The 118,725-nt window shown below is 42.6% G+C and overlaps 1 protein-coding gene and 1 pseudogene across 2 annotated transcripts; one reads left to right on the forward strand and one right to left on the reverse strand.

Annotated features, from left to right (window-relative positions):
• The first annotated feature begins 14,657 nt into the window (after nucleotides 1-14,657).
• MYH10 (myosin heavy chain 10) lies at nucleotides 14,658-111,998 on the forward strand. 2 transcript variants are annotated; one of them, XM_054977430.1, is made up of 43 exons: nucleotides 14,658-14,734; nucleotides 19,373-19,745; nucleotides 33,853-34,009; nucleotides 39,701-39,728; nucleotides 41,016-41,118; nucleotides 44,459-44,488; nucleotides 46,955-46,972; nucleotides 49,527-49,619; nucleotides 52,478-52,541; nucleotides 55,657-55,755; nucleotides 56,576-56,719; nucleotides 57,371-57,466; nucleotides 69,918-70,036; nucleotides 71,224-71,376; nucleotides 71,759-71,932; nucleotides 73,053-73,226; nucleotides 75,035-75,149; nucleotides 81,206-81,399; nucleotides 81,657-81,778; nucleotides 81,981-82,050; nucleotides 82,137-82,297; nucleotides 82,647-82,755; nucleotides 82,843-82,974; nucleotides 83,829-84,035; nucleotides 84,172-84,309; nucleotides 85,166-85,289; nucleotides 94,708-94,879; nucleotides 96,002-96,214; nucleotides 96,782-96,926; nucleotides 97,895-98,101; nucleotides 99,316-99,420; nucleotides 100,884-101,036; nucleotides 101,439-101,687; nucleotides 102,048-102,260; nucleotides 103,052-103,264; nucleotides 106,284-106,445; nucleotides 106,726-106,854; nucleotides 107,523-107,611; nucleotides 107,768-107,891; nucleotides 107,990-108,198; nucleotides 108,787-108,895; nucleotides 109,598-109,770; nucleotides 110,478-111,998. In XM_054977430.1, exons 2-43 carry the CDS (start codon nucleotides 19,398-19,400, stop codon nucleotides 110,620-110,622), a joined length of 5,982 nt encoding a protein of 1,993 aa, XP_054833405.1. In that variant the 5' UTR covers nucleotides 14,658-14,734; nucleotides 19,373-19,397; the 3' UTR covers nucleotides 110,623-111,998. The 2 variants fall into 2 exon arrangements, with proteins under 2 accessions (XP_054833405.1, XP_054833404.1); XM_054977429.1 differs by lacking the exons at nucleotides 44,459-44,488; nucleotides 46,955-46,972.
• LOC129328394 (V-type proton ATPase subunit e 1-like) lies at nucleotides 26,212-26,447 on the reverse strand (annotated as a pseudogene).
• Nucleotides 111,999-118,725: the final 6,727 nt, after the last annotated feature.

The raw sequence follows: 118,725 nt of genomic DNA on the forward strand, positions 1-118,725 counted from the left end.
AGAACAAGAAACTATTAGCCCTAGAGGGATATAAAAAAATATTTGGATGGCATGCATACCTATGGCATGACAAAGTAAAGGTCAACTCGATGTTCCTGCACCATTTTGTACGGAGAAGTCTATACACAATCTGGAAGAAGTACAGAATTTATCTACAAGAAGGAACTCCTTGGTGGGTGGTTCCATATGAGGTGATAGACCCGAGAGCTGTTGATAACGAAAGACAATGTTTGACTTATAAAGAAATAACTAAAATAGAAGCATCTAAACTTAGAATAAAGACGCAAGAGGAACTATCACCGAATTACGACTGGTTCCAGTATAGACAGATCAGAGATTTGTATAACTCGGACTCTGTAAAGGGAGGTATACGAATAGAGAATTCGGAACTAGAGCAGACCCTTCTTAAAGAGGACAAGAAAAGAATATCCAAGGTATACCAAGTACTGTTGAAATGGTATACTGAGGATGAGACAGTTAAAACACAAATGGTGAAATGGGCTATAAATTTTAACAAAGAGATAACAATGGAGGCATGGGAATACTTGTGGAAGACTACAATGAAGACAACGACATGTACAAATATTAAAGAGAATATCTATAAAATGATTTATCGTTGGTACATGACACCAAAGAAGATTGCGCTAGGGAATTTGAACACTTCTAATAAATGCTGGAAATGTAGGAAGCATGAGGGCTCCCTCTATCATATGTGGTGGTCGTGTGAGGTAGCTAGGCAGTACTGGGGGGAAATAATAAGAGAAATGAGTGAAATTTTACAATTTCAAATAAATAAGAACCCAGAACTCCTGCTACTAAACTTGGGAATGGAGGGAATTCCAGCCCATCATAGGACGTTGATATTTTATATGACAGCAGCAGCTAGACTTTTGTATGCGCAAAAATGGAAAGTACAAGAAGTGCCAACTATTGAAGATTGGACCTACAAATTGCTGTACATGGCAGAAATGGACAAGATGACAAGAAAACTGAGAAATCTGGACTCAGGGCAGTTTAACACAGATTGGGAGAAGCTGAAACAATATCTGGAGAAGAAATGGGAGGTGGGAGGAAAACTGTGGCAGTTTGAGAACTACTGAAGTATAATAAAATGTAGAGGGGGGTGACTTTACCGGGGGGGGAAGAGATAAATGTGAATTTATAAGCAGTTAGATTAACAGATTGATATATATATAGATATATATTGGTTAATAAATAGAATATTGATAGAAAATAATTAAGGATAAGGATTAAATATACGGATTGAGTAATCAACAATATTTTCTTTCTTTGATAAGATTTGTATAATGCACCAAACTGAATGTATAGACGAGTCAAATTGATTGACTATGTGACGAGAGTTATATAGAATTACCATAAAAAGATAGAATGAGTAATACATAGAGAATAAGTCAAATTGTTTGATTTAAATGTGTAAGATTTTTATGGTTTATGATATATAGGTTTATGATATATAGAAATATTCAAAATTGGAAAATGGGATAAATTGTTTATCCAAGATGGAAACAAAGACTTACAGTTTGGGTATACAATAAGAAAAGTAGTTAAGGATGTACTGCTTAGTATAATGGAGAATATGTATTTGTTTTAGATAGAGAAATTTAATAGAAGTAAGGGAAAAGGGACAAAGGGTTGGAAAACTGTTGGAAGTCAACAAAAGGGGGGGAAAGGGAGGGGGTTAGAAATGAAAAATTTGGGGAAAATTGAATGTAAATGTAAAAATAACGGATTCTAACCCAATAAAAAATTTTTCAAAAAAAAAAATAAAACAGGATGCCCAACTGAAATCTGGATTTATCATAGAGTCCTTACCCAAACTGTACTCTGTGTGCTAACTCTATGCAATTATACAGTATGACCAAGAAATGTCCTGGTGTGAGGTCATTTATGCTCAAATCAAGGCAGCTGATATCCAACAATGGTCAACTGCTCTGCTACTGACAAATAACTCCAGTGAAATTCCATGCTCTGGCCTTGCTGCTTCTACCCTGACTCATTCCCTGCCTTACTGTGTGCTATTTTAGCTGATCTGATCTCAGTTTTGTAGAACCATATCCTATTGCTATTGTGCAATCTCTGGACGGAACAAGAAACAATTTTTCCATTCCTCTTTTAGCTGCTGTAAATTCTTTTAGGTGACGAGGACACCTTACTAGAGAGATATCTGTTATATATTTGTATATCATCATCTTTGTAGAACATCCAGAAAGATGCCTCACATCTTAGTACATAAGATAAAGGTTAATGAAGAGACTTAATTTATGAAATACGTTTAGTGTACTTCGTTGTATCTTAAAGAGAGCGATTCCCCTAAGTATTCAGTACAGGTTTGGATAAGCTTAACAATAAATTGGGGGGAGGGTTCTGTTCCTTTACAACCTCTCATTTTAAATCCTGAGGAATATTTTTTCTCCAAATATTTCATTTTCTCCAATACAACATAACCAAGTACTTGATCTCATCAGTCATCACCTCTTTTTAGCTGAACGTTTTTTACTTAAACCAAAAATGGCCTTCCAAACTTTTTATAGGGCATTCCATTCATAAAAGTTGCTAAACAAAAATAGTATAACCATCAAAGACACATTCCAATACTTTGCACATAATCTTGAATTAATACTTATGATGATTCAATACCCCATGAAAAGAGTGCAGAGTACTAAAGTGACTAGCATTGACTCATATGGAGAACCAGTAATAACAGAGCCAGAAATCCTGGCTCCATATGTCCCTTCGTAACCTCTGCAGAATTCTCCACAACACACTGAGGTCAGACCATTCCTCTTTAGTTCGAGAGTGATTCTCACTGGTTATTATAACTTGTACAAGGTTTGAAGAGTGTGACTCTACACTGCAGTATATATGAGGATATGGGAAACTTTCCTGTGACGATCCACAGAGCAAAATGGCAGGACTGGCTTAATAAAGTGGCATTCACCTCACCCAAACTCATAGAAGAACTATCCCACTCCGATTCAACTCATCTTCCCTGAAGCTAGATGGCAGCTGCCAGGAATGTGTTTCCTCAAGTACAGCAGGGCCCAATTCAGATTGGAACTGTGATGCAAGGGGAGAAAGGACTCCATCCTCCCTGTTGAGCTTCTTTCCCAGATATAAACAGCCTCAAGGGTGGTGGTAGTATTTGCCCTGGTGTGGGGCTCACCTGCAGTACTTCACATGCAGCCCCACAACACAGGAAACAACACTCCCTAAGGCTATATTAATTCAGGAAAATGGCATAGGGGGGCAGGCTGGAGACTCTTTACCCCCACCATGTTCTGATTCCAATCTAAGATGGGCCCCAGCATGATTAGGGATAGAAGTTCCCCACAGCTACTGCCTGGCCGCAGGGAAGACGTGTCAGGTCAGAAGAATTCCATCTCAACCTGTGACTCAAACACCTCATCTAGCTCAGGGCTCAGTGTGCAACAATGGTGAAAATGGCAAACCCCATGCTGGGGATTATCAGGAAGAGGATTGAAAATAAGCCAGCCAATGCTGTAATGCTCTTGTATAGAGCCGTGGTGTGGCCCTATTTGGAATGTATGCATAGTTCTGGTTGCCGTATGTCAAGACAAAATTGCAGAGCTGAAAGAAATGCAGAAGAGAGCTACCAAGATGATAAAAGGATTGGAGCACCTTTCCTATGAGAAGAGTCCGGGGCATTTCATTTTAGAAAAAAAGATGACCAAGGGCTAGATGATGAAATGTTCATTTGTCATGTTGTTGCCCACCCATAGAAACTGGTCTTTTTGGAGCTCTTCACAATCCACTTTGACTTTCACTAACCTGAATAATAGGGCATCATCTGTAAACTTGGCTATCATACTATTCACCCCTAATTCCAGATCAATTATGAACAGATTAAATTGCACCTGTCTCAATATCAATCTCTTCCTCTATGGTGAGAAGTGTCCAATTATTCCTGCTTCCTATTGTTTACCAGTTTTTAATCCACAGAAAGATCTGTTCTCTTATCTTATAATTGCTGGATATAAGCGGAACTACAAGTGACAAAAGGCACAGATTGGACACTTGTCAGCTTCCCTCAAGTTTTGATGGGAAATATAGGCATCCTGGTCTTGCAGCTTGGCTCTCCAACTGCTGTCCAATGGACTTTTCAACTGTCACTTGTCCAACATTCTGCAAAGCTGCCTACATTTCCCATCAAAACTGGAGGGAAGCTGACAAGTGTCCAATCTGTGCCTTTTGTCACTTGTAGTTCCGCTCTATATTCAAGAGTCTTCAAAAGGCCAGGTATATAATGTCTACCAGATCTCCCTCATCTATGTCCTTCCTAATCCCTTCAGTGGACTTCAAAAGACAGGACTTCCTTTGCAGAAGCCATACTAATTTTCCCTCCATAGGCTTTGTTCCTCTCTGTGCATAACAACTGTATGTTTAATGACAGTTTCTGCTAATTTAGCTGGAGCAGAACATTAGGCTAACAGTCCTGTAATTTCTGAGATCTCCTATGGACCCTAAAGGCAGTGTAACATTTGCTGCTTTCTAGTCCTTTGGATAGGTTGGATAAGGAACCGGATCTTTTGAAACAGCTAGTCAGAATAAGTCATATATGGAAGATTTGTGGTATGAAAGACAGACACAGACTCACCTCCTCTCCCTCCAATAGATACAATGATCAAGACTTCGCTAGGCATATTGTGAACAAAGCACTGGCTTAGATCCACCAGAGCATTTCTGTGGATGGAACGATTTCTGCCCACAGAGCATGACTTTCTTGTCTCCTTTTTAACTGCAGCCCAAAATGCTCCCCAAATTGCTACTGTTGGGGGTAGGAGATTCCCAGAAATAGCATGGAGGTGTTTTGGGCAGCAGTGAAAGGGAGGAGCAAGAAAGGCACACACTGTAGTCAGAAATCATTCAAGCAGCAGAAAAATATTGGGAGCATCCAAGCCAGTGTGTTACACAAAGCAAGAACAATGGAGGTAGGGTTTTGCAGATGGGTTTATAATTTCTGAGTCTATAGTCTGGGTGCTCCACAAAGGACATTATCACAAAAATCATCATCATCATCATGCAGCCTGGAAACCTCATGCTTTTCTAAGCCCTTTATCTCTAATATAGTCCTTGTCAGCTTCCAACTTAATCATAATTCAAAGGGATTTTGCTACTGGCCTCCAGGGTCTGCATGATAGGCTTAGCTTTGCAGTATGCACGGGAGATGTGTATGCAATGCTGAACTGAAATAATCCCTTAGATAGATTCTACATGATCTTCTTCACCTCAATGTTCTACTCTACCACATGTGACAAAACCTGTTCTTACCAGCAAGTCATACCACAGATCCCCTGCTTTCTCTCCTCTGCATCTGTCTAGCTAGTAAATCGAGAAGATTTCCATTTCAATTGCAAACAAAACTTCTACTAAAAGAGCAGAAATAAATCATTTAAGAGCATGTAAGATGGAAAAAGAAAGCTCTTTGTCTCATTTGTCTTCTTTCTATCTAAGAATGTTTAATTGTTTAAAATCCACTGTTCTTTTTTTCCATTGCTGTTGCTAGTTTTCACTACACTGGCCAAAAGCACTGTTCATGTCATTTGTCATCACTGGAGTATAAAATGGAAAGATATGAATACAAGTGGGTTCCACAAAGAGTTGCAGGGGCATCTTAGAATCATAGAACAGAGTTGAAAGGTACCTCCAGGGTGATCTAGTCCAACTGCCTGCACAATGCAGGAAATTCACAACTACCTCTTCCCCTACACCCCCAGTGATACTGCTCCACGCCCAGAAGATGGCAAAAAAACTCCAGGATCCCTGGCCAAACTAGCCTGGAGAAAATTGCTTCCTGATCCCAACATGGTGATCAGCATTATCCTGGGCGTGTATGAAAGGGCCATGAGAACTAAGCATTGATGTAACCCTTCCTGCCCTCCCTCTCATGATCTGCCTAGGTTCACAGAATCAGCATTGGTGTCAGATGGCCTATGCTTAAAAACCTCCAAAGAAGGAGAGCCCACCAGCTCTCAAGAAAGCCTGTTCCACTGAGGGACCACTCTGTAGGAAATTCTTCCTAACATTTAGCCGAAAACTCTTTTGATTGAATTTCAACCCGTTGGTTCTGGTCTGACCTTCTGGGGCAATGGAAAACAACTCTGCACCATCCTCTATATGACAGCCCTTCAAGTACTTGAAGATGGTTATCATATCACTTCTCAGTCATCTCCTTTCCATACTAAACATACTGAGCGTCTTCAACCTTTCCTTATAGGACTTGGTCTCCAGGCCCCGCACCATCTTTGTTGCCGCTCTGGACATGAGCAAGCTTGTCTATATCCTTCTTAAACTGTGGTGCCCAAAATTGAACACAGTACTCTATCTGAGGTCTAACCAAAGCAGAATAAAGCAATACTATCACTTTGTGTGATCTAGACACTATACTTCTGTTGATACAACCCCAAATCGCATTTGCCTTTTTAGTTAGCACATCACACTGCTGACTCATGTTCAGTGTATGGTCTACTAAGACCCGTAGATCCTTTTTGCACATACTACTGTCAAGACAAGTCTCCCCCATCCTATAATTATGCATTTGATTTTCTCTACCTAAATGCTGAACTCTGCATTTATTTATTTATTTATTTAATCATATTTATATTCTGCCCTCCCCGCAAAGGTTCAGGGCGGATAACAACATTAAAACATTTAAAACATTGCATATAAAGTATTTAAAAACATTATACAAAGATTTTAAAAATAGCAGCACTCTTTTCTTGATGGCGGCAATACCGTTGATTACAAAAAGTGCGACAGTGCAGTTGAGCATAGCAGCAGCTTAAGAACAGTGGTGGGCAGCTCTCATAGGGAGGGGAGTAGATGTTGTATCCTCCAGCCAGTGGAGGCCCAGCCTCAGCCATAAGCCTGGCGGAACAACTCTGTCTTACAGGCCCCGCGGATAGATAGTAGATCCTGCCGGGCCCTGGTCTCGGTAGACAGAGTGTTCCACCAGGTAGGAGCTAGGACTGAGAAAGCTCTTGCTCTAGTCGAGGCCAGGCGGGCCTCCTTGGAGCCAGGGACTGATAACAATTTCTTTTCTCCTGATCGGAGGGTCCTCTGGGGAATATACGGGGAGAGACGGTCCCTCAGGTACGCTGGCCCCAGCTGAAATTCATTTTAATTGTTTTAGCCCAGTTTTCCAGCCTGTCAAGATCATCCTGGATCCTGACTCTGTTTTCTACTGTATTTGCTACTCCTCCCAATTTAGTATCATCTGCAAATTTAATAAGCATTCCCTCTATTCTTTCATCCAAATCATTTCTAAAAATGTTGAACCAAACAGGTCTCAGAACTGATCCCTGATGTACTCCACTTTTTACTCTTGGCCAAGAGGATGAGGAACCATTAACAAGCACTCTTTGGGTGCAATCTGTCAACCAGTTACAGAGCCACCAAACAGTAATAGGATCCAAACCACATTTTACCAACCTAGAAACAAGAATATTACGTAGAACCTTATCAAAAGCCTTACTGAAATCGAGATAAACTATGGGACAAACTACAAGTGATGAATGACACAGGTTGGACACTTGTCAGCTTCCCTCAAGTTTTGATGGGAAATGTAAGCAGCTTGGCGGAATGTTGGACAAGTGACAGTTGAAAAGTCCACTGGTCAGCAGTTGGAGAGCCAAGCTGCAAGGCTAGGATGCCTACATTTCCCATCAAAACTTGAGGGAAGCTGACAAGTGTCCAACCTGTGTCATTCGTCACTTGTAGCTTGGCCCTATGTCTACAGCATCCCCCTGTTCCAGCAAGATACTAACTTTCTCAAATGAAGGGATAAGGTTAGTCTAACATTACTTGTTCTTGAGAAACCCCTGCTGGCTCTTAGTAATCACAGCCACCGTTTCTAGATGCTCAAGGACTGTTTGATGATTTGTTCTAAAACTTTTCCAGGTATAAATGTCAAGCGGATGGGTCGGTCATTACCTGGATCCTCCTATTTCCCCTTGAATATGAGAACAACATTTGCTCACCTCCAATCTTCTAGCACCTCACCTGTTCTCCAAGAATTCTCAAAAATAATGGACAGAGGATCAGAAACTACATCTGGGAGTTCTTTTAGTACCCTTGGATGCAATTCATCTAGTCCTCCTGAGGACTTATAATGCAATCCTAAACACAGTCAGTCCAATCTAAGCCTATTGACTTGAATGGGCTTAGACAGGAGTAACTCATCTTAAGATCGCATGGTTAGTTTCATTTAAAGAAACAAGGTGTTTACGTACTACCACTATGCTGATCCTAGGCTGCAACTCCTTTGCCTCATCATGTGTTCTGTTTTTGTCATGTTGAGCACCATATCCCTCGCAGGAGAAGACTGAGGTAAAGTAGTAATTGAGCAGTTCTGCCCTCTCTTCATCGCCTGTTACAATTTCACTTTCCTGTCCTTGCAATGGGCCTACCATGTCTTTGCTCTTTTTCTTACTTTGAACATAAACAAAGACCCCCTTTTTTGTTGTTTTTAGCATCTCTTGCTAGCCTAAGTTCATACTAAGCTTTAGCTTTTCTAACGCTCTTCCTACAAGCCCTGGTTATTTGTTTATATTCATCCTTGATTATAAGGCCCTTCTTCCATTCCCTAAATGAATCTTTATTTATTTCTTAAATCTTTAGAAAGCTGTTTATAGCACCACTTTGGCTTCTTTAGGCTCCTCCCATTTTTCCTTTTCATAAATTTGAAGCATCAACCAACCTACCTTTTATCTGCCTTCCATCTTCAGCTGTACTTATTTCATTTATAGCTTTCTCTGGAATGGGGACACAAAACAGCTTACATCATTCTCCTGTCTTCCATTTTATCCACACAGCATCCCTATTGCTAGAGTGAGAATGTGTTAGGCGGAGAATCTGTAACCGGCCCAAGGTCACCGAGTGAACATTCACAGCAAAGTATTGATTCGAACTTGGGTCTCCCAATCCTAGTCTGAAACTAGGGTTGCCAGGTCCCCTTACCTTCCTGGCGCGAGTGGGGGTGGGGGAAATCAGGTACTTACCTTTTCAGACACCGTGTGCTTGCTTTGTGCACACTCCTGGCACAATCTCATCACTTCTAGGACTGACATCATCGCACCCGTGGGAAGCACACCTGGTGCACGCTGACCCAGGAGGTTTTTTTTGCCTCCCAAGCCCATTCTCCGGGGCTTTTCCCCGCTGCCAGCCAGGGGGAGCAGAGGCTGGGAGCGGGGGATCCCCCACCAGGGGCCTGGCAGCCCTATCTTAAATTCTAATCACTATACCATGATGGCTTTTTTTGGAGGTGTGGGGATTGCTGTTGAAGCAAGCAAGTTAGGTGAAATATATAAACAGCATGGTAGCAAGGTTTTGGCTGGTTGCTGCTAGGCTTGGACCTGATGAGTCCTCCCTAAGGGGCTCAAACAATTGTGGAAAGGGCCTTGCCCCCCTGCCTTTTACTGACAGAAACCAAGGCTGGAAGTAGGGTTGCCAGGTCCCTTGAGTCCCTCGGTGGGGGACTGGGAACCTGGCACTTACCCTCCGTGCCCTTCGGCGTCTCTTCTCGCACGAGCTCCGGGTGTGCGTGATGATGTCACTTCCAGGAAGTGACATCATCACATGGGTCAAAGGGCGGCCCAGCGTGCACTCCTGCGCTTGCCAAAGGGCTGAATCCTCCCCCTTGGGGCCTGATTCAGCCCGAAATGGGCCTGTTGTGGGGTGTGGGAGCACGCTGCGGCAGGGTGCACGGGCACACCGCACTGCCTGGGGGTGCACCACGCTGCCGGGGGGGGGGGCACCTCCCGCTGGCCAGGTACGTGAGGTCAGGGGGGGGAGGAGGTGGGAACAGGGGATCCCCCGTCCCAGGCGGGGGGTTGGCAGCCCTAGCTGGAAGACTGACAATAATGTGTGGTTGCTCTGCAACAGCCATTGAGAGCATTCGATTCTCAAAGCTACAAATGCTGCTTCTATTATTTTGAGGGTTTTTATGCCCTCCGTCTCCTGGGCATATTTTTTTCTAAATTTCAGAATGTTCTCTAAACCTTGGGCTTTCCCCCGCAAGTTTGTAGAAAGATCTGTCTTGTCTATTCATGGTTCCAATGTCTGGATTTACGTATCCACAGATTTGGCCATGTTGAGAATTAGATATACTGATGACATAATGTGCTTGAAAGATTAGGCCTCAACAAAGAAAAGCAGCACTAGCAGAATTTGTATAAGCTGTAGAGTGTTCAAAGCATTTCATGCATATTATCTCGTAATCCTTTAAACTCTGTAAGGTCAGTCGGTCTTGAAGTCACTGACTCTTTCCCTGCAACAAAAATTCCAACATTAACTGTTCAATTCTTCATTCTTATTACCTAGCAGGATTCTGTATGCAAAAAGTCAAGTGCAGAATTGGCTACTGGGTGTAGAATGGTTATGAAGGTAGACTTGTTATTTATTTACTTTATTTATACACCATCTTTGTCCCCAATGGGGACCCAAGGTGGCTTACATAATTCTTCTCTCCTCCATTTTACCTCCACAACAACCGTGTGAGGTAGGCTAAGCTGAGTGTGTGTGACTGGTCCAAGATAACCCAGCAGCAAACTTCCATGGAAGAGTTCGGATTCATACCTTGCTCTCCCAGATTCTGACACTGTAACCACTACACCATGCTGACTCTCTTCCAAATATGTGGGCAATTTTAAGTAGTTGGCCCTGCCCTTTGCCATATTTAATAGCTGTTTGATATGTGCCCATGATATGAAAATCACATATCCCTGGACTAATGCACATAACCCTGGACTAATGCAACTTGATCTGCAGCATGAGCTGTGGTAAGACAGGGTCTTGCTGAGTCACCCCTCTTAGCACATTCTGATACCCTCCTTCTGTGATAAAATCCCCACCCCAAGATCGAGGAGCAATCAATTAGCACTGATAAGTTTATAATTTGTTCGTGGGAAGATGCCGTCCCTATCTAAATTCATCAACTCAACTCCGGGGAGATTCATTAACAATCTGCCCCTTTGTGAGGCAGCAGAAGAGACTGTGCATTTCCTTTCACACAAGCAATTAAAGTAATCAAACCTTTAGGGTCTTTGTTCCAATGGCTGAGGGGGGCTCCCCAGCCTCAGGACACGTTTTGCCCTATAAGAACCAAGGCTCTGGCCCCATTCAAATTGTGCACGCTTTCTGGATCCAAGTGTTGCTCCCTTAGGGTCGCTCTCTCTAAGACTTTCTCTCCTGGCTGAGAATGTGGGACGCTTAAAGCTCTTCCTCCGTGGAATATCCTACTCTCTGGATAGGTAATTATCACCCTGAAATCCCTCAAATCTATTCCACCTGCACCCCTGCTTTCCCTAGGCATCTTGTGCATTTGTGAACAATCTTTTGTGTGTGTGTTTTCCCCTTTTAATAAAAATACTTTTATTCAAGATCACTGGTCTTGTTTTCCTCCTTGGGGAAGGGACCCTATAAATACTGGTGGAGATATCCTGTTGTTACCCTTCTTGCATAGCCTTCCTCCTTGTCACTAATTCCCTCATTTACTCACAAGGAGACCCATTTCTGGTAACACAATGGCCTATTGAAATTTGACTGTGGAGGAGAGGAGATGCTGACTAGGAGCTGGGCTGCAATGTGTGTGTGTAGGGTTTTTTGCATAATATATAGAAGTCACAAAATACAACTTTATCTTTCTGCAGAATTTCCAGAGTTCTGAAACATTCACATAGTCCAACATGCACATAGTCCTCTTAATGGGTTTCTCTTGATCAGATCCAATTAGCCCCGTGAACTCTCTCTGTGACCTCAATGCACATAAAAACAGGCCATGCATACTACTGTAGTTCTGACTTCTCCTGACATTTACTTTGTTTTCCCTTTCCCTAAAGATCAGTAGCAATGACAGTAGGTCATTCTATTCCAGAAACTATCTTGCAAAATTAGATTTAGGCTGCATCCACACTGAGAGGATTCTGCATTTTGCATTCATTGCCACTGCGAATACACAAGCATGCACACTGACAATGGAGCAACCACATGGCAATGGAGCAACCTCTATGCAATTTCCTCCATCAGATATCATTTCCCCCCTGCTGAACCACTGGAAAACTTTTTGAGGGCCTCAAAAAAAAAAAAACAGTAAACAATATAGCACTATAGCAATTATCTTTTTTTTTAAATAAAAAAGCCCTCACAGCATGAACAATTAGTGCTTCAGGACATTTGAAAAAAAATTAGTAGGCAGGCCTTTTGAACAATGCACACATTTCCATCCAGATGGTATAATAATTTGCCAGGTTTGGAAAGAGGTTGGCAGGTTCCCATACCCTCCCAGTGGCAGCGAAGGGTGGGGACGGGGGGGGGGCACCCAGAATTCACCGGCAGGCATCTGTGCACTTCCAGCCTTGACATGATGTCACTTTCAGAAGTGATGTCATAGTGTTTTGCGTGGGAATGCTCCTGTGCTTTGCACAAGGTCAAACTTGCCCTCCGCAAAGTCCAGGAGCACCTGCCACATGCTTGCCCAGGTTGCCTGCCAGTGGTGAGCGATTGCCAGGTGGTTTGCAACCTCCTGCAGATCACCAGTGATCTGCAAACCTCTAGGTGGGCAATGGGGCAAACCTCTAGGTGGGCAATGGGGCAAACCTCTAGGAGTTTGCCCGCCACCAGCAAACACCTGGAATCATCCTGGGATCAAGGAAAGAACAATTGAAGCACGATGCCATCTAGGTTTTTCCCCTCCCCAAGTGCTCCAGTTTAGAATCTAAAGGGAAGAAAATGTTCTGTGTGGAAGCTGCCATACGGTATAAAGCAGCCAGATAAATTGTTATCGACCACTTCAAAAAAAATGTATTTATGTACATATGTGGTAGCATGTGACCTGCAGAGAATGAAGAGTTGTGGATGTCTGTCTGTCTGAATGTCATTCCACTCTGGGGGCTGTCATTCCAGTCCCAGAGCGCTGATTCCAGTAATAGGGCCATTGTTTCACTCTAGGGGGCTGTCATTCCAGGCCTCAGGGCAGGATTCTCAGAATCCTTCTGCAGTTTCTTTGCAATTTTGTGTGTTGTAATGTATTGCCAGTGTAAGCTAATGTAGCATAATGGTTAGAGTGTTTGGACTAGGATCTGTGAGGCCCAAGCTCGAATCTCCACTCTGCCATGGAAACCTGCTGGGTGACCTCGGGCCAGTCACACCCTCTCAGCCTGATCCACCCCATAGGGTTGTTGAGAGGATAAACATGAGAGAATGTGAGCCATTTTGAGTCTCCAATGGGGAGAAAGGCAGGGTATGAAAAAGGTTAATAAATGAATCTTTTTAAGTCAACTGACATACCTGGATTCCATTATATCTAATGGGCCTTCAGGCACCTCCCACTGTTTTCAATGGACATTCTGGTCATTCAGTTTGGTAGATCCCATTTCACGTGGAAATCTTTATAGGAGACTCCAGAAGTATACATCAGTGGGGGCCTCAACACTGGGGAAAAAGATACCTAATGAATGGGTGGAGAAAAGTTGTTTATATTAACGTGTCTTTACTAGAAGTAACAAGCAAAGGGTAGTTTTCCATGCAATCACTGGAGGATAAAGCGATGGAAATTTAAAAACCCTAGAAAGCCACAATTCCGTTTGCAGGATCTGAGCAAGGCTGTTAATGACAGGTCGTTCTGGAGGTCGATCGATCATTCATAGGGTCGCGCAGTAGCTCGGAAGCGACTTGAGGGCACCTAACACACACACGTAACGAAAGTAACCAGTGCTTTGTGAAGGAGTTCAGGAAGAGAGGGGTTATCGGTAAAGCAGTCAAAAGGGTGCGGGAGAGGGTCTATTAGCGGGGGACACGCAGGTGTGGCCAATGCAGGGTTTGGGCTAGCTGCAGAGCCACGGCCTACGCGGTGGGCGGGGTGTTGCACACGGTGTGCGCCCAGTCTTGGATGCGGGTGCCAGCTACGGCAATGCTACACATAGTTTCCTACTGCGACGCATTACACCGGGGTTCACCGCCTCGCAACAGGAATGCAGAGAGCAGCGAAACCGCAGCTCCAGCGAAACAGAACCGTTTGCAGATGCGCGCAGTGGAGTGGGCGGGGTGCCTGCCGCATGCGACTCTGCGCCGCATGGAAGGAATGGCTACACCTAATTCGTTCTTGGTTCTCTGGCGCGAGCGTCCTGTTTTTCCACCTTCTGCGTTCGGCCTCTCACATTTCCTCACGTGCCACCACCCCGGTCCAGAGTAGCTTTGACCTCGGAGCAACGGGAGGGGGGCGTGGAGGCGGCAGCCGCGCACCCTACCCTCCAAGCTCCACCCCCCTCTTTCCATGCCATCTGCTGACAGACGTGCCCCGCTAGCCATTGGAAGAACAGCTTCTTCTTGATAAGCAGAGTCATTTTCCCAATTGGAGCCTTCCAAGCGGGCGAGGGGGCGGAGACGGGATTTGGACGGCGAAGCTTGAGGAGGTTGCTATGATCCAGGCTGGGGGGAGGCGGAGCGGTTGAGGGGCCAATCGGCGGTGACGGGGGACGTCGATGGGCGGGTGAGGCGGCCATTGGGAAGCTCAATGGTGCGGCGGGGGGCGGGAGAAGGGAGGGGGCTGGGAGCGCTCGGTGTGGCGCTAAAGGCGCCGGGAGCGGGGGCGGGGTGGCAACTGCAGAATCGGTTCGAGCGCGCGCGGTAGGGAGGCGGCTCCGCACCAAGCGGGCGGACTGGAATAGGGCGCAGGGACGTGCGCGCTTGCTGGACGCAGGTGAGGCGATGAGTGAAGAGCTGGAATGGGGCGGCTGAGAGACACCGTCTCAGAGGATCGTGCCCGCCCCCCCCCCGGCGTTTTCACCGGTTCCCGCCTAGCGGGGGGACGGGGTGGGGGAGCAACAGTGTTATGGGCCCTCGGCCGGGCCCGCTGTCTTTCCGGCCGTTGGTCTTCCCCACATCCCCCCCTCCCATTCGCCTCCCCTTTCTTCCCTCTAAGTGTATCTTCGCGAAGCGTGCGAATAGCCCCCTTTTGAGGAAGGGCATTGCTGGTCCTGCCAGTGTGAGGGCTGGTGGAGCCGAGGCCGCGCTGCTGAAGGACCATGTGCCCCTTTGTTTAAGGGGGGATGGGGTGGTTGGATACTGGGGTGGGCGAAGTGAGCGGGTGCGCGCCCTTTTGCTTGGCACGCCAATAGGCTTGCCGCGCCCCCCTCAGATGGGGACCGAGGTGCTTCTCTCCCCCTCCCCTCCCCGTTTCTCTTTGTGAGGCTGCCTGGGAGCTCTGCTTCTGTAGGGCATTCTTATTGACCTCGTTGTCCTATGGAAGACTTGACACATGTCTATCGATGAGGTGTGTTCATTTTTATCTTTTTAAACACGGGTTAGAAGTTACAGCACACCTCCTTTGTCCTTCAGTGTGGGCGCTGGTCAGAACCGGTTCTGGAGTTGGAACTAACACTCAGTTGTTCTCGGTTTATCTCACAAACAAAAATGCTTTACGTGCTTAGACCCATTGATCTAGCATTGCTTCTCCCTCTCATTTGAAGTGCTTTTGGTACATTGATGTCCTTGAAAAGATTGTATAGGGACATCCTGCCTTCTGTTGCTGCCTCTGCCCCATCCTTGTTCTAGTAAGACTTATTTCGTGATGTGAAATGAGATGTGTGGGATTGATCGTATGGTAGCTTGTAGGACTTTGTATGGTGAGATGCATTCAAGGATTATTGGCCTGATAAAACAGTGAGTATGTCAGAGAATATCTACTCTGATTCTTTACATGGCAGAAGGGAGGAGGTCTTTTCCCAGTTTGTTGCCTAGTCCAGTGGACAGCAGTAAGTGGGACTGGGACTACCCTGTAGTGTATGAATAGCCTTTGTTATTTGTTGTGTATTAGGAATTAGATGATAAACTCCTTAGAGAGATGGTAAATGGGTTAGCTTCACTCTGCAGTGTTGGTGCTCTGCAGTGCAATTGTTTGACTTGGAATGTTACCTGCAGTTGTTCTGAGATTGGTTTTTACACAGAAGGAATCAAAATGTCCACACATATACACTGTGGTATGTATTATCTGTCTATCAAACACATGTTGTGTAACTGGAATTATAAGGTCATGTTAGAAAGGAAGGATGCTATTGTAGATTTAATAACTATAATAATTGGTTGTGTTGTGCCATTTCAGACGTGCTATCATTTCGAGAATCTAACTTTCGAGTCAATGGTTTCTTTCTTCATTCCTCTGGAGCCGTGTTGCTAATGCTCCTTTCCTCCTCATGTCCTGCAATGCTCACTATAGCATTGGTTCTTAGTCTAATGGTATGAATTCTGCAGCAAGTGAATCAGGCAGCTTCAAAGCCCTCTGGTGGATTGAATGACTTTATGTTTGCTTTGCAGTTAAACTTTAGTGGTTTATCAGGCTGTCATGCTGTCGTTGTATAAACTAGCTACTAGTAATATACTTTACTGAATGTTCACTTTAAGGTGGATGAATTGAATGAGTTCTATAAGAATTTCTCATATAGAAATTTCTGTATATCATATAGAAAATACCATTTTTGTTCTTGAATAGATGATTAAGTTATGTTCCTACACTGTGTTAACTCTAGGAAAATGTCATTCCTGCATTCAGTTTGACACAGGGTTATCACCCATCATAGATATTATATCTGTGCATGTTTCTGCCTCAAACAATGTAGATATTGCAGTAAGTCTGGAGGACAGCACACTGTATAGTGTAAAGTTTCCTGGTTAGTTATAGTTGGAATGTGTAAAATCCCAAACCTGCTGTTTCAGTATATAATGTTAAGAATTACAAATGTTTGCTTAGTATAATTGAGTTAATTAGTTGTAAAATGGGAGCTCTGTATTCTGCTGTATTCAGAAGCAGTCTTTGTGGAATGTGTCTTTATGATATTTGGCTAACACTCTTGTTTTTTCACAGTGTAGGTTCTTTCCCCAATTTAACTTTGCTACAGCTTTGGGCAAGGAATTTGGTATAATGCTATGCTGCAAGTAGGTGAAAGTTAAATGAAGTTTTGATAGTGTCTTCCTTACTGTTAGATTTGCTACCTTTCTATAATTAGCTCCTTCAAGACACTCAAATTTGACCAATTGCCCTTTGATTTAGAAGGCCTTACTGCATAAGATTCCAGAATCTGCCCATCAGAGAATTAGAAAAAATGATTTTTGGCTCTTTATTTCTCAAAGAAGTTGAGAACAGCTAGCTGTTAAAAGAAATTCAGTTTAAGTTCATCTTGCAGGGTCTTTAAGTATTGTGAGTTCAGTGGATAAGAATACATTTCTAAATAGGTGCATGCCTTGGCAGTAGCAGAAAATGATTAAGTATGTGGTTTGGTTAAAACTGCTGTAATTATGTGCTTTAAGGTTGTCAGTTTATGCTATTTACAGTGATGGTCCCTGACTCAGAAAGCATTCTTATCGTTAGGGAAAATACTGATGAGATATAATAGTTACCAAGTAAGTGCTAAATGAATAGTGCTAAATAAATAGTTACTCATGCTGCTATGGATAAGCATGTCAAAGTTTATATATTCCAGTACTACATGTGGTATTGTAGTCCATTTTGTCTTAATATCTAAATGTAAATTTTGTGTCGTCTTTATTTAGGTGCCATGCATAAATTGGACTGTTTGATGTGTCTATTTTAAGAATTGTGAGAGAAATCAAACTGCAGCCAGCAACTTGAGCAAAGTTTCTGCTATTAAAGTGGTGGTTTTGTGTTGGGGGGGGGAAACTTTTGTATTAAGACAATGGTTGCCAGGTCAGTGGAGAGGCCTTTGTTCTCTCAGGGAAGGACTAGGGCAAGGGGAACTGGGTTCTCTGTGGTCACAATGCCCCTACCTGGGATTTGCTAATGTTTGGTGGGGATTGTTTGATGGGACTCCAGGACTTGTAGGTGATCACCTTTATTCTTACAGGGTCACATGGTTTTAGAAAAAAATATTTAATGTAGCTGGTGATGGGAGAAAGAAACAGAAGAAAGGGCTAGGGATATTTAGATAAATCTCAGACAGTAGAGTAGTATAGGCATAACCCTTCCACAAATGGAAAGGCCAGGAAAACTGATTTCTGTCAGTCTTTGATGCAGACATGCTTGAGAGGTAATCAAATGCAGCTACTGTGTTATGCAAAGAATACCATGAGGAGAATCCTGAAGGGAAGAGTTTGTAAGGTACTTCTGAGGGAAGGCTGCTTAGGAGAGGTCTGTAAGGCATTCACCCTGAAAGCTAAAGTGAAGGAAGAAGAAATGGTGCTTCTGCCACTTTAGCCCAGGTACCTTGAAAGATGGTCAAGAACAAGATTCCTGAAAAAGAACTATAGAGTACTCCGGTGGGAATGGCAGCAAATACTCCTACATTTGTTTGCGTCATTAAGGCCTACTATGGAGTGGGATTTTATAGTGGAATTCTGCTTTTTACTTGAATAGCTGTTGCATAAATTAATGTTAGGGGAAGCCAGAAATTGGTGCGTGTAGATTAAAAGAAATGCATTAACTGTTGGACAAATGCTTACTAATAAGCACACTGAAACTGTTGAAGTGTTCTGATTATGGATTGTCAGAGCTGATTTGAGAATTTAATCAGGTGATACTAATTTCTCTTCTGGCATCAAAAACCAAATTATTCAAAAGTTATAAGCATATTTAAGTTGAAATAATTTTATACAAATATCAGTTGGATCAGAATACATAAAAGATAAGGATATTTAATACATTGAAGACAATGGGTCAAAACTATGAGTATACGAAGTTTCCTCATACAAAGTCAGACCAAAGGTCTACCTAGTTCCATTTTGCCTTATGTGACCAACATTGACTTTTAAAGGTTTCAGCTAGAGGTCCTCCTCCCTGGTTTTGCAACACCTGAGATCTTTTTAGTAGATGATGACTGATACTGAATGGAGGTGTTTTGCCCTTCAGATGCTTAAGTGTGTTACAGATTAGGATCTTAATGAGTAGAATGAGCTTTGCATTGCCTTAGCTTTCCTATGAGGGTGAGAGAGTGAGAACTGGAAGTACACAACAAAATTAATAATAACATTCGATTTATGTACTGCCCTTCAGGATAACTTAACACCCACTCAGAGCAGTTTACAAAGTGTTATTATCCTCATGACAGTCATCCTGTGAGGGTGGGACTGAGAGAGCTCCAAGAAGCTGTGACTGACCCAAGGTCACCCAGCTCGCTTCAAGCAGAGAGGAATGGGGAATCAAACTCAGATCTCGAGATTAGAGTCCTGCTGTTTCTGAAGTCTCACTTAAATCCTTGTTTCAGATGAATTCAGAGATTGCATACTTAGTACAAGATTATCCACTTTAAACAAAAAGATCTCAAATGCCAAGTGGTTTGTAATAATTTTTTATAACTGATGACTATTTTTTTACTTTTCTTTTCACTAGGTTACAGTTGTTAAGTACTTCCTTTATGATGGCACAGAGGACAGGACAAGAAGACCCTGAAAGATACCTCTTTGTGGATAGGGCGGTAATTTACAATCCCGCTACTCAGGCTGATTGGACTGCTAAAAAACTGGTGTGGATTCCTTCGGAGCGTCATGGATTTGAAGCTGCTAGCATCAAAGAAGAGAGAGATGATGAAGTGTTGGTTGAACTGGCTGAAAATGGAAAGAAAGCAGTAGTTAACAAAGATGACATTCAAAAGATGAACCCTCCCAAATTTTCTAAAGTGGAGGATATGGCTGAATTAACCTGCTTAAATGAAGCCTCTGTTCTGCATAATTTGAAGGACCGATACTATTCTGGGCTCATTTATGTAAGTAATAACTATTTAGTTGCCGTTTATAAGCCTATGTATAGCCCTCAGAAATCTGCCTTACTGGTTAAAGTGACAAAAGTGTAACAGTTGGTCTTTTGCTTTTAGCTACAATGTAGTTGTTCTGATTTACCCTATTTATGTTCCCTTTTAGCCCTTAATTCTGTCATTCATGAGGTACTAGTTACATGGTTTAAAGAACTTACGTAGCTTTGAGTAATTTATCTGCTTCCTGGCAGGGAGGTCTCAGGTGAGGGTGATGAACAGTTTGTTGTCTTGGTCCTTTTCCATTCTGCCACAGCCTGGGCCTTTTATGTAACATCTTGCTGTAGTTCTGCCCTGCTCTTCTTTGCACATATTTGCATATGCTCATTCACACTATTTGAATATGCTTATTCACTAGGTAAAACACTTTGAACATATAGTGTGTGGTGCCACTGATGTGATGATGATCCAGCTATCTCTTTCTGCTGTAGTTCTTTAGTGGTCATACCTGTTTGCTGCTTGGGTGGCGTCCACTGTTTCCACATGGTGAAGTGTTTATATGCTTTAAGTATTATGCATATCTGGTTCCTGGACCAAGCTTCAAACCTCAAGTACACGAATGATTGGGATGTTAAGTGAAGATCTCAGTTCTCTCGTTACAGAGAAACAGTTTGTCTTAAGTTCATAAGCTTTAAGAAATAATATATTTGCATCAGTTCAAGTTTCATTTTAAACTAGGTCAGTTTTAAAAGACTGCTGAAGTTTGATTTTTAAAGTCACTTTTTTGTATCTGTTCTTGAGTATGGTAGAGGGTGTGGCAAGAATAACACTGGGAATGATGCACCAGCATTTTTTCAAGACATCTTTGTGACTATGGAATTTTCTTTAGTACGCTTGTTATATTTGGTATAAACTTGTATAAATAATGAAATTGACAGGTTGAATAGCAAGGTGGACTTGCATTCTTTTACTTTACAGAATGCAAATAGTAACAATGCCAATGCACATCACTGTGTTGCAATTATGCATTTTTCTAAAGCACTGGAGTGCCTCTTCAAGTGACAGATTGCACTGACAATACAACCTAAGCAGACTTGCATCCTTCTATGATCATTGCGTTGTGAATTGTCTGCAACTTCAGTATACCTGCATGTTCATAACTTATGGAAAACAGTTGCATCTTGTGGAGGTTTGGGGATCAGCAGTTACATTTGTTTTCTCAGACTAAGTCTCAGTTCATGTTCTCTTTGACAACCTCATTTACAATAAAGTAATTCTAGTAATTATGTAGGAAAATATTTATTCCTTATAAGAACTATGTATGTGTTTGTGACCAGTCCAGTTACTAATTTTTCAGCAGATAACCTAATGCACAAAAATACTACTAGATAAAATCAGATTTATTGATATTGTAGTAAGTATCTAACTTTCTGCAATAAACTCTGACCCTCAGATGACAGTCAAGCAGGTAGATGTCAATTCTACAGCAAGATGCTTCAGTGTAGGTTTTGACAAGATTCTACAGGGAATCCTGGAATTTGAAGAACCTTGCTAAATAACATTGTACATATCTGCTCGCTTACTTTGGTGCAAAGGAGAGAGGTCTGTCAGTGGCTGCTAGCCATGGTGAGTGACGGGTGCCTCCATATACAGAGGCAGCAAACTTCTGAGTACTAGTACTGGGTGGCAACATCAGGGAGGGCCTCTGCCTCTATGCCCTCTTTGGTCTTCCAGGGCAACAAGTTGGCTGTTGTGTGAAAGAGTATTCTAGATGGACCACTGGTCTGATCCAGCAGGGCTGCTCTTATGTTCACAAGCAGATCATGGCCAGTTATAATCGGCTCAAAGGTAACACTTGGCCCCAGGTCTTAAGCTCACAGAGAACATTAGTGACAGCAAAACAATAGATTTTTAGGTCTTGGATCACTCTTCACATAGGGAGGAGGCAGTTTCAGACAGGTAAGCCTCAAAATCTGACCCTTCTAAACACCTTTTCACTCTGAGCCAAGGCACTTGTGACCCTAAAATTGTTAGTCTCTAAGAACCCTGATGAAAGGACAAGCCAAGGGGCAGTAAGGTTCTTGCGGGGGGACTTCATGGCATGATGAAGGCTATTCCTTTCTAGAATGTTTTAAAGATGAAATGGACAAAACAGGCTAATAGGCTAACATGGGAGATGCCAATAAATTCGGTACCTGTATAATACTATTGTGGATATACTGTAGGTTATACTTATGTTACTGTTCTCATATTATGCATTCATGCCAAAAGATGAGGAAGGCCCAGTGGGTCCCAAGTCAGAATTTTATTTTTATTTATAATTTGATTTTCTCACAGAGACTCAAGACAGATTACACAGTGTAAGTCAACGCTGGCAATAGGATGGGACAGCTAATGAGCAATGTGATAGAGTTAGGATGTGGAAATTAATACTAAGTAAAATGTGGAACAAAGCATAAACAAAGTATAAATATTAACATGGCATATTGAACTATATAGATAATAGGATAATGCATACAGTGACAGATATTATATACTGTGCACAGTAGTGTAGTCCACAATCTCTTTATTAAAGCATTCTGCCTGAATCAATTCTGTTATAATAAAGCCTTGTTACCTTCGTAAAAATGTTCTCCAGATTTAGTTTTGCATAGTTTAATTTAATTTAATTTAATTTATTATATTTATATTCCGCCCTCCCCGCTTTCGCAGGCTCAGTTTATGAAATGCCAGGAAAGTGGGAGCCTTCCTGTCCTCATCAGGCAGACCATTTTATAACATGAGTGCTGCAACAGAGAATGCACGTGTATGGGCAGTTGTTGATCTTGCCCATTTGTGGGGTAGCGCCTGCAGAAGGCCCTGTTCAGATGAGCAAAGCTGTCATGGTGGAGCTTAGCGGGAGAGGTGGTCCTGCAAATAAGAGGATGCAAGGCCATTAAGGGTTCTGTATGTGATTTCCAGTACCTTGAACTGAACCCAGTAACTGATGAGCAACCAACGAAGTTAATGGGCATGGTCTACTTTGCAACATTCTGCACCAACCGTAGTCTCTTGAGTTGACTGAGACAAGACCTAGATAGAGTACATTACAGTAGTTTAGTGTTATGGTGGCATAAGTCCAGGTGGCCAGATTAGCCAAGGTGGCCAGATTAGCCAAGTCAAGTAGTAGCCTATCTTCCAGGATAAATTAAGTTGGTAGAAAGCATTTTTTTTGTGTGCAGTCTTATTTTATTTTGAATATAAACATATGTATATACTCATCTAAAGATCTTTTTAAATATCATATGATGAGGAAATGGGAGAAAGCAATATAAAAAATTAAGTCATGTATAATAACTTCAGATCTTCAAATCTATAAGTAAACTAAGGCTTTTATTTTATATATGCAACCTCTAGAAATGGTTAATGAACAGCCACCATCTAACAGTCTTGGAGAGCAGTTTCTTATTTGATTATCTCAGTAAAAATAAAAATCAAATTTAGAAAGCCAGAATATAAAAGTATAGATCAATTTACTATCTAATCTTATGTACCTCTAGTTATAATTACAATTCCTATGTATCAATTCATAAACTAACCTTTCTTAGATACCTCATAACATTTTCTCTCACACGTTAGAGTTAAGATAGTGACAATTCCAGTAATTAATAAAAGGTAACTAGATTTGTGCAAATTTTTAACTAAACCAATATTTGAGATCACATATATTTAAATATTGCAATTTTATTTATAAACATCACATACCAAACCTTAATTAGCCATTTTTGTTGAGTATTTTTTGGGTTGTGCTAACATCATTCCAGCTGCAAAAAGTATTTTACCAAGGCAACATTTTCCTGTATGTCTTTCAAGATCAGATTAAGCAGGTACAGTTGAGGGATCAATTCAAACGTATGTCTTATACATATTTTCTTATGAGCTAAGTTCCAAAATTAAAAACCAGATCGCAGTTCCTCCATAAATGTAACAAGCTCCTTCTTTCATTATTAACAGCTCCCTTTTTCATTATTATATTTCTAACACCTGTCTGATTGTCTAGAAATTTTGGTCAAAGTAGCTGGTGTTAAATACTATTGAAAGGACATCAGGAAATTTCCCCTTATGCCTCTATTCAAAGGTAGAAATAATTTTTTTGCAGCTGCCTTAACTTGTTTCTCTAGCAGTAGTGTTGGGTTCAGTATAACCCCTAAGCTTTTTTACAGACATTGAAGGTAAGCTGAATCCCATTGAGGGTGGGAACCATAGTGCCCTTAAAGGGCTCTGCCTTCCCAACCAGCTCTGTCCAGCAGTGCTTCAGTGCTAACTTTATTTGCCTCTGCTCAAATCAGCTGCAACAGTTTGCATGCAATTTGTATGATCCCAGTGGAGAATGGGATGTGTGTGAGGGAAGAAACCACACAGATGATCCAAGCCTTATCCTTCGTGGTGGATGCCAGGCTGAATGTGTTAAAGTTCTCCTCCTGAGCAATATACTTAGCCATAGTTTCCAGACACGGCCTGTACCTTCAAGTATGATCTGCACAGATATATTCCAAGATGAGCCTGACTTCTTTCTTTTTCCTTGGGGTGAATTTTTTGGTGGAGGGGGAGGGACAATCTAGGTGATAGGTTAGAGCAGGGTCCACTATTTTTTTTTGAACCTGTGGGCACATTTAGAATTCTTGAGTGTGGTGGGCACTGCCACAAAATGGCTGCTGCAGAAGGCAGATCCAGCCACAAAATGCCTGCTATAGCTTACCTTCAGTCACACAGTGAAGATCCTTGTGCTGTGGAAGCAACTTCTGCCAAAGCAGCATTTTTAAAAATCTGCACAGCCAGTTAAATCTCTAGTGGCCAATAAGATGCCATGCTTGGCAAAAGCTTCACCTGGCCCCACCCATTTTCTAAAAATACTTGTGGGGCACAATACTTGGGGGGCACCCATATTGGGGTGCCCTGGCTTAGAGTCTCAAGAAAAAAAAGTAAAGTCCATATCTAGTAAGTGAGATCCCCAGCCATGATCCTCCAGTCTAGCTGAGATGATGACGACAGATCCTTGGAGAGTGACCCCAGACACAATTCCTTAGAGCCTAGTTCTGCATCCAGATCCAGCATGGTTAGGGTTAAGTACTTGGAACATACCTTAGATTTTGGCTGTTGCTGAGATCATGCTTTCTTTAAGTAGATGTAGGATGTAAGAAGTCACATGGAGAATATATACATGGTGATGCAGGAGGAAAAGAATGAACCCTCCCCTGTCATCCATTCAGCAGGTGCTACTATATATGTGTGGGACCAACAGTTGTCCCAGGTCATAGATTAGTTGTAGTAGCACCATTCTACAACCCATATGAAATGTTTTCTGATCGGTATGTCCCTTACCAACCCTCCTGTGATGTGCAGGTCTGCTTTGTGGTCCCGAGGACACTTAACGGCAATCCATTAGAGGAGTACCTCGTGCCATTAACAGTTAATGTTAATTTCTTTTATTGGCATTGATTACCTCTGCTCATAGAGTTTATGGACAAGGTATCTTGTCTCTGTCTTCCACGAAGTCACGGTGGTACTGAGGATGGAGCCTATGTTCATGCTCAAGATCAACATATAATTAATCATTCTTAGCAGATGTCTGCCACCTTTATGCTGAAAGCCCAGTTAACCAAGGGAAAATCCTTAATACTATGTTAGGTGTGCAGGGCAAGAAAGGTTTCCTTTAGGAAACCAGGCTACTTACGTGTTTTGTTTAATATCCAAGTGTTGCAGAAGTATTCACACTTAGTAGATGGTTGAAAGATTGTACAATTCAGTAGACAGTTGAAAGACTGTACAATTCAGTTATCAATCCCAGAGATTACCTGCTCCCAGGAAATTTCCGCACGTTCCTTTTGCAGTACAGCCTTGATGGCAGCCTTCAACGCAAGCATGTCAGTTAATAACATCTACAAGGCAGCTACTTGGGACTTAATGTCTACTTTCATTTGCCATTACAAGATAGCTTCCCTTAGCTTAGCTGATGTAGCCTTTGGTCAAAGGGAGCTATAATAAATGGTGGAAACTGCTTTTTTTAAAAAAAGAAAAAACAAACTTTATTCCAGATTTGAGATATAATCTCTCATCTTCTTAGGCAGCCATGTATATTTTAAGATACACAACAGTCTATGCTTATAAAATTATTCAGCAGACAGTCCCAAGATTGGAAGACAAGCCACATTCCGAGTGAGACAGTGCTCCATTCCAGCTGCCCTCATGGCAGGAGGAAAAGGAGAGATGGGACATTTCATAACAGCGTACAAAAGTATACTGAAGAGGTACACAGTATTTGACAGGCACTTTCAGAGGTATAAAAAAACCAGGAAGTGTTTTAAGCATTTTTTCTTAACAGATCATGTAATAAGGCATTAAAGAAGTCCTGGATGGTTCTGTGTCTGTTAAAGGCACCTTTGGATCAGTGGAGCTTTACAGAGAGTCTTTTCATAGTCCACTGTGGAAGAAGTGGATATCCTCAATGCCAGTAAAGGTTAAGATACCAGATCACCTTACGCAGTAGCTGTGGTCCAAAGGGGGTTGAGCTGAGCCAGGATTGCAATCAGCCAAAAGAGGTAGCAGCAAACAGAGCATGTCAACAGCATTGTGTTGATAACACCTCTATTATGCCCTTTGGGCATGAACCACCCTGCCGACCACTGCCCAGAAAACAGTCATGACGGTGATGGGCACCGCCAGACTGCTGTACGCCATGGCCGTCTCCTCCTCACTAGCCCAGCTCCGACCGTGAAACTGCTTTAATGGGACAGCTGTGCCTGCCCAACAAGAGAAACACTACTTTTGGATGCTCCATAGTAAGATGACATTCCCCTCAGAGTGAGAAAGGGCCATTGGGTTTACTGGATTGGATCCAGACTAAATTTTTTCACTAATGATGGGGGCGGGCTGATTTCCACTAATTCCTTTTTTCCTACTGAAGACCCTTGATTTGCCTCTCATGCTGACTCCCAGAAGCAGTATTTTCAGGAGCTCATCAATATGCAGTAGAAGGGCAGGAACATAATTGTTCTGCTGACAGAAGTACCTGCTGTGAGCTAAAGATTTAGGCTGGATCCAGTCCCTTGTGAAGGTTCGTTCTACTTTTGAGGTAGGGATGGCATCTTATTAAGTGGAGGCTAGATGGCCATCTGACAGCAATGCTGTTTCTGTGAACCTAGGCAGATCATGAGAGGGAGGGCAGGAAGGGTTACATCAGTGCTTAGTTCTCATGGCCTCTTCTTACATGACCAGGGTAAGGCCGATCACCACCTTGGGGTCAGGTAGTAATTTTCCCCAGGCCAGTTTGGCTAGGGATCCCGATGGTGTTTTGCCATCTTCTGGACATGGAGTAAGGGTCACTGGGTGTGTGTGGTGGTGGGGGGAGAAGTATTTGTGAGTTTCCTGCATTGTGCAGGAGGCCGGACTAGATGACCTAGAGATCCCTTCCAACCCTATGATTCTATTGAAACCTGCGGTAAGGGAGGGGACACTAAAGGTAGCTGTCATCAGGTTTACTTTTTTGCATTAGGACAGAGGCAAGCTTATCACAGGTCAAAAGTAGAGCTTATATGACACTTGCAACTTGTTTTATGTGTTGAGCTGTTGGAAATGTTTATATTTAAACAATAAAAATGTTATATATGATTACAGTATACCAAGGGATTATCTAATGCTGTAGATTTTCTTAGACATTTTCATGCTAACATTTGATTGAATAAAATCTTGTTTTAAAAATCATTTCATTATTTGCAAAAGTTTTTTCAGTGCTTTCTAAATCTTTTCTATTTTATGTTTTGTGTTTCATTTTTCTGGACCTTTTCTATTTTGTGTGGTTTTTTCTTTTTTTCTGGACCTTCACATTTCTACTACTCGGGTATAGACTTTACATTCCTGTGTTTTAAGGAATATGGTTTCCTGATGAACATGGAAAAGCACTAGTTGCTGCCAACCTGCTGGATTCAACAGCTTCGGGTTGTCTTAGATTAAACTCTAAAGAAGTTTATTGTTCCTTTAGGCAATCTCTTTCAAGTCAACAGACCTGATGTTTCAGGTCCATGCTTGCTTACACATCAAGTGAAATCATTTGAGTGTCCTCATGTCAGATTTTTATACTGTTTATTTTTACCATTTCAATATGACATGGAAAAAAGGTAAACTCAGATTACAGTTCCTGTATCTATAAAACAGAAGCTCAAATGGTGGTTATGAGAAGCAAACCTAGTCAAAAGTGAACCTTTCATATCAAGGATTCCATCCAAATAATACAGGCTAGTCTGGAAAGTTGGTGAGGAATTTATGCTCAAGTGCTGTGGAGTATAGATGAGAAACACTGAAACATCTGCTGGCTGCAGCTCACAATAGCCCAGGATTTGAGAGCTAGGAGTTTTATCCACTGGACCTGGGCCGTGTGTTTGTCTTAATGAAAAAGCAATTCTTTCCCAAAGTCATTTGGTCTTCCACAAATTGCAGGATTATCTACCTTGGTTCTCCCTTAAAGCATGAGGGAATCATAGTGACAACTTGACACCATTTCCTACTGAACCAGAGGATAGATGGCAATTTACATCTTCATCTTCCTTCATATTTTTCATTTCTTTTCCCAGCTTGCTACCAAGAGCATAGAAGATGGAGATGCTCTGCAGTAATTCTCTTTCAGAGCTTAGTTGTATTACTTTATTTCATGCCTATATTCTTTAATTGTCTGGTCTCTGTTTATTTCTTAAAACAATCTTTCATCTCTTTTATTGCCCGCCCCCCCCCCCTCTATTATGACTGCTTCAGCTGTGATGATCACAGCCTGCAGCACTGCTGGAGAAACCTCAGGGATAACAAGGTCTTCCTGGGACTTGGAAGGTCTTGCCTAATCATGAAGCCAGCCACCTAAAGGTGGCAGAGAACCAAGGAAGCTACAGCCTGCAGCTTTTTCTGTGGTTTGGATTGATCAAAAGGGATCACAGCACAGCAGCTTACCTTTCTCATATCACTTTTCAGAGACTAGCTTTCACAGCTGTGTTAAACAGTTGTTGCATCCAGATACCTATAACCCAGTACTTGCATCCCTGTCAAGCCCCAAAAGTGGAAGACCTTCCCCACTACGTTCTGTCTTGTCCTCTCTGTCAGGATCTCAAGTATAGATTTCTTGCTGCAATCCTGGCCAGCCAATCCGAGTCCAGTATCTTTAAAAATTCCATTTTTCTCCTAGCCAATGCAGACATGCATGCCACTTTCATTGCTTTGTTGTTTTGCATTGGCTGCTATGAATATATGAGGTAAAGTCATACTTGGATCTAATTTGTTGCAGCCTGATTTGCAGCCTGATTTGTGGCTCTGGCCCAGGCTATTTCTTTACTCCTTATTCATTTTTTTTTACTTTTTATTGTTATATGGTTGTTTTATGCATTTTAAAATTAAGATTATAACACCCCTTGACCATCTGCAGTAGCTTTTATTACTGCTACTACAGGCTGCAGCCCTTCAGGTTCAGATTCTGAAAATAGTAGATGTCAAAAACTCAGGACATCCATGAGCTTTGCAAGTGGCCAGTAACTACACCAAGGAACAAGGAGTTGAGGCAGATACAAGGACAAGATAAAGCTGAAGACAATTCCTTTCCCATAGGATCTCTCAGAGGCTGTACATATATCATATTTTTAGGTTTAGCATTTGGTATGTAAATCGCTTGCAATTTGTTGTTAATTTGAGTTCAATGGTTTTTGTGGGGTGAAAAGGGGGGAGGGAGGTATAAACATACAGTTATTAATAATATATAGCCTTTTAGATGGGTGGTGGGTAGGGGGGTAAAATTTTCACTGTTATTTTATAGATAGATTTCTTTTTTAAGGGTTTTTGTAAGAATGTAGAAATTCCTTTTTCATCAGACTACTAATTTAAGAGAGATAGTCAGAAATTTATAAGCTCTACTAAATGTTGCACTGTTGCTAATTGTATTACTCAGTTATTTAATCTGGCTTCTAGTATCTTTTGAAAAACTAAGCAATCGTTATACTGCTAGTATAACTAATCTATCAAGTTTAATAGGAACTGATCACTAATATTGTACTATCACAAAATTAATCTGTTATTTTTACTACATTCACCATTTAATATGTTGTTTGTTTATGAAAAAATAATAAAAATATTTTTTTAAAAAAAGACAATTCCTGAGGCTCTCTAGCCCAGGGATTTTCTGCACTTTTTTGTTGGCTTCTTGTCCCTGTTTTTTTTTAATGGTTTGCATACGAGGGCCAACATTACAATTCTAGACCCTCCAGTTTGTGCTGCACTCTACCCCACCCCTCCTGGATCTAATAAATTAGTGGTGGTAGTGGCGAATCTTTAGTCCTATGGGCTGTATTTGCCTGTTTGGGCTACCTTCTCATCCTGTCAGTTTCAAGAATAATGAGACATGCAAGACATGAAAATGCTTTCTAATAATTCCAGGTAAAGCCATCTCCTACTCACTCAGTCACTGCTACACCTGAGTGCCATCACAGAATCTTCCTCTTGGTGTCTTCCTTCCACAGGACTGTATATAATCTCAGTCTTCCTTTATAATGGCTTGAAGGAGAATTGAGAGAAATCACCTCTGTCCTTGTGCCCATGGAAATTCGAGGTGGAATCCAAGCTACTGGCTTTATATCAGAATCAAAACTTTGAAGAGAAAAAAAATGAAAGAATGAACAAGTATTACTGAAGACTGCTAACCCGGAATAAGATTATAGCAGCTAATGACAGGGGCTTGAACTAAACTGTTAAAAGAGGGCACTTAATTCCTCTATAAAAGAAAGAGAAGGCTTAGAGATGGAACACATTAAAAAGCAAAAGTCATTCTAATTTGTTAAGGTTTGAATACTTTTCAATCTTGCGCTTAACCACTGGCAAGTTGCAACTCTAAATCAAGGGGCTATGCCATTCTAGTATTCTCTGACCCCCCCAAAGGGTAAATGCTTATTCCTAACTCTTGTGTGAAGAAAGATCACTTTGTTTTTTTAAAACTTTCTTTGATTAGAATTGGAAGCATAAACATTTCAATCCCGTTAGAACACTTTCAGGAAGGGGATTATCTCTTAGGACTGTGTTATCTCAAGAGTTGGCTATTTTTCCCTTCCTCATAGCACTTGGAGAAAGAAATCTAATTCCTCATACACAGGCATCCTTAGACATCCTTTACCAGATTTTAGAAATTCCATCCCAGAGAGTGAGACTACTCCTATTAGCCTTGGGTACATAAAACCTGCATAGATTTGCTGCTCCCATCTCCAGGCCTTTGCACAGGCTTCAATAGGGACCTTTACCTGGTTGGGTCATGCCTGGATAAAATGTGCTTTAGACATTAGAATAAAACAGAAGCCCAATGGCACCTTTATAGAGTTAACAAAAATTATTACAGCATAAACTTTTGTAAATCAGTTTATGACATAAGAGGCATAGGGTGTCCATCCAAACTGCCTACATTTACAATGGGAGCTGCGAGAAACAGACATGCTCATGTAAGTACTAGATAACCAGATGGTAAAGGGCCACCTTGAAAATGAAACCATCTTTTGAGTACATTGAAGGGGAAATTAAGGACTACTTCCAAAACAACCCAAAATGTTGCATTCCTATAATTGTGATGCCTAAAATGTGTGCTGAAAGGAGTTGATACAGGTTTGGCAATCTCATGCAATAAACTGAAGAAGGGGAAACCATTTTGAGAAAGATTTGTAGAGCTTGACAAATTGTATAAAATAAGGTTCTTCAGAAAGGAAAGGGGAAAAAACCCTTAAATACTAGGCACTGATTAAAAACTCAAATCACTGTTTTGGTTAAAACATGCAGTATATTTAGCAAGACCGAAAGCAGAAGGCTAACTGAACTTCAGTACCTTCAAGGCAAATTTCGGGCATCATCCTCCACTGCAGAAACAAATTCATATTACCCACAACATTTTTCACTTGATGCCTTTGACCACTGAGAGGATTTCTATCAGCCTCTGAGAAATATGAATTGTGGACTGAGGTTTTTCAGGTGACTGTATATTTTATAGCAGCCCGAAGGCATGTGTGACAGTAACTTTCAATTGGCAGGCTCATTGGTGCAACAGAGGAACTTAACAAAGATGCCTGCTGTCTCCTTTCCTGCATATCATGTTTCTAGAACATCTAGTTGAAACAATTAGAAGCAATCCTAGTATTATTGATGTTAAAACAAACAAGGATATCTAAGATTCCCCTTCTCTCTGATGACATCATACTTTTTAACCAGTTCCCCAGAAACCTCCATTTCTTTTATTCAAGAGGAATTAGAAAAATATTGTAGTCTCCCTGGAGTCAAACTTGAAATGAAAGCCATCAGCATATCTAATCCTAGTTGAGAATATCTACAAAAAAAGCTTCCCTGCAAATGGGTAATACCTATAGAAGTACTTACGGCTTAGGTAAAGGTAAAGGTAGTCCCTTGTGCAAGCACTGAGTCATTACTGACCCATGGGGGGACGTTGCATGGCAGACTTTTTGTTACGGGGTGGTTTGCCATTGCCTTCCCCAGTCGTCTACATTTTACCCCCAGGAAACTGGGTACTCATTTTACCGACCTCGGAAGGCTGAGTCAACCTTGAGTCGGCTACCTTAACCTGGCCTCTGCCAGGATCGAACTCAGGTCGTGAGCAGAGCTTGGGCTTATCATCACTATAAAACAAGCAGGCCACCTTTAAAAAATCACTTGAAACTGATGGTCCTGATCAAAAGAGAGAAAACGTTTGTTGGGCGCACCTTAAATATTTCATGGCCACGCAGACTAATGTCAACTAGGATGATATTCCTTCTGGAATACCTATTTCAAACAATCCCCATCAATATCCAAAATTAGTAAAAGTTGAAAAAATGTATTTTAATATGCTGGAAGCAAATATAGGAAATTTTGAGGTTTGTTTAAGATTGGGCTTGTTTTCCATATAAACTCGGGATGATATCTTTTTTTGTTTTAGTTGTTTTTCATATTTGTTTGTGTCTGTATCATGTCAATAATATTCCATATTTTGCCTTAGGTATTTCTGTATGAATGGGGATTTTTAAATTTGGGTTTGTTTTTTTTTACTTTCGTTACTTGTACCCTAGCAGCCATCAGTAAGGTGGATGTCAGCTCAGCTCTGATAGAGGGAATCTGGGATTTATGCATGGAACAACTTTGAGGTCAAGTGGTATGAACTTTGACTCCAAATCATTTAATCTTGGAGCAGATTCAGCAAATATGATAAGTGCCTTCGTTTCCATAGGCTCTTCAGAAAAGTCCAGATTTATTTATTGAATGTCATTTTAGTCTGTTTCGCGGGAGGTGCCATCTACCTAATTTGAATGGAAGTTGGATATTACCTTTTTTGCCTAGGGATGATGATGACTAGAGCTTGGTGGTTTCCTGCAGTTTCTGATTTAATTGGAAAATGATTCTTCATCTAGTAAAACGGGTTTAGTCTGCTTTTTATAAGCACAGTTATTACTGTTATTGAGAGCTGTTGTGGCATAGTGCTTAAGTGGTTGGGATGTGAACCAGCACTTTGGAGGTTTGAACCCCACTACTGCCATGAGCTCAGTAGGTAGCCTTCGGTAAGCTGCTTCTCTGAGCTCCAACTTCCTAGCTGTGCTGTGAGGATAATAATACTGCTGGCTTTGTTCATGGCTCTGAGTGCGACACTAATCTGTCTAGAAGAGTGTATATAAATGCAGTTCTTGTTATTTTTTTCCATGAAGTCACAGTCAACTTATGGCAACCCTATTGGGTTTACAAGGCAAGAGATGTTCAGAGATGGTTTGCCTCTGCATAGCAACCCTGGATTTCCTTGGTGGTCTCTCATCCAAGTACTAACCAAGGCTAACCCTGTTTAGCTTCCAAGATGAGATTGGGCTAATCTGGGCTAGCTAAGTAGGGTTGATATAATATTACTTTAATCTATTAGAAAATAAATTTATGCCGGCAAGCACCTTAAGCCTAATTGCCTAATTCAGGGTAGTCCCTTTTCTTTCTCCCATTGGCAGAGTTAAAGTATTCCATGCCTTCTTAGTCTCCTGTGGGCCAGTGGTTCATACCTGTGAATGCAGGGTGATAATACTTAACAAGCCCTTTTTTCCCTCCTTCCCTGTAGACATACTCTGGACTCTTCTGTGTAGTCATAAATCCCTACAAGAACCTCCCCATTTACTCTGAGAACATCATTGAGATGTACAGGGGGAAGAAAAGGCATGAGATGCCTCCACACATTTATGCAATATCTGAATCAGCATACAGGTGCATGTTGCAAGGTAAGAAGCTTATTTTATGTTTATCTGCATTCACTGTATGCTATATTTCAGTAGTAGTAAATATATCAAGAAAAAGAGGAAAATTTGTGAGGCAAGCTTCAGATTAACTGTTGTGTGTTAATATAATGTGCTCCCATCTGTAGGGGATTTGGCTCCTGCCTTGCAAGTAAGTGCCAAATAAGGTAGGCACTTGCCAGTTGGGGAATATAGATTAGGTAGCCAATAACAGAATGGATGGACAACCTTAAAGGTAAGTTTATGTGAGTTTCACATTCTCTGGTATGAGAGGTGTCTACCAATTGAGTGAAAAATAGTATGTAAAATAGTAATGCAGCCCAGGGTTTGGGGAGTGATGTGTCTGGTCCTAAAAGGCAGACATGATTAACTTTCAAGGAATAAGAGATAGGGGTAATTTCCCATTATCTAATAGGATGAGCATTAGTTGGCCTAGGGAGAACTGGAGTGCGGAGCATGGTGTGATTAGAAGGTTCCATTTAGTTTGGCTACTGCCAGAGCTGTTGTTATGTTGTCTTCTTCTCTTCAACAGAAAACTTGCCTTTGCAACATTTTCTGTGGTGCACGTGGGGGCTGGAAATTGTAGTGGTCTGTGGGCAGCTGGATGGTGATATGTCTTAAATCGTAATCTTACTGCTATAGCAATAATGGGGAAATGAATATGTTCTGATTTGAGAATTCTTTTCAGGTCTTTCTTTCTGCTACTCAAGAAATAGGGGCCTTTTTATTGAAAGTCCTGCAACCTAGCAACCTAGAGTTTAGCGGATTGTGTTGCATAATTTACACAGGTGTTATAAAATGCTGTCAGATCCACACGCACAAATCCTATTGGAGCTCTGAAAAGGTGATGCCAGATGTTGGAGAACCTGTCTGAAGATACAGTCACACAACCTCAGTGGTTACTCTGAGGAGAGGGAAGTATGTGAAAATAATCCATCTCTTACAACAGGAGCAGATACACTGGTGCCAGAAGCTCTGCTGGTGTAAGAGGCAAAGAGATTCTGATCAGAGTTGATTCTCGCTGTAGCCTTTTTCATGGTATTCTATCTACACAGGTCCCGCATCCTCTAGCATCACCTTTTCGTGATTCTCAGGAGAGTGCTGGAGAAAGGAGAAGTATGGAAAGATCGGCTTTCACTAGTGCCTTCCAGTGTTGGTGCATAAATCCAACCCATTATTTCTTACGTCATTCGGACTTTGAGATGGCGTAGAAAGTAAATGAAGCCACCTTTTCCATATTCCATGTATTTCCACCCCCTTGCCTCTGAAGCTACTACATTTTTAAAAAATCCTTTTTTAATTGGACAGAATTTTTGATCATTAAGAGAAAGGAGAAACTAATGCACCAAAGAAAATGTTTCTAGGTGCAGGATTAAGAATTGATATACAGAGCCTGAAAGCAAGTGTATGGGATACGTTATAGTAATGTCACTATTATCCTAAGGACATTGAGCTCGATGGGGTTGGTTTTAGCATGTAAGTTTTAAGAAACTTGCATAAAGTTTGGTTTACAATAGATTTGTGTATTTATTTTTTGTTCCTTTTGGAATTAATAACAAAAACAAAAGAGTCTGTTTCCTTATTGGGTTGTTTCATATAGTTTTGTTTTGTTATTTTGTTATTATTTTCCATTGGTTTCAGTGGAAGACCCCTCCCCTTTTCTCTGGTCTGTACCGTCATGGTTTTCCATCCAAATTGGACAAAACTTGGTGCTATTGTAGGACAACTGGACTGGCAAATTTCAGACAGCTAGAATAAAGGGGTTGCCCCTTTTTGAAGCAATGAAATTATCCCATGTTTGACATTAAAGTCTATGCAAGAGTTGATAGGAAAGGTTCCAAACAGTAACACAAATGGCACTGTAGCCATTTATATTGAAGAACAGTAGTGCAAGGAAGAGGCAGACTGACCAGGCAAGGGCATTTGGTGGCACAGGGAGGGTAAGGCATCTGGATAGGCAGGCAACAGCAAGAGGACCTCGAGGTAGTTTTGCTTGGGTTGGAAGGATAGGGTTCAGAGAGCAGAATGGGAGTGTAGACTGCATTGGACACAGCAGGGCAGGCATTGAGAGAAGACAAAGTTCTACCTCATATTTGTCAGGACTGGAATACCTTACACCCATGTATAACAATCCTAGTGGCTACAGCTTGCAATGAGTTGAGAAAGCCCAGACCTGTATTTGTATTTTTACTGGATGCTTCATGCTATTTGATTACATTGTTTATACTGTGTAATAAGCCTTGAATCTCTGTTAGAATGATGGGCTATATAAATAAACAAATGTGCTGGACAACCCACTTTCAAAGTATCATAGAAACCTCTTTCCTCTGGTGTTCTCAAAATAATACTGTAAGAATCACATAAGCTGCACTTTAAAAGTTAGTTTAAGTAAAAAGTGTTGTATGTACGTGATCTACAAGGTCAGGTGTTAGAGGGTAGCTGATTCTATACGGCCACAACTCAGAAAGGCTCTGATAAATGTAATTAAGCTGGTAATCAGTGTTGACTATTGATTGCAAGGAACTTTGTCTTGGAGACAGCAAGAAGTGTCCTTATTAGTGGTTAGTTTCTAGCCAGAGGCTGAGAGGATGGAGTGGGAAGGGGCCTAAAGAAACTTTCAAAGCTTCTCAAAGAAATAGGAAGACTAGTGCATCACAAAAACTGAACTTCTACTATTCAGTCTAAAATTGCCATTGGTTCTTCTCTCTCCCTTTGTTGAAATTCTTTGCATTGGGAAATAGAGTGTACACACACACACACACACACACACACACACACACACACACACACACACACACACACACACACACACACACACACACACACACACACACACACACACACACACACACACACACACACACACACACACACACACACACACACACACACACACACACACACACACACACACACACACACACACACACACACACACACACACACACACACACACACACACACACACACACACACACACACACACACACACACACACACACACACACACACACACACACACACACACACACACACACACACACACACACACACACACACACACACACACACACACACACACACACACACACACACACCCCCCCCCCCCCCCCTCTTTACTGGCATGTCAGAGCGAAAAAAGGTACATTAAAATTAGTTGATAGCTTCCCTGATACAGATTGCAAATTGAAGAAAACTAGCCACATTAGAGGTTATAGAAAAGTTGTGACCAAATAGTAATCGCTGGACCTTGACATTATCAGAAAGGCCGCACCATGAATAAAGAAGGGAGTTCAAAAGTTTGTGGGAAATAGAGTAAAAGCCCTTTCATTTTATATGTGTAACTATGATTACTGTAATAGAATTGCACCTCCTTAGTTCCCCTCCACCATCAGTCCCTTTTGACTCCTAAGAGTTGTGGGACCTGTGTAGACAAACAGCCATGCGTATGGTGGGGGGGCTGCAGTGGGAGGGGGGGCAGCTGAAGGAGATATGGTCTCATTCTGTTTCTGCAAATGCCTCTCTGCTAATGGAAGAGGAAGGATGGGTGATTTGACTGCAGCCCAAATCTATTCCACTGTTTGTCTGCACGAGTCCCACGGTTCCAGGAATAATCTTTCTGAGGGCTGAAAAGGACTGCTAGAGGCAGAGGAATACAGGGGGAAATCCACAGGCCTTCCTCCAAGAGTTTACTGTATCCAAGCCATGATTTGTTAAGTTGACCTAGTGGACTAAGGTTTTAAAACTTAATAACAGATGATGTTGGGACAATCAGGCCCATCTTTATCATATTTCTTCTAGAGTAGCTGTCACAACTGTTCAGATTGTTTTTAAAAAATGTATAGCTTACTAATACTTTGTCATTTTTAAGAGTGCTAAAAACTATAACATTAATAACAAATACAAATGGTGGAATGTTCATTTTTAAAAAAATAAGCACCTCTTAAATAGATTCTGGTGAATTTGGCTGAACAAATCTGAAAACAAGCAATTTGGTAAAGAACTTGAAGTTGGAGAGCAGTTACAAAATATATACTACTTTCTGGTCATTAGAACAAGTCCTAGACTCTTTTTCTTGTCCTTATTTTCCTCTCCCCTGCTTGTTTATGAACAAGTTACATAACTACCTTTAGTTGCTTCTTAGTACAAATTGTCACTGTTGTCTGTATTCTCAAGGCATTTAAAGAACTGTGGGAGAAGGAGGGCTGCCTTGTCCATGATCCCGCAGGAGGGTTGCTCTAGTTCAAGGGGGAGATGAAAGCAAGAATACAAAACTTGGAAGTGAGTCCTCACTTCCTTGGATAGCAGCCACCACCAGTCTCTCTAACTAGTCCACCATTGGAGACCTAGAGGCAAGCCTCAAGCCCTCTGGATACTAAGCAGACAGAAGTCAACCTTGTGAGGTAGGCACCCAGCAGGCTGAGTCCAGAAACAAGTTAACTGGGTAGCATGCAGCAAATTGGCCCAAGTGCTGGGTTCAGATTGGAGCAGTAACACAAATGACTCCACCTAAAATATAGCTAATAGCATTTATTAAAGAAGTGCAACAAGCCAGTTATCTAAGTGTTTAGAAAAGTACAGCAGGAAAAGTAGTATAACAAAGGCTAGATAACTAGGCTAGCGCACACACTAGAAATCCCTAAACTTACTCCAGATGTTACCTTCAGGCAGATAGCAAAATTCAGCAAGGCTTCAAGATGACAAGTCTGAAATGCAAGAGACAAACCAAAGTGACACCCCACTATAGGACCTCACCTAGGAAAAAAGGTTGCTTCTTTGAACGAGAGTGGACCCAAGGAAACACAGATAAAGGGACCAGAATATAAGGACACTTTTATAAAGGCAAGCTGCTTGCAGCAAGCCAGAATAAAGTAGCCAATCAAGATGGACCAAAGCTCTGAGGGAAGTTCTGCAGTAACCAAGTTCGCAAGGATCCAGAGGAGTTAGCTGTGTTAGTCTGTAGTAGCAAAATCAAAAAGAGTCCAGTAGCACCTTTAAGACTAACCAATTTTATTGTAGCATAAGCTTTCAAGAATCTGCGAAGAGAACGTGATTCTCGAAAGCTTATGCTACAATAAAATTGGTTAGTCTTAAAGGTGCTACTGGACTCTTTTTCAAGTTCTCAAGGTTCAAGGGAAGAACTCAGCACTCCACTCCCAGGAGGCCATGCAGTAATTAGCTGGAATGCTAAAGTCAGCCTCCCCAAAGCTCTGTCCCTGAAAAATTTAGCACCTTCAGAGACAGGCTTTGTCTTATCAGACTGAGACCGGCAGTGCCAGCCAGCCCCAGTCTTCAAAGAAAAGCTGTCTCTCTCCAAAAGCAAAGTGGGGGGAAGTCTAAGGGGGGAGGAAAAAGAGAGAGGGCAATAAACTTAAGTGCATCCAAGGCAAGCCAAAAGACTAATTCAAAATGAATGATTGAAACAAGAAACAAAGTGAGCTTCTTGAGAGAACATTATATATTTAGACTTTTCACTGTTTACATTTTTATCTTAGTAAAACTTTTGGAAAAGATATTTAAAGAAATTGACTTAAGAAAAGTCCATACTCCTAGCAGATATACCAGAGTTTCAGAGTATTTCATTGTTAAATCTAGACATGGCCATTATATATTTGCTTGTTGCTGAGTGGCAGAAAAATAACTGTCATAACTTGTTCTGCTTCTTTTCTTTTACAGATCGCGAGGACCAATCAATTCTTTGCACGTAAGTATATATGATGCTCCAGTATTCAGCTGCTTGCAAGATGATGATGGAAGTGGCTACTGTCATTTGCTTTAGTTACTCGTTACAATTACAAATATAACCTTTACTGCTCTGTTCCAACTTAGTGACTCAGTGTCACCAATTCTAAAGGGCTGTTACTGTCAGTAGGATGCAGTGGAGTTATCTGTGAATGACTTGCCCTGTTCTTCAAGTTGCACATCAGCCCAATAGAGTCACTGATGTTCATTTCTGTTTCTATTCTAGTAATATCCAGGTATGCCTCCGTTAAAATTTTTATGTGCTGCCAAAGCAAATCAATTACGTTTGGGATCTCTAACTTTCTGAACTGTCCTTCCATTATCCTCCTAAAACATTTTGCAGTCTCAGCAACTTTATTGCCTTGGCTGGTAGGTTCCCTCTGGCATCTCTGGTCCTGCCCAGTGCTCCTTATTCTTTGCAGCTCCAAAGCTGTGACTTTGGAATCTTAAATGCTTGGTAAAAAACATGGAGACATTCAGCAGTAGGGTATCTCATGGGCATCTCACTTATCCTGAAAAATTACTTTATGTGGTGGTCTGGATAGAGTCAGCATTCACGTTGATCTCGTCAGGCCTGCACTTGATGGTAAAATTACTGTTAGCAAGGTGAGGGGCCAATTTTTTCCCCAAAGCTCCTAATTTGTCTGTAATGAGTTACTGGATTATCAGTAAGTATTACAATGGTATAGTTAGTAGAAATGTAACCTCAAACCTTCTATTAGGCTAGACTGTTAACAATAAATTTGTCCCCATAAAACAGGTTATATAGAATTTGGACTTGGAAAATTAGTGTATTTTTTACAAAAAATCTTGCAATCATGAACAAAGATCCTTAGAGTAGACTATCCATATCTGTGGAATGAGAGTATAGTAAGTTGCCTTAAAGGCACTTGTTCAGACAAATAGAATAAAACTGGCAAAATACCGTGTACTTACAATGTAAACAATATTTTATTTGGCAGTTAGTCATACAAACTGTTACTCATCTACTTCCTCTGTTTCACTCTGCATTTACGACCGGAACTGCAATAAGAATAGTCCATGACTGGAGAATTTTGAAAAGCACTCAGGTGAAAAGGGGTTACAATACCAATAGTATCAATTGTATAACAATGATTTAAATAAGCTATAAAATTGTTTTAAAGTACATCAGCAAATGAAAGTACCTTGAGATGTAATCCTAGCAGTCAAGTTTTGGTGAAGGTATTATTTCACTCATAAACTTAACTGTAATTGTGTATTCTTGCAGAGGTGAATCAGGTGCTGGAAAGACAGAGAATACCAAGAAAGTTATTCAATATCTTGCACATGTTGCTTCTTCTCATAAAGGGAGAAAGGACCACAACATTCCTGTAAGTTTTACACAGAATTTAATGATTCCTTTGCATTTGTTGAAAGCTATCAATAAAGTAAAATTATTATTCATGAGTTTCTTTTGTTGAGGTTCTCCTCAGTGAGAAATGTTTATTGAAATAGAGGCCGTTAATAGTTGGAATCCAGGTCTGTAAGCATTTGATGTGTTGCCTGTTCAGGACAGGGCATATTTTGGGGAATATGGCCAGATTTTTGTTGTATTGGTTATTCTCTGTTCAAAGCAGCAAACCTTGAAAGGACTGGATACCAGAGGATGTCAATTTCAGATTTTCATATGTGCATATATCAGTAACTTTACAGCTGTTCAAAATGCCTTTAGTAATCATTCTGTGACATTCCATATGTATGTTGTAGTATGGTGCATTCTTAATTTAAAATACAAAGTATAGTACCATATGATATACAAGTAGCTTCAGGTTTTGGTTTACTACATACTCAGTTATATTAGTTCTCTAATTCAATAGCACTGTTTAACATATGCAAAACTGAATGTTAAAATGCAGATTGCAATTCAGATTTCACAAACTACGTTTTATAAACCACAGCTAAACTCTGGTTTAATGTAATGTCTGAATGCAGGCTGCCCATCAAACTATAGCGTGTTGGTCGTTGCTGAATTGGGATTCTGCTCCATGTTTTGTACCTAGGTTAACTGTGGTTTGTATCAAATGTAATTTGTTGTGACAGCAGACTGCAAAAATTCCAGTGTGTCTAGTAGCACTACCCCCTTGTAGCCTCCCACACACAGAAAGGGAAGCGCAGACTAGCTGAAAACCTTGCCACTTCAGCTTTATTCAACTGTTGACAGTGCTTTCTAAGGATATTTCCTCCTTTCTTCTGCCTTCGCTTTCTGTTACTGATCACTGGTCAAGCAGAAATATGCATCAGACCTCCAGAGGGGAAAATTTTTAAAGCAGCAAAAAGACGAGAAAGGGGGGATGGGAACAAAAAGGCTTAAAATATCTGCTTTGTTTCAGAGTTTAAAAGGTCAGGAATTCAGTAAAGCTGCTAGACAGAATGGAGTAAGGAAACTGACTATCCTTAAACAAGGGCAGAAAGGTCGGGGCTTGCCCTGACCTAGGTTAACTCTTTCCTGCTCTCTCCCCTGCCCCTCCTGTGTTTTGTAGCTGCCCAACAGCAAGTGGGCATGTATAGTAAGGCTTTGCCAGCAGCTTGGCAATGTCAATATAAGATTGCTCAGTATTCTGCTTGAAGGAGAAACAGGAGGCAGGTAGCAAACTAACTGGGATTTACAAATAAACTGATTTTTAAAAATGTATATCTGCTAGACTAATCAGGGCTTGTGTAACTAACTGGTTTAAACAAACCATAGCTTAATTTGTTGCCTGAATGCAGCCACACTTTCTTTGCACGTCCCTTGCTCTGTCTTTGTACTGATTCTTGGATACTAAAAATTGCTTAAAGGTGCTACTGGACTCTTTTTAAAAATTGCTTAAGTTGTTAGTATAGGGGTTCTTGTGATGCGGATTTGTTACAGAGGCACATTTTAAGTGATCCCGTGCCAGGTTCTGCATACTCTTTGCTTGATGTGGTAGTATGCAGTTAGCTGGTGTCTGTTCCTGTTAATTACATATTTGACTGTAATTCATAGGGTTTTGTCATGCTAGTCCGCATCAGAAGTGAGATCCAGGGAAAGAATATGCAGATGTCTGGTGGACTAAGGGGCTATCTCCTGACTTGGTGGCTACACCAGATTGTAATGTGGGCCATAGATGTCACAAAATTTGTCCCTTGCTTCGTTCACTGAGATGTACAAAATCCCTCCATAAAAGTTCTGTCCTCTTGCTGTAAAGCCCACTGCGTGGCTTTGGTTAGCCTCTCTCCTTAGCCTAAGCTACCTCACAGTGTGATTGTGAGGACAAAATAGTGGAAATAACTATGTATGCTGCATTGAGCTTACACATCTTGCTTTGAGAACTTCAAAACAGAACATCTCTATTAGATTTGAGTATGTTTAAAGTTTTGTGTGTGTGTGTGTATAGAATGTAGCTCTAAGGCTTTAAAATGAACATCGGCTAAACAGTGAAAAAGGGTTTAGCTCCTCAGCTCTGCAAAAACTCTTCCTCCTAGCTTCTGAGACATTGTTACATTTAGGGCACAAGTAAACAAAGTTGATCTGTTAAACTTCTTATTGTTTGTGAAGTGCCGTCAAGTCGCAGCCAATTTATGGTGACCCCGTAGAGTTTTCAAGGCAAGAGACAAATTGCTTATTTGCTGCATTATAAGCTCACTGTCACCATGCTAACCGTAATGTAAACTCATATTATGTTGTGTGTAGTGCATTGGTGATAAATATGGTGCAGTAATGCCTTTACAGGGAGATAATGTAACTAAAATTGTCTTATTTAATTCTCAGAAATACAGGATTAAGTTTGTACCATTAGTTTTAACCCTCACACTTGAGGAACATAAATATTTGATATTGCAGCTTTAGTTGGAAAACATTAATTTATCATCTGTTAAATCTATAATCCAATTTTGATTATGCAGATTTTAAATAAAGAAATAAATACTAGGTCCAGTTTTTGTGTCCCAGTAGCCGGTTACACTTTTTGGCATTTTGTGAGCTATGGTAAACTCTGCAGGAGTCTAATTCAAACTCTGCTTATTGGTGTCTGTCATCTTTTCTTCAGTAAATTTGTGATTCCTGTACACGCAAACATTGCTCTCATGGAGTATTCACCCATATAACAAAAGAAAACAGAACAGCTCCTACACATTTGTGTGCATATTTAGAGGCTCTGGATGTGCATCACATTTCTTGAATCCTAGCACAGGCATTTATATATATAACACTGACATTTCTGTGCACAGGCATTTATATATATAACACTGACATTTCTGTGCAATCCAAGGAACAAACGTGCTTTTTATAAAGAGAGTTTTTGACAGAGCCTATTGGAAACACTGCATTTAATTAGAGTTTGAGTGTGGACATTTCACTCTGTATTAGCAGTCCAACAATGCAGTCCTAAGAGAGTTACACCCTTCTAAGCTCATTGAAGTCAGTCAATTTAGAAGGGTATAACTTTGCTTAGGGTTGCACTGAAAATCTTTTATAAACGAAGCCAGTATTAACTTTCTTAATACTAGGGAGCCTAAATTGTGAAAAGAATAGGCATTCAGCTATCCTTGAACAAGAAGATGAAAAATTAACCCTTTCTGGGAAAAAATTGCTATTGTGGTTAAGCAATGTGCCAGACTGATATGGAGGGTTGTATGTGAAATACTTCATTTGAAAGGTGGGAGGAAGGTCAGATTTGCTAACATGTGAATTTGTTTGTTTGCAACAAACAGCCCGAGTCACCTAAGCCAGTGAAGCATCAGGCAAGTGTTTTTCTTTATGCTTCTAACCTTTATATAGGCTTCATCTTGCACTCACATTTTACATTTTTCAGGAGGCTACTTGTCAACATCCAGTTGAAGTAGATAAGCGACTTCTGGTACAGGCATGCAGCTAACAGTAAACTTCATTACTGCATTTGTATAGAAACAACAATTAAATAACTGCCCTTGAGTGAATATAATTCTATGATGTAAAGCAGTGAATGAATTCTCTGTGTTGGAAGGACCTGTTGGAGAAAGTGGGAATGTTACTGATGGCATGCCTAAAGTTTTTTGTTCAGGACGATGCTAACCTTCATAGAGATAAGACCATTAAAGACCCTTATTTGCTTGAGAAAGCTGATGCGATTGGGCCAGCCTGGGCCATCCAGGTCAATGGACTTAAAAGATAGTGGTTATAGTATGTTATAGTATGGCTAGCAGATGAAGCATATCGATGATTTGCCGGGTTTGGTCCATCGAATGAATCTTCAGAGCAAACTTTACTAGAGATGTAAAAATTTCCAGAAATTTTGAAGCTATAGGAAAAAATGTTTCTCTCCTACTCTCCTCCCCCCTCCTCCCAGGAAAAAAAAATTGGCAGAGGGGATTGAAATATATCCAATACTTGTCAACATTAAATGTATTTTACTACTTTAATAGCAAATGCATAATTTAAAACTTATCTTATAAAACTTTTTCTATTTGGCATATTTATGATATGTAATATTATAAATGCATTAGTTGCCTACAAACAAAATTGCAAATCCATGCAATACTAAAAAGAGAGCTGTAAACTGCTGTTGTAGGACATGAATTGCCATCTGAGAAACAGAAAAAATAAAATTAGAGAATAGAAAACACAAAATTTGCAGTAAACAAAAACCATGTTATTTCGACCAAAATGGTCTCATGTCATCACAGTACCATTAGCAGTGTATTGGGATACTGAGTTAAACTTTTTAATATTGAACTATTCAATAGTAATACACATTATCACATATTAATTGTGGAAAAAATTAGTCACATTGAAAAAAATATATGCTTGAAAATAGTGGAGGAAAGTGCTGTCAAATTGCAACCGACTTCTGGCAACCCTGCTGAGTTTTCAGTGCAAGTGACTTATAGAGGTGGTTTTCCATTGCCTACCTCTGTGTAGATAGTTTCAGGTGGGTAGCTGTGTTGGGCTACAGTCAAAGAACAAGATCCAGATCCAACAGCAAACACCAATTAGTTATAAAGACTCCTTCCTTTTTCCACTCCTCATATCTGTTGAAGGGAGCTTGGACTCAAAAGCTCATACCTTGGAAATCTAGTTGGTCTTTAAGGTGCCTCAATGTAGGAACTCTGGTGTTTCTTGGTGGTCTCCCATCCAAGTACTTTCCAGGGCCAACCCTTATTCGCTTCAGAAAGCTGACGAGATTGGGGTAGCCTGGGCCCATCTAGGTCAATGCTTAAAAATATTATGCATGCCTATAGGATAGGGTAAAGGTAAAGGTAGTCCCCTGTGCAAGCACCGAGATATTATTATTGATCCATGGGGGGATGCCGCATCACGACGTTTTCTTGGCAGACTTTTTGTTATGGAGTGGTTTGCCATTGCCTTCTCCAGTCGTCTACATTTTACCCCCAGGAAACTGAGTACTCATTTTACCGACCTCAGAAGGATGGAAGGCTGAGTCAACCTTGAGCTGGCTACCTGAACCCGGCTTCCACTAGGATCGAACTCAGGTCGTGAGCAGAGCTTGGGCTGCAGTACTGCAGCTTACCGCTCTGCACCACGGAGCTCTGTCTATAGGATATATCTGAATTACTCTCTAATGCTATAGACTCTTGCATAAAATTTTCATAAGACATGTTTTGAGTGAGTAAAAGCCTCAGTAGGGAAAAATAGTTTTTTAAAGTTCTTTTCCAAATTTCCAGTTTTGCCATTTGTGGGGAAAAAACTGTGGTAAGGGAAGTTCCCCCCCCCCCCCGAACTTCATGTCTCTAAGCTTGAGTAGCTTTGGCTCTGTTGGCAAGAAAGAACCAACACTATTTGATTCTTAACAAAAGGAGCAACAATCTAGTTTTTTTCATCCATAGCTTTTATGAACCCAGGTGGATCAATGTGGTGGCTAGTTGGCTTTTTATCCATAAGTTAGTGGGATCTAGAGCACGCCACAAGTGGGGATTCCTGGAGGTGAAACCATATTAGGAAAATTTTGCAGCTTTTCTAATTCAAATTGTGCTGTTAAGCTCTTTGAGCTTATTTAAGTGATATTTGGACCAAGAATAGTTTTATTAGGGAATGAAGTAGGTTGAGGAAGCATTGGTGGTTAACCTTCCAGGCTTTTCACAAACTGATTAGCTAGCTGTCACCGTTGGGATCAATAAAGCATTCTGAATCATTTAATCCATGTGTATTTCTGTAGCTTTCATGAATTCATAACCATTGATATTCTGTTTCATTGTCATTTTGAACTACAGAGTGGATCCCTGTTGTATGTGAGTAGTGTGTAGTTCCCCAGCTTTTCACCTAGCTCTCATGATGAGGCAAATCACAGGGAGGCTGAGAGCAATGTTTCTCACTTAGCTATCATTGCACTGTTGATTTGCATGGTGTTGCATGTTGCCACATTTTCACTCTCTTATGCTTTTTCCAAGATGTCCTTGATTTTATTTTGAAGGGAGCTCTTGGTTAGAGCTTCTGTGGAATAATACAGAATGGAATGATGGTCTTCAGATATTTCTGCCTATTTCTACATACTTACTTCATTTGTAGCCCCCCTTTTCTCACTGAGAATCAAGGCAGATCACAAAATAAGAAATAACATGGAACCATGTGGTGCACGGCCCCACCGGTGCAGGCCTAAGCAGAGTTATACCTTTCTAAGTCTGTTGACATTTTGCTTAGAAGGCTGTATTCTGTTTAGGATTGCACTACCAGACTGTCAGTATGCCAGGCATCATAGGGTCCCATATATATGGGAATCCTGTCTTGAGGGCTATGTAGATAAATAATTTTATCATCTTTAAAAGTTTTGTTTTAATGAGGCTAACATAAGATTCACTTTCAAATTCTCATGCAGTTTTAGGGTACACACATTCTTTAATGTATTCAAAGATCTGAATTTTTTTGCTGATGAAATTTTTTTCCTGGCATATTTACTGAAGTTTTTAGTTTAAGATTTAATTTAATTTAAGATTACTGTCCAAGCCAAGAGCAACCCTGTTCCTGGTCAGATACCTTCAGGCTCTCCAAGTCAAACCATAGTCCATTATTATAGTTTATAATAGTATAATAGTTTATAGAGGTTATCTTTTTACATTTTGTCTTCCTATTAATGGACTTTAAACTATCCATTTTGGCCTCTGTTATTTGGCTCCTGTGTTCTTTATTTTTACTACATTTCCCCCCCCCCCCCTTGTAGACATTTTGTTGAAATTAAATAATCTTTTATAAAGACAGAGTTAAAACACAATAGGCAGAAATGTGTACGCTTTCCTGCATGAAAGGTTTCAGATTATGGGCTCTTATCAAGCTAATAAAAGCTTTTTATTGTTGTTTTTGTATTAAAGGTCTCTGATATATAATATTTCTGGTCCTAGCGATATATCATATGCTAGGTGTATTTCTTTTCTCCCATAAAACTGTATATTTAGAGAGAGAGCCAATCAGTTACAAACTTTTAAAACTCTGTGGTGTTCACTGTTAAGCCGTTGCATAAATCTCTCCCATTTGAACTCAATTAGACTTAAAATAACTTAACTCTGATTGGAGTAGGACCATAATTTTGCGAGAAGTCTGCTTACAAATATATGTAGTTTTAAGTGGAGAATGCTCAAAGTAAGGAAGAGGCAACTCTGCTCAGAGAAGCACAGTTCTGAAAACGGATTCTACACAAATATTGGGTTGGATCCAGTCAACTTTTTTGCTCAATCTCTGCCAATTCCCCTTCTTATTGCAGAACCTATCCCACATGGCTTTTGCTCATGGAGGTCCCATGATCCCAAGTGTAGTCTTTTTACCGATCAAATGTGACCTCTTTCTCACTTTTTTAACCTGTGGAAAAACTGGTTGGATCCAACCCATTAAGTGTAGTAGGTAAAAAATCTTTAATACATCTGCAGCTGTAGCCAGATAAAATTGTTCTTAGTGCAAAATACTGTTTGGTATTTAGAAGCAGTTGAAACTATGCTTATGAGTGGAAGATGTCAAGCAGCATTTCTGCTGAAGGCTCATATGAATAAAGATTGACTGGAAAAAGCAAACCTATTAGCCATGCTAATTTTAATTTTGTAGTAATATACCAGATGTAATTCCACTCCTCCCACCCCCTTTTTGCTGTCAGTCAAAACAAGGTAACAATACCACATCTTTCACTGAAGTCTCCCCTCTTGGGCTAATGGATATGCACAGACATTAACATGGACAACAGTAGTATAATTATCCCCTAAAATGCCTTGCTTGTCGACTCAGTCTTACAAAAGACTTGCAAAACTAGCTTTGCGTCCATATTTATGTATTTATGGTGCTTTTTAACAGGTTTGAGAACAATCAAATCTAACACAAGAGGGACAAATTACATTAAGATGTCGCTCTGGCCTGAAAAAATACTGCAAGGCTTTAAATGTAGTTCTTTCATTACATATGAAAGAAAGCATGTAATGAAATATCATATATCAGTGACAAAATCTGTCCAATTTTTGGGTACAAATGCTACCTTATAGATGAAATTTTCTTGGTTTTTCACACATTCCAATTCATATTTTACATCAAGCCATTTTGGTCTAAAAGGTGGCAGATTAAATTTATTGTTAATCCTGTGCTTTTATTCATTAGTACTAAATTTAATTTGATCTTTGTTTAGAGCAAACCATACATTTCAGCTACGTTTATTTTGCAAGACTTGTTAACAAATACAGCAATAAATATGTTAAAGACACTGTGTTGAGAAGACAGATGGGGTCAGAGAGAAAAAAAAGGCAACTGCTCCTGGGAAACTACAGCTCTTGTATTGGGTTTCATAACTTTATTTTTCTGCATATATATTTTCAGGGTGAACTGGAACGTCAACTTCTACAGGCTAATCCCATTCTGGAATCTTTTGGGAATGCAAAGACGGTGAAAAATGACAATTCCTCTCGTTTTGTAAGACTTTAAAATTTTAATTTAATTAAAATGGCTAATGCTATCTAAACTTTTAATCTTTTACTGAGAAATCCTAGGCAGGTCTTTTATTTTGGGGTTTGCATCCAGGCAAGTGTTCTTAGTCTTGTGCTGCTTGAAAGATAGTGCAATTGTGCTTGTGTGAAAATTGACCCTTATATACCACATAGTGCTGTGGAATCAAGTAAACTTATGCTGCAAGGCTGGAAAACTCTTGGCATCCGCAAGACTATTGACTCAAGTATATGAAATCTCTGGCCATGGCAGATATTCCCCCTTTTGTGGAATTAGTGTGTACATATCTTTGTGGTTAGGCAGGAATGTGCTCAAAGATTTTTTGTAATTTGAGAAACGTGCATTACATATGTGAAATGTCATTTATTTCAGCAAATAGTTACTATTTACAACTGTGGAGTTCATAGTAAAAAGAACTTTCTCATATACCTTGTTCCGTATGAAAGAGATGCGTAACCAAGAATGTTTTAGCATCTTAAGTTATGGCTGTCGTTGCAGGCTTTGTTTCAGTGTCGTCTTCATGTGTTGTAAATAATGCGGATACTACACGATAAACCATCATTCTCCCCTCCCTCTATACTTAAGTGCATATACACCAATGCACATATATGCCTTGCTTCTATAATGTAGCATAGTGCCAAAAATCAACAAATATTCCCTGAGTTAAATATAATTTGAGTAAAGAAAGCACCAACTGCACTCCCATTCAATTGCAGATCATAGTGTGTCATTATATGAATGGAACTTGGAAATCTTTGAGCTTGCATGCTGCTTTGTTCCCTCACTTCTGCATTTGTGGCAAAACATAATTTTTCTTACCCATGGGTGACCTTTCTCTGGATAAAATAAACCCATTAAATGAGGCCAGCCAGGGCTATGCTATAAGTTTCTTCAAACCAGGAAAACCCTTAGGTTTACAGATAAATCTTGTTAAAAAATAGAGAGGTGGGCTCCAAAATCAGTAACTGCAGTGTCTGTGCATCTGCAGACCTTGCAAAAAGAAAATTCAGCTTGAGTAGCATATAAGGTTGCCACAGCAAACCAAAACACCATATAAAAATGTGGTGATGGCCACCATGACATTGTGAACCTAAAACCAACTCTAGATTGCCCATATGAATCTGCCTGTCCCTACTCATCTGGCTACTCCCCTCCCATTTAAACACCAGGAAGAATGGAGAAGCCAGGCAGGAAGGTGGGGGCAGGTGGAAGTGTGTGTGTGTGTGTGTGTGTAAGTGTATGTGTAAAGAGCAAAAGAAGACCGTAGTGGGGGGTGGGAGCAAAGCCTCAGCCAGGGAGGGGAACGGGAGGGTGGCAGAAAAATGGGATTTCCCGTCACCCGAGTGTCATCATGGGTGACTCTCTTGTTTTGTCTGAATCACAAACTATCGCATATTCCCTTGCCCCCAAATTAGGATTAAACCATGTTTTAGATTTCTAGTTTGGAGTAAACAAGAATAAACCACAGTTTACAATTTGGAAGAAATGACAAATGATAGTTTGTTGTGAACATTTTGGCCATGTGTATGGAGGGGAGTAGCCATTGTGTGGCCTCTATGGCTCAGTTTGGACATAACAGTGGAACTAAGATTTAAGGACTGGGTGTGGGTGTGCCATTGTACATATTCCTTTGCTCCTACCTCTACCCATGTTGACAATCAGTGTCTGAGTCAAAAGAAAACCAAGTATGCTTCTAACCTCGCTTTGAAAGGTCTGATTATATCCAGGTTCTCTATAGGAGCATTCCTGGTTTTATTTTAATCTGAATTGGCAAATCATACAACAACAACAAAAATCTAAATAGAGAAGGGCGTGTATAAGTTCATATTTAGTTTTATGTGGTTATTACAAAGTAAGGAAACAGAGACCTGCATTAAAAATATTTTAGTTTGCATTTCGCATACATTTATGTTTACTTCAGGTGTAAAAAAAAAATTAACAAGGACCAAACGAAAATAGTCAAGCGTGTTTTTTAAAACTTGTAAAGAACATAAATTGGAAGATGTTGAGCAGGAATTAATGAAGGAGAAATTTGAGCACAGTCATATTCCAAGTCAGATCATTGTCTGCCAGACTTACAGTGCAATCCTAAACAGAGTCACTCCAGTCTTAACCATTGATTTCAATGGGGTAAACCTGGGTTCTTGTGCATGCAAAGTACGTGCTCTAACCTTGAGCTTTAACTCCTCCCACATTTCTCATAATTGAGTTGCATCATTGTAAACCATTTCTATTTTCAAGATATGGTGGGCCTTTGGAGTGTAATTATTTTGGCTATTTTCAATCACACTGTTTCCAGACTAATGGTAATTCCACAGCTGAGAATTCTAGCTAACAACTTAGGTTTCATTGCTCAATAATACGTTTAGTTTTTGTAGAAGCCTCAAAGATGACTTGAATGTAATAAAAGCTCTTTTCTGTGGAAGTTCTCAGCATGTGTTTCCTATTATATTTTTCCTTTAAGTCTGCATTGATGTTGTGAACATAATCACTCCAATAGCGTTGGCACTATTTTTATAATGAGTAGTTTAATGCATACCAGATGGTGGCTTTAAAAGCAATCTCCAGTAGTGAGGATTTTAAAATTCCATTGAGGGACCTTCCCTCTAAGTAGAGTCGTTATGAATTTTCACCTGATTGAAGTAAGCAAACAAACTAAGAAATCATTAAAAATAGATTTTATGGATGTAGCTGCAATTACTGTTGCGCTTAATAAATTTCAGTTAAGTTACATTCGTCACTAAACTTCCCAGTTTAACGAAATGTGGTTGCAGTGTTTCTGTTTGGTTTTTTTAGTAATAACTTCTTATACTTGATTCCTACAGGGCAAATTCATCCGAATAAATTTTGATGTTACTGGTTATATTGTTGGAGCAAACATTGAAACATGTATCCTGCTTCTCAACAGCCTTTTTAATAAACTATGATGTGTCTTGACTATCTGTACTGAAACGCTTTGGTCGGATCTCAGTGGTCAATGTTGGGAAACATAGGGCTCATGTATTCTTGGCTGTGAGCACCTGTGAGGTGACACTGATTTCCCTCCCCCAAGGTTCTTAATGTGCCTGTCTCCCAAAATGTCTTGTTCTGAGAACTCTGAATCATAAACCAAACCAAACAAGAATCTTTCAATATGATACTTCAGTATTTTTAGATGAGTGGTGTATCACAGTTCATTGCTTGAAACAAATGTTTGTCAATGAAATATGTAGTAATGGCAGAGCAGTCTTATGAGTACTTTCAATAACAATCCAAAAGAAAAGAAATAGGATTAGATTAAGCAGGAAATAACCATTTAATAATAAAGGTATTAACAGATTATCGTAAGTCAGGCCTTAACATATTCTCTTGGGCTCTAGGAGGCAGAACAAATGGCTAAACATTTGCAACAAAATATCAGTTTTTCAGCTTTCAAGATTTTGTATTTTAGTGACCAAATTTTTAATTCTAACTATTTCACAGTTTATTGTAATTTTCTGAAAGCTGTGACTAATGTTGTCATACATAAATAAACACAACCTTACTACTTGCAAATTTCTCATAATTTCATTATTGCTTCAAAGAGCTCAGTTTAACTGACTGTTGGAGCCAGTATAGGGTAACCTGGCACCTCGGATTTGTCAAGCCTTGATTTAAGTTTCTGGTGATATTAGTGACCTATTTCAATTCAACCTGACTCGAGGTAGTTTTGTAGTTGTGTTGATAGTAGGTACCTTGGAGAGGTCATCTTATATTTGGTTCAAGAAGTGATTGCTCTGTCATCTCCTGCATAATTATTTTAATGGATTAAGTTACAAATCAAGATTCAGGACTTCGAAGGCATTTTATCTTTTTTTCTTTGCATCTGCCATTTTGTAAGCATAGGTACATTACTGGTTTGAGCCACATTTTGAGTAGTAAGCCAGTAACTAAGCTATTTGTCATAGGTGTGTTGACATCTGAAACTTGTTCTCTCTTGCGTTGGAACAGTATCAATTCTTGTTTTACTTATTTTGGGATTTGTATTGTAACCTACCTTTCTTGGTTTCAGAATGGGTCTCACAAAGTAAACAATACAAAACTCTATAAAATAAGCAGTTCCAATAAAAACCATTCAAGGGCTAAACATTTGCAACAAAATATCAATTTTGTTCTAAAATCACATAATCTGTAGCTTCTAGAGAAATTTAAGAGGCTACCTTCCTTAACTCTACAGAGAAGGTAGCCAGTGCATTTGCTTTACTATTGTTTGAATATGATCCCTGCCCAGCCTGACAGAAGAATACCGAAGCTGTATTCTGTACCATCTGGAGTTTCCAGGTTGTTTTCAAGAACAGCCCGACACAGAATATGTTGTTGTAGTAAAATTTGGAAGTGATTGATGCATGGATCAATAGGCAAAAATCAGGTATGTCAGAGAGCTACTAGGGTGTAGCTGTTAGAATGTTGGTCTCAAATATGGGAGACCCAAGTTCAAATCCCTATTTTGCCATGAAGCAGCCACACAATCTTAGCTTAACCCAACCTCACATGGCTGTTATTGTATGGATAAAATGGAGAAGAGAACAATGTAAGCTGCTTTGGGTCCTCATTGGGGGAAAAGGTATGGTATAAATGAAGTAAATATGTCTAGAAGGAGTAAAATTCTCCATAGGATGGAAAAGGTCACTTTTTAGCCACTTTGACCCAAAATAGGCTTGGGAAGGGTGGTCAGAATGGGGAGAAGAGGGGGGTTCAGAGCACACCCCTCTTCCATCTTTCTCTCTGATGACCAGGTCTCCCACGAAGCACTGCACTGTGATCAAGCTCATCCTCCCCAACCATGCCTTCCCTGCCCATTTATAAGCCTCTCTGGTGGAGGGCCATCCCTAGGGTCCCTCAACTTCCCATCCCTAGGGGTGGGCCCATAAAGATGCCGAGGGGCCTCTGAGGCCTGGTGTCCTGCAGCCCTGTTTCCTGCCCCCTGTACTGGTAGACCCTCAGGGTCTGACAGGCAGCCCTTGGGCTATACCAACTGAGTAGGATTCTGCCCATTCTGACATCCACCCACCTTGTGGCTCCTCCCCTTGACTGTGGCTTGCTCACAGTGTTGAGGCCAACATCAGCCTGCTGTGGGCTTGGCCAGGCTTCTGGCAGTGCAGGTGCCCTCCTTGCTGAGGCTTCTGTATGGCTTGACTTACGAACTCACAAGATACTATATTGGTCTCAGTAGATAATAAAGAAAGTGAGGTGGAATCTCATGCATTCTACTCGGTTTTCTAAAGGATAGTTCAGAGTCCTTGTTCTGTATCATGTTCCTGTGCCATCCCTTCCATGTTGAAATATAGAATACATGCATTTTTCTAAAGCTGGGCATCTTTTTCTGCATTTTACTATGTGTAAGAACTCTATGCCCCAGGAGCAGAAATCGCCTTCTTAAAATTCGTCCAATTAAGAGGTAGATTAGGGCATACTAACAGAAACAAAATTCCTTCTCGGCACACTACGTTTCTGTCTATCTTCATCCCACCAAGGCAGCTTCTACATTTTGCAAATGCTTTTGCACCACAAATGGCATCAAAGAAAGATTTCTTCTTGGTCTCAGATTTCTGCAATCTTCTGTTGCATTAGTTATTGAATGTCCCATGATTGTATTGATTTACATTGTCTATTTGCCTCAAGTCTCAGTGGGAAAGATGGACAATAAATAAATAATTTTGATCAGGCAGACTAGCTTTTTGAACAGTACAGTCATGGGGAAATGCTATTTACTGCCATATTTGGAAAAAATATTAGACCTTGAATAAATTGAAGTGCTTATTTGATGTACTCCACAGTAAGAGTTTCTTGTGGTGTACACACGCACAGAGAGAGAGAGAGAGAGAGAGAGAGAGAGAGAGAGAGAGAGAGAGAGAATGAATGTATAGGAAAAAGAGGGGAAATATTACGACAGGCCTAGCAAGTTACTGCTTTTATTTCAGGGGCAGTTTTTACTTTTCATAATATGCTCAGTTGTCCATTAAAATCCTTAGCTGCTTTGGCTCAGATTTACTGGAAAAGTCACGTGCGGTTCGTCAAGCCAAAGATGAACGCACTTTCCACATCTTCTATCAGCTGGTAGCTGGGGCAGGAGAGCACTTGAAAGGTAAATTTAATACATCTTATTGTGTTGATTCAATTAATTATAGCATTTGAATAGAAGCTAAAAGAATTCTTTGCTTTAGTATCCATTTGATAAGAGGAGAAATGACTATTCTATAAATGCTATTGGCGCAGAGACTATCCAGAGTATCCTGGACAAGTGATTCCTAGATACTGAATTTTGAAAGCAGTTCAGAGTTGAGGTTCTGTATTTGGAATGCCACGCTGATGGCAACTTCAGTGAAATGAATATGACCCAGTTTGACAATTACAGTCTAAAGCTTTATAAAGTTTGAGCCCTTAACTGGGAATTACTCGACAGAAACACTTCTGCTTCAAGCAGGATGGTTCAAGGAGTTTTGTCAGTTTTGCCAAACCCACACTGGAGCTAATGCACTTAAACTGGGAAGTGAGCCATGCTGTTGCTGGCTAGGCCAGAGGACTGTGGTGTTTACAGTTTGGCAAAAGCATCAGTTATTGTGAGAAGATCCCACCTCCTCTCCCAGGTCTTCAACACTGCAGACAGAGATGCTCTTTAACTCATGTTTGTATCTTCTGGAATATCATTTTATGTAGATATGTTCTTTGGACAGTTTAATGAACTGTTTTGGGTTTTAAGATTGTGCTGTCATTGCCTTGACCAAAAATTCAGCTATAAATTCTAAAAAGCTGGTATTTAATCATTATAACTGTTGGAGAAGGAACAGTTTACTCTGCCATAGTTAAACTTGATTTAGATTTTGGTGAATGGATGGAGGGTTGCTTACTGGTGCTCAGATATCTTGACGAAAATCTGTTTTTCTCATCTTTCCATCTCATCACAGCTGACTTACTCCTTGAAGGATTTAACAACTACAGATTCCTATCCAATGGCTACATCCCCATTCCTGGCCAGCAAGACAAGGATAACTTCCAGGAAACAATGGAAGCCATGCATATCATGGGTTTTTCTCACGATGAAATCTTGGGTATGTCTGGAAAATACTTTGATGGGTAGATGGCAGAGTTACGTATATTTAGGTATAAAATATAGCACATTTATTGAATGAAAAGTGGGAAGTCAATTTAATATATCCAGGATTATGTGGAATTTTGCACAAGTGCAGAATTTAGCATCTTGAGCATTTCAGCATTAACAATCTTTTTTCAGCTTTTGTTAATCATCAGCTTTTAACTCCTAAGATAGGCATGAAAGTATATAGAAAATGTCTAGTAAAATCTCAGAAGCATGAGAATAGTATCAGTCTCATACATATCTCTGTGACTAGTTGAATAAACAACAATGCAGAGTAAGCAAATATATGCAAAACTGCTTAATCTGTAGCAATCACATAATTAGTCTTCTTGGTACACAACTGTTTTTCCTTAGTGTAGGCTTCCAATACACATGCTTTTAAGTAATGTGTATGAAGCTTGTAGTGAATGCTCTAATGTTTTGATGCCATATTGTTGCTGAATGCGCATCTGACCTCACCTGAAATAGAAGCAGTCTATCTAGTGCAGGCACCAGGTTTCCTGTTTCTTCTTCGAGCAGCATTCTTTTTATGAACTTGATTGCTGGTTAAATAGGAATTAATGAATTCATTTAAAGGCCAATGTTTTATGTGTTTCTTTCACAGCTATGTTGAAAGTAGTTTCTTCTGTACTACAGTTTGGTAACATTTCCTTCAAGAAGGAACGAAACACTGACCAAGCATCAATGCCAGAAAATACAGGTAAATTAAATTAATTTATTTGTTTGTTTGTTTATGTTATTTATATTCCGCCTTTCTCACTGAGACTCAAGGAGGATTACATAGTGTGGAATTAGTACAATTAGTGGCAAGGACAAGGGCAGGCATTTCCATACCGTGTCAAGAACATTTCCATAAACAATGTCATGGGGTAAAAGAATATAAGTTTACAAAGATATAGTATTAGCAAAGATTGGGGTTGAGGAATTGCTGAAACAGAACATGATCAATTCTAGGACTTACATTGAACAACATAAAGCACAGGTAGGATATAGGAGTACATATTTAAAGCAACAGATAATATGTAAGGCAACATAATGGTGAAATCTATGGTTTCTAACTCATTAGTGGAACATCTGGGATCCCTTTCCTACAATACCACCCTCTTAGCTAAGGAAAAAGGCCTTTTTGAATAATTCAGTTTTGCATTGTTTGCGGAAAGCCAGGAGGGTGGAGGCTTTCCTGACCTCCTCAGGCAGGCCATTCCATAGGGTAGGGGCCACCACAGAGAAAGCTCGTGTACAGGCTGCTGTTGATTTTGCCCATGTACAGGCTGGCACCTGCAAGAGACCCTGTTCAGATGAGCGAAGCGACCGTGGAGGGACATAAGGAGACAGGCAGTCCCATAGGTATGCTGGACCAAGGCCGTGAAGGGCTTTGTATGTAATAACCATTACCTTGAACTGAGCACGGTAACTGATAGGTAGCCAATGGAGTGACTGTAGGATGGGAGTAATGTTCAAGCTCCTGCTTGCTCCTGATAATAGTCGAGCCGCAGCATTTTGCACCACTTGGAGCATCCTAGTTAACTTAGATGGGAGACCAATGTATAATGCATTACAATAGTCAAGTTTTGATGTTACTATAGCATGGATCCAGGTCGGCCGTGTCGAGATGAAGCCATCTTCCAGGCTAGAGTGAGATTGTAGTAAGTGTTTTTTGCAGCTGCCTTAACTTGTTTTTCTAGTAGTAGTGCTGGGTCCAGTATAACCTCTAGGCTCTTAACTGAGTCTGTAAGGGTCAAACAAACTCCGTCGAAGGTGGGGAGTACAATATTTTTCAAGATCTCTGACTTCCCAACAAGCATCACTTCAGTCTTGTCTGTGTTCAATTTTAATTTGTTATTTTTCAGCCATTTTACTATGGCTGTCAGGCAGCTATCTAAGATTTCTACTGCATCCTGTGGGGACCTGGATAGTGAGATATAGAGTCATCTGCATATTGATGACATCCAACTCCATAGCTGCAAATGCGTTCTCCTAAAGGTTTTACGTAGAGGTTGAATAACATGGGAGATAAGGTTGTGCCCTGCAGGACCTCACAAGATAATTCTCATTCTGGAGATAGCCAATCTCTGACAGCAACCCTTTGAGTCCGTTCCATGAGAAACTATTAAAACCAGTCCAAAGCACATCCTTTGATGCCCACTTCCGTTTCTAAATGCCTCAACAGGATGGCATGGTCTACTGTGTCAAAGGCTGCAGACAGATCCAGGAGGATCAATAAGGAGGTGTGGCCTTTGTCTATATTTAGACAGAGATCATCCACTAACGCTACTAGTGCTGTCTCTGTCCCATGCCCTGGTCTGAATCCATACTAGAAAGGGTCTAGAGCGCTAGAGTTTTCCAAGAAGATCTGGAGTTGGTCAGCTACTGTTCTCTCAATAACTGCCCAGAAAGGGCAGATTAGAGACTGGATGATAATTGGCCACATCAGCTTTGTCTAGAGATGGCTTTTTAATTAGCGGATGGATAACTGAATTATGCACGAGCGAGACATGTTGAATTCAACAGCTTTTTTTGTCACCAGTGATTGCTTAGTAAGGTATGTAGACAGGGATGATCCAGTAGATGCTGTATATTTAGCCTTCCAAAAGGTTTTTTGCAAGGTACCTTACCAAAGGCTTCTGAGTAAAATTAACAGTCATAGGGTGAGGCTAAACGAGATGCTGGGTAAGCGTTCATTAATGTGTCAAGTAATGCAATTTTACCTGGGAACTGTAGTTTTCAAAGACTGACCCACTCAGGACTCTGGAGAAGAGGAAGGATTCCCTCACTGCCCTCCATTGCCTCTGCTGTCTGCTCAGCCCTCCCCGCCCCCACCCCATGTGCTGGCTGTTATTACTACTAGGGACAATGATGAATCTTTGCAGTTGTTTCTTTAGCAATCTCAACCGGGAGACAAATGATCAGTCCTTCCCCCACACCCTGTGCCCTGGGTGGAATCTGCTATTGAAATGTCTTAAGAAGTTAAGCAAGCCTGATGCCAGGTCCTTAAAAAAAAAGTTCCATCTCTAGCACAACAAAGAGCCAAATGGAACCCTATTGTCACAATTTACTTTCGTGGTTACTTAGATTGTAAGAAAGTGCAGGGTCCTGTGCTGGTGTGTGTGTGTGCTGTCTAACTTTCCCTTATAGAACAAACACCAGGGCTTGGGGACAGAAATTTAATTTGGGAAAATAGTACAGGAGGAAAGATTTAAAGCTCCTCTAGCATCACTTCTGCAAACAAATTATCAGCCCCACATGGTTGCTTAAATTTTTTTTTAATGAAGGAGATCTCACAGATCTTGTTGCATTATTGTCTAGTTTGAGCCCCAAACAAAGTTTCATCGTTGTGACACTGAGAGATCTCTGTCTTTTGGTGCTACACCTCTGAAGATGCCAGCCACAGCTGCTGGCGAAATGTCAGGAACTACAATGCCAAGACCACGGCAATACAGCCCGGAAAACCCACAACAACCATCGATCGTCTTCGTCCTTCTGTGCAGCCCCACATTGGGGACTGCGCAGGCGCAGGCCAGCCGCGGAAAAGATTTTTCTAGCTTTTAGAGATGTGAAGGGGACGTTCGGATCCACCGCGCATGCGCGCCGGTGTTCCCGCCAATTTTGAATGCATATATATCCGAACGTCCCCGGCATTCCCTCAGTTCCTTTTTCGCCGCCGTCGAAAAGGTTCTTCTTCTCTAGCGTTATTTGTCTCTCAGCGTCTCTTCGGAGTTTTTGGATCGTGATCTTCTAGTCGGTATTTCTTCCCCTTGTCGGTGGGAGATACCGTTCGTTATGTCTCAAACTTCTTTGTTTAAGAAGTGTCTTAAGTGCGGTACTAAAATGACGCACTCGGACGGCCATGAGCTCTGCCTCATCTGCCTGGGCGAGGGGCATGTTGTTGAGCGCTGCTCCATCTGTATGTCCTTCACTCCGAAGGCAAGGAGTGATCGGAAGGCCAGGCTCCGTGCCTTCTTGTGGGATGCCAACCTTCTCCCCCCCAAGCCATCGGGCTCTTCGGGAGATAGGCCCCGCTCCGCCGCTCCGTCGCCGGCGCCGTCTCGTAAGTCGCCTGAGCAGCTCCCCACGGAACCGACGGGGCAACCCGTTCCGGAGGCCCGACCTGACTCCGGTTCCGGGGATCGTCCTTCTGACCGGAAGGCCAAGAAGCGTTCCGCATCCAAGCCGAAGTCCTCCACCAAGCCTTCGGCCGCAGAGGCTGCTTCGGAACCCCAGTCCAAGAAGGCCAAGACGAAGTCGAGGGCCAAGGGCCGTACTTTATCCCCGGCTCCGACTGTGCAGCCTGGTACTCCATCTGGACCGGTCCTGATCCCTGACGATGTGGTGAGTCTCCACACCCCATCTCCTCCTTGCACGCCTCCTCCGTCGGTTCCCGAGGAATTCGTGCCGTTCCCGTCTTTCACGGAACCGTTCCAGTCATTCGAACGTTCCCTGCCTTCCGCCCCGGCGCCTTCGGAGGCCTCCGTCCCATTGCCGTCTACCTCGTCGGTTCCGATGCCTCTTCGCTGGCCTGCCCCGGTGCCTGCTCCTCTGCCCCCTTGTCAGCCTGTCGCGGGGATTGGGAACATGACCTCCTGGCAGGATTTTGTGGCGTGGTTCCAGCAGTCGCTGCCCTTCCTGCAGCATCCTTCGGTTCCGATGGTTTCCGTTCCGGCTCAGCCAGCCGGGCTCCCGGCATCCGCTCCTCCACCTCCTGGCTTGCCTCTGCGACCGTCGGTTCCTGCGGCTTGTCCGTCGGCCCCGAGCGCTCACCGGTCTTCGGTTCCGACGCAAACCTCGCCGGAGTTTTCAGATTCCGAGGATGAGGAAGGTCTGGTGTCCCCGTCAGAGTGCTCTTCGGACGCGGCCTCTGATCCTTCCCCGGATGACACCGTGGGTGGGCCCCGTTCATCGTCCCCGAATGACGACTACAGGCTATTCTCCGAGCAAATGATGCGGATGGCCGCCGCGCTGGAGATAGACGTCTCCTCCACGACCTCCAAGCCCAAGAGTAAGCTGCTGGAGGCACTATATTCCGGGTCCCCCGCGTCGGTGGCGTTTCCCCCTGTGGAGGATTTTGTTGACAGCGCTCTCGCGCTCTGGCAAACACCGGCGTCCGTGTCCGCGACGGCAAAGAAGGTAGAGAGGTACTACCGTTTAAAGCAGGATGATTGCCCGTACCTCTTCAGTCATCCGAAACCCTCGTCCATCGTGGCTGAGGAGGGTCAGGCTCGGTTCCGTTCCGGTTCCTCGTCGGCCCCGGCGGACCGAGAAGGCAGAAAGCTGGATGGCTTGGGCAGGAAAGTCTACTCGTCCGCGTCTTTGGGATTCCGTATTGCCAAATTCCAGGCCATAATGGGGTCCTACAATCTGTTCCTCTGGAAGCGGCTGTCCTCTTACCTTTCCGACCTCCCCGAGGATCGACGCCACCTGGTGAAGGCCCTTCAAGCGGAAGCCATACGGCTGTCAAAACAGCAGATGACAGCGGGCAAGGATGCTGCCGATTCCGCGGCACGCTCGATGGCGACTTCGGTGGTCCTGCGTCGACACGCCTGGCTCCGGTCCACTGCCCTGCCGCCAGAGAAGAAGGCGAAGGTGGAGGATTTCCCATTCGAGGGGCCCCAGCTCTTCTCGGAGAAGACGGATGAGTCCCTCTCCCTGATGAAAAAGAATCAGCAGACGGCCAAGTCCCTCGGGGTCGCCCCCTCAGCTCAGTCGTCGGGTCCGAGGTATCGTTATGGTCGGTTCCGATCCTATCAGACCCCTTACCAGCCTTACCAGCAGCGTCAAGGGCGCTTCTTTTCGGGCCAGTCCTATGGTCACCGATCCTATTCAGCCCAGCAACGTCACTCTTCCAGGCGCTCCGGCCGGTCCAAGGGCAGGCAACAGCCCTCTTCACCCAAGCCTTTGACCTCGGTGCAGAAGCCTTCGGTCTTCTGACTAAGCCTGAACGCTCCCCTGTTGGCCTCTGAGGACACTCCCTCTACTGCCCGGTTCTTGGACAGGCTTCGGCCTTTTTTGCCCTGTTGGCAACTTGTTACATCTGACACTTGGGTCCTGTCTATTGTGGCCCATGGTTACAAATTGTTATTCGTTGATGCACCTCCCCTTTCTCTCCCTCCCCGTTGTTCTCCATGTTGTGATGTTGTGTTACACAATAATGTTATAGAGTTGGTGAACAAAGGTGCTGTCCGAGTGGTCAATGTCGCTACTTCCCCTTGGGGATTTTACTCGAGGTATTTCCTGGTGGATAAGAAGGATGGAGGTTCCCGGCCCATTTTGGACCTTAGGGGCCTCAACAGTTATTTGAGGGTTGAGAAATTTCGGATGTTGACCCTGGCACGGGTTATAGAGCTCCTGGAGGTTGGCGTTTGGCTAGCTATTCTAGACTTGAAAGACGCCTACTTCCACATCTCCATTTTCGAGGGCCACAGGAAGTACCTGCGGTTTGTCTATGGGGATTCTGTGTATGAATATACGGTGTTGCCCTTTGGGCTGGCCTCTGCACCCAGGGTCTTCACGAAGTGCATGGCCACCGTGGTGGCATACCTACGGTCCAGGGGATGCTTTATCTACCCATACCTGGATGACTGGCTCCTGGTGGGACCCTCAGCTGACTCTCTCCAGGCCCATATTGCCCTCACTTTGTCTGTACTGGCTAGGTTGGGCTTGGTGGTTAATGGGGATAAGTCCGTCCTTACTCCAGGCACAGCCATTAGGTTTATTGGGGTTCATCTCGACTCTCCCCGGGGCAGAGCCTTCCTGCCCCCTGATCGCCTGACCAGGCTTTCCTCCTTAGCCCGTCATTTCCTGCATAACCGTTTCCAGACTGCCCTTTTGATCCAAACGTTGTTGGGCCTTATGGCCTCCTCCACAGGGGTAGTTTTTTTCGCACGTCTGCATATGAGGCCTCTGCAAAACTGGTTCGTCCGGAGGTACAACCCCCTCACTATGGGCCAGCATCAGAAATTCTCCATCCCCAGGGTGGTGCAGCGCTCCCTGGCCTGGTGGACTGTCCCTGAGAACCTGTCCGAAGGTTGTCCCTTTGGCCCTTTCCTGGCGGGGGTCACCGTCTTTACTGACGCCTCCAACTTGGGATGGGGAGGGCGCTGTGGGCGGCTCTCGGCCCAAGGTGTCTGGTCCCCAACTGAGGCGTCCATGCACATAAACCTTTTGGAGCTTAGGGCGATCCGTTACTCCCTCGCTTCTTTTGCAGATGCCATTCGGAACAGGAAGGTTCAGGTCCTGTCGGACAATACCACGGCCTGCTATTACCTCAACAAGCAGGGAGGAACGGTCTCGCTCAAGCTCTGCAGGGAAGCAACGACTCTCTGGAAGTGGGCCATGGTCAACAACGTCCTTCCCAGGGCCGTTCACATTGCCGGGGAGCTCAACACCGCAGCAGACACACTGAGCAGGGTGTTTCTACCTCAGCACGAGTGGTCCCTCAACAGGGTTTACCTCCACCAGGTCTTCCGATCATGGGGCACACCACTCATCGACCTCTTCGCCACGGCCCACAACAAGCAGGCCCCGCTGTTCTGCTCCCGGGCCGGAATTGGCCGTCACTCCCTAGGGGATGCTTTTCAGATACCCTGGTCCCCGGGGCTCTTTTATGCCTTCCCGCCCTTTCCACTCCTGCACAAGGTCCTCTCCAGGATAAGGGCCTTCAACACCCACTGTATCCTGATTGCCCCACGGTGGCCCCGCCAGGATTGGTTCCCGCTCTTACTCTCCCTTTCGCGGGGACGGTGCCTAGCACTTCCGCCGGCCCCGGACCTATTGACCAGGGACGGGGTCAGACACCACAATGTGGCAGTTCTGAGCCTGGCTGCCTGGCTCCTGTGCGCTCCGGAGTAGGCCTCTCCTCGGAGGTTCTTAAAGTCATTCTAAATGCCCGGAAGCCATCCACCAGGCTATCTTACCAGAGGAAGTGGTCACGTTTTTCCCAATGGCTGGCCTCAAAAGGGGTCTCTCCCTTTGATTGCCCTTTGCCTGTGATTCTCGACTACCTCCTATATTTGTGCTCACAGGGTCTTGCCTTCTCCAGCATTAAGGTCCACATGGCTGCGATCTCTGCTTTTCATGAGCAGATTGATGGAAAGACCGTTTTCACTCACTGGCTTTCCAAGCAGTTCCTAAAGGGCCTGTTTAAGACCTTCCCTCCTAGGGCCCCGCCGATTCCTCAGTGGAGTCTGTCCCTGGTACTCTCCCAACTGATGCTCCGGCCCTTCGAGCCCCTATCCACCTGTCCCCTGCCTTTGCTCACACAAAAGGTGGCCTTTCTGGTGGCGGTCACGTCCTCTAGGCGTGTTGGGGAGTTGTCTGCTCTGAGGTGTGACCCTCCCTTCCTGCAGTTTTTCCCTGGTACGGTCATGCTCCACACTAGCATGGAGTTTCTGCCCAAAGTGGTCTCCAAATTTCACCTACAGCAAAAGGTGGTCCTCCCTTTTTTCCATCACCCTCATCCCCAGGGGAACGAGCACTACACACGTTGGATGTAAAGCGTGCTTTATTGTTTTATTTACATCGCACCAAATGTTTCAGGAAATCTCCTGCCCTGTTTTTGTGTTACTCTGGCCCTCGCAAGGGCTCACCTGCTTCTGCCCAGTCCATCTCTCGCTGGATTGTGTCTACGATTAAACTTTGCTATCGGCATGCTGGAGTCCAGTGTCCCTTGTTGGTTACCGCTCATTCCACTCGAGCGCAAGCTGCTTCTGCTGCCTTCCTGCGAGGAGTGCCGCTCCGGGACGTCTGCCAAGCTGCGACATGGTCCACTGCAGACACTTTCATCAAACACTATTCTGTGGACGTGAATGCACGGCGTGAATCAGCTGTTGGCACGGCTGTCCTGCATTCCTTGTTCCAGTAGACACTCACACCCGCCCCCATTGGTGAGATGCTAATTATTCTCCCAATGTGGGGCTGCACAGAAGGACGAAGACGATAAACAGGGTTTCTCACCTGTAACTGTTGATCGTCGAGTCTCTTCTGTGCAGACACACATTCCCTCCCACCTACCCCGCTGTGAGTGCTTGGTTTCTGAGTTTCTCCGGCGGCTCAGGTGAACTGAGGGAATGCCGGGGACGTTCGGATATATATGCATTCAAAATTGGCGGGAACACCGGCGCGCATGCGCGGTGGATCCGAACGTCCCCTTCACATCTCTAAAAGCTAGAAAAATCTTTTCCGCGGCTGGCCTGCGCCTGCGCAGTCCCCAATGTGTGTCTGCACAGAAGAGACTCGACGATCAACAGTTACAGGTGAGAAACCCTGTTTTTCTCCGGCCGTGAAAGCCTTCGACAATACAAAGTTTCATCGTTGTCCCTAGCAGTAATAACAACCAGAGCTTGAGGGCGGGGTGGGAGGAAGGAATAGCTGAGTAGGCAGCAGAGGGCAGTGAAAGAAATCTTCTTCTCCCCAGTGATCCCAAGCAGCTCTGTCTTTGAAAACTACAGTTCCTAGGTAAAGTTGCATCACTGGACACAGTAATGAACACTTGCCTAGCATATTGTTTAGCCTGACCCATAGGAAGAGGAAATTGACATGGCTTGCATAACAGAGATGTGGCTACAAGAAAATGACATGGTGTGTCTGTCCCAACTAACTCCCCATGACTATGCAGTACTACACCAACCTCGCTATGGTAGCCAGGGAGGAGGAGTTCCTATTATTCTTCGTGATTCCTTCTACTTTTGCAGACTTCCAGTACAAGTTATAGCTGATAGTGACTGCATACTCCTTTCTTTGGGAACTAAAGTTAGATTGGTTATTCTGCTTGTTTACAGACCACTCAGCTCCCCAATAAACACCCTTTCTGAATTGGCAGAGCTGCTAACTGATATGGTATTGGAGACACTAGACTTATTGTTCTGGGGGACTTCAACATCCATGCGGAGTGTTCCAAGTCAGGTCCAGCCCAGGAATGTATAGCTTTCCTGGCGACCCTGGGCCTTTCTCAAATAGTGACAGGCTGTACGCATAAAAGAGGCAACACCTTGGACTTGATATTTTGCACTCAGCCTGAACTGTGGTCAGAACATCATCTATTGAAAGCAAAAGTGAATATGCCTCCAACAGCCTGCAAATTGTGTGTGTGTGGGGGGGGGGGTCCAATTAAAGTGATTTGCCCGGAAAACTTAATGGATCCTTCTAGATTCCAAAATGCCTTGGAAGATTTTAGAATTCCAGACACATGTTCTATGAAAGTTGCTGTAAGAGTGTGGAACGTGAAGTTCCTTGAAGCTATTGAAACCATTGCTCCTTGTCGACCCCTCTGGCCTTTGGGACAGAAGCCAGCCCCGTGTTTTACCATGGAGCTGGTGACCTAAAGAGGGTTAACCTAGAAAGACACTGGCAGAAAACTTGCACAGAAAGTGATGGAGCATGCTACAGAACCCATTGGAGAACCTATGGAGAAGAAATGAAAGTGGCAAAGAAACATTATTTCTCAGCAACCATTGTGTCAGCTAGTCCACGACCATCCCAATCGTTTAAGGTATCTCAACATCTTTTAAATGCTATATATCTGCTGATGGGTCCAGAATTGGCATGACATCAAAAAGAACACCATGGGGTTGTGGTCAGTAATTAGCTGAAAAAGTTAATGCAGTGTGATACAAAATTTTTAAAAAGGCAAATTCCATGCAATGAATCATCAGGAAAAGAACTCAGGTTGAAACTGCCAGATTAATAATGCCCTATTATAAGAACATGTGGCAGCCACTTTTGGTATATTGTGTGCAGGTCTGGTCACTGGGAAATACACAAAAAAGAGCAACCCGAATTATTGCAAGTTTGGAGTACCTGCCCTGTGAGGCAAGGCTAAAGAATCAGGGCTTTTTATTTTAGAAAAAAAGCAGCTGGTATTACAGTAGAGGTCAGAATTATGCAAGGTGTAGAGAAAGTGAATAGAAAGAAACTTTTCTCCCTCTCTGATAATGGTAGTACTCAAAGACATCCTGTGAAACTTCTGTTTTATATTATTAATTTAATTTATAGTCAGCTCTCCCTACAAGTGGTCTTAGAGTGGATTTACATCCTAAATTTAAAACAATTTAAAACATTGGTAGCAAGTGCAACCATAAAATACAGTACTTGAACATAAACAAGGCAACTCATATTTGCACCCTACATAGCACCTCAGGCCCACAGGGCAGGGCATTCAAACTCAGCCAGTGTGGGTAGAGTTGGCACATATCTCCCCCCCCCCTCCCGGAGGGGCCAGTTGGGTGATTCATCTGCCTCAACCCCAACTAGCAGTAGATTCAAAGTAGACAAGAAGAAGCATTTCTTCACTCAATCCATAGATTACTTGTGAAACTCACTGCTGTGAGGTATGATGATGGCCACTGTCTTGGGTGGGTTTAAAATGGGTTTGGAAAGATTTACAAAGGACAAGTCTATTGATGGTTGTTGTGGGTTTTCCGGGCTGTATTGCCGTGGTCTTGCCCAAGACCATGGCAATACAGCCCGGAAAACCCACAACAACCATCGTTCTCCGGCCGTGAAAGCCTTCGACAATACGACAAGTCTATTGATGGTTGCTAGCCATGGTAGTGGAAATGGCAGGCCTTTTAGGACAAAATACTGTTAACTGTCAACACTGTCTCTGGAGATTCAGCGAAGAAATTTTAGTAATAAAGTACTTAGAAGCAGTCAGTGGGTGTGGGCTGTTTTCTGTGAGTCCCACTTGTGGATCTCTGGCCACCACTTGTGGTGTCTGGCCACTGTTGGAAACAGGATGCTGGATTAGATGGGCCATTGTATCCAGCAGAGATGTTCTTATATTATTCTGACAATTGCATAGATTCTGCAAAATGCTTTCTAAGTTTCCACTATAAACTTAAAGTTATCTGTTAAGAGGCAGGAATGGTTATAAATGTAACATCCAGCATTTAGGTACTGAGAGACTTCTCATAAACTTTTTGTATAGCTACTTTTTTTAAAAAGACTATTTGTAAAATTCCCTGGGCTGTGTTAAGGTATTTTCTGTTTTCACAGACTTTGAGAAGTATTTGAACTGTGACCTCATTAAATGCTTATCAGCAAAGACTTTAAAACTGGTGTGTGTATTTAAATTGATTTATTTTGCTTGGGTTTGTATAACGGTTATGCTGCCAGAGAGAGAGTGATTGCAGAGACAGACACAACTTGTGGCAGAAATGGAGAATGTAAATGCTATATTTAGAAAATCTGATTTTTGAAATCACAGGCTGATGTACATAGGATTGACTTCATCATTTAGCACTATCTATTTGTGACCATGTGTAATAAAGGAAGAAAAAAATGGTGCTAATTAAGTCTTTTCTTGCATTTGTTACTTGGTATTTGATTCCCTTTTGACAAAGGCACTCATTGTAGTTTTAAAAACGTACATGTTTAACTTGCTGTTCTGTTTGTGTCTTGAGATGAGCTTTAAGGGGAGAAGACGAAATAAAAGTAGTTAACAAGATGTTGAAAGTTACTCTGAACATGTGGGCAGGATGTGATTTGATTTGTGGTCAGAGAGGAGGTTTGCTAAACTTTCTTCAAGACCATAATAGCAAGTTTATATTGGTAAAAAAAATATGTGTGCTCTAACTAGATCAAGCATAACAATAAATTGCAGGGATTCAATAACATACTGTCATTACTTAAATATGCCAGCTGTTAGTGGATAAATGCTGTTACTAGTCAGTGTATTTAATTGTTAAGTTTTCCTTGCTTTCTGTACTGCAGAGTTTATTATGAGTTTACACTTGTTGATATGAAGATTTGCTATTTTGTTTTTAGTAATTGTTTTCATGCTACTGTGGAGAAATCCTGGGATTTCTAATGCTATATGAGGGGCTCCTCGATGAGAAAATGAAGAATGGTGGACTTGCTTACCCATCACTGTCAATGTTCTTTTGCAACATAGAGGTTCAGGGCAATGCTATATGTGCTCGTGCAAGATGGTAGTAAGGCTTAGTATGATTATATGAACTAAATGTGCATCCTTGGATATTTTCTAGAATCCTGTGTAGTGTGTAGAGATTCCATAGTAGATAGACAAACTGAAATGGAAAGCTTTTCCTAGAAATAGACAGTTGGGAAAAACACTGTCCTAGAGCACTTTCTTCCGGTGTTAAATTTAGTTATTGAGGAAAGTCTTTGATAATTGACTGCTTTGTTTCCATCTGTAGTCGCACAGAAACTCTGCCATCTCTTGGGAATGAATGTAATGGAATTTACCCGAGCAATACTCACTCCACGCATTAAAGTCGGCAGGGACTATGTCCAGAAAGCACAAACCAAAGAACAAGTAAGTTTCAGGATGCAGAAAGAAGCCATCAACTTCAACTCAACCGTCTTTTACTCTGTTTGCCTTTGCCTTTGCCTTGGGGGTGGTTGATCAGTATTTGCATTGGCCCTCAAATTGTAGCTGGGCTTGGTAGTCCGGGTTTTTTTTCCTAATCACCAAATGATCATGAGACTAATCAAATATTACACTAAATGTGACGATAGATAGTAGGGTTGAGGTGAGGAGCATTACACTGTAGTAGGGAAGGTAAACATCACATAATAAGGCCAACTCCCCCGTCCTATGGTCTTGGTAGTTATGACAAGGTTTCCTCAAGTTGAGAAAAGCCTAGAGGTGGAAGATGAGGTTAGACAAGAAAGGGGGAGTGGAGGAGGAGAAAGTCAGACATCAGAGGAGAATTCTCTTCATTTCAGGAACACTGTCACACTGTTTAGGGGAAGTATTTGCTGAATTCTGATTGGAAGCGAATGTTGGGGTATGAAGAAAGATTGGACGGAACGGGTGGGGGGGGGAGATATCTCTGAGATTGCATGAAAAATGAGGAGAGATTTCTGGTGGCTCTCCAATACCGCTACCCTCAATCTCTTAAGGAGAAGAAATAAGGGACGTTTTCACATATTTTGCCATTGCCTCTTGTAAACCTCTCTTCCATTTACCCCCATTAATCAGCCTTACCCTCTCATATGGAGATTCTCCTGCTGCCTTCCCTCATGTGCCAGCAATAACAGGCAGCATCTGAGCCAAAAGCCAGAGGACCTTGCAAAAGGAACCCTGAGTTCCTTTCTGAGCCAGATCCTGAGAGAGGACCTTATGACATCTTGGTTACCATTTTTGGTTGTTGAGAGAGCTCCCTGCTATACCATACCCTCCACCTCATCTTTGGTTGCAGAGACTCGGCCTCAGGATTTAGTGCCCTCTCCCACAATATTGGGTGCCAGGTGAACCACCCAGTGCTCATGAGGGGATGCTGAAGCTGATTTCCCAAAACACAATGTAAGGTCAGGGCCGTGGTTTGCTGACAAAGCCAGAGGAGGGTGGGGGACGGGCACTGAAGTGGAAAGGAAACTGAAAGGGATTGGAGTGGAAAGGGGTGGAATGTAATTTCCCAGCCCTTATGAGTCCAGCTTTTGCTTTCGTTTTCTCTAGATGCCTCTCTAGTAACTCCACATTTTGGGTTAATTTTTCAGGCAGACTTTGCAGTGGAGGCCTTGGCAAAAGCCACGTATGAACGCCTTTTTCGCTGGCTTGTTCACCGTATCAACAAAGCCCTGGATAGGACTAAGCGACAGGGGGCTTCCTTCATTGGCATCCTGGATATTGCTGGATTTGAAATCTTTGAGGTACTTAAAAATCACATTCACTTGTTTTATCCTTTGTGCTTAGCAATATTTGTAACAGGTTTATCATTGCATAATAATTGGTTAAGGTTTTTGAGAAATATGTTTATAATCTTCTAAGGCTCTGCACACTCAAATACATAAAGTTTGGTGTTCTCGGTTCTAAACCATGGGTGGCTACATTCTGTAGTGGCACTCCTTTTGATTTTTAAAGAAATCTTGATAAACTCTGCAAGAATTTTTGTTTAATGTGAGCAGTTAACTTAGCTGGCTTGCTAAGCATATCTTTATGTATTGACCAAGTACCTATATGATTTGACCAGCAGTTGTGTAACAAATGTAGATGCTTTAAAGCTAACTTGTTATTTCTTGATACTTTCCCTAGTTAAACTCCTTTGAGCAACTTTGTATCAACTACACCAATGAGAAGCTGCAGCAGTTATTCAACCACACCATGTTTATCTTGGAGCAAGAGGAATATCAAAGGGAGGGCATAGAGTGGAACTTTATTGACTTTGGACTGGACCTGCAACCTTGTATTGATTTGATTGAAAGACCAGTAAGTTCTTATCCTTGTGCTTTTAGCAGCTGTTAACTTTCTTAGCAAATGTATTTGTCATAAATAATTCCATAAATGTTGGTGATTTGAATATCAGGTCAAGGAATGTAGCTATCATTGTATTCTATGACAAACTCTTCCTTTGTGACACAGCATACCTTCCCTTTTGATTTGCAGTTTTTTAGAGCATGCAAACTGGTGATTAAAAAAGCAGTGGTGCCTCAGAGCATGCCCATATGTTCCCAGGATAAAACTATTCACATAGTTGGTATTCACATACCAACAAACAAAAAACCAACACAAAAGCAGCAACTCTTAAAATAAATAACAGTACAAATCTTTAAATATGGTTTAGTCACAACCAAACACCATCAAGCAAAAAACAATTTGTGCACCCCACAACAACAGCAACAAGTATTACACAACTACTGACCACAGAAAACAAGTAAAAACACGCCCCCAACAACAAGAGCTCCTCCAACCTCATATCCCATTGGTCACTCACTCATTCCCCTTCCCTCCTGTCTCACTCCCCCTTGCCTTTGCTGCCTGGGGGGAAAAAGCACCAGAAAAACAACAAGGAAGGAGTCAGCCAGCTTTAAAATGGCTGGCACCTCGATTTCTGAATAAACCCAAATAATTGTACTCCAAAATCCAGTGTTTGGTATACTCAGATATATCTGGAATTATCTGAATATACTAAATATAGCCAAGTAATACTGGTAAGATATTGTATGGTATATATTGAGCTCAGGAATACCGAATCCCACACTCCTGGTAACTGTGAGTGTTCCCATATTGCATTTCTTACATTATACCGTAACTAGTTTTATAAACCAATTAAGTCCTGCTGCTTTGATTATATTGCAAATGGTTTTATATTGCCGTAGTTTATCATAGCTAGAGATGCTGCTTGAAAATAACATCAGTGGCTCTGATTATTTCTTATCTGTATTGTTTCCCATTAAGAATATGACTCAAACTTGCTCACTTCCTTAGTAGTATTCCTCAGATGCACTTTTATGATGAAAGGAATATTGGAAATGTTTTAGAATAAAATAGATACTGATAGTAAATTCTATCTTTTTTTGTAATCTTTTTTCCCCCTGATAATTGTTAGGCAAACCCTCCTGGTGTACTGGCTTTGCTGGATGAAGAGTGTTGGTTCCCGAAAGCAACTGACAAGACTTTTGTGGAAAAATTGGTTCAAGAACAAGGTACCCATTCCAAATTCCAAAAGCCTCGGCAACTGAAAGACAAGGCAGACTTCTGTATTATTCATTATGCAGGAAGGGTAAGAGTCCAATTCAGTTCCTTTAACCTTTTTCAGAATATTAAATAGGAGTGACTGTGCACTTCTAATAGAACTGTCGTCTAATGAGTAAGAACATTTTATCCGTAGTTTTGATTACTGGAAGGAGGTTCAGTATCTGAATCAACTTTCAATGCAGTTACACTTCCCCTCCTTGAACCTTAATAATTTGAACTATTATTAGCTAATGGCAGATACAACAGGCTTGAGCTGAGCAACCTATATTTTTTGAATGACATAGATTATTTAGACCCTTTAAATATGGTTTCCAAGGTAGTTTTGAAACAAGCTGTCTTGGCTGATCTCACTGGCTGCTTTTTCTTGGAGAGAGGTGAGGGGTCCCAGCCTGTTGATTCTTCTGTACCTTTCAGCAGCCTTCATCAGCGCTGATCACAGGGTCTTTCTGGATCAGCTGGCCTTAGTAGGTATTGAAGGCACTGTTCCAGTGGTTGCATTTCCATTTGGGCATCCAGTACCAGATGCTTAACTTGGGTATTTATGTGTTGGGGTGCCATCTTGTTTCCATGTTGTAATATCTACGTGGAGCTGCTGGGAGAAATCATTTGGAGGCTTGGAGCAAAATGTCATCCATGTGCCAATGGCATGTAATTCTTCTTTTCAGCTTAGTCTAGTGAGAAACTGGATGTCTGACATTTAGTATATTTGGAATGCATGATGAGCTTGACGTAGGTCAGTAAACTGAAGCTCAGTCCTGCAGGACTGCGGAGTTGTTGGCTCACAATCCTGGCCAGCCGGGGACTGAGAAGTCAGCCTGCACTGGACAGGATTGTCCTGATCCCAAAGGAGCAAGTTAGTGGTTTAGAAATTTTATTAAACCAGCATCTACACATGGTGGTGCTGGACTTCTGTGGTGTATAACAAATTTAATCAACTTGATCTGTGTGCCCGTTGTGGCCCTTTCTCTTGAGGCATCACTTAGCCACAGTTAATCTGTGCTTCGACTGCATTTAGATTCGGTCTGCTTTTGAGGACTGCAGTGGATTGCTTGCCACCATCACTTGCAAGAGTGTGTCTTGCTCGCCCTTTAACATCTATACTAGTTGCCAATTAATTTCTGCAACAATGCCCAGTGCTGGTTACCAATACAGCCCTAAAGGCTCTGGGGCCAGGTTACTTAAAAGGCTATCTTTTCTACTGAGTCTGCCTATCAGCGAAGATTAGCCACCGAACATCTGTTACGTGTGCCCCTGCCTTCTCATGTAAGGGGTGGGCCATCCAAAGTAGCTGTTTTCTCCAGGGGAACTGATATCTGTAGGCTGGAGATCAGCTGTGATTCCAGGAGATCCCTGGCCCCCACCTGGATGTTGGCAAACCTGCTCCTGGATAATTCCGTTTTACATGGTTTGTGGAAAACAGGAGAGTGGGAGCCTTTGCAACCTCATCAGGCAGGCTATTCCCTAAGGTGAGGGGCCACAACTGAGAATGCATGTTCATTGATAACTTGGATTTTTTGTTGAAATGTTTAATAGTCATAATTGAAAGCTTCCTTAAAAACAATATATAAAATGTAGATTATAACTATTTTAAAGAAGTTGACAAAGTGCCTAGCCTGTTCAATTTTTTTGTGTTTTGTGCGCCAAGCGATGGTGTTCAGATCACATGGGTTGGGTAGTTGTTGCCCTATCTTTGAAATGCTGCCAAAGATGCCCAGAACACGTGCGCAAACACATTTCAAGTTGCCTATTGTCTGTAGAAATAATTGCGTTTATTTATTAGTAATGTTTTGTGGATTTGAGCACTAATTTTATCTTCCATTTTCTTTATTCCAGGTAGATTACAAGGCGGATGAGTGGCTTATGAAGAATATGGACCCTCTGAATGACAATGTAGCCACCCTCCTGCACCAGTCTTCTGACAAGTTTGTTGCAGAGCTTTGGAAGGATGGTAAGAATCTGCATGACAAGTTGGAGTTCCCTGTGGATAAGTTATTCAGTCTTTCTAGGACTGTATCTGGAAACTTCGACTCATGAATTACTGTGATTCCTCAGTTAATCCTGCCCAAATTTGCAGTGGGATGCTGCAGTAATATGAATTAACTCACTTTGTGTCATAAATCAGCTGTACTTTGTTTCCATTCACCAAACTTCCTAGCTACAAGTACGTATTGAATAGAACTACTTATTTATAATTATTTACTTGTATGCCTGAAAGCATTCATATGGAAGTAAACCAGTTTCAGCTTTGCATGACATTCAGAAGTGTTGAAGTTGCGGTTTCAGTCATCATTAATGGAAGCAGTGTAATCTGATTTTCTTGGTACTACAGGGAACAATTATCTAGATATTTGTTAGAACTTTAATGTAGCCATCCCTGAATTTAGAAATAAAATAATCCATTAAAGGGTTTTTTTTGCATTGCTGTTATCTGTGCAGTAGCTATAACAGGGTATCAACCAACAATGAGAATCCATTATTCACAGAAACACTTAATGCAATATTTAAGATACCTTGTATTGCTTGGCTTGCTCCCAGTACGATGTTGCAATTTGGGTTCCTTTTAACTCTTATTTTAGTACTTGACTTTAACACTGATTTGTGAACCAAAGTAAAGTTGTGTTGTTACTCAAGTGGACTTAAGGAGCCAAATTCCAGAATATGTAACAGTTGAAGGACGGTTCATACAGTCATCAGTCTGAAAATGTCATGTCATGTTTTAGGGCAAGTTGCTTGTTTCTGTACCTACTTGATGTGTGTAAAGCTTAGATTTTTGGAATTGCCATCCACTTACCTGCTGTCCTGAGGGTGAGTTTGTAATGGTGCTAAGGTGGCAGGCGAGAAGAGGGAAAATAGTTGCAGTATCTCTCCTTTCCTGTCTTTTTCTCCCTGCCCCACCCCCACCCCGAACCCCGTGTCTTGGATGGATGGGATTGGCATAATGTTCTAGGCACTGAGAATGCTATTCATCCCAGCCATGGCAGGGATGGGGCAGAAAAGGAGGACAGAAAAACAACGGAGGGACACTGCAAGAATTTTCCCTCCCCTGAAGTGCTTCATACTGCTTCCAGTCATTCCTTATCAGGAAGGCAGATGAATGGAGGGGAAAATTCTTCTGATTTCAGATTTACCATCCAAACCAGAGATCAATTTGGTAGCTGGGAAATGTCTGTCTTATGATATGGGCATTCCAAGCTGCTGAAACTCATACTCTGAGCCACAGAAGTTTAAAGGTAAGTGAAGTGTGTGGACGTGGGTTTGCCGCTCCATTAGGTAGTATTTCTACACTGAAGATTCTGTGAATCATTCCTCAGTATACAATGTAAGCAGTTTTTATATATGAACATTTTTTAGTAAACAATTTCTTGTTACACTATATGGAATCACTATTTTATGTAATGTTTCCTTGTAATCTTCTAGTCAGCCTCTGTGCCCTGGGATGAATAAACTGCCTGGGATCCACAGTGGCCTATCCACTTCTATAATATAAGGTTAAACTTGCTTGCAATTCTAAATGGTATTCTTTTTACTAATGGGACTGTCTTTGTGTATCTGCTCTTTGTTCTTGCTGCTTCTGTGATGTAGAGATTCACAATATTCAGAGAGCCTCTTTCTATGACAATGTTACTGGTCTTCCTGATGCACCAGGTGAATGAAAAAGCTAGGTCTCCTAAAAGCAGGATTTGAACCTAGAGGAAAATCATTTTTGCTTGTAGACTAGCATGAACATTTCATTACATCCTAACCTTAGCTGCCACAAGTTGAGTATTAGTGCATACCTGTTCAGTTGCTATTGCATACATACAATGTCTCATTTTATGTACCTCACTTTTAGAAGCTTTGCAAATGAGCAGCTGCATTTTGGAAACAAGAGGCTGGCTTATCCAATATATTCTGGCTTTGGATATTTGAAGTTGGGATTCTCGGTGCTCTGATTTGTTATATTTTGCACATGCTAATGTTGTCTGTATACAACTCAAGAAGAGATACAGACAAATGTAATGGCTATAACAGAGTTTTTTGTTTGTTTTTGCATCTTTAGAATTGATGTCGAATAGCATGCTGAATGTTATTATTCCAGAAACTGCTCAGCACTAGTATCATTGCTATTAAATGCCTACATGTTGAAAGATAACTTGTGGGAACAGTGCTTTAGTACTTGGGTCAGCATAAGTGACAGTCATGTCACCCATTTTTGCTTTAGAGTATTTCTAAACTTCTGTTTATTCTTATTCTGTTTATTCTTATTCTGTTTATTCTTAGAACTTATTCTGTTAATGTTCTGAATTCTTCACATCTCGTTCACACACAGAAATCTTACTTAGTTACTTACTGCCTGGTTGGTTTAAATGTTAATCCTTTATTTCATGTTTACACTCTCTAAACCTTTGGCATTGTAAAGGATGTTAAAAATGCTTACAATTTGGTATTTTTCATTGTTGGGTGCTAACATTCTGCAGAAAATTTACATACGAATGTGGATGCATCTTAGTTAAACTTTTTGGCGTGGATCCAAAATAAACCATGTCACTGAAGCTGCTTGTCGGCTCCACTGTATGTGAAGCTGATCACTGTTATATGATACAGGGTTTCCAGGTAGCCTGGAGGCCAAACCGGGGGGACGTGGGTGGTGGTGGGTATTTACCCTGCATGTGCTTTGCGCGCATGTTCTCCTTTGCCCACCCATTCCACCAGAAATGACGCCATTTCCTGCACGTGCTGGTTGGGCACATGCATGCCTCAGGACCGCCTCTGGCTTTTCCTGCTGCCTCTGTCCCCCACCAGCCAAGGGGCAAGGGAGCAGAGGCTGGGACCAAGAATCCCTTCCTATAGTAGGAGACCTGGCAAGCCTGGTATGATTCCTTTTATGAGGGCTAATGAAAACATCACAAATCAGTGAGTAGCCTTCTAAGTTCTGTGGATGTCTTCATGAGGCTAAACAAAGGTGGGGGTGGGGAACATGATTGGATATGCTGGGGAAAGCCCTTTTGTCTGTAGATTGCATCATTTTTCAGATAAGGCACAGGAAGTTAAGCCATACTAGATGTTCAAATCAAAGCCTACTGAAATAAAGAAGCAATCGCTATTTTCCCTTTGAAATAGGAAGAATTAAAATCCAGCAATTACTTTGTGTCTTCAAGTTTGCTAATAGCTCGCTATGGCTACTTTAATTGTTGTCAGTATTGGAAAATACCAAATTAACTCTCAAAGTAAAAGATCCTACAACTGGAGCAACTTTTCCTTCTGCTTAGTAAGAATGGGTATGGAAGTTACATGCCCTTCCATCACAGTGTAGTTCTGTTGACTATATTTATTAACACTATAGTCCAACTTTCTCACTGTGAGACAAGGAGGATTGCACAGTGTAATTCAATATGGTCAACAGCTGGGACATTCAATAAACAATACAATGGGGTATAGATTGAAGACATTTGACATGACCTAATAAATGACAGTAACAGCCAGCGCGTAGTAGTATAGTCTACAATCTCTATCCCATTATTGAAGCACTTCTTCGAACTATTTCCTTATAGCACAGCCTACCTATGTATGAAAGCCCTTCTGGGTTAATTCATTTTTCCACAGTTTATGGAAAACCAGGAGAACTGAGAGTTTTCCTGACCTCTTCAGGCCACTATGAGAATGCATGCATACAGGCAGCTCTGAATTTTGCCTGTTTGCAGGGTGATGTCTGCAGCAGGTCCTGTCCAGATGAGCAAAGCTGCTGTGGTGGAGTGTAGGGAGAGAGGCACTCCCAGAGATGTGAGGGATCAACCAGTGGACTGACTGCAGAATGGGAGTAATATGCATGTTCCGCCTAGCTCCAGATAATACTCAAGCTGCAATGCTCTGCACCAGCTGGAGTCTCCAGTTTGATATTGAGGAGAGACCTACATAAAGTGCATTACAGTAATCTAGCCTCAGTGTTGCCTAGTTGTGGGTCTAGGTGGCCAGGTAGGCGCTGTCAAGGTAGAAGGCCATCTTCCAGGCTAGACTAAGTTTGTAGAAGGCATTTTTTTGTATAAGGCATAGACTATTTAGCATACCACCTAAATCTAACTTCTAGCTTTGCTGATACAGCTACTGCTTTTTAGTATGCTTTCTCGCTTACCACAGGGTCATGTTTTCCATTCAGTCTCAAGGGAGATTGAAATAGCTGCTGGCTTTTGTATTACAAAAGAGAGAATAGCTGTTATTTCTGTGTTCCAGAAGTCTTGTATAATTTGAAATATACCTGCATAAAGCTTGAGCTACATCTGAAGATGGAGGGGCTTTTCTATCATGTTCAGCAATGCATTTTTTCTTCCTTCTTTTTTGCTTCATTTAATACCTAGCCTGAAGAACAATTTTGAAAAACTTGGAGGCTTGCTCACTAATTTGAGGTGTTTTGGTTGGTTTTGATAAGAGGTATTGCACTACTACTAGATTTATTTTTTTCATAAACCCATACAGCAGTTTTTGTGAAACTGCTGGAGAATCCAATCCAATTCTTGGTTGGATTTCTGTATTCTGTGAAAACACTAAAGACAAGATGGTGAAAATATGTTTCACCCATCACTGAATGCCAAGTGTTCACTTAATTTTGTGAGGAGCAGTATGTTTAAAGCTTTGCTTATCTTTTGGTGGTAATGTTTCCAGCCCTTACTTCAGCTTGTAGACTCTAATTTTAAAATTATAGAAGTACAAGGTCTGCAGATCTGAAATGTAAAGTGTTGTGCTGAAGCTCAGACAACATATTTTTCACTGGTAGATTGTTTTTGTGTTTTATGCCATGAATTTAAAATGGAGTATAAATTTTTAGCTTCAGGTGTAAGGTAGGTTCTCAAACAATTAATCTATGAAGGGTCACACTGCTGGGGCAAATAAAAGACCATGTCCAGTGTGTTTACATCTTTTGCTCTTTGTAAGATTATTGTGAATCCTTTGTCTTATTTTTAATAGAGCTTCAGTTTCAAATCATGTACTTTACTGATTAAGACAAAGGCTGTCTCCAGAAAGAAGCTTGCAAAAGGTGAACATCAAATGTGCATAATGTTAAGATTTTCAAATATTGGCACTATCTGTTGTTGGCCAAGATTTTTTGGCCAAGATTGAAGCCTTCGTCCTAGCTGATTTCTTCCTTTGAATACCCAGCATTGTGACTCTGCTCAGGTTTGCTTGATTGCTTGTTTGCATTCCTGTCCCACTTTCCTGCCAAAATGTGGACCACAGGTAGAATCATTGCTCATGGTTAAAGATTCCCAAGATAATTTACCAGGTGGTAAAATTTGCACTCTACCTCCATGTTGGTTCCTGAAAAAAAAGTTGTATTAATAAATATCAAATATATTTCAGAGGTATGACAAATCCACTAACTTGCACATGGTGCCATTCAAGGGCTCCATTCTCTTATTTGTAGTACAGAAAATGCATTTCACTTTGATGTTCCATCAAGTAAAAAGCCTAAATACTTCATTCTTACTACTCTTTTAGTTTTGTTTGAAAGTATTTCACACATTGCTGTTGAAGGACAACTTGTGGATTGGTGATGGGTTGTTTCTAGTGCAATCTTTAATACTTTTACAGTGCAATCCTATGCGTGCTTTCTGAGAAGTAAGTCCGACTATATTCAATAGGCCTTACTTAGTCCCATATAAGTGTTCATGGGATTGCAGTCATAGTCATTTGAATTCTTTGGCTATGTTGTTAAACACTCCCACGCTATACATTTTTTGTTGTTGTTCCCGGTCAACTTTGTGGCTTCTTGGTGAGAATTTTTTTTAATGAAAATGGAATGGCTCTGGTGCACTTAAACAATAAATTGGTGATCTCTGTGCTTCCTAGTACATAATTGTCAAAGCTCTGATGTTTTGCCTGGTATGTTGCTTTAATCCTGCTGCTTCCATACATGCCAACAGCTTTGCCCACAGATGGCTACTTTCACCATTTGTCTCAAAACATTTGTTGCACCTCTCTTGAACTGCCTGTTTTTGTAGAATGTTAATTTAGTGTTTTTTTCACCTATAGTGGACCGTATTGTGGGTCTAGATCAAGTCACTGGGATGACAGAGACTGCCTTTGGCTCAACTTACAAGACCAAGAAGGGCATGTTCCGTACTGTGGGGCAGCTTTACAAAGAGTCCCTTACCAAGCTGATGGCCACACTTAGAAATACTAACCCAAATTTTGTTCGTTGCATCATTCCAAACCATGAGAAGAGGGTAAGTTTGTCATAAGGACTGTGCTGTCTGTTTTGTAATACGGAAGGTGCATTTCATGTTATTTAGTCAAGTAAAGAAAACTGACAGTAATGTATTTGGTGGTTATAACTTTGGTTTCATGATGTACACAAGTATTCATAGTAATTTCATCCTCGTGAATAGTTAATGTGTTTTTAACCAAGTAAGGTTAAAAGCAAAAGGCTGATAAAACTAATTGCCAAAATTATCCTTTAACAGAGCTTTTGGTCTCTCGTTAGGCTGGGAAGCTGGATCCACACTTAGTTCTAGATCAGCTTCGCTGCAATGGTGTCCTGGAAGGAATAAGGATTTGTCGGCAAGGATTTCCAAACAGAATAGTGTTCCAAGAATTTAGACAGAGGTACTGGACCTGTTTGTTTTTTTTCCAAATATGTGTTGAGAAAACTGCCTTTGCATATGATTGATACCCTTTCATCATTTCAGTTTTCTTACACTTATGAGAGAGACCTCAACCTTCATTTGTTCAAAATGTATTCCATGAAAACTGGTGTCTCTTTCTCTTTGTTGGTGGCTTAACTATTGGCCTTCTGATTGACTTGTAGATATGAGATCCTGACTCCTAATGCAATCCCTAAAGGTTTTATGGATGGAAAGCAGGCATGTGAGCGAATGGTAGGCAATTCAGTAACTTTCTAATGTTCCTAAAAACTGCTTTCTTCATATTCAGTATATAACAAAATGGATTTGACACTCCACAGATCAGAGCATTGGAGCTGGACCCAAACTTGTACAGAATTGGACAGAGCAAGATTTTTTTCCGAGCTGGTGTTCTGGCACACCTAGAGGAAGAAAGGGATCTAAAGATCACAGACATCATTATCTTCTTCCAGGCAGTATGCAGGGGTTACCTTGCCAGAAAGTAAGTAAATATGATAGTCTTAACAAAAGTGTACATGTAATCTTTAAAAGCAAGATTAATTGGAAACCTGTAAAAGATTTAGCTTAATTGAAAGTGCTGTATTTACAGTAAGATGCATGATCCTTCAGATTTATTGGTCGCTTAGTTAATATGAAGCTTTTGTGATTTTTGTAATCTTTTCTGAATTTCTTCTTATATTTGGTAAGGTCACTTCCTGAAATTAATTCTTCATTGCCATAACAGAAGCAAAAATGATTATCACTCAGTTAAATATATTTTGATAAATGTTATTAAAATGCAAATGTTTTAGCAATTTGACACAGAAATACTCTTGGCTGTTTGTGTTCAGGGCCTTTGCTAAGAAACAGCAGCAACTGAGTGCGCTGAAAGTCCTGCAGAGAAATTGTGCCGCCTATCTGAAGTTAAGGCACTGGCAGTGGTGGAGGGTGTTTACAAAGGTAGGTAGTTTTTTTCTGATGCAGTGTTCTGAACAGCTAGAAAGCGATTTGCCTTGTTGCCCTCATTTTCTGTGTCCTACTTTGCAGGTGAAGCCTCTGCTTCAGGTTACTCGCCAGGAGGAAGAACTTCAGGCAAAGGATGAGGAGCTGCTAAAGGTGAAGGAGAAACAGATAAAAGTGGAAGCAGAACTTGAAGAGATGGAAAGGAAACATCAGCAGGTTTGTATGCAGGATCTAACTGTGCAGACAGCTTACCAACGCGAGTTTTTATTTTTATAAAACTCATTTTCTGCCTGTCTTCTAGTAGGTTCAAGGTGATAGAAATGTGATTTGTTCATTTTTAGCTCTGGCACAAAAACAAAATGGAACACTTCTGAGTTAGCATTGATGTGGCGTTCTCTTGTATCGAAATAATTTAAGACACTTCTTAACTTACTGAAGAAAGATCTGGGATTAGACTGTGCTTAGAGAGCAGATGTAAGAGCAATGAAAAAAGCCCTGGATTCAGGGAAGCTTATGTTACTGTGCCTTGCTGATCAGCCCTAAGAAGACAGAGAAACTAGACCTTAAATACTACCAGTGATTGAGTGTAAAACTCCAATGGATTGCTGCAAAAATGCATCTTCATTTCTAAAAATATGTGCATTTGTCTTCTTTTATACTTAGGGGTATTATTTCCTCTCCCTTTTGCGTATGACTATTGACTTCAAGAACAGCTGGAGGATAATGTAATGGAAAAGGACTGGAAGAGGGAGCTGGAATAGGTGGTGGCTGTGTTGGTCCCAGCGTGTGTTCCCTCTCCTCCAGGACTACCTCTTCTCTTTCCTGCCACCAGAGACAGAAGAGTAATTGAAACACAAAACTGTAGCAAAACTTCTCCCCCAGCAATCTGGCTGAAAGTCTTCATGGCTTCTAGCTGTGGAAAGTGTTCATTTGTTAGCATCATTTTGAGGTGGAGATGAGCTTTATCAAATTTTCCTGTATCTGGGAAAGAGTAAGTTCTCAAAGATTATCACGTCGGCTTATGAACTCATATTTTACAATGTTGATAGGCTTTTATCTCATATTTTCAGCTTTCGGAAGAAAAGAACATTCTTACAGAGCAATTACAAGCAGAGACAGAACTCTTTGCTGAAGCTGAGGAGATGAGAGCCCGCTTAGCTGCCAAGAAGCAAGAGTTAGAAGAAATTTTGCATGATTTAGAATCCAGGGTGGAGGAGGAAGAAGAAAGGAATCAGGTGCTACAGAATGAGAAGAAGAAAATGCAGGCTCACATACAGGTATTTCTGGATGCCCTGGCAATAGGATAATCGGATAATATGCCTAAATATTAGGCGATAGCCTCTTTATAGTAAGATTTTGGAATGGATTATAACTGTGCAAGTAATAATATAGTTGAGTCTTTTTCTGTCTCAGGACCTAGAAGAGCAGCTTGATGAGGAAGAAGGTGCTCGACAAAAGCTGCAGCTTGAAAAAGTAACAGCTGAAGCCAAGATAAAGAAGATGGAAGAAGAAATTCTACTCTTAGAGGACCAAAATTCTAAATTTCTTAAGGTGAGAGACCAAATTGCACTTTATATGTTGATTAAAGTCTAAATAGACACTCATATGAAGGCATTATTACTATATATATATATATATTAGGTGGGCATGCTTTAGCTCTCCAGCTCTCCCTCTATTTGCCTGTAGCCTAATGACTTATCAGCATCTGCTGACTCTTGGTTTGTGGATTCAGATCCACCCCCCCACACACACACCAAGGCTGAGAACAATCCCATGTCAAGTCCCATGATACTGCCGTGTGGTGATCATAAGTCATGTTGAGAAAGTAGACTTGCTGTTCAATCCTTTACAGAACAGCTATGGTTTTATACAGATGTGGTCTCCTTCAAATAGGGCAAAGGGCTCACTCACCACTGTACAGAATGTCTCAATTGAACATCAAGTGAATGTATGACCTCAGAAATACGGTGTGTTTGAAATGCCTCAAGATACGTAACTGGTCATTCGATTTGGGGATTTCAAGATGTCTGTCTTCACTATGTAATTTAATGTACTGCTGACATCGATTCTGTAGCACCAGAAATAAAGCTTCTCCTGGAAGTTAGACTTCCTTGTAAAATGCTGTATGTTAGATCAGTGCAGCCTGGCCTTCACTTTGCCCTCTGTTTTAAATAATGGTTGTTTCCGGACAGATTTTTAAGTAGCTGAAAGTACTTGCCGCCTGCTAACTGTGCAACAGCTAGCCCTGGCTAGCTGCTCTAAAATGGGGAATAAAACACTGAGAAACTTTGGAAAATGTTGTTTTATCACAATTCATCATTAATAAAGTTCTGTCTGAAATGACATCTGTAGACTCCTCATCTAATGCCCTGGATCACTTTTAAACTAATTTCTCTTACTCAAATAGGAGAAGAAATTAATGGAGGATAGAATTGCAGAGTGTACGTCACAGCTGGCTGAAGAAGAGGAAAAGGCCAAAAACTTAGCGAAACTCAAGAACAAGCAGGAAATGATGATCACAGATCTAGAAGGTTAGCCATTTCAAAAATTTGCCATATGATGGGAGTGGTCATAAAGGTCAAAAGTACACTCATGTTCTGTTAATTCAAAATAAGCATGTGTTTACTACCTATATGTATTATTTTCTGGGGGCAAGAATACTTTAATACTCAACTACTGTAAACATAGCAGGGTAAAATAAATGTCTGGATGTGCATCTGTTCTGTATTTAAACTTTCTTGGTCTTTTCTTAATAGCACATCAGTAACATTCTGGTTGTGTATCCAAATAAGTGGCTGTTCAGAAAAGAAATTGCATATCTAAGTCTAGATTGATATGCTTTTTATTCATACAAAAATTGTCCAGAAACTACCATCTTGATATGGTATAATATTGCTATATTGGCCCCAGCAAATGAGAAGGCGCAATAAGTATTGTTGGTAAACTTGCACCATCAGCTTCTGTAGAAAACTAGATTGGGTTACCAAACCCACTGGCACTTAAGTGGGTTGTTTATGGGACCTGGCACCAGAAATGTGTCACGCCTCCTTCCATGTGCGCTGCTGTTTGTAAGACTTGGCTGCCACTGTCTTATTCCCACACAGGAACTAGAGTGTTATCGACCTGTCTGGTTGGTGCACGGATGCCTGGTCTGCACTTGCAGGAGAGTAAGGTGACAGAATGGGCTGTGCCACTTCCGAGTGCTGCAGAGAGATTGTTTTTTAAATGTTCCTTCATATCAATGTTCACAACAACTAGGAAACTAGCAAAATAAGCAAAGGGCTAGAGTAGAACCTTTCTCTCTGGTATGCTTTTGTTGTGTGTATGTGGGGGGGAGGGATTTTCAAATGGGGAAAAATTAAAAACACGACTTTCCCACCTGCTGTCTGAAGTGGCACAGCCCGTTTTGACAACTCTGAATTCTGTTACTTCATTCTGTAGCATGTGTAGGCCAGGGCTCAGTCTCATTTTTTCTCCTCTTCCAAGTTAGTTCCCTCCCGAAATCTTACTAGCTTCTATGTTTTTCAAAAAATTGCATTCCTGTGCATGATCCTGTTAGACTAAGAATATTCAGATGGGGTACCAAACAAGTGCTAACTCGTTTCTGAACGGCGTTGTCTGATTTATACCCTGTGTTATGCTTCTAACAATATCTTGTCTGCTCTTGGCACACCCACTGATGGATCATGTTTTGAGAATAAATACCATGAAATGTTTGCAGTGTTATACTTGCCATATCAACTGTATATGTAACTCTCTTTTTAGACTTAGACACACAGTTATTTATGGCGGTAAAAGACATGATGTATTGTAGAATTCTGGCTTTGCCATTAGATTCCTAATTTAACACATTTATGAATCTTTGTGTCCTAATTTGGAAATTGTTTCTTGCTTGGAATACTGTGGCCAACTGACATTCTTATGGAAGGATTGGGGTATTTCAGTTCCTGCCAGATGGACTGAAATGGAATAATTACTGTGAACCGGCATGAGCCATATTAAAGTTTGTGGTGAAAGGCCTTCCGTTGAACTTAACGAGCTTTACATTTGGTAGCTAAATCACAGAAAGCATTAATGTTACCACGTGCCTGTCTGTCAGAAGACTACATTAGCAACTTAATATAGGGAAGAACGGGGTCTATTCATGTCACTTTTTTTCCTTCGAAGCAGCAAGAAGGAGGCCATGGGCTGGATCTTTTGAACCATCAGCAGAAGGCACAGATGGTCGCCAATCTTCCTGACTTTTCCCTCCCCACAGCAGCCCTTTTCAACCCTGCAAATGTTTATTCCTGAGATCATGAGATCTGTGTGGACTGATAGCCATGCAGGTTGGGAGGCTGCAGTGGGCAGAAGAGCAAAAAAGGTCCCTCCTGCCTCTTTCATGAACTGAGCTCCATTGATGGAAGAGGAAGAAGGGTGTGTTACTCCATGTGGGTCCTGCGACCTCAGAAATAAATTTTCCCGCAGCAGTCCTTTCACACCAGGACAATCTGCAGTCCTTGTGCAAATCCTTGCTTTGGATCCAGTCCTGTGATCTAGGAGGCAGATATTAACTTCTTGAAAGAGTAACTTCCCCAAGTTTCATTTCCCGCCACAGCTAGGGAAATATTCTTTCCTATGAGCTCCTTTGTTGAATACCAGAAACTTAGCTTAACAGACACACAGCCTTTCCCCGTCTTTACCAGCATTAGTGACTGTGAAAAAAAATGAGCATGCAAGTTAACCCTCTTATTCTTCGGCTTCTTCATGGGCTATTATAGCCCTAGCCAGTAATATTTTCCTATGATCTGCATTTATTTTCTCAACTTCCTCTCTCCCCTCCACTGAACTCTATAGATAAGAAGTATGCTATGGATAACAAGGTGGGTTTTTTTTTAACTCTAAAGTACAAGTGAGTGCTCCATAGTTAAGTAATGTTTCTTACCTGATGAATCTTGGATCGTCTTCGTCCTTCTGTGCAGCCCCACATTGGGACTGCGCAGGCGCAGGCCAGCCGCGGAAAAGATTTTTCTAGCTCTAAGAGATGTGAGGGGGACGTTCGGATCCACCGCGCATGCGCGCCGGTGTTCCCGCCAATTTTGAATGCATATATATCCGAACGTCCCCGGCATTCCCTCAGTTCCTTTTTCGCCGCCGTCGAAAAGGTTCTTATTGTCTAGCGTTCGTTTCAAGCGTCTCTTCGGAGTTTTGGATCGTTTCTTCTGCTGGTCGGTATTTTCCCCTTGTCATCTGTCGGGAGATACCGTTCATTATGTCGCAGACATCTTTGTTTAAAAAGTGTCATAAATGCGGCACTAAGATGACCCATTCGGACGGCCATGAGCTCTGCCTCATCTGCCTGGGCGAGGGGCATGTTGTCGAGCGCTGCTCCATTTGTATGTCCTTCACTCCGAAGGCAAGGAGTGATCGGAAGGCCAGGCTCCGTGCCTTCTTGTGGGATGCCAACCTTCTCCCCCCCAAGCCGTCAGGCTCTTCGGGAGATAGGCCGCGCTCCGCCGCTCCGTCACCGGCGCCGTCTCGTAAGTCGCCAGAGCCGCACCCCTCGGAACCGACGGGGCAACCCGTTCCGGAGGCCCGTCCTGATTCCGGTTCCGGGGATCGTCCTTCGAGCCGGAAGGCCAAGAAGCGTTCCGCGCCCAAGCCGAAGTCCTCCTCCAAGACTTCGGTTCGGGAGGCTGTTTCGGAGCCCCCGTCCAAGAAGGCCAGGGCGAAGTCGAGGGCCAAGGACCGTGCATTGTCCCCAGCTCCGACTGTGCTGCCTGGTTCTCCGGCCGAACCAGTCCTGATACCCGACGATGTGGTGAGTCTCCACACCCCGTCGCCTCCTTGCACGCCTCCTCCGTCGGTTCCCGAGGAATTTGTGCCGTTTCCGCCTTTCCCGGATCCGTTCCAATCTTTTGAGCGCTCCCTGCCGTCCGCCCCGGCGCCTTCAGAGGCCTCCGTTCCACTGCCGTCTACCTCGTCGGTTCCGATGCCTCTTCGCTGGCCTGCCCCGGTGCCTGCTCCTCTGCCCCCTTGCCAGCCGGTCGCGGGGGTTGGGAACATGACCTCCTGGCAGGACTTTGTGGCGTGGTTCCAGCAGTCGCTGCCCTTCCTGCAACATCCGTCGGTTCCGATGGTCTCCGTTCCGGCTCAGCCAGTCGGGCTCCCAGCACCCGCTCCTCCACCTCCGGGCTTACCTCTGCGACCGCCGGTTCCTGCAACTTATCCGTCGGCCCCGACCGCTCACCGGTCTTCGGTTCCGACGCAAACCTCGCCGGAGTTTTCGGATTCCGAGGATGATGAAGGTCTGGCGTCACCGTCGGAGTGCTCTTCAGACGCGGCCTCGGATCCTTCCCCGGATGACACCGTGGGTGGGCCCCGCTCATCGTCCCCGAATGACGATTACAGGCTATTCTCCGAGCAAATGGTGCGGATGGCCGCCGCGCTGGAGATAGACGTCTCCTCCACGACCTCCAAGCCCAAGAGTAAGCTGCTGGAGGCGCTGTATTCCGGGTCCCCCGCGTCGGTGGCGTTTCCCCCTGTGGAGGATTTTGTTGATAACGCTCTCGCGCTCTGGCAGGCGCCGGCGTCCCTGTCCGCGACGGCAAAGAAGGTGGAACGGTACTACCGTTTAAAGCAAGATGATTGCCCGTACCTCTTCAATCACCCGAAACCCTCGTCGATCGTGGCTGAGGAGGGTCAGGCTCGGTTCCGTTCCGGTTCCTCGTCGGCCCCGGCGGACCGGGAAGGCAGGAAGCTGGATGGCGTGGGCAGGAAACTCTACTCATCCGCGTCCCTGGGATTCCGTATTGCCAACTTCCAGGCCATAATGGGATCCTATAATCTATTCCTGTGGAAGAGGCTGTCTTCTTACCTCTCCGACCTCCCGGAGGATCGCCGCCACCTGGTTAAGGCCCTCCAAGCTGAGGCCGTGAAGCTGTCAAAACAGCAAATGACAGCTGGCAAGGACGCCGCCGACTCTGCAGCGCGAGCGATGGCAACTTCGGTGGTCCTGCGTCGGCACGCCTGGCTCCGGTCCACGGCCCTGCCTCCAGAGAAGAAGGCGAAGGTGGAGGACTTCCCGTTCGAGGGGCCCCAGCTCTTCTCGGAGAAGACGGATGAGTCCCTCTCCCTGATGAAGAAGAATCAGCAGACGGCCAAGTCCCTCGGGGTCGCCCCCTCAGCCCAGTCGTCGGGTCCGAGGTATCGCTATGGTCGGTTCCGATCCTACCAGACCCCTTACCAGCCTTACCAGCAGCGTCAAGGGCGCTTCTTCTCGGGCCAGTCCTACGGTCACCGATCCTACTCTGCCCAGCAGCGTCACCCTTCCAGGCGCTCCGGCCGGTCCAAGGGCAGGCAACAGCCCTCTTCACCCAAGCCTTCGACCTCGGCGCAGAAGCCCTCGGTCTTCTGACTACGCCTGAACGCTCCCCCGTTGGCCTCCGAGGGTGCTTCCTCTGCTGCCCAGTTTCTGGACAGGCTTCGACCTTTTTTGCCCTGTTGGCAACGTGTTACTTCTGACACTTGGGTCCTGTCCATTGTGGCCCGTGGTTACAAGTTAATGTTTACGGATGCACCCCCTCTCTCTCTCCCTCCCCGTTGTTCTCCATGTTGTGATGTTGTGTTACACAATAATGTTATGGAGTTGGTTACCAAAGGTGCTGTCCGGGTGGTCAATGTCTCTACTTCCCCATGGGGATTTTACTCCAGATACTTCCTTGTGGATAAAAAGGGTGGAGGTTCCCGGCCCATCTTAGACCTTCGAGGCCTCAATGGTTATTTGAAGGCTGAGAAGTTTCGCATGCTGACCCTGGCGCGAGTCATGGAACTCCTGGAAGTGGGCGTCTGGCTGGCCATTCTAGACCTGAAGGATGCCTACTTCCACATTTCTATATTTGAGGGCCACAGGAAATACCTGCGGTTTGTGTATGGGAATTCTGTGTATGAATATACAGTGTTGCCCTTCGGGCTAGCCTCTGCACCCAGAGTCTTCACAAAGTGCATGGCCACCGTAGTGGCATACCTGCGGTCCCAGGGTTGCTTTATCTACCCGTACTTGGATGACTGGCTCCTGGTGGGACCCTCGCCTGACTCTCTCCAGGCCCATATTGCCCTCACTTTGTCCGTGCTGGCTAGGCTGGGCTTGGTGGTTAATGGGGATAAGTCTATCCTGACCCCAGGCATGGCCATTAGGTTTATTGGGGTCCATTTCAATTCCCTGCTGGGTAGAGCCTACCTGCCCCCTGACCGGTTGGCCAGGCTTTCCGCTTTGGCCCGGCATTTTATGCATTGCCGGTATCAGACTGCCCTTTTGGTTCAGACTCTGTTGGGCCTTATGGCCTCCACCACAGGGGTGGTTTTCTTTGCGCGCCTGCGTATGAGGCCTCTGCAAAACTGGTTTGTCCGGAGGTACAACCCCCTCACCATGGGTCAGCACCAGAGGTTTTCCATCCCCAGGGTGGTGCTGCGCTCTCTGGCCTGGTGGACTGTCCCTGGGAACCTGTCTGAAGGTTGTCCTTTCGGCCCCTTCCTAGCCGAGGTCACGGTTTATACCGATGCCTCCAACTTGGGATGGGGGGGGCGCTGTGGACAGCTTTCGGCTCAGGGCATCTGGTCCCCATCTGAGGCATCCATGCATATCAACCTTCTTGAGCTTAGGGCGATCCGTTACTCCCTCGCTTCTTTTGCAGATGCCATTCGGAACAGGAGGGTTCAGGTCCTGTCGGACAATACCACGGCCTGCTACTACCTCAACAAGCAGGGAGGGACGGTCTCGCTCAAGCTCTGCAAGGAGGCAACAACTCTATGGAATTGGGCCATGGTCAACAACGTCCTTCCCAGAGCCGTGCACATTGCCGGGGATCTCAACACCTCGGCGGATGCGCTGAGCAGGGTGTTTCTGCCTCAGCACGAGTGGTCCCTAAACAGGGTTTACCTCGACCAGGTTTTCCGCACATGGGGCACGCCATTGGTCGACCTCTTCGCCACTGCCCGCAACAAACAGGCCCCGCTGTTCTGCTCCCGGGCCGGCATTGGCCGCCACTCCCTAGGGGATGCCTTCCAAATACCTTGGTCCCCAGGGCTCTTTTATGCCTTCCCGCCCTTTCCGCTTCTGTACAAGGTTCTTTCCAGGATCAGGGCCTACCGAACCCGCTGTATCCTCGTTGCCCCTCGGTGGCCTCGCCAGGATTGGTTCCCCCTTTTGCTCTCCCTGTCCCAGGGGCGATGCCTCCCCCTGCCTCACGCCCCGGACCTCTTAACCAGGGACGGGGTGTGGCATCACGATGTGGCTGTACTGAATCTGGCTGCCTGGCTACTGGGCAACCGGGAATGAACCTCTCTTCTGGGGTGCTTGGGGTGATCTTGAATGCCCGGAAACCGTCCACCAGGTTGTCCTACCAGAGGAAGTGGTCACGTTTTTCCCGGTGGTTGGCCCCAAAGGGGGTTTCTCCCTTTAGTTGCCCGCTCCCTGTCATCCTGGACTACCTCCTGGATCTCTGCTCCCAGGGCCTTGCGTTTTCCAGTATTAAGGTCCACATGGCTGCAATCTCTGCCTTCCATGAGCAGATTGATGGGAAGACAGTTTTTACTCACTGGCTTTCCAAGCAGTTTCTGAAGGGCCTGTTCAAGACCTTCCCTCCTAGGGCCCATCCCATTCCACAGTGGAGTCTCTCCCTGGTTCTCTCCCAGCTGATGCTCCAGCCCTTTGAGCCTCTATCTTCTTGTCCCCTGCCTTTGCTCACTCAGAAGGTGGCTTTCCTGGTGGCAATCACGTCCTCTAGGCGTGTTGGGGAGCTGTCTGCCCTGCGGTGTGACCCTCCCTTCCTGCAGTTTTTCCCTGGTACTGTCATGCTCCACACTAGCATGGAGTTTCTGCCCAAGGTGGTCTCAAGGTTTCACCTACAGCAAAAGGTGTTCCTCCCTTCCTTTTTTCCAACACCTTCATCCCCAGGGGAACGAGCACTACACACATTGGATGTAAAGCGTGCTTTATTGTTTTATTTGCACCGCACCAAATGTTTCAGGAAATCTCCTGCCCTGTTTGTGTGTTACTCTGGCCCTCGCAAGGGCTCACCTGCTTCTGCCCAGTCCATCTCTCGCTGGATTGTGTCTACGATTAAACTTTGCTATCAGCATGCTGGAGTCCAGTGTCCCTTGTTGGTTACCGCTCATTCCACTCGAGCGCAAGCTGCTTCTGCTGCCTTCCTACGTGGAGTACCGCTCCGGGACGTCTGCCAAGCTGCGACATGGTCCACTGCAGACACCTTCATCAAGCACTATTCTGTGGATGTGCATGCACGACGTGACTCGGCTGTGGGCACAGCTGTCCTGCAGTCCTTGTTCAAGTAGACACTCACACCCGCCCCCATTGGTGAGATGCTAGTTACTCTCCCAATGTGGGGCTGCACAGAAGGACGAAGACGATAAACAGGGTTTCTCACCTGTAACTGTTGATCGTCGAGTCTCTTCTGTGCAGACACACATTCCCTCCCGCCTGCCCCGCTGTGAGTGCTTGGTTTCTTCCATTGTTTCTCCGGCGGCTCAGGTGAACTGAGGGAATGCCGGGGACGTTCGGATATATATGCATTCAAAATTGGCGGGAACACCGGCGCGCATGCGCGGTGGATCCGAACGTCCCCCTCACATCTCTTAGAGCTAGAAAAATCTTTTCCGCGGCTGGCCTGCGCCTGCGCAGTCCCAATGTGTGTCTGCACAGAAGAGACTCGACGATCAACAGTTACAGGTGAGAAACCCTGTTTTTCTTGTCAGAAGCAGTAAGTAGTATGGGCAGCTCCTCATTCCTTTTTGTTGTTTTATCAGTATGTACTTAATCTGCAACAGACTACACTAGTGCAGGACTAGGATCTGGGAGGTTTGATTCCCCACTGACATGAAAGCTCACTGGGGGACCTTGGACCAGTCATGCTCTCTCAGCCTAACTTTGGAGGAAAGGAGTATCATGCTATAAGCTGCTTTAAATACCCCTTGGGAAGAAAAGTAGAGTATAAATATCTAATTTTATTCCCAAGAGTCTTGTAGCATCTTAAAGATGAATTAATTTATTGTGGCATGCACTTTCATTAGATAGAGATTAGAGTTGGCAGATATAATCAAAGAAAGAAGCAAAGCACATAAACCCGGGTGAGGCATATTCCCTTTTATTTTTGCAACAACTCCCTTCAACCAGCCTTTCTGTTGGTTGTTGTGGATTTTCCGGGCCTTTCTGTTGCTTGCAGCTTTGTATGTGTCTCTGCCAACTGAATGTAACATCTCTTGCATATGTTGAAGGTCACAAATGCCATAATAAATGTGTTCGTCTTTATGGTGCTGCAGGAGGCTTTATTATTTTGCTTATTTGAAATCTTCATGTGTTTTTAATAAGTTATGAAATTGGTAGTAGTTTGGAAATTTAACATCTGCCTTAGGAGGATACTTCTCTTGAAGTATGACTCCTGAAGTATGACTCCCAGTTTTTGGAGTGTGAGATGGCCCAAGACGTCTTTGTCATGAGTCACAAAATCCAAATGATAGCACTCCTTGCTCATAATAAAGTAGTATAATTAGTAAATCAGAGTTTAACAATTTGCTGTCCCACCCTTTCTAATGGTAGGAATTGCTGTATCTCTAAAATGTAACTTTTTGGTAGAGACTGTTCTCTCTCTGAGAAGTTCAGGAATTCACAAAACACACACACAAAATTACCCTATTCCCTGTCTGCTTCAATTCCATGTAAACAATCTGAAAAATGTCTAGGTGGTGTGTGTCCGGTCTTAGTCATCCTGAAGTTTTGTTTTGCCAAACTGTTTAAAGATGTTCCAAGTATATGCCAAGCTTTTCACTTTAGCTTGATCAACTTTTTACATTTTTGGTCCCTAAATTGGCAAGTTGGCTGCTCCCAAGAACTAATGTGGAAACAGTATTCAGTAAGGCAAATGTTTCTCACTGATCATGTCTCTTTCTCTAAAGAACGATTGAAAAAAGAAGAAAAGACTCGTCAAGAGCTGGAAAAAGCTAAAAGGAAACTTGATGGTGAAACCACTGATCTACAGGACCAAATTGCAGAGCTCCAAGCCCAGATTGAGGAGCTAAAGATCCAGCTTGCTAAGAAAGAAGAAGAACTACAGGCTGCTCTTGCCAGGTAGAATGCCGAACTTCATTTCAGAGACAGTGTTGTCTTTTTGATACGTTACTGTGGAATGTTGAGGTTTTGGGGAGAGATCCTATGAACTCATAAGTGGAAGGTGGTTTTGGATTTTTCTTACTTCTGTCTCCCCCAGCAATGATCTGAGACCTCTGAGCATGACAACCTTATTCCACTTCACTCATGCTTTAACAGTCTTGCATCAGTGGAAGCTTAGCCAACAGGAACAGCAATAGTGTTGTCCCATATATCCCTCTTCATTTGTTCACAGAGCTCCTGCAAATCTTGAGTATTTTCAAATTAGGCAGGTTTGTAACGAAAGGAGCGAAATGCCACAGAAAGAATGGTTAATTGGGCAGCAATAAGGAAGAACCTGGTGGGAATAGGGAGGGGGGCCAGATAGGAAGCAGAGATGGGGCAAGAGGAGGAAAGTCAACTGAGTGTCAAGGCAGAGATCCCATATATAACATTTTCGATGACGCTATTCTTTTTGAAATCTTAAATGTGTTCACAACTGTCAGATTCCTTGGTTTACTGGAGTTAAAATCGCCACAAAACAGCGAATACTGACCAAGATCTTGTGCAAGATCATGGCTGGCATTCTAGGGTTGCCTAGCAACTTTGGCACACGGAAGGAAGGAAAATGCCAATGGAGGGCCCAGAGAAGGTGGCTTAGGAACAGAAAAGGGAAGGGAAGGGGACCACTGGAAGGCAAAAAAATGGGGAGTGGGGGAGTTGGAGAAAGAGGGGGAGGGCAAAAAGACTCATGAGTGGGATCAAAACTGGCCATCAGGGACTGAATGGGATTTCCCTCACAAATCCTCTGGATCCACACTTATCACCTAACAAACTTCCCCTTCCTTCAGTTGACTTAGATCCCCATATATGATTTGATATGTAATAAACGTGGACTTGCCCTGATCATTTTCCAGTATGTTAAGCTGACCCTAATCCAAGCTGTTGTGGCTTCCCTCTCCTTTTGTGTCCTGTTTGTAGTCATTTGCTGTGTTACCACAAAACCTTTTCCATGTAAGTTTAGTTTTCTAACAATAAAAAAAAATGTATTTTTGCAGCAAAGCAGAAATTCAGGCTCCCGTCTTATATCTGTTCTGTTTCCAGAGGGGATGATGAATCTGTGCACAAGAACAATGCATTAAAACTAATAAGAGAATTGCAAGCTCAGATTGCAGAGCTGCAAGAGGACCTTGAATCGGAAAAGGCTTCACGGAACAAAGCAGATAAGCAGAAGAGAGATCTCAGTGAAGAGCTAGAGGCACTGAAGACAGAACTGGAAGATACCCTGGATACCACTGCAGCTCAGCAAGAGTTAAGGCAAGTGGAACATATAATAAGGAAAATGGTTATGATGCCATGATTCTCCTTTAAAAAGAAAAGAAAAGGTTGTAGCCGGACTAATGGTAAATTGTGGCTGTGACTTCCTAGGATTCCCTAGGGAACATGGAGAATATAGATAGTAACATAGCATTCGATTTATATACCGCCCTTCAGGACAACTTAACACCCACTCAGAGCGGCTTACAAAGTATGTCATTATTATCCCCATAACAATCACCCTGTGAGGTGGGTAGAGCTGAGAGAGCTCCAAAGAGCTGTGACTAACCCAAGGTCACCCAGCTGGCTTCAAGTGGAGGTGTGAGGAATCAAACCCAGTCCTTCAGATTAGAGTCCAGCCGCTCTTATCCACTACACCAAACTGAAGGAGAGTAACATGATGTACACGAACTAGGATATCCTTGGAGTGTTTTTCTTTCTGCTACTTTAGATGTAGAAACGACTTTAACCTGAGTACATACAAAAATAATGGCAGATGTGATAAAATAATAAATGCACTGGGAGCCAAACCCATTAAGATAGTCTGTCTTGCTGGCTGATCCACAGGACAAAGCGTGAGCAGGAAGTTGCTGAACTGAAGAAAGCACTTGAGGAAGAAACCAAGAATCACGAAGCCCAAATTCAAGATATTAGACAGAGGCATTCAACTGCCTTAGAAGAGCTCTCGGAACAGCTTGAACAGGCCAAAAGAGTGAGTGGAAAATGCAAAAGTTGAACATACTGAGTTTTGAGGAATTTAATTTTCTCCCAAAGGTGTCATTTGATATATTTCACGTAGTCTTGAATACACAGCTCTGTGCAGAAGATCTCGCTACTGTGAAGCTGCTTTAGTCCAAGCCATTGGTCTAGAATTTAGTTGAGCAAAGTAAATGGTCATTTCGAGCAGAGCAGGTGGCTTTTTTAACAAATAGGGGAGACATGCTCACGATGTGGGATGAGATCATTGTGGAGGCAGTCAGCGTGAAATATTTGGTATAGAGGCAGCTTGAGATGTACACTCCACAAGGAATTGCAGGTAGTGGTAATTCTCAGTGGACATTTTCACACTTTGCATTTTAGATGTATGAAAACCTTATTGTCAGTGACTTTTAGGTAGCCTTCCATCTCTTGTGGGGATGAATTGTGATCTAAAGGTTATCTGAACATATTTAATAGAGGTAGCATTTCAGAGACTGCTTCCAGTATAGTGGTGTGGGTGGAATGTTGAACTAAGGCTGGGGGTTCAGAACCCAACCTGCACATGAAACTCATTGTGCAGCTGGCCTAATCCAGTCAGACTTATCCACCATGCTGTGAGGATAAAATGGGGGAGGGACTGTATTCACGTGAGCTCCTTGGAGGAAGGCCATGGTAAAACAAATCCTTTCCTAGTCTGGTTGCTAGAATAAACATTGTTGACCCTGCTGCTGTGAAGTATATCTTATGGAAGCATGTATAAACTATAGATTTCTTCTTGTAACCAATAGCTCTGATATTATATTACGGCATAACTATTTGGAAAAAACACATGTTTTTGTGAGTTAAAGTCAGGAAATAAAACTTTCTGTTTGTTAATAAAAAAAATCTGAATTCTGCTTGAATTTAAAGAAAACGTCCCATCAGTTTGGAGCTATGCTAGATTGCAGATGAAGGATTAATACTTCCTTTTATTTCTTTTAGTTTAAATCAAATCTTGAAAAGAACAAGCAGTGTTTAGAGACCGATAACAAAGAGCTGGCCTGTGAGGTGAAGGTGTTGCAGCAGGTGAGAGCAGAGTCTGAACACAAGAGGAAGAAGCTGGACGGCCTGGTACAGGAGCTGCAGACCAAAGTATTGGAAGGAGAGAGGCTGAGGACAGAGCTGGCTGAAAAAGGGAACAAGCTGCAGGTAAGGATTTGAGTTGACACTCCTGTAGCGTAATCTAATGACCTGGCTGGAGTTAAGAGGAACTTGATAATATATACGGCCTCCTGTTTGATTACTGCAGAAGCTTATTTGTAGGGATGGTATGGCACTGATCCCAGGTGTGTGTTTTGCAGCACTTATATCTACCTGGAAAACGTCTTTGAAAGTTGGAAGTTCTAATAGTAACGTAGCTTACAATACTATTTTTCTTCTTGTGTCAAGAAGACAGCCCCGGTAGTGCCTTGCGTACCCATATATTCCCCATTTTCTTTATTTGTGCTATATCCTATCCTTTCGAGATAAATTTGGTGAAAGTATATGCTAATGAAATACCAAGTAATGTAGGTGATACAATTTTATGCCGAGCATTAGCACAAGGCATTGCATCTCCACGGATTGTATGTCAAGCTTGTGTTGTACATTAAGTATTAAAAATGTCAATGAAGAGCATAGGTCATGAGTGCGACATACTCTGGGGTAAAATTTTGACAACAGAAGGAGGGAGGTAATTAAAGAAAAACCTTTAGGTGTTAATGTAACGGTTACTTTTTCCAGTTTGATTTGATTTAAGAAAAATCTTTAACCTGTTTATGTTTTTAATATATGACAAATGAAAGTCTCTTTAAAATTAAATTAATATTAAATAAATTTAAATATATTTTAAATTGTCATATATTTCACAAGTGCCAGTGTCACATAGTAGCTAGGATGATGGACTAGGATCTGGGCAACCCAGGTTTCATTACCCGCTCTGCCGTGGGAGCTTGTTGGATGACCCTGGCCTGACACACACACTCAGCCTAACCCACCCCGCTCATTCTAAGACCCCTACTTAAACAATGACTACAGACATTATTGTGGGATTTCACTGCATGGAAAGTGCAGTCTCTCACATATCTCCTTAAATGCTATTGTGGACATGTGTGGTGGTGGTGGTGGTGGTGGTGGAGAGGGCCCTCAAGTCACAGCTGACTTATGGCAACCCCTTGTGGGGTTTTCATGGCAAGACATTCACAGAGGTGGTTTGCCATTGCCTGCCTCTGCAACCTTGGTCTTGGTTGGAGGTCTCCCATCCAATTACTAACCCAGGTCAACCCTGCCTAACTTCTGAGATCTGTGTACATGACTCTAAATAGCCTTTATACCCCTGACATATAAGTTGCAACTATATCACATGGAGGTTCCTTGCTTTGCAGAATGAGCTGGACAATGTCTCAAGTCTCTTGGAAGAAGCAGAAAAAAAAGGCATTAAATTTTCCAAAGATGCTGCCAGTTTGGAGTCTCAGCTACAAGATACTCAGGTATGTCTACAATTTTAGAATACATACTAGTTTTTTTAGTATTGTTTGTTTCTTTCCTGTGTAGAACTGCTGTGGTACAGAATTGGAACAAGTTCAGCAGAGGGCAATGAAGAGAGATCAGGTTTGAAAATCAAGTCCTGTGAGGGAAGGTTGAAGGAACATTACTGTACTTCCATTTTTTCTTAAGGGCTGTCACATGGAAGCAGACAGAAGTCTTCTCTGACAAGACTGGATCTAATAGGCTTAGGTTACAGAAGCATAAGTTCAACAACAGTAGAAATTTTCTAATAGAGTACATTAGTGGAACCAACTACCAGGAAGCAGGGGATTTCTGACTCACTGGAGGTCTTCAAGCAGAGGCTGGTCAGCCATCCATTGACTGTTCTAGCTTTGGATTTCCTGCGCTGAGCATGGGGTTGGACCTAGATAGCCCGTAAGGCCCCTTCCAGTTTTATAGCACTTCTGCATGGTTTCTGGGTACCTTCCAGTAGAATTGCACGTCCTCCATTAGACTAGATAGTAAAATATTCCCTCTCATGGCAGATGCAGATTCCTCTTTCCTTCTTCCCTTTGATCTACGTTCCTTGGTAGGTTTGCACTAATAGCTGCTTTAATGCCATAGAAGTCACTGTTACACAGGGGATGCTTTAACTGCCTGCCTTGAGCATTGTCTGAAAGTATCAAGCAAGAACCCTTAAAATTCAAAGATATGCCTGAGCCACAGAGTATAAGTAGCGTGACCAGTGCTCCTGAGACAGAACATGCAGCAACACCCTTTCGCCCTCTTTATCTGTGTTGCCAAAAATGAGAATAAAGGTAGCCCATCTTGTAGAGTTGGTAGGAGTATGGAAAGGATAAGGCTTTTAATTGTGTACCCATGTAGAAAATAATGTGTTCATGTCTTCCTTGGCAATGGGTTGCTCGAACCTTGACCCAAGCTGTAGACAAAACTTTCTAAGGCACAAAACCCGCTCATCTCTTTGAGGCTGGCACTTGCACACTTTTTAAAGGAACATTTAAATTTTGAAGAAAAATGCTTTATGATCTAGTAATGGCTCCCCATACCTCGCTTCTGCTGTAATGTGCTAACAAAGCATGACGAGTTCTGGCAAATCTTAAGTTGCCCTTTTATCTTATGGGTGATTGCTGCCTTTAGAAAGATAATGTGAATCTCATGCTGCTTGGTTGTAATAAGTTTGTTGCATATTTCCTCATTTAGCAGATGACCTTTCCAGCTTTGATACCAGCTTTTAATGAACTGGTTTACAGTCTGGAATGCTGCATCTCTCATCAAATTACAATATGATGAATTAATGCTTTTAGATCATGCAGGATGAATGCTACTTCTTTATCTCAGCAAACAAAAATATGTATATTATAAAATATTCAAAAACAGTCATATGAGGCTAAGTTCAGACTGTCAGGACTGCAATAAATATGAGTACATTTCATTCCTACAACAGGAGCTACTGCAAGAGGAGACCCGGCAGAAACTGAACCTGAGTAGCCGGATTCGGCAGTTGGAAGAGGAGAAGAACAATCTGCAGGAGCAGCAGGAAGAAGAGGAAGAAGCCCGGAAAAATTTGGAGAAGCAAGTGATAGTTCTGCAATCTCAGGTGAGAAATCAGGAACTGTATATACACATTTCACTGCATGCACCAGTGCTTCATCTCGAGCAAGGGTTGCTTCAGATGTTAATGTGATTTTTTCCCTACCTAATCTTGCTTCACTTTTTTCTCCAACATACTAAGCACCTATGAACTTAGGGCTTTTTTTGTTGTATCATATTAGGATACATCATTTTATTTACTTAGCTTAGACATTTGAGAAGCTGCCTTGTTCTTAGGTAATCTCCCCATTGATGTAATAGTGGGCGTTAAGTTGTCCTGAAGGGTGGTATATAAATCAAATGTTGTTGTTGTTGTTATTATTATTATTAATAAATGACATTAACTTGAGCCAAGTTCTCACTGCGGTGGTAAATGTTAAACTGTTTTATCTTCCATAATTACACCCAGTTGGCTGATGCCAAGAAGAAGGTTGATGATGACTTAGGCACCATTGAAGGATTGGAAGAAAGTAAGAAAAAACTGTTGAAGGATATGGAAATTCTGAGCCAGCGTCTAGAAGAGAAAGCGATGGCTTATGATAAGCTGGAGAAAACAAAGAACCGTCTTCAGCAGGAACTTGATGACTTGATGGTAGACCTCGATCATCAGCGCCAGATTGTTTCCAACTTGGAGAAAAAGCAGAAGAAGTTTGATCAGGTATGTAATTAACTTTCCCCTGATTGTATGCAATTAAGTATCTCTGTGGCAAGTTAATGTTGTCATAGAGTATTTCATATGCACCATTTTTAAAAATAAACTTATGCAAGCCACATACCTGCCACATTGGTGTTTCTTTTTAAATATATAAATGTTATTAAATTTTCGATGATATTTACAGATATAGCATTACAGTTGTTATATATTGGTGTTTCTGTTGACTTTTTGAGGGGTGACCCCTCTCATAGCAGAATCTGTGTGGTTCATTCATAACAAAGAGTTTAGAAGCTAATATAGGTATTAAGCTTAAAATGTTAATATTTCTTCATTTCTAAACTGTTCACATATTATAATGCTCAGATGTTAGCAGAAGAGAAGAATATATCTGCTCGTTATGCAGAGGAAAGAGACCGTACGGAGGCAGAGGCACGAGAAAAAGAGACCAAGGCACTGTCTCTGGCACGGGCTCTGGAAGAAGCTTTGGAGGCCAAGGAAGAGTTTGAGAGGCAGAACAAACAGCTCCGAACAGACATGGAAGACTTAATGAGTTCCAAAGATGATGTGGGCAAAAATGTGAGTGCTGTACTGATCACTTAATTGCTAACAGTATAGAATAGTTGGCCAAGTGTTTGAATGCTTATATGATTTTTTTCAGTGTATTGTACTGAACTTTGGGTGTTTGACAGCTTTCTAATGCCATGAAGTGATTTCTGGGATTCTATATACTTCACTAACTGTTTGTCCTGTTAATTGCTTAAAATGCAAATGTTTGTAATTCTAGAAATAATCTAATTATTTTGTTTACCGTGGTCTCAAACATACATTTGTATAAACATATATGCAGCTTCATTAGAACCAGTGTCAAATAGTGGAGTAGAATCAGGGACACCTGAGTTCAAATCCCTACCTGCCATGATACTCACTGGATGACCAACTGGCCAGAATGGTTGCTTTAAAAAAAAATGGGGAAGGGAGACCATATGCTCTGCCTTGAGTTCCTTGGAGAAAGGCCATGATAAACATTGCACTAGAGAAACAGAAAGATACTACTTATCTGTTTCTGCATTTTTCATGAGAGATGCACTCTAAGAGCTGAAATAGATGCATCATATGCCATTGGTAAAACCATCTGTGTAAACTGTTATGTTTATTACACCTGTTTATACTGGCCTATTCATAAACGGTGAGAGCATGCCACTGTTGTGTTAACGCTGCATAGAAATGGACCGGTACTTGTAACTTTGTGTAAACACGATGCAACACATCGTGTTTAGGGTAAGAGTTGAACTATGTATTTTTGCATCCATTCTGTTGCTAAAAGCGTAGCTGAAAGAGTGGTATGTTTCCTTTCGTTGGGGCTGTAGGTTCATGAACTGGAAAAATCCAAGCGCACCTTGGAACAGCAAGTAGAGGAGATGAGAACACAGCTGGAAGAGCTGGAGGATGAACTGCAGGCTACTGAAGATGCAAAACTGCGTTTGGAAGTGAACATGCAAGCCATGAAAGCACAGTTTGAAAGAGACCTCCAGGCCAGAGATGAGCAGAATGAGGAGAAAAAAAGGTTGTTGGTAAAACAGGTAATGCTTTGAAGAACTATACTGTTCAAATTTACAAATTATTGAAAGCTGTAATATTTGCCTGAATCACAAGATCCCACCTCCCCCTGCTGCCAAAATAAAACTGTAAGGACATTGGGTAGATTTTAACTTTTCATGAATACTTCCTGTCTGAGTGTTCCTTCAAAGGAACATCCTCCAAATTTCATTGTTCATTTATATCTCACTCTTCACGAAGAGTTTTAGCATGAATAAAACAAGTGTCTGTAAGTCTAGTCTGTATCTGCAAATCTAGTGTGGGGGGAATATTAAAATCTTGGTGGAAGAGGTGCAAGTAGGACCAGGATCTTTGGACAGTACTTCCCTTCCACTGGTGGGATTAACATAAGTGTATAGCTCCAAGATGCTAGAAACAATGAAGGAGGGATTGTTAGTTTAACAGATGTTGACAGGATCCTGGGATCTATGGAGGCTACCACTTGTGCTCTGGATCCTTGTCTATTCTTAATGCTGAAATCATGTAAGGACCCCATAAATGAGTCATTGATGTCTATGAAAAAATCAATCAGTCTCCGTGACCTTCCCTCAAAGAGGCAGTCATCTGTCAACTACTTTAAAAAAATCACTCCTACAGAAAAGTGATGTGGCTAATTACCACTCTGTCTCTATTCTGCCCTTTCTGAGTAGGGTGATTTAGAGAGCAGTGGTAGGCCAACTCCAGGCCGCCCTGGATAACTCGTGTACTCTGGACCCTTTTCAATCTGGTTTCAGGTAGGGCCAGGGCTTTTTTTCAGCTGGAACGCGGAACGGAGTTCCGGGACCTCTTGAAAATGGTCACATGGCCGGTGGCCCTTCCCCCTAATCTCCAGACAGAGGGGAGTTTAGATTGCCCTCCATGCCGCTCCAGCCCTCCGTGCCGCTTCAGCGGCGCAGAGGGCAATCTAAACACCTCTCTGTCTGGAGATCAGGAGGTGGGGCCACCAGCCATGTCACCATTTTCGCTGAGGGCAATTTAAACTTTAAAAAACTCCCCCCCCACCCTGTTCCAGCTGAACCAAAGTGACGTCATTGTGCGGTCCTGAATTCCACCACTCCTTTTCCCAGAAAAAAGCCCTGGGTAGGGCTGTGGGATGGAGATAGTGCTGGTGGCTTTAGTTGATGATCTCCATCTTAATGTAGATAAAGGCCATGCCTCTTGGTTGGTCTTTGATCATGCTATCTTGTTGAAACATTTAGAGGCAGAAATCTGGGGATGTGCTTTGGATTGGTTTAAATCTCAGCTCAGTTATTATCAGCAATTAGGTGGTGCATGCATATTACACCCATTCTGCAGTCGCTCCATTGGCTGCCTCTTAGTTGTAGTATTCAATTCAGGATACTGGCTATCATGTACAAAGCTCTTCTTGGCCTTGAACCCTCATATCTGCAGGACCTTCTCCCCTCCTGTGCCCCATCACAACAACTTTGCTTATCTGAGTAGGGCCTTCGTGGAGACTAGGGCCCTGTGGGACTCGTTCCGCTGGGCCTGTAAAATGGAAATGTTCCGCCAGGCTTACAGTGGTGGCTAAGGTGTGGGCGAACTGCCCAGTTGGCCTCTCTGCGGCAGCCTTTGGTCTGCTTGTTTTATATTCTGGTGTCCTGCCTACTATGACATTGGTGTATCCTGCCTCCATGATACTGGTGTGTGGGATGTATTATGGTGAACCATCACATGCTGCATTTTAGATTGTGGTTTTAACTTTGGTATTGGAATTATGAAATTGTGTGTTTTAATTTATTGTATCACTATGTAATATTGTAACCCGCCCTGAGCCCACTCATGGGAAAGGTGGGCAAGAAATCAAATAAATTAAACTAAGTTCTACAGATGACACCCTGCAGATGGGCAAGGTCAACACCTGTGCATTCTCTATAATGCTGCCACCCTTCCCATGGAATAGCCTGTCTGAGGTGGTCAGGAAGCCTCCCACACTTTTGACTTTCTGCAAACTACATAAAACAGAACTTCAGGAGGGCATTTTGGGAAAGGAAATAGGACTACATTATAACAATTATCCAGGAAGATGTTTCAGTAGAGGGAATGGACTGTGAGCTATACTATTAATGTGTTATCTGTTGATGTATGTTTTTATCTTGCTGACGTGTTAAATTTCTACTTATGTAATACCATTTCTTGCATTGCTTAACATGCTGTGTTTAATACTTACGCCTTGTTTCACATTTCTGCAATCTTAGTCTTGTTACTTTGTTTAGGAGCTAACTCCTCATCCTATTGATTGCACAGACTTACATTATGTAATCCACCTTGAGTCTTAGTGAGAAAGGTGGGACTATAAATAAAATAAATAAGTAGAGAGGGGTGCAAAATATCACCCAAGCCAGTATGCAGGATTTCTGGTTCAATGCACAAGTATAGATGATATATATCAAATTCTCAGGCTCCACTTTTAATTTGGTCCTGTGGCAACCCATATTATTAAGTCATTACCAACTCTTTCCTAGTTTCTTGCCTATTTGATCATAAATTGCTTTTCATTTTGCTTTGAAGAGTTAATGAAGATGATACAAGGCTTTATTGTCTTAATTTTGGGAACAGATGATCAGGAACAAGAGTTTCATTTCAGCCTTGCTATGAGCGTAGCCATTATGGTTGACTTCTCTTTGGCCAAGAACAATTTAATAAGGCGCAATATGGGCTTACTCACAAAAGCTATGGATGAAGGGTGAAAAACCTCCCATAAAGTCACTGAACACTTTAAAACATAGTTGATTTTATCCCGTAAGAGTGTGTTCTGCATTCCTTGAGGTCATCAGTCTCCTGCTTGGCTTCTCATGAGAGAGAATTTTGTCTCTCAAAGAATTAACTGTGATTGCTGCAATGTTGTCCTTATAAGGAAAATGGAATTTATGATTCTGTGTTTCTTTTCAGTTAAACAATAATAACCAAAAAAATTCCCCATCCTTTGTTATAAGCAGCTTCAACAGTTGGGTTCATTTTGAGATCCTTTGCTGACTGCGTTTTCTGCTTTTAACTCCATAGGTCCGGGAACTTGAAGCGGAACTGGAAGATGAGAGGAAGCAGCGGGCTCTGGCTGTGGCATCCAAGAAGAAAATGGAGGCAGATCTGAAAGACCTAGAAGCTCAGATAGAAGCCGCAAACAAAGCTCGTGATGAAGCAATCAAGCAGCTCCGTAAACTGCAGGTGTGTAGAACTGCTCTGCAAACCAACATGCATACTGGAATAGGCATGGAAATCCACCTCATTTATTCATTGGTCCTTCCTTAAATAAAAATAAAGAACCAAATTGGTTAACATTAAGTATTGGGGAAAACAGACCCAAGTCGTGAATATTCGGTCATGTAAAGAGAGATTCTTGTGGAAACTGATGTTTTGGGTTGGACAGAGTAGGCTCTGGCAGTGTGACTAATTTGCAAAGTTCTTAAATCTCATAACTCAGTCTAAACATGACTTTAAATTCCAGGCTCAGATGAAAGACTATCAACGTGAGCTAGAAGAGGCACGGGCATCCAGAGATGAAATCTTTGTTCAGTCGAAGGAGAATGAGAAGAAGCTCAAGAGCTTGGAGGCAGAAATTCTTCAACTACAAGAGGTCTAACTTTGGGATTTGGGGGTGTTCATACTAAGGGTGTTATACTTAAAACAGATGTGTGATGTACCTGTGACAAGGAAATGAATCTAGATGAAACAGAACTAGAGGCAATGATGACATTCAACCCTGCCTAATGGTTTGCCTGTTCTGAACGGATTCATTGAAGTCATCCTCTGAGGCCTTGTTCCAGGCACCCCTGCTTTAATTCCATTGAGATGGATGGCGACTGGAGAAAAGGGCCTTTTTTTGTCCTGGTATCATGACTTTGGAATAGCCTCCCTGAGAAACTTGCCTGTATAGGCTTTAATATCATTAAGCTGCCAGGCAAATACTTTTTAAGATTTTGATTAAGTTATTGGGGTTTTGCTTCTTCTTACTGCCCCTTGTCTCAGGTGACTTATTTTTTTCTAATTCTGTTTTTTTTTTTAAAAAAAAAAACTTGCTGTGAAATTTGGCTGATTAATTTTCTGCTATTTATATTTTTTTTGTGTGGTGTAATCTGTGCATGTGCTGTAACTGCATTATTTTTAATGAATGTATATTGAGTGAGCAGCATTGGACTTTGGAGGGTGGCAGGCAGGATACAAATATTTTTAACAGACATCTGGCCTGATGTAGTTGCATCTGAAAGTGGTCTTGCTTGCTTGTGCCAATGGATGTCTTTTTAGGAGCTTGCTGCTTCTGAGAGAGCCAGACGCCATGCAGAGCAGGAGAGGGATGAACTGGCTGATGAAATTGCCAACAGTGCCTCTGGAAAGTAAGTTGCACTGGATGGACCTTTCACTGTGCTCAAGCATTTATGTGCTGTAAATGCACACACTTCACCAACTGTTGCATGTTTGTGGCAAATCTGATTATCTCAAGGTTTCTTGTTTGAGTGTGTGGCAGTTCTTAAATGTGTATGTCTTTGCAGATCTGCCCTGCTTGATGAGAAGCGCCGCCTGGAAGCCCGAATTGCCCAGCTAGAGGAAGAACTAGAGGAGGAGCAGAGCAACATGGAGCTGCTCAATGATCGTTTCCGCAAAACTACACTTCAGGTGACCCACTATCACAAAAATGCACTACATGGGCATTTTCTTCTCAGTTCTGTAGGCCAGAGGAGATTATCTAATCAGCCATACTTGCCTTCCCAAAGGTTGATACACTGAATTCTGAATTGTCTGCTGAACGGAGTGCTGCTCAGAAGAGTGAAAATGCACGTCAACAGCTGGAACGGCACAACAAAGAGTTGAAAGCAAAGCTACAGGAGCTGGAGGGTTCCGTAAAGTCCAAGTTCAAAGCAACCATTTCAGCACTGGAAGCAAAGATTGGGCAGCTAGAAGAACAGCTAGAGCAGGAGGCAAAGTAAGCAAGGCTCTCAGACCAGGAAAGTTGCATTCAGGGGGCTGACTCTTGAATTAATACTGGGAAAGCAGCTTCCTAACAGCTGGGGGCTGGAACACATTGTCTTGAATCTTTTCCTCTGATGTCTTTTAATGAGATTAGATGATGCTTCAGCAAGGGGCTTTGAATCCAAGGAGCAGTGATTCAGTGTGGGTTTTTTTGTGATCTGCAAGTCATCTCCATTTATGATTGTGAGATTATTACTTTGATGTTCTGGTTCTGCACTGCGTGTTGGTGTATGAATTTTTCCTGTAGACTCCCAAGGGCACACAATTACTGAATTACTCTGAATAATGATGACCTTTTGGGTTACCACCTCGATTTAATTATGAGAGTTCATATTTCTGCTGTGAGCTCATAGAGGAACTCATTTAGTTGTCATATTTTCTCACAGCAGAATGGATAAACTATTGTGCTGCTATAGCAAATATCCCTGCATCCTTACTTTGCCAGATTCAGTTCACATTTACGCTCAGGTGCGCTTTTATGTGAGGTTTGCCATCTTTATGTTATCACAATGAGTTATTCTGCTATCTTGAATTTTCTCAGAGAGAGAGCAGCTGCCAACAAGCTAGTGCGTCGTACAGAGAAGAAGCTAAAAGAGGTATTCATGCAGGTGGAGGATGAGCGCCGGCATGCAGACCAGTACAAGGAACAGGTGAGTGATTGCTAGCTCTGCTCAGGAGAGCACCACGCAGTCAGCCACTCTTGTAGCTAATCAAGAAAAGTCAATGCATTTCCAGTTCGTTCTTTGATTAACTTGTTCATATAACCTACCAGAAAATTCTGCCTCAGCTAGCCATGTACTCTCCGTGCAGCTGTTGTGCTGCCCTGAGTCACGTTCTGTTAAGCCATGGGAGCCAGTGACAAGCAGCTCTCTTCAGTACTGCTGCCTGTCCAAACTACTGTTTCAGTGTACACAATTTACAGATGGTTGGCACTTGAAGAGAGACAGTTGAAAACGTTGACTGGAGAAGGGACAGTTTGGCTATGTGTAGCTTATCCTATTTACTTTGTGGCTCAGGACAACGTAATTTTTTCCCCTTTCTAGTGCTCTCCCAACAACGTCCAGTTTCTACTTAGCAGTCCTAATAAAATGGCTATGTAGATTTAGGATAAGATGTTTTACTGTTCTTCCCCTTCCCTCTGCCCATCTTAGTCTAATGTCTCTCAAGTAGAAGTGAGCAGGGGATCTCATTCAGGCAACCAGTATGGACAAAAAATGGCTATCAAACTGGAAAATAGTCCTGCAGACCAAAAGATTGTTGGGTCACATGGAGAATTATGTTCCTTGTCTTCTCAGATCAGTTTTGTATGAGAGTGAGGGGGAAACCTAATCTTGTCTGATGATGTTCCATAGATGGAGAAGGCCAATGCTAGGATGAAACAGCTCAAACGCCAACTGGAAGAGGCAGAGGAGGAAGCTACACGTGCTAATGCCTCACGCCGTAAGCTCCAGCGTGAGCTAGATGATGCCACTGAAGCCAACGAGGGTCTTAGCAGGGAGGTCAGCACTCTGAAAAACAGGCTAAGGTGAGTACCATCTGAAGAAAGGAATGGTAATGTGAGCTTTAGGACACACCAGTTAGGAGGGTCTCATTTTATTGTGTCTAGTTCCTCTTCTCTCCCCCACACCTTGCTGCTAGTGGTATTGTTTCTTAAACAGAATAGTATAACCACATGATCATTAGCTTATGGTCTTGACTTTGCTGTCTGCAAATGGACTACTAAATCATTCCGCTTTGATATCCGTTGCTGTAGCAGCTACATTCCCTGAGCTGTCTCCACATATGGGCTAAGCTGCATTGTTGATTTATGTCCATCACCATTGACTGATCATTGAAGTGTTGTCATGATGTGGCTGATCTATGAATGGGCAGAACTGAAAGTACTAATTTGTACTGACAGTTTGGTACTCATGGATGTCTGGATTTATTTATTCATTAGATTTTTAGTTCGCCCTCCCTGCCAAGCGGGCTCAGGGCAGAGCACAACATTTTAATTTACATAAAAACACATAAGCAGATAAAAACATTACAATAAAATTTAAAATACTACATACAAAAACTCCTCAGATGGCAATGGAAGAGTTACTTCATTTCAGATGTGGCCCATATATATATCCATATCTATAGATATATATATAGGGTGGTGGACAGATCTTATCAGCACCCTGATAGCTTTTTCTGTTGAGCAAAGGGATATATACTTCTGTAGTCATCACCTGCGCATTCTTACAGGAGGGGTGGACCAATCACCTTTTCCTCCAGCCGATCTGGGCGGCGCCAACTGCACATTGAAGGAGCTTCCCTGGAGCTTTCAGATGATGATGCAGAAAGCAAGGGCAGTGACATCAACGAACCACAAGCTGCCCCAACAGAGTAAGAACCCTGCCTTTTTTGACAGCCAGCACCCTTACCAGTGTGACTTTCCTTCCATGCATTTGGAAGAGGAGGACCTCATTGGCCACCAAATTGCCTTGTGGCCCCTGACTTGCCTTAGGCAGAACTGGCACACTACTAGGTCTCACACATTGCAGGTCATCCGTAGCATATTGCTGCTTGGCCTTGCTGTGTTGTAACCTGCTTTGGATATAGCTACCACTGCTTTTTATATGTATTTAAATGTCTCTGTTCAGTGCTCTTGTTTCCAGGTATCCATTGTAAAGCCATTTTCTGGAGCGTCAGATGATAGGATGCTTCCTCTATCCATGTAGGCCATTCCTGAGCAGAAGTTTCTGGCAGCTGGCTCCTTGTTTCCATACTTGATTTGTTGTACAGTAACATGCCTCTTTCTTCTTTGGTTTTTGAGTCCTGTTCATCTGTAGGAGCTGACTACACTTTTTTCATTTTATGACAGACTTAAAACCAATACATTGACTGTGAAAAGGCTCGGGGGGCTTAAGAGGGAAACTTGGAGCTGAGATTAGCATGCACTGCTAGCCAGCTGTTTATCTTAAGGGAATGTGCTACTTAATGCACACTTGCCCACTGTGGGCAATATTGTGTCTTTTTGCGCTCCCATCCAGGTCAGCACTACATCCTAGCTGAAAGGGCCAGATAAACTGCTTCCTATTTGTTCAGAGTGCTTAATGCAAATTTGAATACTTTAGTGTGAGAGTTAGCTTGCCCCATCTCCCCCAGCAACTGCGTAGCTACCAGGCTTTCCTGCTGTGGACAGGAGTGTCATTGGACTAAAATGGATGACCTTGCCAGCTGTTTTGTGCCCATCAGTGTATCTGCCGGAGGCTAGCATTTGGACACTACCTGTAAATGGACATGCCAGTGGAACAACCTTTCCCCCTTTCCGACTTTCATTTGGACAGTGTTAACTACACCTAGCTAGTATTCCTCATTTTGTAGCTGAGGATTGACATTTACAGAAAGTGCCTTAGACACTACAGTACTAAGACAATGTTACATATATAATTTGCCTATAACAATGATTTAATGTATTGATTTTTTGTTCTTCATATCATGTTACACATCTTCTAGTCCAAGTGGTATTATTGATATTCAGTGATAAGAAATCAGTGTTAACTATGAAATCTTGATCTCTTGCAACATGCTTGAAAAAATATTTTTCTTTGGTTAAAAGCTTTAACCTGTTGCAAAGCTTTTGTTTTGTGCATTTGGGTATTTCTTAATCATTACTGGCTGTTGACCACCAGGCATCTGACTGCAAATACCTTGTTTCTTTGTATTCCCATATTTCTAGACAATGATTTTTGTAAGACAATAAATTTATTCATTCTAGACTTATTAACGCTTGTGCCTTTTCCCCTTAAAACTTATGTGTTCTCTCCAAAAGTCAGCAGGCCCTCAGCAACTGAAACTTTCAGGATTATGCCCATTGGTAATATTGAAGGATTCAGATTGAAGAGCTACAGGAAGCTTTGAGGCTGAATTTCTCCCTGATTTCTTCAATAAGTGATGAATACCATTTCATTTTGTTGCTTTCTGAATTACATGTTGACATTCAAGAAAACGGTGTGTGCTGTCTCTGGCCTCCAAGGTGATGAATAGTCATAACACTTAGAAAAAATAGAAGATGCAATATACAAATGAAGACAGCCAGTGCATCATGTGTGTGCTAGAAGGGCAGCAGAAGTAACCTCACCAGCAGAACTCGTTTTTTTAGTTTTGTCCTGTCCAGTGACTTGGCTTAGATCTTGGACGGAAGCAAAAGGTCAGGCGTGAGTTAGGAAGGATGCATGAAAAAATATGAATGGGCTACATGAAAGCATGGTTGTGGGAGGGGAGGTGCCTGCAGCCCCCCCCCCCCCGCCCCTTCGTATAACAAAATTAGCAATGGTCAAGTGATTTTGTTTTTAAAAACTTGTTCATCATGTGAAGAGCTTTTCTGATGTAAGGAAGTGAGGGCATACTATTTGGGGAAGACATCCTTGATACTGTCTTGGATTACTCTAATGCTTTGCCCATGTGTGTAGGATAGGCTACACAGAGTTGGTATACTAGGCCACTTATCATCTCCCTGCCATTACATATGAGAATCGGAAATATACTGAATTTGGAAGCCAAACGTGTACTTTTGAAAGAGGATATGCAGAAAAAGCTTTTCTAAGGCAAGATTCTTCAACCTTAATGAGTTGGATTCTAACACATTTCCATTTAGAGCTCACTCAGGGCCTACAAAGGGGAGGAGAACTATCTGATGAGGTTTTTGGTCATGCAGGTCCCACAATCCCCAAAGCATTTACTTTTCTTTCTCCCCCACTGGGGACCAAAGCAGTTTCAATCATTCTCCTCACAACAAAAAAGCAGTGTCAGTCATTCTTCTCATAAAATTACTGAACTTAAAAGGGAACGGAGAATTCAAGAGCTGTACTTGGTGCTTTCTGAAATACAATCTATACCTATTATTCCTTTACCATGAGGAATGAAAAATCTTGTTAGTCCATCACTACAGGCTTTCTGGGTTTTTTACTTTCTGTACATTGAGGGATTATTCAGTTAATAAAACTGTCAAAGGTATGATTAAACTGTTGGCCACACATCTGATCAAGTATGCATTAGAAGATCTGAAGAGACCAGATGAGAGGGTAAGCTACAACCTGGAGAAATCAAGTTATGGCCCTTAGAAACAAGCTTGGAGAGTGCCGAGTTTAGTCTGATCTCTGAGCTACAAACTTGCAATGAGTGAACTGCATCTAAAAACTTTAAATCAAGAGTGAAGCTGTTACCTTAATGGGGGGGGTCTCCTTTAATTTTGGGGGGGGATTAGCATTAAAGGAAACAGAGCGAGAGGGGGTAACTGGGATCGCCACCAATGTATATCATGATAGTTCCCCTAGAGAACTCTCAAATTCATAGGCAGATGTTTAACAGGAAAGGTTTCTTTATTAACAGAAGAATAACAGGCAGGCATACAGGAAAACACACACAGCATACACAGCAATTAGAAAAGAGGGAGGAAATTGGGAGAGAGTAATTGGGATGGGGTGATATTTACCAGTCTAGGAAAGAGAGGACATCTGTAGAGACAGCAGCTTGAGCAACCAGCACTTCGTGGCAGGAAGGAAAAGGCTCAGACCATGCGGCTGAGGGTGTGCGAATGGATCCAAGGAGACACACAGTGAGCACATGGCAGGGCAGCCCAATTATAGAGTAAAATGTATCCTGGAGCAAAACTGATGTCTTGCTCCCAAAGACAGTGACTTGATGGCTGTCCCAGGAGGTGGGCAATAGAGTTGGGAGACGCCTCTTAAGGTTGACTACAGGTGTGAAAAATGCTTGATGACCTGCAGTTGCCGGATGGGAAGGTCTATCAGGTCCCTGAATAACCCTGATTAGGAAGGTGGGTGAGGGAGGGATGGAAGGGTGTGGATGAGATCTAACTCAGGAGCTTCTTGGAAGACCTCGTTTCACTTTAAGTGCTTCTGCAGGGCACAGAGGGGCAGCTAGTCAATCTGACACACCTGATAATTTTGCAACTCCAGCAGAGATTGGCATCTGTTCTGCTTTACCAAGCAATGTCTTAATACCTGATTAGGCATATGAGGAAAAGGGATTTATAATATTCCATCTTCATAAACTACTCTTTCGGTGTAAGGAAGAGGTCTGACTGCTAACAAAGCAGAGTCCAGTTGGCCCTATAGCCAGCATTGAATTTTAGACGTGAATAGAGAAGTGTCAGTTTAGGCTAGCAGAGATCTTGATGAAACAATCATTTTTACCCTGAACACTTGTGTGTCTGAAGAAGGTGCTCAGCATCAGGCATCTGGTGTTCCCTTCTGTGGCAAGGCAAAATCAACCACCTTACTGCTTCATTCAGTGGAACTGTTTTCAAGAAGAGTGGGGGTGGGGTCTCCCCTCTTGTTCAGTATGGTTATTAATCCACACAAGTCCTGCCACTTCAAGAAAAAACTTTCCCAGAATTAGATGGAAGGGTAGGGAGGAGCAAGATCGAACCAACACACTGCTACACATTTGCTTGCTAAAGTCACAAGAAAGTTCGCTATACTCTTTTTGAAGACAGCTTTAAGATACTCTACTTTTATACTGCTACCACTAGATACCTTCCTGGCAGTTGTCTAAGTCTTTTATGAAGGCTTGCCTCACTCAGGTTAAGAAGCATTAAAGCCTCTCCAAAAGGCAAGGATGTGGTTGATTCAAATAGCACCCTATTATGTAAAAGGCTAAGCATGTTCCAGACAACTCACTTCCTACCCTGGTGCACCACCAGAGGGCACTGCCATGGAGGGAAGACCAGGAGAGGGAGCCCATCCATCCAGACAGCATGCCATGGCGGGGAGTCCAGGCTGCAATCAGGCGCAGAGCAGGATGCAATATCCAACCCCTCTTCACTCGGCTGGGATCAGGAGCGGAGCAGGCAGCAGTGCCCATCCCCCACCTTCAACCAGCTGGGATCAGGCGTGGAGCATGAGGCAATGCCCAGCCCCCTTCACCTGGCCAGGATCAGTCACGGAGGAGGAGGCAATGCCTGCTTGCCCGCCCTCCCCTTTCTAGAGTCCATTGTATTTTTTTCTCACAACGGGCTTTGTTACTAGTGAAAATATAAATTTGAAAGGGTCTGCCATGTGAGAGTCTGTAATTGCACTCTATACTTCGCTGGCCTGATAAGGTAGAACAGGAATGTTCAGTAGCGAGAGCCAGAAGTGTGTATACTGTAAATTAGTAGAGACAGCTGGTCTTAGAATGGAAAAAATAGCTTGTCCTCTATAAGTCCTCTATAGGGCGCATATTATACCAATATCACGCAAGATGCATTGGTTGCCAGTGGAGTATCGGATCAGGTTCAAGGTATTGGTATTGACCTATAAGGCCCTGTGCGGAGTGGGGCCAGCGTACTTGAGGGACCGTCTCTCCCCATATATTCCCCAGAGGACCCTCCAATTGGGAGGAAAGAAATTGTTATCTCCCTGGCTCCAAGGAGGCCCGCCTGGCCTCGACTAGAGCTTTCTCAATCCTGGCTCCTCCCTGGTGGAACGCTCCGTCTACTGAGACCAGGGCCCGGCAGGATCTACTGTCTTTCCACCGGGCCTGTAAGACAGAGTTGTTCCGCCAGGCTTGTGCCTGAGGCTGGGCCTCCGCTGGCTGGAGGATACAGCATCTACCCCCTCCCTATGAGAGCTGCCCACCACTGTTCTTAAGCTGCTGCTATGTTCAATTGTACTGTTGCATTATTTGTTATTAACTGTATTGCCACCATCAGAAAAAAGAGTGCTGCTATTTTTTATATTTTTGTATGATGCTTTTAAATGTTTTATATGGAATGTTTTAAATGTTCTTAATGCTGTTATCCGCCCTGAGCCTGCTTGCGGGGAGGGCGGAATACAAATACGATAAAATAATAAGTCTGTAAAGAGGGTTAGATGCGAGTACATCAAATGTATTGTGGGCATTATTTTATTTTTTATTTTTCAGTGGGGACCCAAAGCAGCTTACATCATTCTCCTGTCCTCCATTTTTTCTCACAACAGGCCTGTGAGGTAGGTTAGGTTGAGAGTATGTGACTGGCCCAAGGTCACTCAGCAAGCTTCCATGGCAGAGCAAGGAATCAAACCTGGCTTGCCCAGATCCTAAGCTGTGTCTCTAGCCCTATACCATATTGGCTAGTCCATGGTAGTTTTCAGGATTGACCCCATGTACTGCTGGGATACTGTCTTCACTCAAGTGTGTGATAAAAACAGGATACTTCAGTTCCACTGACTAGTCTTGTATGCAGCTTCTAATCATGTATTAAATTTCATAACTCATGTTGTTAGCAGTCAGACCCCCTCCTCCTGCTGAGGGGCAGTTTATAGATATGAAATCATAAACACCTTCCCTTAAATGTCAGAAACACAAGGCACTGCCTGGCCTGAAATAAAACAAAATGGATACCAGCCAGGCAAAACTCTGCAAAAATATTTTAGAAGGGGAGTCAGAGGAGCTGACTGACTAAAGACACTCTCCACCCCCTAATACATAATTTAGGACCATGGGGCTTCTAAGAACACCTAACTAATCTTATCCATGCCTGGCCTCACTTCCCCTCACCCATTTACCGTGATTAAGCACCACCTAAGGCTATTCATCAAACCTGGTAGCTTTTCCCATCCAGTACTCAAAGGTCATCAAGCATCATTTATATCTACAGTCCACCTCAGGTATACCCACTAAGCTTCTTCCACTTCATTATCCACCTCCAGAAAACCCATCAAGTTATTGTTTTGGGGGCAAAGATGGCAGCTTGCCCCAGGAAGCATTTTGCAATATAGCTGGATCCCATAGTGCATGTGTGTGTGTTTGGATCCATACATACACCCCCAAATCCATTTGGGCCTCTTCTCTAGAAAATGCTGGTCGTTTCGCTGCTGCCTCTGTGGATTTCTACAAGAACTGTAGCCTTACCCAAAACTGCTTTCTCCCCTTTTCCTCCCTGATTTCCTCTTAGTTAGTCTCATATTTGTGTTATGCAGGGCTTTTTTTTCACCTGGAATGCGGTGGAACAGAGTTCCAGAACCTCTTGAAAATGGTCATGTGGCTGGTGGCCCCGCCCCCTGATCTCCAGACAGAGGGGAGTTTAGATTGCCCTCCATGCCACTGGAGCAGCGCGGAGGGCAATCTAAACTCCCCTCTGTCTGGAGATCAGGGGGCGGGGCCCCCAGCCATGTGACCATTTTCGCCAAGGGTGATTTTAACATTTAAAAACTCCTCCCTTCTTCCAGCTGACCCAAAGTGATGTCATTGGCCCTGGGAGCATGCGTGCACTTTACGCACGCACATGTGGTGCCAGGGGCACCACCTCCCGCCAAGAGTTGCCCCCTGTGCTGGCAACCCACTGAGCTCTACCACCTCTTTTCCCAGAAAAAAAGCCCTGGTGCTATGCATGATTTTTGCTCCTTTGCCTTTTTATTTCTCTTTTAATTAAAAAAAAACCCTTTCTGATTGAATGTCTGGATGGTTCATTTCGAGAGTTCTCTGAAGGGAATAATCCCTGTAAACATAGGTGGAGAATTCTAGTTACCAGTCTCACTTGTCTCCTTTAAGCTAATTCCCCCAACTAATTAGGATACTGCCTATTTGAGTATCATATTGTGGCTCAGCTATATGGGAGCATTATATACATATATAAAATATTAAAAGCACGTAGTGGTGAAAAGGGATTAACTCTTCCCTTCCCTACTCTTTCCCCTTCTAGTAGGAAATGGTAGTGTGGTATTAGCACTGCTCTAAAGAAAAAGACACTAATAGCACTGGAGTGGGAGGTAATACTGCCTTCCTCCAGTAGCTGCCTTGCATTAAACAAACATCAGGAGAGCTGATATCTTCACTGTGTTGTTCCAGCAAGGCTAGCCCCTCCTGCTTTTTGAGGTAAAGAAACTAGATTGAAGAATGTCCATTTTATTCAGAGCCCTATTCTTGTAGTCTGTGTAGAAACAAATTGCAGGACACAGATGGTGGGGGTTTGTAACCACTACAGCCACTGGAGGCAGCTACTTGTGTGTAGGAAGGTATATAGGTTGAAGTACAGGTCTTATCTTGAGCCTTTTATATTTCATTAATAGAATGGCCACCTCTTTTTCTATACAATCAAGCTAGTATTTGAGACCCTTCCTCTCTTTGGTACATCCTGCATGCAACTGATTAGAAAGGACCTTACTCCAAATGGATCCAAGCTTCCAAACATTACCATGGCAATGTAGGAAAAACTGTATAGGGAGTAGCTTCTATATTTCTACAAACATCTAGCGATGTGGTAACATGGTCGAAGTCATATAACAAGAGCAGATGCATTTAACCACACTTTAACCACATTGTATCAGACTAATCTTTGGAAGAGCCAGATTCAAACTTACACAACGCTAAGAAATTCTTGAGCCAGTGTCACTTTCTCAACCTTGTCTATATCACAGTTATTTTGAAGGGAGTGCCACATACACTGCTTTGAACTCCCTGGAGGAAGGGCAGGATCAAATGGACTAAGATCAACCCCAATTCACATAAAAGCATTGTAAATGCT

This window comes from Eublepharis macularius, chromosome 4 (assembly GCF_028583425.1).
Source record: "Eublepharis macularius isolate TG4126 chromosome 4, MPM_Emac_v1.0, whole genome shotgun sequence".
In the NCBI taxonomy this organism is placed as follows: domain Eukaryota; kingdom Metazoa; phylum Chordata; class Lepidosauria; order Squamata; family Eublepharidae; genus Eublepharis; species Eublepharis macularius.

Bases quoted from the DNA above. Each gene is read 5' to 3' on its own strand.
- MYH10 (XM_054977430.1), top strand. From the start codon at position 19,398: ATGATGGCACAGAGGACAGGACAAGAAGACCCTGAAAGATACCTCTTT. The intron at 107,892-107,989 runs GTGACCCACTAT...GCCTTCCCAAAG, and splicing joins TCCGCAAAACTACACTTCAG to GTTGATACACTGAATTCTGA. The intron at 108,896-109,597 runs GTGAGTGATTGC...GATGTTCCATAG, and splicing joins CAGACCAGTACAAGGAACAG to ATGGAGAAGGCCAATGCTAG.